This window comes from Erpetoichthys calabaricus, chromosome 6 (assembly GCF_900747795.2).
Source record: "Erpetoichthys calabaricus chromosome 6, fErpCal1.3, whole genome shotgun sequence".
Lineage (NCBI taxonomy): Eukaryota > Metazoa > Chordata > Cladistia > Polypteriformes > Polypteridae > Erpetoichthys > Erpetoichthys calabaricus.
Genome location: NC_041399.2, coordinates 1,383,809 through 1,527,987, shown reverse-complemented (window position 1 = coordinate 1,527,987; position 144,179 = coordinate 1,383,809). Strand labels below are relative to the sequence as shown.

General features: G+C 49.3%; 3 protein-coding genes and 1 long non-coding RNA gene across 4 annotated transcripts; 2 read left to right on the top strand and 2 right to left on the bottom strand.

Annotated features, from left to right (window-relative positions):
* The first annotated feature begins 2,370 nt into the window (after positions 1-2,370).
* Positions 2,371-3,854, top strand: ptf1a (pancreas associated transcription factor 1a). Its single transcript, XM_051929302.1, has 2 exons — positions 2,371-3,366; positions 3,471-3,854. Exons 1-2 carry the CDS (start codon positions 2,766-2,768, stop codon positions 3,671-3,673), a joined length of 804 nt encoding a protein of 267 aa, XP_051785262.1. The 5' UTR covers positions 2,371-2,765; the 3' UTR covers positions 3,674-3,854.
* Positions 3,855-25,857: 22,003 nt separating this feature from the next.
* c6h10orf67 (chromosome 6 C10orf67 homolog) lies at positions 25,858-90,314 on the bottom strand. Its single transcript, XM_051929274.1, has 16 exons — positions 90,161-90,314; positions 83,452-83,572; positions 73,983-74,126; positions 73,727-73,801; positions 71,670-71,822; positions 62,342-62,489; positions 61,636-61,694; positions 53,317-53,382; positions 51,195-51,260; positions 45,142-45,243; positions 42,004-42,083; positions 41,387-41,452; positions 39,757-39,844; positions 38,231-38,314; positions 38,039-38,141; positions 25,858-26,045 (listed from the first exon to the last, which is right to left on the bottom strand). Exons 1-16 carry the CDS (start codon positions 90,250-90,252, stop codon positions 25,933-25,935), a joined length of 1,560 nt encoding a protein of 519 aa, XP_051785234.1. The 5' UTR covers positions 90,253-90,314; the 3' UTR covers positions 25,858-25,932.
* Positions 90,315-105,244: 14,930 nt separating this feature from the next.
* On the top strand, positions 105,245-106,954 carry LOC114653171 (OTU domain-containing protein 1). Its single transcript, XM_028803341.2, has one exon. It carries the CDS (start codon positions 105,382-105,384, stop codon positions 106,384-106,386), a length of 1,005 nt encoding a protein of 334 aa, XP_028659174.1. The 5' UTR covers positions 105,245-105,381; the 3' UTR covers positions 106,387-106,954.
* A 9,809-nt stretch (positions 106,955-116,763) lies between these two features.
* LOC114653170 (uncharacterized) lies at positions 116,764-126,713 on the bottom strand. The gene is made up of 3 exons (XR_003716471.2): positions 126,569-126,713; positions 117,879-118,006; positions 116,764-116,914 (listed from the first exon to the last, which is right to left on the bottom strand). It is a non-coding gene; the product is annotated as an uncharacterized LOC114653170 (long non-coding RNA).
* Between the last annotated feature and the right edge of the window lie 17,466 nt (positions 126,714-144,179).

Below are 144,179 nucleotides of genomic sequence, written 5' to 3'. Positions count from 1 at the left end.
CGAATGACATTTGAAATGACTGACGCGGGGCCACCACCGTCTCACTGTGCGGTCCAAAGTCACACCCGTTAAGCCGCACTTCAAATTAGAACGGACATTAAGAAACGGCAAAGACTGGGAGTGCTGGGAGCTTTTTAGACGCGATCATTTGTTGTATTAAAGGAAAGTTAAAGTTCTTTTTAAAGTATTTGTTACCGCATATTTAATTTATTTTAGCACAGCGCTCTTGACTGAGATGCACAACGCTGTGACGAGTTCTCGTGTAAAACGCGTTAACAACTTAAGAATTAGTACTCACAATTTGATCAGATTTACAGAAAAGAAACGCAAACCAGCAACATCGGCCGTTCGCGAATTGCTGAGCTGTGCTCACATCACATGAAGGCCATGCATGTCCTCGAACAGGACCAGAACGCTACTGGTGCACTGCTAAGGTATACACTCTGCGCCTTCGATGGCACTTGACTGAGTGTTGGGGGTCCCCGTGGTGCCGTTGCTGCTCGCTTCACGTACTTTTAATCATTCGTGGGACTCCTTTGTCTTCGGCAAATCCCAACCTTTGACATACACGCGGTCACGTGGCTTTGGTCTGTCCAGTCCGAACACAGCAGGTGAAGTGATTGGCTCAGGGTCACACAGACACGTGCACTGCAGCGCCTTAAGCAGCCGGGTAATGTTCTTAGCGGCTTTAAAAAGGGTCCGAATACGTGGACAGAAATCTGAAACGTACAGAAAAGTGCGAGATATCAAGAAAACTTGAGCTCGGCTGCGTCACTGTGGACCAAAGGTCATTGGGAGGAACCCACTGGGACTTCTCAAATCTGTTTTCTATTTGTGCTTATTTTTAGAACCCATGAATAAGTGTTCTTTCTAGAATCTTCTTGTGGATGGGAGCTTCAAATGGTAAATAAAGGCGCGCGAAGGTGCCACAGGGGAGCTGGGGAACCACGTGGCCACCTTTCGTTTGAATTGTGCGTGTGAAGCTCACAGAGAGAAGATGTCGGTCTGTCTGTCTGTCTGTCTGTCTGTCAGTGACAAGTCACGCTCACATAAGATGAACGCCAAGTGCGCGCACTCTTACCTGCTCGCCTTGCCCCGAGTTAGGTGGGCTTGCGCTCTTTGGTGGACTCGCGTCCCGTCCAGTGTTGGATCCTGCCTACAGATACCCGACTGGGATGTATCAAATAATACAAGAAACACAAAGAAAAAGAAATAAACCTCTTTAAATTATTTTAAAAAATGTAAAACTTTACACAACAGCATTAATTAATTAATGGAGCTTTTGAATGCCCTGCGTTTAGAGCTTCGTACTTGCGCTACGAAGTAAATTGAAAACCTAAACTTAAAACTCATCTTTTTAATATTGTTTGTTTTTCTTGTTCATTTTGTTAACTGTATCATTTTTGATTTGTTTATTTTTTGGAGCTTCTGTAAAATTTTAATTTCCACTTGGGGACTAATAAAGTATAATCTAATTTGATCTATATTTCAGAAGTGAGAAAGGCGATATACATGATAATAATAATAATAATAATAATAATAATAATAATAATAATTAATTATTATGATTATTATTATTATTATTATTATTATTATTATTATTATTATCCATCCATCCATTTTCAACCCGCTGAATCCTAACACGGGGGTCTGCTGGAGCCAATCCCAGCCAACACAGGACACAAGGCAGGAACCAATCCCGGGCAGGGTGCCAACCCACCGCAGATTATTATTATTATTATTATTTATACATACTGGGCCTTTTAATGTTTTAATATTTAATATTAATGCACAGAAACCTGTTGCTAGTATTATTATTATTATTTCAAAGTGTTTTACACAAATAGTTACATTAAAAGAAAGATATTTAAATTAGATAAGAAAAATAACGCATAAACAGCATAAGACAGACATATTACATAAGACATATTTAAATAAAAAGCGCTATATAAATGTAATGAATTATTATTATTATTATTATAAGAAACGCCGGCAGCGCGAACAGCAGGCTCCGGTCGCCTCGTTGTTTTCTAAAATGTCGCGAGATGCCTGGCGTGTTTCTTTTTTCTTTTTTTTAAGGTGACATTCGCGGTCCGCTCCGTTACTTTTCTTTCTTTTTCTTCTTCAAATGGCGCACAGGCAGGTGAAGCGAGTCGCTCAGGGTCCCACTGGGATTTAAACCTCAGGATGTGAAGTCCAAAGCCGCCGCTCTAATAAAGTCCTCCACGTTTCCATCACACGTCATTTTACTTGATGACAGAACTCACAGCTCATCGTTTTTGTTTTTGTTTTTTTTTTCCATTAACGAATTTAAGGCGAGAGAAGTCGAGAGGCTCCACCGAAGAGCTGTCGGGTGCGGCGGACAGGTGGTCGTGGTGGCCCTTGTACCGTGTGTACGAATTCGAGTCGCTCCTTCAGTCCCGATCGGCTCTTTTTCGCCCCCCTTTTTGTTTTTGTCGCCGCAATGCCCTGCACACACACACATACCCCCCCCCCCCCCCCCCCTTCCCCGTGTACTCGGAGGTGTCCGCTGTTTGCTTTGGCTGGTCGGGTGGGAGGGGGTCGCGGCGTTAGTGGAGATGGTCGAGGGGGGCTAGGGGGCGAGACCTGATTGGCTGCCGGCTCTGGTTAATGGCACGCGACTCTGGATGTAGTTATAAGCGTCCTCGCGTGCCAGCCTTCCGCTGAAGCGACTCTTAAACTCCCGGAGGCAGAAGGACGGGCGGACCACTGCTTGTCACCGGGCGACAGGGAGCGACTTGAACATGGACACCGTGCTGGAGCAGTTCTCGGGGCTGGACTCCTTCTCCTCCCCGTATTTCAACGAAGAGGACTTCTTCACGGACCACTCGTCCAGGGATGCCCTGGACGCGGACGACTTCCTGGACGACGACGTGGACTTTCTGAGCGGTCACATCCAGGATTACTACAAGGAGGACCGATTGGCAGCGGACGGAGACTACGGCGACCCCGGCAACTTCTCCTTCTCGTCCTCGTCGTCCACCTTCTCCTACGGCGGCCCGGACAGCACGTCCGAGGTGTCCCCGCGGATGAAGGGAGAGGGCCCGCTGATGAAGAGGAGGCGGCGGATGAGGTCCGAGGCGGAGATGCAGCAGTTGAGGCAGGCGGCCAACGTCAGGGAGCGCCGGAGGATGCAGTCCATCAACGACGCCTTCGAGGGGCTGCGCTCGCACATCCCCACCCTGCCCTACGAGAAGCGGCTCTCCAAGGTGGACACGCTGCGCCTCGCCATCGGCTACATCAACTTTCTGGCCGAGCTGGTGCAGTCCGACCTGCCCATTAAGAACTCGAGCAGCGACCCCGCCAATCAGCCCAAGAAGGTGATCATCTGCAACCGAGGAACAAGTGAGTCCACCTGCAGGTGTTCGAGGCGCACGAGAAGCCCACCCGTGTGCCTGTCGCTCGGTGTTCATGATCTCTTCTGTCTGTCTTTCTTTTGTGGTCTTTAGGGTCTCCATCTCCTAGCGATCCAGACTACGGGCTGCCCCCTCTAGCAGGGCACTCGCTGTCCTGGACCGACGAGAAGCAGCTGAAAGAGCAAAACATCATCCGGACAGCTAAAGTGTGGACCCCCGAGGACCCCCGAAAGCTGGGCACCAAGTCGTCGCTGAACAACATCGAAAACGAGCCTCCTTTTGCGTGCGTGTCATGAGGGGGCCACGCCGACCCTCCAAGAGGAGCCTTAAAGTGAATGGCAATCAACGTATTTATTGTATTTATTGAAAGGACCCCCGCGTGCAGCCGCTGGGAATGTATGAGCCTCTCAAATCGGACTATTTATTGCAACTTTAATTTATCGTCTAATTTAACCTAATTGCTTCTGTTTCTTTGTAAATGGGCTAAATATCAATGTAAATTTATATATTTTTGTATTTCGTTTTCTTAAAAACGTGAATTAATTTAAATTAATATATGCCTTTTATGTGATTAAAAATACATTTTCTAAAAACGGGCTGCTGCTTCTTCTTTCTGCTTGTTTTAATTTTATTTATTATGTTTGACTGCTTCACAACTTCAAAGGTTCATCAGCTTAGAAACTCCGCCGCGTCGGGCTGGTGGGCTGGTGGGCTGGTGGGCTTCCTCGAAGAATTCCGTTTTCTAAAGTTGGCTCTTTGGGCTTTCAGAAGCCAAAATGAAATGAAATCTTTAATGTCTGCTGGGACACCTAGCGGGACGCCAGCCGATTCAACAACCCCGAATTTATAGGTGCTGCGTGTGGAGCGGGGGTCCCCTTAAAAACACAGATCTGGACCACCTAGACCGATCGAAATGGGGGCTCTTCACGTGAGACCGGGGGGCTCCAATGGTCCTTTAAAGGCCTCTCCTTAACATTCAAGCGCAGTCCAAACACCAACTAGAGAGCGTCGCCGTTACCGGGTCTGGGAGGGCCGAGTGCAGAACCACAGACGGGCACCAGGGCTCCGGAACCTCGGAGGGGGACCAGCGGGCACCTGCAGGCATTCAAGCCCCTCGCCGTTTGATTGGGGCCTACCCAGCAACATTTGGGGGGCTTCGTTTAAAAGCCCCCGTAGAGAAGACCCGTTCACTGACGGGCGTAGCGTTCGCTTCTTAGGAAACTTTTCTGTGCCAGCCGGCAGGAGGAACGCGAAGGAGACGAGAGACCGGGAAAGAGAGATGGCGGCCCGAGGGCCCAGAAGTGCACGTGCTTAATAATAATAATAATAATACCATTAATTGAAATAGTGCTTATCCCATACTCAATCTAGGAAGAAAGGAAAACAACTCATTACACAGATAATAAATAACGAAAAAAGAAGACAGTACTAACAAATAAACATCATTACAATAAACTCGTGAAGACTAATATAAAAAGAAAAAGAAAATAAACAGAAGTCCAGGGGAGACAAAGCCAGGCAAAAATATAAGTAATCAGTCCTCCAATCTCCTTTACAATTCATTCTTAAATAAAGCAATATATGTAACTTCAATGTAAATGCAATCAGAGATAGACGGTGAAAGGCACTATAAGATAGATAGATAGATAGATAGATAGATAGATAGATAGATAGATAGATAGATAGATAGATAGATAGATATGAAAGGCACTATAAGATAGATAGATAGCACTATAAGATAGATAGATAGATAGATAGATAGATAGATAGATAGATAGATAGATAGATAGATAGATAGATAGATAGATATGAAAGGCACTATAAGATAGATAGATAGATAGATAGATAGATAGATAGATAGATAGATAGATAGATAGATAGATAGGTAGATAGATAGATAGATTAGATAGATAGATATGAAAAGCGCTATAGCTTTCATTCAGCTAAGTCAATAAATACATAAAGGGGTTGGTTCCTGCCTTGCGCACTGTGCTGGCTGGGATTGGCTCCTGCAGACCCCCGTGACTCTGTGTTAGGGTATAGCGGGTTGGAAAATGGATGGATAAATAAACAAATGAGTAAGTAAGTAAGTAAATAAATAAATAAATAAAGTTGCACATTTCTTGAGAAAGCGGTTTTATTTTGGTCATTTTTCAAAACAGAACTGAACTAGCGGAATGTCAGGACCTTTCAACCCAAGGAAACAAATAACAAATGTTACTGGTGCAAATGCAATTAGAAAAGTTTCTCTAATAACCAAACTAGCATGAAAACAGGATTAATTATGATAGATAGATAGATAGATAGATAGATAGATAGATAGATAGATAGATAGATAGATAGATAGATAGATAGATAGATAGATAGATAGAGAGAAAGGCACTATATAATAGATAGATAGATAGATAGATAGATAGATAGATAGATAGATAGATAGATAGATAGATAGATAGATAGATAAGGGCGCTATATAATAGATAGACTGATTTCTTGTTTGTGAAGCTTCTTCAGTTCCAGCGCCACATGAAAAGCGCGTGTCTGTCCTTTTGCTAAAATGACCAGCTGCGTTCCACCGATCGATTCCTTTGCCTTATTAAACGAACACAAATTCTTTATTCGGTTAAAGATTTCTAATTTAAATTCGGGGTACAGAATCGAGAAGCGATCGTTCACTCCATCAGATTTGCTCGCCGTTTTTTCTCTGATGTGCTTTTTGTACGTCAAAGGGTCGCCAGAAGTCCCCGACTCGGAGGTTTTGCAAAAGCCTTTAATCAGATTAAAATGTCGCAGGGTGTTAACTGCCCTCATTACGTTTTCATGAGAAAGACGCGGCTTTTCGCTCTTTTCAGTTAAATATGCTTGACTTCTTTTGAATTATTCTTTGTTATTTCCGAAACATTTTATATACTTGCCTGTATGAGAGATGCTATATAAAGGTCCCCATGTGTCTTGCTATAAAGAATATTTTGCAGCTTTCCTTGTTTATATTGTGCGAGATCTTTAAGTGAAAAAGAACAAACGAGCCCCCCTTGAACACACACAGAGTTACGGGCTGAAGTCGCATGGTGACCTGCACTACATGCCCGTCAGTTCCCGTGTGTATTCATATTCATAAATCATCGAGAGCTTTTAGCATTTAAGATTCATCTGCTTATCAGTTATTATTATTATTATTATTATTATTATTATTATTATTACAGTATTCGCATTGTCTTTGCTGCTGACGAGTTGTAATCCACAGACGAGTGGCTGGAAGGCGCCACCATCTAAGCCAGCGTTTCTCAACCTTTAAGTATTTGCGCCCGAGTTTTCATAACAGTTTTAATTGCGCCCCCCCCCCCCCCCCCCCCACGTTTTTTTTGAAAGGAGCCCACTAATACCAATTTGTTCTTTTTTAATTAATCATATATCACAGATGCATATTTTATTATACCTACTTAACCTTTATCGACATTTATCTAACTCCATATTTATTTTTCTAGTATCAGAGTGTAGTTTAAGTTAACTTGTTTTGGTTTCAGTAGATGTATTTTTCATATTTTCGATTCTTGGTTTTCTTTTTTTCACATCTTCACCCTCGATTTAAAGCAACAAGGACAAGATAAAAAGCCAAGCACGAGGTGGTCGCCCTCACCCGAACCCCTGCCCGCTCTCTAATTACAACTGCAGCCCGACGACCTCCACAACCATCAGCATCCTAAACTCCTCGTCAGGTCCCTCTCAGAGTTCCCGTCCGATGTCCCGCTCAGTATTCGCCGCCCCTCCTGGTTGCAATCCCCACATGGCCCGTACACTACATGAACGATTGCTGCAATCGAGCCAACCTCGTCTGGTGTTGGCCCAAAATTCGCGTCCCCCTTCTCCTTAGCCCTCTCCCACCCGATGTCACTAACCAGCCCTTCTCGATTACAATTCTAAATGGTAATTAGAGGGGCCGTGACGAGCCCGAGCCCCCGTGTGAAACCACAAAGGCGCGTCACAGGTGCTCCGGACGTGGAATTTCCCGTGGAGTCCACCGGCTCCGGCCCCGCATACGTCAGAGTCCGGATAAGACAGATGCCCGACCGAGCCCACAAGCGCACACGTCCTGCTCCGAGATTTGGGAAAGACAGCAGCTTCAGCAGCAGCAGCCGATGGGAACGGGAGCGCGGAGCCGAAGGTGTAAGCCCTGCGTCTGTTATTTTGGTGCACTTAATCCACCTAACGGGGCGGGGGGTACTGAAGAACAGTTGGTGAATGCGGGCCGACATCGAAATTCTCGACACTGCAGAGAAGACGCGCACTGCTTTTCACTCTTTTCTCCTTTTTTGTTTTCCAACTTTCTCTTTTCTTTTCTTTCCGCCTTTCTTCTTTCCTTTCTTTTTCTTTTTTTCAGAGCAACGAAAGGGCACGTCATTTTTTTCAACATCTTTTTAAGCCATTTCAAACAAAATGGTAAACGGTTTGCTTTCTAGGCGGATTAAAATAATTTGATTTTACCGTGCATTAGAGCCTCATTAACAGCGCAGAAATAGGCGTCGGTGAAGTCCTCCAATAACCCATGTAATCTCATTACATTCATTAGAAAGTCAAATGTTAGCAAAGCAGACTTTAACTCAATAATAGAGACGGGCAAGTCGTGTAGCCGCTCCTTCGGCGTTGTTGGGGCTACATTTCAATTTGATGGGCTAAAGTGGTACCGCACAATAAAACAACACTGCCAGCATTGTGCACGGGCACCTATGGCTATTGAGAAGCCGCGTTTTGTGAGCACAATAAGCTAAGGCATCCTTTAGTGCGGCGGCGGTCAAGCGGAAGAGCCGGGCGGCCAGTTTGAAACGCCGAGCCTCTATCTTGTCACTCTTGTGTGGCGGCTTGGCAAGTCCTTTAAGCGCGCCCTTCAAACGCTGACAGGTTTTATTTGTTTGCTTAGTCCTTTAAACACTCGGGGGCTGCATGGGCTCGGCGGAGGCAGAAGTGGCGGAGGCAGCGGTGCAAACACAGCCGTTAAAGGGCGAGCGAGGGGGCTGCCGCTGCATGTGGAACAAGCCAGGAGAAAGAAATGGGGCCGAAAACAAAATGAAATAAAGTCAATCGGGCAATGAGAAGAACATCGGCAGAAAAATCCAAAATGTAAAAAAAAAAAATCAAACGTGAACAGTCAGACGAGCGAGGAACGCGAGGCCATTGACATCACTGAGTGAGTGACCTGCCACCATTGTAATGACAAGCATTGAGTGACCCTCCGACGAGCCCCTCGTGTTCACAAATTCAGGGTGTGCGGGGACACCAAGTGGCCTGATTAGTGCAGATTAGCCCTACCGTCCCGAGTCTGTCTATCTATGGCCGCGCTGATCCCTTTAGGGGTCACACAGTTTTGTCAAAATGGAAAACCTCGGAGACCCGAACTTTGGACTGATCATCTGTGCAAATGGTTACAAACGCCACCCTGGGCTTAGAATGTCTCATCTTCACCTGCATTATTATTATTATTATTATTAATGATATAGTGCCTTTCCCATCCATCTATCTATCTATCATATAGTGCCTTACATTTCTATCTATCTATCTATCTATCTATCTATCTATCTAGCTAGCTAGCTATCTAGCTAACTATCTATCTATCTATCATATAGTGCCTTTCATATCTATCTATCTATCTATCTATCTCTATCATATAGTGCCTTTCATATCTATCTATCTATCTATCTATCTATCTATCTATCTATCATATAGTGCCTTACATATCTATCTATCTATCTATCTATTATATAGTGCCTTACATATCTGTCTGTCTATCTATCTGTCTATCTATCTATCATATAGAACCTTTCATATCTATCTATCTATCAATCATATAGTGCCTTACATATCTATCTATCTATTATATAGTGCCTTACATATCTATCTATCTATCTATCTATCTATCAATCATATAGTGCCGTACATATCTATCTATCTATCTATCTATCTATCTATCTATCTATCTATCTATCTATCTATCTATCAATCATATAGTGCCGTACATATCTATCTATCTATCTATCTATCATATAGCGCCTTTCATATCTATTTTTTAATATAGCACCTTTTCTAATGCCTTTCACATTTAACTATTATACAGCGTCATTCTTATTTATCCATCTATCTAAACTGTTTATCATATTTATTGAACTTATATAGTGTCTTTTGCCTATTGTATTTAACATTTAATTAATTTATTGTATATCAACATGTATGTATTACACAGGCATGAGAAATGCCTTATATTGATTATATAGATTTTCATCACAATTTATTTTCTTTTATTGTATCTATTGTACAGTATATTGCCTTTCACATAGTGCGGTTTGTCGTTCATATTTATTTTATTTGCTGCATTTGCTGTCCATTACTTAAGAACTTATGTGTGTTATTGAGGGAGAGAGAGAGTGAAAGGCACTATATAATCTATTAATAGATGAGCACACGAACAGCCGAAACTTTCAAATTTGAATCCCACGTAGTCTAACGGCTTTTTTGGAAGTTGTGCTGTTTGGTGGGATTGGGGGGTCTGAGGGGTCGACATGCCTTGTGTTAAGCCCCCCACTGCAGGCTGCGGCCTCCTCCTCCTCCTCCATTTGCTCGCTCGCGCGGTCTGCCCCCCCCCCCCAACCACCCCTGTAACGTCAAGTTTAATTTTCAATGCCACTGAATGGCCGAACTCCTGGTCATTTTTGTGAGTTTTGAATTCTTATTTTTATGAATGAGTTAGTCTCGATCGAACAGAATATTTGTAACACCTCAAGTGTGTCGCATGTTTCAGCTCATGAATATTCATGGCGTTCCTCTTCAAAGACGGCCTAATTTTAATTCTAATAAGTGAGTCCGAGAAGAAGCCGGCAAAGTTTCCCGTGCAGGGGCAGGCAGCGCTCTGAGGCCTCGTCTCTCATTTGCTTGGCGGGCCGCTAATTGATCCAGTTATGTCATCCAGTCGTTTGTGTCGCATCCGCTTCAAGAATGTGACCGCGTGTGGCGAGGAGACAGGGAAGGGAGCCCGTGCGGTGGTCTACCGGGCGGGTGTTCGCGGGCCGCTCGGCTTCTTCTTTTTTAATTTTTTTTTCAAGCTGGAATGACACGCCGATACGATCAAATCTCTTTAAGATGGGCACCAATGTAGGAAGCCCCCCCAAACTCCAAACCCCAAACCCCCACCATGGTCCCCTGGCCTTGCAGAATCTCCTCCTAGTCGAACGGCCGGCCGCCTGCTGCTCCCGGGCTGGGCACTGGGAACGTCTCCCTGCGAGCTTCCCAAAGCCGGAGATGATGTCGGGATTACGAGGGTGTCAAAAGCCGCGCGTGAAATCCTCTAAATCCCCCAACTCCGCCCCTTTTTCATTAACGTGTCGTCTGTGGTGTGGCATCGAGTGGCAGCTGTGAGCCCCGGCAGGCACCCGCGGACGGTCCTCCCTGGTTGCAGGCAGCTCGGGGGGCTAAATCCCCTGGAAAGACGCCTCGTCCGTGCAGCTCGTGGGAATGGCCTACAAATAATTCCAGCACAATTCCTCCTCCTCCTCCTCCTCCGTAGCTGGAGCCGCCGGCAGGAAGCCATTCCCACGGCGGGATGAAGGGTGAGGGTGGTCTGGCCAACAGGTGTTCGGGGCCGGGGCTTTTCTGGCTCGCACTGAGAGGGGAGCCCGGGCTGGCAGAGAGGGACAAGGCAGGCTGCTGCTGCCGCTGCTGGTGCTGCTGGTCCCCGGCGCCTCAAAGCGCTCGCCATGGCGTGGAAGGCCGAGACAATCGGACGGCGATCTTTATTGCGAGCTTCCCGTCCGAGGCTACAGTAACATATCAATCCCTGTCGTGGTTCTCTAGGATGCACCTGGTATGTCGAACTTGTTCTTTTTTTTGTGCTTCTGGGTCGTGGGCTGCAGCTGCCTAAAACAAGCAAAGAGAGAGGCCCTTACAATATCTCCAAGACGTGTTGGCATGGTTTGCTCGTCTTTAATGTACCATTAACCATTGTCCGGGCACAATATGGGAACTGTAAAGCATGACATTTGTTATAATAAAACGCGTTCTCAATGATACACTTCGGATGAAAGCTCTCATGCAAACTAGCAAACAGTCCCCCAAATCCTGTTTTGTCTCGCCAGGCTAACCTACTGGCAATTACATTCAAGCCCCCCGATCAGCCAATTAAATTTATGTCCTCTAATTTTTCACTTAGAAAAAGAAGTCTCCGTGCCGGCCCCCAAAGACATTGATTTTCTTGCTATCACCTGGCGTTCAGACCTTAGTTCCATTTATCAAGGAGGGGAACGTCAGGCGTTACATGAAGTGACTCTGTTACCATAAGGCTCTCACCCTCCTGCCCCATTGTTGTGCCTTGTTAATAACTCATTACCAGGATTTAACAAATCAACCATTACATATGTTTTGTGTCTCCATATTTTGATCCGTACGATTAAGCAGATGTTACGATTGAAAATTGAAAAGTCCAAGGCTACTCTAGGCTGAAAGAAAGAGGGCAGCCTCAAAAACGGCCTAACAAAGAGCTTCGGGAGATCTTCAGAAAAACATTTACGACCAATAAACAGACTTCAACCTGCTCTATTTCAACCATTGTGTCGTTTTTGAATAATTAAGGTTAATAGGAATAGGTTTGTATACTTTGAATGCCAAGACCACAGGTGCGGGGTGGCACGATGAATGCTTTGCCTGATTTTTGCCAAGCTCAAGAGCCCTTCTCTTGGACCTTCAAGCTGATAGAAAATATTGTCATTTCTTTAATTCACAGCATTACTTTCATTCCGAACAAAGCCGAGTGATGAAAAGCTTATGCTGCAATGAAACACGCGACGTGGTGGCCGCTGCGCTTCCTAAAGAAAGGCGACTCAATGCCAGAGCGCGCTCGGCTCTGCGCGCAAGTGCTGCAGCTGAAGCCACTCCGGCGGCCCCCCTCTCTGGGGGTCCCGGGGCGGGCCGCGGGCCTGGTCGCGCTTGGCGGAGGTGCCACGGGACGCGGGCACTGCCCGGCCGGCCGTCCTCGGCCGATCAGGCCGTTCCGGGTCGCCGCACCGCACGGGACAAAACGCTCCATCAAACTTCGCCAAACTTCGGCGGCCTCGCCATCGCCAGCCAAGAGAGTGCACGGCGACGCGCGCGCGTGCCTGCGTATACACCGCCTTCTCTTCGGCGATCTCAGCTCGGCGGAGCGAAACGGCGAGCGCAGGAGGGGGACGGGGCCGTCGTGCGCCTCCTCCGCCACTGCAACGGCGACAGGCAGCCGGTGACACGGCCTGGGCTCTGCTCGGCCAGGAAAGGGGAATATCTGGAGAGCCGCGGCGCATGGAACTCTCCAAGGAGGGAAAGAAAAAATGGCGGGGCAGGCGGGCTAGTGCGCAAGAGGCGGGCTCCGGGGTGAGAGCACGGGGGACAAGCTCGACACCCCGAGACGTGACAAGTGGCCTTCCAGTCGCGTGTCACGACCGGGTGAACTTGAGAGATCAGGTAGCGGCTCGGGCACGATCACTCCACGCGCAACCTCGTTTGAGACGTTGGCCGGGCTAAGGTGCACTTGCCGCTCTGCCCCCCCCTCAAAGGTGGAGCCTTTAAAGAGTAATTATGGACAAAAATAAACCGAAAAAATGAAAAGAGATCTGACAGTCTTGTCGCCAGCCTCACTGCGATAACGTGGACCAAACGGCCAAAGTCACGGCCGCCGCTGCACGCCTCGTAATGACATTCAAGGCCTCTTTGTGCGCCCCTCATTATTTATGTATAAAGCTTTGTTTGGTGTTTGTAAAGTGCATCATCAGGCACGAGCATTGCGCCAGTTTAAATAACAATCAAGCTTATTAAAGTCAAGAGAGCTCTTTAATTAAAGGATCTCCGTTTGCGCGTCTCATTTGGCAGCAGCCTGATGAACGGCACGACTCCACCTGTGGAAATGAACTGCGATGAAGCGGCGTCCCCGTGATCGGTTAACCGTGTCGTGCACGCGCTACTCTAACGTGGCGAGCCGTGCAGGCAAACGCGTGGCTTTTGTCCTTGGATAACACGGTATGAGAACGGCACGGGAATTTAAGACTGATCTGCTGTTTGGGTAGTTGAAATAAAGCAAAATAAGAAGAAGAAGAAGAAGAAGAAAAACGGAAAACCGGCGCTATAAAGTGACAAGAGCCTCGGTGGGCGCGCCTCCGCCGGTGAAATGAGCTCCAATGACCGTGTAGAGGTGCAGTCCTCAGGTCGTGCACGCGCTTAAACGGCTTAACCGGTGGTGTTACAAAGTAAGAGAGCGGTACGGGAATTCAGGAATGAACAAGTTTTTAAATGATTTTTTAAAATGTGTCTTAGAACAGACGGCGCTATATTGGTGACAAAAGCTACTCGTCCTCGCGCTCGCCTCCCCACAAAAGGCATGTCGCCAAGTGCCGCAAATCCGCAAAGTTTGCAGGTGTGGAGCGCGCCTAACAAGCATGGAGCGCACTGCGCTTTCCCCCCATCGTCCGAGGATGACAGGGACAGCTGGCTCACTTTCGCCTTGAAAACACCCCCTTGGTGGACCAAACGCGTAGACACTGACCTTTCAACGGGGGAAGCAGGGCCGGGCCTTTTACTGAATTAGCCATAAAGACGTCGTGCTATGACTTTTGTTGAGCAGCAAACTGAAAGAATAGCGCGCTTAATACGAGAGGCATTGTCTCCAGCTTTTCCATGCCCACTACCCCCCCCATGAAATGGAACCTTATTGATTTACTGCTGCATGCGATGGCACGGCCGCGGCGCGCAGGCTGCCCACATTATTATTCCTTTATTTCACCCACGCTGCCAGTGACAAGTTTGGAGAAACTCGAGTGCTCCCCTTACTTAGACACGAAGTTAATCGGGACGCCGTTCAACTGCAGAGCTCAGAACAGAGTCGGGACATCACGGGGGTCTCTGAGCGCCATTACTGCCTTGGTCATTAACTATGCACATCGCACTGCTGAGCCCCATGCAGCCATTCCTTCAGTGTCGTCCTTTAAAGGGCCAACCGCCTTAGCGGAGCTCATCGGTATAATCAAAGTGTCCGTCAGTCTGTCGAATCTTTAACGTGACACCTTGCTGATATACTGTATCTATTATATAGTGCCTTTCATATCTATCTATCTATCTATCTATCTATCTATCTATCTATCTATCTATCTATCTATCTATCTTCATAGTGCCTTTCATATCTATCTATCTCATCTATCTATCTATCTATCTATCTATCATATAGTGCCTTTCATATCTATCTATCTATCTATCTATCATATAGTGCCTTTCATATCTATCTATCTATCTATCTATCTATCATATAGTGCCTTTCATATCTATCTATCTATCTATCTATCTATCATATAGTGCCCTTTCATATCTATCTATCTATCTATTCTATCTATCTATCTATCTATCTATCATATAGTGCCTTTCATATCTATCTATCTATCTATCTATCTATCTCTCTATCTATCTATCACAATTAATCCTGTTTTCATGCTAGTTTGGTTATTAGAGAAACCTTTCTAATTACTTTTGCACCACTAACATTTGTTATTTGTTTCCTTGGATTGAAAGGTCCTGACATTCCGCTAGTTCAGTTCTGGGTTCAAAAATGACCAAAATGAAACCGCTTTCTCAAGAAATGTGTCAATTAATTAATCAATCATTTATTTATTTATTTATTTATTTATTTATTGACTTAGCAGAACGAAAGCTATTCCATGGGGCAGACTGCCAAGAATCTGAAGATTTCCTACAAGAGTGTCCATTCCTGGGCAAGTTGGTACAAAAAGAAATGGAAGACCCAAATGGGTAACTGAAGAAAAGATTAAAGGGCATGAGAGTGTGTGGTGTATGACACAAATGCCCAACAGGTCCTCAGTTGGCTTCTTCATTCAGTATAAAGCCGTTCTCAGTGAACAGAGAAACGATGAATCCACAATGCTGGCCTTAGAGGGAGAGTTTTGGTGAAAAAGTCACATCTGACCGTAGAAGAAAAAAAAAAAGTGAAAATGACCAAAAGGACTTTGACATTGTGGCGTGAAGTTTAAGACTTTGCACTTTAAACCCCGAGGTTGTAGGTTCAGATCCCACTACTGACACCACTGTCTCTGACCAAGAGCAAGTCACCTGACTTGTTTGTACTCCAAAACAAACATACAAAGAAATGGAAGCAATTGTCTTCAATTAAGGTGTCCATCAATAAGTTAAAACATGCATTATGGGCCACATCCTGGTGTCCTCTTATGTCTGTATGTTTAATGCAGCAGCCACCCTGAAGACCTGCAAGGTGTTTGTTTCTTATCCTACACACTCCAATGGCCTTCTCCTCTTGTGCTTCTGGCCCTTCATCTTCATGTTTTGTGCTGGTTTGACTCAGTTTGCCTTCTTCTCACAAGACAGTGATAGACACCTTTGTAGGAAGTCTTCAGTTTCCTGGCAGTCTGTCATATGGATTAATCAATTAATTAAATGGTTAATTATTTATTTATTAATTAAACAGACTGATACGTTTCTTGAGCTTCTTTTGAACCTAGAATTGAACGTTAGTAATGCTAATGCCGGTACCGTGTAACCCAAGTGAGCAGCACGGCAGGTCTCCACGGTGCAGACCTGAGGTTTCTCTAATAACTGATTCGCATTTAAAGGCGACCAATGAGAGACGCGCTGACAGAGTTGACCATCAGGACACCGAAGGAATGACTGCTGAAAATGGGGCTTTGCAGTCCAATGTGAACAATGCAACAAAAGTCGGACATGTCAACAAGTAACAGCCAATAGAAACACCAGCGATGTTTCGGTTGCAATTTAACGACAACTTGATAATGAAAGTTACGAATTTCTATCAAAGCCATAAACATTTCTGGATTTGTTCGTGCAGACTTTGGGCGGGTGGTGTTTCGCTGTCCCTCTATATGTGTGGAGATCCGAAGAGAAAGAAACTTAACGCGAAGCTGAAGTCTGTCCATCCAAAGTCAACCTAACGTCCCAGGGGTCTTGTTGTCACTCGATTATTCCGTTAGTCACGTCGTCCGGGTCTGCAGCGTTACCTGAATCTTCGCACCTCACGGACTTAAACCACGGTGTAGCTTACTTCACCGCTAAATATTTTTTATGAGTCGTTAAAATTGTCAAATATTCTAGTTTGGTAATATTCTCTTATTACAATATTATTATTATTATTATTATTATTATTGTATTTATTTTGTTGGATCGATTTTTTTATTCTTCGAGCACCCCCTTATTTTGCGCCACTTTTTTCTTTTTCTTTCTTTTTTTCTCTTCCCGTTTTATTTACCTTAGAAAATCGTAAAGGAAAAAGAATGTGATAAATTACCAATATGCAAATGCCTTTGAATGCGCTTCCAAGTGTGTCTCGCTAGCGCTGAATGAGTGTGTGCGCGTCCGGGACCCCCGAGAGCTGATCAAAGCCGCCTTTCTCTTTCATGGCCACAATTTCCCCCCCAAACCCTTTCGATACAATATGTTTCCATGATGCCCGTAATGTGTCGCGGACACAGCCCTCGTTGCGAGCGCAGCTCGATCTGACGACCCCTTTTGTTCGGCAGCGTGCGGCTCAAAGCGCTTTGCCACTTGCCAGCTTTCTCAAGTGTAAAAGCATGCGTCATTTTTCACCGGCGCTCGTTTTCATATCCTCAATAGGCAAAACTATGAAACTCTTTCTGGCATTAATGACGCCGCGGCTGTCCAGCTGATCGGCCCTCCTATTATAAGCATTTCTCAGCGGGGATTTCGGCAAGACAAATGCAGCTGCGGCTCGCGCTATGAATGCATTTTCTTTGGTCACAGCAAAACACAAGTAGGTATGCGACTTTGGAGGAAGCCTTGTATCGGGGGTCGGTCACAGCATCGGGAAAAGAAAAAGAACAAACAGCAAACAGAAAAGAAAAGAATATCACTTACAGGTGCTGGCACTCTGGCTGGCACTGCCAACACAAAACTTTCCTGACTTTATCAAAACACAAAATAAAAATGAGAAGGACATCCGCGGCGGGGCCGTTCACGGCTCATTAAGCACGCGTCGATGACAGACGTCTCTCTTTTTCCCAGAAATGAAGACCACTCATTCGGGACAGAGAGCAGTCCTGTGTGACAAAACGCGACATTAGAGTCTGAAGAAGTGCGCAGGAATCTGCAACACAAAGTGACACACGTCGGATCTGCTCAGGAGACTTTAGGCTTGGACAGTTATCGATCCGAGTGATTGTTTAGTTTTGGCGTCTGCCATTGGACTATGGGGGGACTTACAGTCAGACTATGAAGGTTTGCGATTTCCGACCCCCCCCCCCCCCCACCCCCCCGATTTCCCATATCTCTCTCCCCCCACCTCATATTTGTCAGCCCTCCACAATGCCAACAGTAACACTGCAAGGCCCCTTATCCCATTTCTATGACCCACCCACGTTCATTGACTTCATACAATACAATACAATTTATTTTTGTGTAGCCCAAAATCACACAGGAGGTGCCGCAATGGGCTTTAACAGGCCCTGCCTCTTGACAGCCCCCCAGCCTCGACTCTCTAAGAAGACAAAGAAAAACTCCCAAAAAAAACCTAGTAGGGAAAAAATTCATGAACTTCATGATGGAAGCCCCTCATCTACAGAATGCCATCTGCTCCAGTACCACTGACATGATATGGGCTGCCTTGTGCCCCATGTAGGTGGGCTGCCGAAACACCAAAAACACTTCTAGTGACCTCACTGCACTCCTGATGGGATGGGACAGCAAATCAGTTTAGGGCCTCAGATATAAAACAGCAACAGAAACGGGAATAGCAAACTTCATTAACATAACGAAATAATCTGTCCTGCCTACTATACTAAAATTAATATCTATCTATATCTCATATAGTGCCTCTTATATCTATCTATCTATCTATCTATCTATCTATCTATCTATCTATCTATCTATCTATCTATCATATAGTGCCTTTTATTTCTATCTATCTATCTATCTATCTATCTATCTATCTATCTATCTATCTATCTATCTATCTATCTATATCATATAGTGCCTTTTATTTATCTATCTATCTATCTATCTATCTATCTATCTATCTATCTATCTATCTATTGATATAGTGCCTTTTATTCTATCTATCTATCTATCTATCTATCTATCTATCTATCTATCTATCTATCTATCTATCATATAGTGCCTTTTATTTCTATCTATCTATCTATCTATCTATCTATCTATCTATCTATCTATCTATCTATCATATAGTGCCTTTTATTTTCTATCTATCTTCTATCTATCTATCTATCTATCTAATCTATCTATCTATCTATCATATAGTGCCTTTTAATTTCTATCTATCTATCTATCTATCTATCTATCTATCTATCTATCTATAGTGCCTTTATATCTATCTATCTATCTATCTATCTATCTATCTTCATATCTATCTATCTATCTATCTATCTGCCACATGGTTTTCCCCTTATTTATTATTTTATAGTGCCTTTCATCTCTATCTCATTATCTGTCCAGTATGCCCAGTATGAGGGTCCTACATCTTTGCACTCGGCCTGCTCACTCGCAGAATTTAATTCTCTTCTTTGATACTCTTCATCCCCTGTTTGCTGTGTCTGTTCTGTCATTAACATCCCCAATAATTTAGAACAGCTCGGTGGTCCATCAGTGACTTCGCAGCTTAAAGTGGCACTTTCCAGATGGGCTGCCAGCCTTGCTGTGGACACTTCAAAGCAGGTGTTTGTGTCCCTTTGTCATCGCTCCAGTCGTGGTCCGTGTGTAGCTGGTATGTTCTCCCCATGTCTGTGTGGCCCTTTTCCTCCGGGTGGGCCATTGTCCTCCCACATTCTCAAGGCTCAGGGACCCCCAGGTGACAGTAAGTTGGCCTAGTCCATCTCCTGCCTTGTGCCCAATGCTGCTGGGAGTGGCCCCATCCCCTGGTGACCCTGAATTGCATTAAGTGGGACCAAGGATGTGGAAGTGGAGTGATTTGTGCCCCCTGTAAATCTGATTCCGTGTTTAGTTGAAGTTGTGCTTGCATTTCACCTGAGAACTCGTCACAACGCTGAGTCTGCCGTCAGTGAAAGGCGCTATACAAAGATGAACCGAGTCGATTTGAATTGATTGAAAAAGGCACTCATTGACTTTTGATCATTTCTGCGTCCCATCCAACATGGCGTATCGTGACGTGAGGACTGAAGGGTCAGCCATTGTCAGATGTGACACCTCTGAGTCAGCAGCATTCACTAGAAGTGACATGTCAGGCCTTGTCGCGTCCCCCTTTGCTACACCAGCGCAATGTCATAGAAGTGCGTGTGACTCAAAGGCTAAGGACCCCCCACTTGTTCTTCAGTAACTTTATCAGGACACCACCAGCGTGAGGTGTGAACAGAATTCATGGCTGGTAGAAAAATGGCGTTAACATGGAGGGGCATGAGAACTGGGTGATGTTAACGGTGGAGTCCAATGGGGGGGCAGCACAGAGGCCACTGCTCTTTTTAATAAAGACACCAACAATACACCAAAATGGAGAGCAGGGCACGCAGTGGCAGACCAGCTGAACCATCAGAGAACCCTGGACAGGAGGGGGGCCAGTGTGTCCAACATGAAGTGGAACGGGAGTGAAAATGGGAGGCCTGAAACACAAAGGTCCACCTTATAGAAGGAACTGGGAGTCCTTGTGGACTGGTGAGGCTACACATCTGGACAGTGGGCAGAGGGGGTCCCGGACTCCGAACTGCTCAGAGGTGACAGGGGGCAGCACCTCCCCACTTCCTGCATGCCAGTTCTCCTTTTTATTTCAGATGAGATGGGCACCGAGTTCTGGGTTCTGTAAGAGCAGGTCATGCAGAAGCAGACTTTACAGGCCTGAATGGAAGGAGGATCTGCCAGCGTGGGGCGCTGATGTGGCTGCCAACGAGCCGAGGCTCCTCCGGTCCTCCTCAGGCCTACACAGACATTTAAATAAACACAATGGCCTGGGGGGGGCCTTTGTGGAGCTTAAAAAAAGACTAAAGAGTGTGACTGGAAAAAATCTGGTGCCAGGCACTGGGCACAATCGGCGGGGTTGCATTCTGCCGCCTCTTGCAGCAGTGCCAAGCGACGCTGACACACTCTTCACAGGTATGAAGGTGAAGGAGAAAGCTGGCAAAGCAAATTCAGTCCAGGATGAAGATGCCAGGGCCGGGACATCAGATGGCAGGACTGAGAGCAAGGGAGGTGGGAATGGAGACTTGATTGTCGACAGGGCACTGTGTCATTAAGCACCCCATAGACAGTGAGGGCAGAACGATGGAATTGGCATACAGTAAGCCCCCCCTGACTCAGGGGACTTATAGAAATGTGAGGATTTGACGTCAGGAGACAGAAGTACACAATAAACAAGAGGAGCTGCCTCAGATATTTGAAATATTTAAATGTGTGCTGAGATTTAAAGCTTTACAGTCTGGAGATTCTCGCTTGTAACAGAACTTTGTCACTTGTCACCTTCTAATGGCCGTCATAAGCGGGCTAGCAAAGGATCAAATATGTCACAAAAATAACTTTTTATCTGCATTCACTGCCTTGAAATGGTCCAAAACGACACCCCACATGCTTATGCCCGGAATTTGTCATTTTGAAACCTCCTTAAGGGGGGGGGGGGGGGGGTTAGGACCAAAGCAAAGAATCAAATGTCAAAAACACGACCGTATTTAGGATCAGAAACCTTTGCAGTAGCAGAAAATGACACTCCGCACATCGACATTTGTTTTTCAAAGTTTTGTGATCCCATTGGGGGGGGGGGGGTGCGGCTGAACCCCTGGGGTTCTCTTGGTGTGGTCTGCACAGCTCCACGTCCTTCTGTCCCCCTATTGGACGTCATTTCCTGCTCAACATATGAAAACTGAGGGGTTCTCAGGTCTAGAGGACCAGAAATACGGAGGGAGCCCAAGAAGCTCGACGTCTTCCATAAGCAGACATCAAAACGCATCTGAGGGTGTCAAGGGGCACCCAACAAAAAAGACCCCAAAGCAGTTTTATGGGCAAAAAAAGGGTCCATTAAAAACACAACAAATAACAAAAAAGAACGCACACGGCCATTTTTTTACTGAAAGAAACGCAAATCTCATTCTCTGCCCTGTTCTGGAATCGGGGGGCCGACCCCCCTTGGATAAAAAAGATAATAGAAAAGAATCCCAAAGACCAGACAAAGGTGACCAGCAACTCATACGGTGAGCTGACATCCCGAGAGAGAACCCCCCCCCCCCCACCCTGGACTGGCACCGGTGGCAGCACCGTCCCCCATGTCGTCACACGTAGGCACATTTCAAACTACCACCCCTTGCCATCCTTCCCTGCCAAGGTTAGTTGTCACTTCATAAGCAGAGTCACTGATGTCATTTCACATTCAGAGAGAACAACACGAGCATCGGCCATAAGACTTTGGTACAGTCGGATGTGCCCACAGTAAGGGCAGCACGCTGATGGATCACACGCTTTAAAGATTGAAACGTCTTATTTTATAGGGTTACATTTCAAACGGCACTCAGTAGGCTGTGAGCCTTCGTGATAAATCCAGTGTAGTCTATGCCAGCAGACATCGGGCGCGGTGCGGGAGCAATCCCTGGATGGGCCACCAGCCCCACAGACGTCTGCTTGTATCATCATGTCTCATCCTGAGGTGTTCTAACAGGAAGGAACCCGAGGTGCAAACACTCAAGCTGCACTTGATGATGATGATGATGATGATGATGATGAAATGTGACAGACTGAGGCACTGTCTAGTCTGTCCTGTGCCATGCTGATGTACAGAGGGCACCCAACCTCCTCTCAGCTTTGGCAAACCATTAAGGCCTCAATAGCAATAATCTGAGAAGAACCTCCATCCCTAACCCTAACTCGGGGTGGACAACCCGTGGTCTTCAATCAAAGTCCTTGGCTGGGCTCTGCTGCTTGTGCAGTGCCACTCACTGTGTATTTCACACGGAGGTGGGATGACCATGGCAGATGTCAGGCTCTTGGTGCAGATCTACAGTGTGATGGCAGTGCCAGGCTCTGCAGTCAGTAGAGTTGTCCAGTTTCTGATCAAAGCCGTAGGACGTTGTAGCCACACACATCAGACCAATGGCCGTCAGGGCATGGGTCACCAGATGAAGTGGTCCTTCAGAGAAGTGTCATGGGGGTGGGTGGGGGGCATTTCTTTCCACCTGTAGATTCCATGAAGAAGAAGACCGTAACATGGCCCCTAAACAGCCTTGGAGAGATGACAGCAGATTGTCACATGTCATTTGCAATGAAATGGTTCTCTGCCAAGCAAAGGTTCTACAAGGAGCCCTATTTTAGACCAGATACTTCACAGGGCATGGCTGAGATGCCCTCTGCCTCTTCATGATCCCTTGGTAGACTAATCAATGCAAGCAGCTGAGTGCCCAACGCTTGCACACTCGGTGACCAGTTTGTCCCTGCCAGGGGGGGTGCCCTGCACTTACCTGCCACAGCTTGGTGGCCAAGAGGAGCGGCTCAGCAGGTGCAGAAGTTTGCTGCCCTGACCCCAAACCTCCCCCACTGAGACGCGCCACGATTATTTGCTGGCACCCCAAGTTCAGAGGCTGTCGTTTCGAGCGCCATTGTTGCTTGCCCCGCATTGCTGCCAATGCAGCTTTGTTCTTGGTGCCAAGGCTTGTTTCTCACGCAGGGTGGATTTGGATGCGCTTCACGGCCCCCAGAGAGACTCGGCTTGTAAAAGTGGCCTCTGTGTCTCTTGGTGGGCACCTCGGCCAGGTGACCTCACCCACCTCACATATTGGGATGGCGGGTGACGGCTCAGCGCCCGCAGGCTCCAGGTTAGGTGGCTGCGCAACGTGGCGCTCCGCCAGTTCTGGGACGTTTCCCAGCGCTGACTCCGATTAACCCTCTATGGTGAAACTCTGCTGGAATCCGCCTTACCAGTAATTGCCGTTGATCTGCCAAGCAATGAATCCAATTAATTTCTAGAGCTGGAAAAACAAGCCGTTTTGTTTTTTCCCAAGTAATGGATAAAGTTAAAAAAAAGCGTCAGGCTGCGCCACTGTGTCCACGCCAAAGAGCCCCCGATGGAGATGATCTATACCCGACACCTGAAGGAGCCCGTCTCCGTGGCAACAGCCTTTCCAAACTGCAGAATCCCGCAAACATGCGGCTCGCTCGACAGCAGACTTGAATGCGAAATGAATTATGGAGGAGGAGACAGAGGAGAAGGCGAGGGGCGCGCGGGCGGGCGGGCGGGCGGGCGGGCGGGCAAGTGAGCGAGCAGAGGGGCCACGGCTTGGATTCGGTGGGCTTCGCTCTTTGTTTAAAATGCTCCATTTAAGGGTCAGAGTTGCGCTCAGATGTGCCCTGTCGGCTGGGCATCCGGGTGAAGGTGAGAGCCCCGCCATTCCAGTGTCACTCCGCACTTCACTTCATGGGCTCCTTCACCCCGGGTGGGATATGGCGGGGGGCGACTGCAGAGAGCAACCGATGACCCAAAGAGAGGCGCAGACAGCCGATGGGAGAACGTGCAACTTCTACACTGGCACTATGGCAGGCCTTGCCACCTTATACTGAAAGGGTGACCTCCAGTGCCATTTGAGCCTGAAGGGGGTCCACAGCACCGAAGATCTGAAAGGTACAGTAGGGTGGGGCAGCAGTCGCCGCTGAAAACAGCAAGCACCCGTTTCAGAGCTCGTTGTGCCATGAACTCAGTGGCCATGCAAAGCTGTGGAGAAGGCAACGCTGAGGGAGCATCAGCCACCAACTCCAGTGGCAGGCAACGTGCAGGGCGCTATATGGCCAGACTTTGTCTCCCAAACGCGTGGCTTTCGACACTGGAGTTGCACAATCAGTTGGCAGGCGTCCTCTTCTTATCGGAAGTCCAGTTGGGGGCGGCCTGGGAACACTCCATATGCTTTATTTGCCACACTAATTTGTCACAAACGTCATTTTTTATCTCCATGTACTAAACTGGGCTTTGTGTATGAAATGGCAGGAAATCAGGCGGGTAAGGAAGCTGGCAGGTCCCGAAATGAGCCGGGCGGCCAAACAGGTCAGGAGCCTCCGCGCAGAATGGGGTCTTCGTATCTGGACGCCTGCCGTCTGCTCTTTCTTGGTCAGCTCTTCTTGGGCTTTTGAGTGACCTGCCACTTCATTCTCCTGTCTGCTATAAAGTGCTGGGCAGAACAAAGAAGTGAAAGGCGCTATATTAAAGAACAGAGGGCTTAATGACGCAGATGATTTCACATTTGGCTTTGAGGAAAAAAGGCAAGCTGAGAGGCCACCGAGCTGCCTGTCAACGAGACAGTGACATTAAAATAGATAGACATGAAAGGCACTATATAATTAATGGATAAATAGTGTAGTTGGCAGGATTAGATAGATAGATAGATAGATAGATAGATAGATAGATAGATAGATAGATAGATAGATAGATAGATAGATAGATAGATATTAAAGTTAGTATATAATTATCAGATCATTTTGTCTTACTGACACTGAGCTGCAGAAGGTTCATTTGGCGTCTCTCAACATGGTCCTGCCAAGGATCCTGTCTTTGTTCTGCCCACTGCTGATAAAACCCACCTACATGCCCCATGCCAATGGAAACTTGATGATGCCAGGACGCAGTGCTGGGATTGAAGTCTGAGGGGTGAACAGGATGGTGGCCAGGTCTCTTCCCAGTGGAGCCCCCCACTTCTCACTCTCGATCCTTAAGCCACACGGGGGCGTGTGGTCTGCCTTTCCATTATCCTGGGCTACATGAGGACTGCCAGCCTGCAATGAATGGACTTTGTCCACCACAAACATCTTGGACTGTATGGCGCTGAAGACTCAAGCAAGGTCTAAAATCCTGATCCTCCGTTCGGCAGGTCATCACGTTAGGAAACATAGGTGGCCCCCCGGGGTCCCGTTTATGCACCTCAGGTGGCATTCACTCCAGACCTTTCCAAACCAAACCCATGCATGCTATGATCACTGAGGGGCACCGTTTTGGTAAAACGTTTTGGAATGAGCACTGTGAGGGGGACCTAACTCCCCCCAGCCTCGGGCTCCATGTGGGCTTTGACTGGCACTGGTCATCACCCGCTCTGCTGTGTCTCAGTAAGGAGAGTGCAGGAGGTCCAGTGTGGTTCTGACCGAGGGTCTTCATCATGTGTGAAGTCAGTAGCCCTTTAAGAGTTCTGACCACCCTATCTTGGGGTCTAGAGCTGTGCCACCCCTTGAAGAGTGCACCCCTTAATGACTTTCGGGGTGGATGCCATCAGATCCAACAATCACTGAGACACTCAGAGGATCAAAGTGTGTTTGGCAGAACATTTTAATTCTGAGAATGACAGACTGGTGTTGGCTCCTTTTGTTGGATATAGCGCCTTTCCATCTGACTCTAACATTTGTAATTGTCATTTTCGCAGCAGAGCAGCACGGAGTCGTCTCTTCCAGGCGTTGATTCCTGGCAGCAGCATCGGCTTCACTGTGAATCGAGACGTTCAGCCCGGAGAACAGGAGTGAAGCCAAACTGGGGTGACCAGCACTTGGGGGGTTCAAGGCTCGTCCACGAGAGCCGATGACTGAAGTGTCAGTGGGCCGAGAGCCCAGGGGCCTCCTGGCTGTGGAGGGAAGGAGCAGGAAAAGGAAGCATCACCTCTTGCTCTTCATCATCATCCTCATCATCAGATGATAGGTGGTACTCTGGAAACAAGCAAAGCATTAAAATCTCATCCCATCAAGAACATTGGTGGTGCCATCGGCCCCCTGAGCTCACTCTAAACCAGGAGTGCCCACCCCTGTGAACTAACATGGAGTTCTTCAAGCTGGACCCCCGTGGTGTGTTGATGTCAACAGGCCTCGGTGTGATGTGGCCAGTCGGCGGTGGCCTCGTCCTGCTTACACCCTGAGGTGAGTGGGTGTGTGTGCTTGAAGGGACCCCCTCAGATCAGACAAAGGGACCCAACCTGCACCCCTGTCACTGCCCCTGCTAATTCTGAGATTGTGTGCCCACAGAGGATTTGTGCCCATGGATCTCTTTGCCCACATTTGGAGACGTTTGACACCATTCATCCCAACAAGCTCACCAGTTGTACCCAAAGTAACATCAAGTGGAGACCTGAAAGCCCCTCAGACTGGCACCCCCGTAGTGAAGTGGGGCATGCGAGAGGCTCTGCCTGTTTTGTGACGTGGTTGGTGAATCCTAACACGCGCGATTCTCCTTTTCTGCACTGCATGAATGTGGGCACCGAGCCTCTGGGACTGTATATAGCGCCTTTCACCGTCTGCTTCTCTGCAGCTCTTCTCATATTTTCAAAGGGGTTGCCTGAGCCGATTGGTGTGTGCCATTTTGAGCAGCTCCTCCGACAGATGGCACTGCCCTCTAATAATGATAATACACTTTATTTATATAGCGCCTTCCCCACGCTCCAGGCCACCATTAGGCCATTCAAGTGCAACAAGCTTGCCCGTGGCGCCCAAAATAACACCCGGGGAAGGGGGTCTTGTGGGGAAGGTTTGCACTGGAGATCTCGGTGGGCCGCTGAGACCCTCCTGCGCGCGTCGCCCTTTTTCAGGCTGCCGTCGTATATAGCGCCTTCCCTAAGTGTTTCCAAGCGCATCTGCGGCCCAGTCCTTTCAGGCGTCCCCTCGCCTGCCTCGGGGGCCTCCATCGCACAGCCCCTCGCCCGGCTCCCGGGGGCCTTTGCTTGTTTTCTTTTCCAACAATGTGCATTTTTTGTAAAGCGCTATAAATTGCAATTGAAAAGCACTGATGTAGCCGTCCCCAATCATTTTTTATACCGATCAAATGAATGCGGCTACTCCCATTGGGAGTGGCGACATGACATTCGCCTTGGCAGTTCTAAAGGGGTCAGCGACCTTCCATAGACCCCACGGCGGTGGGAGGGGCCACTTAACCAAAGCGTGTAACCGAATCAAGCCAGCGGTTGGTTACCCCTTTTGAGCGCCCATGGAGCCGCGGCACACAATGCTGTTCACATAGCAGCACAGAAGGAAGCGGTCAGCCGGCCGCCCCCTCAGCTTTGTTGTTCGGGGGGCTCCCGAGAGGCCGAGCTTTCACACTTCATACGCCGAGCCGCCACACTTTTCACCTGGAAAGAGCCTTGGACCGGCAGAGAAGAAAGCGGCGAGGGCGAGCGCCCGGAATGGGCGCCCAGATATGAGACACAAAGAGGCGAGAGCGCTGGCCCGGAGATGACCTAATGCTTGAACACATCACCGCTCCCATTGTTCGGCTTGATTAATTGAGACGGATAAGTTACCGTGAATAAAGATTGTTGTGCTCTTTAATGCGGTGGGCTCGGCTTAGTAAACGCTTTGTAATGCGGCCCATGGGCACGACGACGCATTCAGCGCAGGCTAACGGCCGCCATTCATTATGCTTGTGCCTTTCTGGGCTCGATTGTCGTCTTCTCCCCCCTCGCCGGGCGCCTCTCGACTGCTGCCTACTCCTCGGGCCCAGCCTGACATATAGCGCCTGACACGGGCCAAGGTCGGCTCGAGCCCCCCTAAAGTCTGCCTGTCAGACGCACAGACGGGGACGTTAGCTTTGGGGTCCCCCCAGTGAAGTTTATGTTCTGGTAATTAGAGCCGTGAAAGCGAGTCCTGGACTGAGGGCGCTCCCCACCACCCCCGTGCCCGTCTGGTCCAGTGGTCTCGCTTGAATTCTTGAAAAAAAAACAGAAAACACCAAAAGCAGCAGGCGATTCGGGGGGCAGCTTCGACCCCCGAGGATCTCGTCTTGTTTGGCCACTTCCATATTGACAAAGTGCACACGGCGTTGAGCCGCGCTTATCGGGCAGAGTCGTGGCAGCTGAGCTCATTAGCCCGCGCCTAATGGCCAAAAAGTCAATAGGCTCAAAAGGGGGAAGATTAGAGAGGCCAGGGGGGCACCAGGGGGGTCACACAACACCTCCGACCCAGAGTCGGCCAAAAAAGAAAGCACCCCCGTGCCTGTCGGCACTGGCATCACATCACCCCTCCCCAGGTGGCTGGCATGGCCCACCCAGTGCCCGGCCCGACCCAGGGTTTAAAGTGTATGTGTGGGCAGGGGGTCTGCGCTTGACCTTCTTCACTCCACTGGGGGCTTAGGTCCACACTAAAGGTGAGATGCCCTTCTGTCATCGTGTCACCGTGCAGCCCTATCGATGTGCTGGCTTGTCACACCAGCTGATTAATGGAGCGGTGGCATTCGCGGGGTGAAAGTGGAATGGCGTTATCTTGTCGCAATATTTCACGTTTATCGGCCTTCTGCTGACCCGTCCTGGCAGCACACGGCATTGGCCTTCGGGTTTGTTTACGAGGACACAGGCGCCCTTTGTTAGTGCGGGACAACCTGAAGGGGCATAGAGGGGCAGCAGCGGTGACGGGGATGTTTAGCAGCTGCCACCGTCAGGCCAGGACTGGGAAAAAGAATTGTGGACCCCCAAGCTTTTTGTCGATTCTACACAATGAATGAGGTACCCACCATGCAGTTAGTGAATCAGGACACCCACGTGAAAAAGTCATTGCCCCCGTTATTCTGAAATTTGGTTGCAGTGACAGCTAAACACCTCACTAGTTTGATGTCACTCTGTCACATCGGCCCCCTCTCCTGGGCTTCCATTCAGACTCAGTGATAGTCTGAGAGTCTCAGCTGCTTGGGTTCAAGTCAGGACTCCCTGCAGAACATCTCGGCCATCAACCTGTCAACTTGCTTTTGGGTTTTGGCTCTGTGTCCTGTGACGGTCACAGACAGGACTGTCACTCTCCTGAAGACTATTCTGGTGAAGCACATGATTCACGGCTCCTTCAGTAACGGCAATTCTTCGAAGAACCCCCTCCACATCACACTGGCATCACACTCCACATCAATCCCCAGACATGTTGGCCTCCAGTCGTCCAGACTCTTCTGCTGTTACTGCCCCAGTGTTCCTCTGTACTGATGTTCTTCTTGAGAGTGAAAATGTCCAAATTGCTCCTCTTCCACGCATCCTATTTTCTCATCCTCAGTGTGGAGTCCTGAGCTTCCACGATGCTGGAGAGGCCTGCAGCCTTCTGGATGTTCTTCTGGGACCCTCAGTGCCTGCTTGAAGGAGTCGTCATTGTGCCCTTGGGGTCATTTTGGCAGGCCAGCCTATAACAGACAATGGCTCTCACTAGAAATGGCTTTGTCCCCCTTTTCCAGTTGATCAGTTTTTCTTTTGTCTCGCCTGGAATTCCCTTTGAAGGAGCCTTTATGTTCTTGTGGTGAAGACGTCTTTCTCCTGGTGTGGCTTAATATGTGGGGAGGTTTAAATTTAACAGGGCTGGCTGAGTCGAATGACTGATGAACTCTGGGTGGCTGTTTGAGTGACCAACTAAGGGGGAGGGGGGGGCATTTTCTTTTTCACACAGGTAATTTAGAGCTCCAACTTCCTCTCACAGTCCAAAGACTTGCAGGGTGGGTGAACTGGCATTGTGAGGATGTGTGTGCTCACCCTGAGATGGACTGCCACCCTGTGTTGCTCCTGCCTTGTGCCCGATGTCTGCTGGGTTAGGCTTCAGCATCTTGGTGATCCTGTCCTTCATAAGCAGGATAAGAAGCTGGATGGGTGGATGGATGGATAATTTAAATATATGAAGTTGCCCTTTGCTTCCTCGAGCCCCCTTTATCTTATAGGACATTGTGTCTGAAGCCATTCTTTGTGACAAACAGGCACAAACAGAAGATATCAGGGAGGGGGCAATTACTTTTTCACACTGGGTGGACACCAGTCTGGGGAGTCGGTGCAGTGGGGGCCACTTTGTCATTCCTAATAAAGTTAAGCAGCTCACACGACCAGCTTGGCCTGATTTTTATATAGCGCCTTGCACAGGCTGCCCTCCTGTGGTGTGTTCTAATAAAACAGAAAATCATTCAAGAAGGGACTTGGAGGGGATGGACAGTCCAGTAGAATCAGGTGGGACACAAGAATCACATCAAGTAAGAAGAGACGAGTGGCCTCCGAGGGGCTTGAGGAGGGGGTCCGGAGAGTAGGGGTGACAAAACTGAATGGGCGTCCACAACAAGCCTTTGGAAGAACGAAAAGGCAGGCAAAGAGGGTCCAACAAGTCGATACAACAAGGGACAACTAATGGGAGGTGACAATAAAGCCAGTTAAGGGGTCAGGTCTTTGAGTCACTTGGTCCCCATCACGACACAAGCAGCAATGTTTTAAAGTTGGCAACAGAAAGCTGTTGGACAGAAGCCCACCTGGGTATGTCTGATGAAAACTGATCTGGCACTTTATGTGCAGTGGCCTTCAAGTCGCCCTCTCTGCCAGGGCACCCGGCTACTGGACACTATGAGACACCAACTAGTCGCTGTGCCAACTTCCACTGAGGGCCCAGGTGGCTCACTGAGTTAGGAGTCTGCATTCACTTGGCAGATCACCCACCCGATCACAGAAAAATGAGACCCTGGGAGAGAAACCCAGGCAGCAGCCACCTGATCTTCATGGCAGCAAGTGGAAGATGGGGCATGGGAGGGCCCCTCAAACATCCAAGGGACAAGGACCACCGAGGACAGGAGGGCCTGTCACACAAACCCAACAGCTCATCCAAACATATAAATGTATACAAACATATGTGGCACCTTACATGTCACTACGCTGAGCACTGGTGCCCCCCAGGACTGTGTACTCAGCCCTCTTCTGTTCACTTTGCTGACTCACAACATCGTCATTAAGTCTGGTGGTGGGTCTCATCGGCAATGGTGACGAGTCACCTTACAGAACGGAGACACGCCGACTGTCGAGGATCGAGATGATCGTTGAGTTCAGGAAGGGTACCCATGTTGCCCACTGAGGGCTCTGCAATGGATCTGCCAACAGCACCACCCAACTTGGTCACATAATGTCACCTCCATAACCACCAAAGAAAGCAAACCCAGCACCCTCCATTCTGACCACGGTGTACGAGAGCATTCTGACTGCTCCCAGGTTTGGTTTGGGTGCTGCAGTTAGGGGTCCCTGACCGTAAACAGGTGGCACACAGCAGGAAAGACCACCCTGCCCTCCATTAACGCATTGTGAAGGAGCACTCCGATCCCACCCACGGTCTCTTTGTCCTACTTCCATCTGGCAGAAGGTTCTGTAGCATCCAAAGAGAGTTCTGCCAGGTTCTGTGGTGGTCCGGACTCGGTGCGGCCCACCCGTGCTCTGATCTGCTCCTAGTAGTTTATCTGTCACTGCTGCTGCTGTCTTTATTATTCTTATTATTTATTCTTTATTATCTCTTCATTAGCTGTTATTCATTGTATTTATTTATCTCTTTATTGTATTTTCTTGTGTTTAGCATTGCAGTTCTGGGCGGTGACAATTTATGACAATAAAGCCACTTGACCTGACTTGAGACCCCGGCCAATCTGCGCCTGAGTAAGGCGAGTGCTCACCCGACCTGGCAGGACATCCCGCTCTGGGGACGTCACTTCAGTGACCCACATGGACGGCAGTGGAAGGGTTAAGCGTCTGGACGGTCAGATGTGCCCGCTGCGCTTGGGGATTAAAACTGGAGGATCAGCCCGCGCCTGGGCGCTGCAGCAGGCCATTGTGTAGTCGCCATGCTGACGGGCGGCTCAGGACTCTGACAGGCACAACTTGATACCCGAGGCGCGGTAAGCGGGCCGCTCTGCTTCTGCTCGAGCTCGCCAGACGGGGCACACACCGGTGGTGATAAATGAAACCAAAAGCCGGGCACTTTGTCCACACTTGGCTCCTGGCGTTGACCATTTTGGGGCTTTGCCTCAAAATAATGTGAGAACTAATGTGGCCGCCATAACTAGCCGGTGCCAAGGATGACCCGCAGATGAGGGCACTGGCACAAGTGCACTGGGATGAGCTTCTCCTAAGAGTCCAATCCTGAGTCTAGACGATGGTCTCTGATTGGGAGGGCTTGTGATGTTTGGTTTATATAGCGCCTCTTCACCCAGGCACATGACAAGTGATTTGGTGTACCACCAGTGATGGCATTGCAGCTGAGCCATTTTCACATGAACACGGTGGTCCAGTTCTGTTTTGTCCCCTTCGGCCTGTTCTGAGGTCACCCACTTCACTTGCGTTAACCTGAGACACTGAGATGTCCCTACCGCAGTTCAAAGTCGCCCAACCCGCTCCTGACCAACTGCCCACTGGATGGCTTTCTCTCACCCTTTGAAATCTTCTTTACTCTCGAACATGGAGTGAAGTGGAGAGGCACCTGAACTCCTGTCCCGGTGGGCACACCGGCACTGCAGTCTTTAACAGTGAAGCCCCTCAAATTGGTGGACGTCCTCCCCTATCCACGTTGGGTCCAGCAGGTGTCCCCGCTCTTGGAGTGTTCCAGTAGGGTGCCCAGACTTTTGCAAGTAGCACATTTCAGATCAGTTCTTTCATTAAGATGTCGTTGTTTCAGCTTGGTCACCAAAATACGTCATTTAGTCAGGGTGGTCTGAAGTTTGGCATCGGCCCCAGTACTGACCCCTGCTGGACAATCACGTCAGCCAGTTCATCTCGAGGTTCTCTCCCATGATCCTTTGCTACTGTGCTTTGGTCAGCTTGGCCCTATTGTGCCTTCACCTCCCACTTCTCCTAGTTTGATCGCAAGTCTCCCTCATCCAAAGTCTTCCTGTCGATGGTGATCAGTGATGTTGTCTCCTTCTGATCCTCCCTCACAGAATTCCAGTGCAGACCCCCATGATGACTGCTCACTGACAACACGTGTGCTGCTTCATCTTCTCCTTAAAGGTTCCTTCCATTCATTTCTCTGTGGCCCTCTTGAGACGTACTGAACCATAGTTACTGGGATCAGCCCAGTCACCCAGTTTATATTATGGGATGACATTTGAATTCCTCTCGTCTTGAAGAATTTCCAGCGTGTGCACGGACCGACCCCCTTAAGCACTCTGTGACAGCTGAGATCGGCTCCTGGGGTCTGGTTTGCTTTCAGCCTGTTTAATCGCCACAGCTCTTCTCTCTCTAGAAAGTCCCCCCTTGGTGGTCCCCGATACCGCTGGAGGTCATCGACTTCTTCACACGCATGCATTTGCTCTTTCACTCTCGCCGTATTTTTGCCCACCTTTATGATTCCTGATACTCCTCCCCTCCTCCTTTGGTGCTAAACTATTGAGATAATCTCTTTGGTTCATCTTTTCATTTGTCTCACTGTGAGGTGACACTCCTCTGGTCACGGGTGACTTCAATGTGACCACCGGCGCTGACAGGGCTGGCTATGAGGATTGTCTCGGCCCCCGTGGGTCTGGTGACCGTGGTGAAAGTGGCTCCATGTTCTTTGACTTTGATTGCTGATCCTGTTTCCAGCACCCTGAGCCACATCGTTGGACTTGGTACTCCAGTACTGGTGGTGCGGTGAAGGAGGTCAAACACATCCTGGTGGGCAGACGCTGGGGCTCCTATAGAACCACAGGGTCTACAGAAGGGCCCAGCGGGTGAATTCTGACCACAGAATGGTTGCTGCTACTCTGAAGATCCAGATGAGGTCCAGTGGGCTACCACCACACCACGTCACACCACGGACCACACCAAGTGTGCACTCCACTTGAACTCCACACGACACCAGACATCATCCTGAAGGACTTGGAATCATAAAGCTGCCTTTCTGGGCCTCAATAAATTAGAACTCGAAAGAGTCGATGAAGAGCCGGCCTGTTCGGTGCTCGCTCTCTCTGCCCGTCTGCCCATCTGCCCGTCTGCCCATCTGTCTGCTATGTCGACATAAACACACTGGTCACATTTCTGTAACCCTTCTGTTAATCTATAAATTGTGTTATTCTTACAATGGGTGGGCATCAGAAGTCTAATGGCCGGAGACCCCAGCAGAGAAAGGTAAGGAAAGTAAAGTGGGCACCTCACCCAGTGACTGAATTCATGCCTGGCGTTGGCGCGCTGATCTTTTGTGAACGGATTGGTCAGCAGCGCTCACTCACTTCTGCTCCTCACACCGTCCCACGTTCCCCTACACCTTTAAAGTGCCCCTCATCTCCTCCGCGCTCGTCCCACTTGATCTTACGGGGGGCTGCCCTACTAAGACAAAGCGCCCACCCCCCCTTTAAGTTCTGGACTACGCGCTCTCGTCTGTGACATTCTGGTCCGTCATTCCACTTGTACTCCCAGAATCCCCTACCGACTACCCCAGAGCATTAAATCTCGACAGACCCCCGGCTTACCTGCTGTGCTGACCCCCCGTCTATAAATCTCCTGCTCTCTGCCGGTTCTCGTTTCAGTCATTCAAGAGTCACTCGCACTGGGGGTCTTTAACACACTCTCTCTCACTGTCAGGCCTCCGTCGCCACTGCTTAAGCCAGTTCTGGGACCCCCTGTGGCTGCAGGTTTTTGTTCCCCCTCAGTTTCCCAATCAGTCAGTCCTTTTTTCCTCTAATTTGTCTCATTATTTAAGTAGGTGGTCTTCTCTTCCTTTGCTTATTCTGCCTTGTGAAGAGCGCAGTAGTGCTGGCCGTTTAAGTCCTTAAGTCACTTTGGTCATTGCTGTGACAACTAGAAACAGGAGGGGCGGACAACATGGGAGCAACGGATGCTGCGGCCCCCTAACTGTTAGGGTGGAATAACCAGAAGAGAAGTCAACGGCAAACAGCAAAGACCCCGTGGTCCCCCCGCAGCGGCCATCACAACCCGCTCCTGTCATTCCGTCCGCTCTGCTCCTTTTAATTGTCACATGACGACAGTTTGAAGAGTTAAGAGCTGAAAACGGTCACAAAGCTGGGAAGACCCCCATGAATGGAACTCTCACTTCAAAAAGCAGAATGAGACAAGAAAAAAAAAAACGAGAGCAACTAGAAAGTGGGACAAATCAGAGCGAAGACAAGAGACTGAGTGGGGGTCCCAGTCCAATGCACGCTCCCTCCCAAAGCTGCAGCCCACCATCCATGAAGAAGACCTGCATTCACCTAAACAGTGACAATCCCACCCCCCCCCCCCACGATTTCTAGGTTTACCTGCCTTTTCTAAAATGGGTGTCATCATCATGTCATCGTCATCTCTGTTTGTCACACTGACAGGTGGCGAGTGACATGGCACTCCAACTCACTTGTTTTATTGAGGCCTTTACTCGGTGGGCTAGAAATGTGCATCTGTATTCACTCAGTGCCACTTTACCCCAAGTTACCTGGCACGGCGCTGTGAAAAAGTCTTTGCCCCCCTTCCTACCCTTCTCTGTTTCTGTGTATTCTACCCAATGAATGGCGGCAGCCCCTCAGACAAGTCCCAGTATTAGCGAAGATGAGCCTGAGGGGACAAACAGGACAGTCAATGAAAATATTGACCCCTCCCACCCATAAGAATAGCCCCACCGTTTCCATTCTTGGTTGCAGCAGCTGATCTCAGTCCCTCACCTCGTTTTGGTGGAACGTCAGCCTCCTGCTTTGCCTTCACTTTGGGAGGTTCCTCCACTGGGTTAAGTCAAGACTTTTGATGAGGCCTCACTCCAGAACCTCTGACCACTCGCCTTTGTGTTCTGGCTCATCATCCTGCTGCGTAACTCAATGAGGCCTCAGCTTCAGGTCATGGACAGGAATATTCTCATCCAGTGCATAATTCCTGGTTACTTCCATAACAGCAAGTCTTCCACCCCATCACACCAGCACCATCATGTTGTACTGGAGGTTTGACAAATGGCAGGCGAAGCGGCCCAGTATCGGCCAAAGAGCTCCACTTGGGATTCCTCTGTCTTTATTCCGAAAGGTCTGAGGATCATCCTGGTGTTTCTATCCACTGATGGTCTCCTCCTTGCTCCTCTCTTTCTTGTCATCAAGTCCTGGACAGCGGCACGGTGGCGCAGTGGGTAGCGCTGTTGCCTCGCAGTTAGGAGACCCAGGTTCGCTTCCCGGGTCCTCCCTGCGTGGAGTTTGCATGTTCTCCCCGTGTCTGCTTGGGTTTCCTCTGGGCGCTCCGGTTTCCTCCCACAGTCCAAAGACATGCAGGTTAGGTGGATTGGCGATTCTAAATTGGCCCTAGTGTGTGCTTGGTGTGTGGATGTGTTTGTGTGCGTCCTGCGGTGGGTTGGCACCCTGCCCGGGATTGGTTCCTGCCTTGTGCCTTGTGTTGGCTGGGATTGGCTCCAGTAGACCCCCGTGACCCTGTGTTCGGATTCAGCGGGTTGGAAAATGGATGGATGGATGGAAGTCCTGGACACTGACCTGAGCTGAGGCTGGAGAGGCCTGCAGCTCCTTGGAGGTCCCTGGATCCTCTGTGACATCTGGAATGAGCCATCAACTGTGTCCTTGAGGTCATTTAAGCAGGCTGGCCTGTCCCATATGTCCCCTATTTGGGATAATGGCTCTCAGTGTGCTGCACTAGAAATGTCACTGACCCCTTTTCCTCATCAGTAAGTGTCAACAATCCTCTTCACTCATCTCCTTTGAGTTACATGTTCTTCCAGAAATTCTTGGTGGTGATGAATTCACTCTCGTGGTGCCAGGAGGTTTAGATTAACGAGGTGGCCTCCGTTCAGCAAGTGGAGTCAAATTATCGGTGAACTTTGGTCAGCCATTTGAGTGAGTGACCAAGGGGGCACTTACCTTTTCACACCATCACTTTATGACTTGAATATATGGCGTGTTAATCTGGAGATGGCCCTCTACGCTTACTCAGGTTACCTACTGTGATGGAGGGCAATGGCCATTACCCGGGTGGGACGCCAGCTGGATGGATGGACTGGGGGAGAGCGAGGTCATCTACAAGGTGCTACCTTCCCCTCCTGGAGCACCACAGATTCCTGCAGGGCATGCTGGGAGTTTGGCACAGCCCCGTTGGGATCCATGGGGGGGGGGGGGGGCACCAGGGGGAGCTGCAGAGCCCTACTTTCAGTTTCCACCACACCTCCAGGTAACCCCGATGAGCCACCTTGAGTACTTGCAGGTGTAACGTCACAGGAGCCGCCTCACTCCATTCGGGGAGCCTGAGGGAGGAGTGGAGGTGGGAAGGAGACGAAGAAGGAGCTCTGTGTTGGGACAAGCGCGTCCCCACTTGTAAATAAAGGTGGGCTGTGCTGGAACTCGTGTCTCTCTCGGCCTGTCAGAGTCGGGATGAGGTGGCTGGAGCGCCCCTGGTGGCTCACGCTGCATATTCTGTAAAGTTCTGAAGCCATCACTGTGACCAATAGACACAAATCGGAGATTTCCAGGAGGGGGGCCAAGACCTTTTCACAGCACTCTGCCCGTATTTGTGTTTCTCCAGCTCTACGCCAGGTTTTGTTGTAATTTTTTTGTTTTTATGACTTTATTCCAACTCATCCTGCATATTTGTCTTCATGTGAAGCTCCAACCCTGACCTGTCCTAAACCCCCCCGGCCCTCCCAGTCCTTGACTGGCTTCCCCGACACACTGGTGACCCTCGTGTTCAAATGTATTCCAAAAGGGGCTCCAATGCCCCATTAATCTTTGCCCCACTGTATATGAAGCCAAGGAGGGGGCGTTGGGTCACCACAGGGTGTGCCCGGGTGGACGGCTCGCTCTCTGAAGCTCCATGACTTCATCTCACGTGATTCATTCCTTATTATGGCGTCAGCCGAGCAGAGGCCATCTCTCCGTGCAGATTCCTGACATTAACATTACATGAAAACCACGGACGGGAGCTCATCATTCCCATGGAAAACCCGGATATCGGTGAGCCATGAGAGTAATGGGGACCAGGACCTGCACAAGTGAAGACCAAATGCTGACTAACCTGCCGCTGACGCCACGTCCACACCTCGGCCCGTTGGAATCCGAATGACGTTCTCCTGAGGTGTTGGCTCATTCCCGGGAATGAATCTGGAGCCGATGTTGGGCTGTGAACCACAAAGAGACACACGTGGGTGACAAGTCCCATCTTTGTGGCAATGCCAAGTAGCAATAAAGAAGCAAAAGTCAAACTCACCAGCGGGGGCGCCGGCATGGAGAAGATCCCTTTAGAGGCGTCCTGCTCCGTGTTGAGCGTGCGTGTCACGCCAGGACTGTCAAACTGAAGGGACACAAATGGAGAGGATTGAGACACACGGGCACTCAGCTCAAAGGCAAACAAAGGTGACAAAGGGCACATGAAGCTCACAAAGCCTGGTGGTGGCACACTCTCTTCCTCTTCTTTGTTTCAATTTCTCCTTCCAACAAAGGCACTGCACGGAGCACTCAGCTTAGCGAGTCCAACTGGATGGCCAAACACACACATGCGAGACCCCTCTGAGGCCGATGCCCAACTGGACGAGGCAGGCCGCACCATGAGGATTGTGGGTTTTCATTTCTCCAGGGCTTTCAGTGCCAGGCAGCCATCCCTGCTAAGGAGTAAACTGAGGGGCACTCAGGTGGGCGAGTGGATGGTGGACCATCAATTGTGGGGAGGTGGGCACAGTTTAGGAGAGTTGCCACCACTGGAGCAGGCCTGTCACCTTTTTCATCACCCTGTACCCCTCCGAGACCAGTTGTGCCACCAGCAGAAGGATCTCAGATGACTCTTCACTTGGGGGGGGGGGGGGTGAAATGAGATAGGTGGGGAGTCAGGGGGAGAACTTTGAGAACTTCCTGCTGCTCAGCATCAGCCAAACCAACGCACTGCTGATTGACCATCACTGTTTCACCAACCCGACGAGCTTCTGTGTCAACCACACTTCACAGCTCACTGTGACGCCTTAAAGGACCCAAATGCGTTCTTGAGGGTCAGTGTCATCGGAGGAGGTTGGGCATCCCCAGGAACTCATGTGACATTCACGTCATAATGAACACACACAGTGTTTGGTAAACGTGAGACCACCGAGGACAGTGGGACATTCTCTTAGGACCGGTGGGCTTTCTGGACACTACTGCAGTCAGACCATCCAGTGGATGCACTTGTTTGACCCCCAGATGTGGACCACTGCCACATAACTAGACACTGAGACCTCAGGGCTTGGGTGGTCCCCAGAGTCCACTTTTATAATGTAAGCCATTGTCATGTGATATAATTGTGGCATTTGTCACATTTGTGTGTGCCTGGTTAACCAATCAGTGGCTGCAGTGTCACACAAAGTCATGTGACTGAGAGACAAAGAGTGAAGCCCCCCAGTGGCCACTCTGGAGCTCCGGACCACTCCTAACTGAGTTGGAGGGACTGATGTGGACAACGAGATAACGAAGGAAGGGTTTGGCATTTGTGACCTCACTGATGTGGAGAGGCCTGAGCGGGCAGCTTAGCTGCAACTCCTGGGGTGCCCACTGGCTGACAAGAAAACGGGCAGAAAACGTGGCACTCGGTAGGCTACGGTCTGTCACCCATCACACAGCCCAGCCATTGAAAGTCACGAGTGACCCAAAGCAGGCTGCTTAACGCACCGCTGGGACAGCTTCTTGTCACGATGGCGGAGCTCCGCTGCCAGCGCTGCCCCTCGGGTCTGACTTCATCGTTACCCAAAGCGGCCCCCCTAACTGCCGTACCATGTAGTTGATGGAGGCCTGGTGAAGCGTGGCTGCTTGACGCTGTAAAGTCTGCCGGAGGAACATCTCGTCCTTGATGGCGTAGAAGCTGAAAGGAGACGAGGACAGCATTAGTGTCACCTACAGGGTGGGCCGCTGACACACAGTAGTATCGTCACGGAGTCGCATGACAGGGTGAAAGTGGGCTTTGGATTTTTTTAAAGCCAAGCAGTAAAACGAAAGTCGACTCCGTCAGACGAACGGACGAAACGCAGCAAGTCCACTGGCCATGAAGGTTGGCATTCAACTCCCACCCGGCATAGGCAGGACCCTTAAAAACGTCTTCAGCCCCCCAGCCTGTTCTGCTTTGTTTTATTGACTCTGAGTTTCCAGTTTATCAAAGCAGAGCATAAGAAATGGCGGCACTGAGGCTACGGACCTGCGCTGGCATCCGTTACTGCCAAAGGGGGTCCTACTCTCAAATTGCACCATATAATGGCTGACCACCCTGTGCCCTGACCCAAAGGGGGCTGCAAAAAATTGTATAAAGTGAGAGCAAGAAAACCCTAAGAAGTGTGTCAGACGAGAGAAGGCCATGCAGGCCATTTGCCCCTCGTTGGTTTGGCTCTTCGCCCAGCCATCCCCTCCAGGTTTCTGCTTGAACTCCAGGTCTCATACTTTGGTCAGGAGTCCCACAATCCTTTGCAGGAAGAAGATCTTCCATCCCTAAATGTTCTTCCCCTGAATTTCTGCAGGTGTCCTCGAGTACCCCTAAGGCCCCCCATTAACTTGAACAATTCTGTTGGATCTTCTTCACCAAAGGCCTGGAGGGGGGTCCTTCTGAAAGGCTCTCCAGGTTTCTGCTTCAGCTCCGCGTCTCGTAGTTTGTTTCAGGTGCCCACCACTCTTTGTGTAAAGAAGCGCAGGCCAAATCAGAAGAAGGAAAAAGAGCGACAAGTCGTGAAGAGAGCAGAAAGAGCAACTTGGTGGGACGTGACGTCGTCCTCCCCCTTGTGAACCTCAGAGCCCCTCTACCTCCTCAGCAGCTCCCCCAGTGTGTTGGTGGTCTCCCCCAAAGCCAGTAATGACGTCCAGCAGAGCAAACCTAATTAAAGCCATAAAAGTCAGGGACGGAACGATAGAAAAGTGCAGACCACCGGAAGGACACAGAAGAGACCTCCGAGCTCAGGCCGGTCCAGCATACAGCAGGGGAAAAACCAGAAAGTGCGGCCACACTGGCAGGCCTGGCCAGTCTGAAGAGCTTCACTGGTGAGGGAGGCTACTGGGACAGTGAGGTGAGGGTGGGAGTCTGGGCTGATTACAGTTCGTTGTCACCTGACGGACCACCTGAGGGCAGTGGGACTGACTCATCACTTCTATAAGCCTCACATCTGGAAGAAACCAAAGAGCCACTCATCACCTGTGCAAGACCAGTCCAACCAGTCCAACCAGTCCAACCAGTCCATCAGGGGTCGGGACAGTAGAAAGGGGTCAGAGAAATCCTCAAAGAGAGGCCTCAGACTGGGATGTCAATTCTTATGAATTTCAGACCCCCCCCTGTAATTCAAATGTCTTGGATGGAGACCCTTGAGGCCTGCAGGAGTCACATCACAATGGGCAGAAGGGCACACACAGACACGGCGGGACCCACCTCTGCTTGAGGATGGCAAACTTTTTATCCCACATCAGGTTAATGCGTTCCAGTTGCTTCCTCAGGCTGCTCAGGAGACACAAGTGAGAGTTACTGGGATGGCAGGAGGGCACACGACCGACCGTCACAGCGTTAGTAGCCAGCGTGGCGTCACCTGCTTGGCACACAGGGACAATTTAACTTGTGTAATAATAATAATAATAATAATAATAATATAATAATTATACTAATAACAGTAATAATACTACATGAATAATGTTCATATAGCGCCTTTCAAATGCTCAAGGCACTCAAATGCAAACAACATGCCATATGGTGGCCCTGTGGTGGACTGGCACCAGTATTTCTGAGTGAACATCCAACAATCCGTCCATCCACGTTCTGAGTCTCAGTCACAAGTGGCCACGGCCAGTCTGGGGACATCAGAGTGAAGGTCACACAGGATGCCAGTCCTGTCATCACACTGAGCCACGGCTCCAGTCCACAAGTGACCTTCACGTGTGGGAGGTAAAACCTTACTGGGCAGTGCAGACTCCATTAGGAGGAACAGACGACTAACGGGCAGACATGACGGGGTCACCACCTGGAACACAAACGGTTAGGGAGGTCCGACTCACCTCTCGATTTCTTTCTCTTGTTCTTTGTTGGTTTTCAGCACAAACTCGAGTCGCTGCTGCAGATTCTGATCAGCCATCACCTTCAAAATAAAAACACAGCCAGAGCCTTCAGAAGAACGACGAATGTGACGGCCAAACAAAGTAGGGGTCCAGAAAGCTTGGAAGATGACTCACAGCTCAAAGAACATGGCCGCCAAGACAGACCTCATGCACGGAGTGGCTGATTGGAGTGTCACTGTGAGAAGGCGCTATATATATATATATATAATAAATATGGCAGGTGTCATTGGGACCTGCAGTCAGCTTATGGCCTACTAGGCCCTTAAACTGGGAGCGGATGAGACCCGTTGACACCATCGTTATATAAGAGTACAGATAGACACGAGAATTAATACAAGATAACAAAACAAAAAAGCAAGATAATACGCATTGAGAAATAAACAGAAAGAGAAAAATATTTAAAGGGCAGGCGTGAAGGGTGAGCAGGCCTCAAAGTAGGCAGAAACCACACTAGGAAACTGGCCTCACCCAAGACAGCCTGGCCCCAAGCTCAAAAGGCAGGCTTCAAGGCCTGCACAGGCTTTACAAGTGCAAAAATACTTTTAAAATACACAAAAGTTCAAAAATGCCTTTCAAGGGAGTGGATAACCATAAACCTCTGGTGTGAAAGTAAAAAACAATACAGGCTTCCGTATTTTTAAAAAGTTGAATGAAATAATAATAATAATAATAAAAACAAAGAAAAGGCACAAAAATTCTTCCTAAATTGGTAACCCGGGGCAAAGAAGTTCAAAGGCAGAAGCAAAATTTCCAAAAACAGAAATCATGACCACCCAAAGCCTTAAAAGTCACCAAAGCCGTCCACTGTGACAAGTTTCCGTTTAAGAAAAGGCCCCTTGTGCCTTGGAGGGTGGCGCCTGACTGGAAACGAACGGTCAACTTGATCGCAGAGCCTTGGTGTGATTCTCTCAAAGTTAGGGAGACGTTAGCAGTTTGCTTGTCTGCCTGCAGAGGGCACCATGGGTGGCGTTTTTGACCCCCCCCCCCCCCCCCACCCCTTTGCCTTCTGCGTCTTCAGTTCTGCCATGGTGGGTAACAACAGAGGGACGAGTTTCGCAGATCCACAGATCTTGGGATTGTTTTCTTCCCACACTGCACTTGCCGAGTTGCAATTTCCGTGAACTAGCAGCGTACGTCATAGCAGTGACTCTGAACTGAACTGATTAAATAAATAAGCCGGGATGGCACTGCCAGGCTGATATTCAACTCTCCGCATTTCACACTTTCTGTGGCGCAGGGAGACAAAGTGGGAACACGCGAGCCTAGGAAGTGAAGCGCAGTCAGGAACGAGAGCACCGGATGGAGCGACAGAAGCCACACATGGAGAAATCCGCGTGGGCAAAGTGATTTTTTGTGACGTTATCCAAATCACCGATAAACAGTGGCGTGTTGAGGTGACATTTGTAAATGTGACAAATGTAACCCGACCCCTGCCAATCCGTGATGGCGTTTAGGAAACAAAGCTCACGAGATTGTGGCACCCGTGGCATCACAGAACATAACAAAGAAATTCCACTAACTCAATGGTGTGCAGTAAAAATACGAAATCAGACTGGAGACGTTCTATAAAGCCAACCGCAGGTAAGACTGAGTACAATAAACACATTTAACAAGCCACGTGTGACAGTGACAGTGACGTGTGCACCCGTGGTAAACAAGCACGGCGCGAGTGGGCGACTGACACACCACAAACGTGTCATCGAATTTTAGAGCGCAGTCAGAGCCCCTCTCACTGAGGACAGCACTTCTGAGACTCGCTGGCACTCACTGGCATATGCCAACTCCATGTGGACCCTGGCGCTGTGCGGCTCTGTGCTACCAATAACAATGATAATAATGATAATCCATTTTATTTATAAGGTGCCTTTCACACTCTCAAGGCACAAACACGCAGACTAAACTCTCTAAAGCTCAGTGTGACTAAAGCTGACTGTACGTCTGTGACATCTCAACACATGTAGGGAACATTAGCCCCCCCAGAGCACAAGGGGGCACGGTGACATCGGTGACACAAAGGCAGGGGCTCTGCAAAATAAGGAGTGGAAGGAATAGACTTCGGTATAGTGACACACAGGCCAAGAGTAAGCAGTGACACTGAGTCAGTGACTATTGTCAAGCAGATGGGACAGCAGTTCACTTCAGGGCATCGAGATTGTGTAACGATAATGACATTGTGTGACGGTGACTCTTTGAGGTGACATCACAGGCCTGGAGCAGTACGTCTTCTTTTAAAATTGCAAAGTCTCATAAAATGATTTGGCTTTTTTGCCTTTTGGACCTTCTTAAGACGTCACACATGTGTGGTTTTGTCACATGTGTGTCATCTGAAGACACAGATCAATACTTGGTTAAGGACGTTGTCAGTGCGGTTAACTTTTGTTTTCACGTTTGGAGCTCAGTATGTGTCACCTCCACTGCAAAATGTAAGAGCAGGCCAGGGATGGGTACAAAGTGACAGAAGGGGGCCTCACGTTAGGACATGCAGGGGATTAAAACTCAAAAGAGAAAAACGTCAACTTGAAAAACACCAAAGGAATCTGTCAAGTCTGGGATGGGGCTGCCTGGGTGAGGCTTCTCTGTCTCTCTCTCTCTCTCTGTCCCCCTCTCCCTCTTTCTCTTTCTTTCTCTCTCTCTTTCACTCTCTCTCTTTCTTTCTCTTTCTCTCTTTTTCTCCTTCTCTTCTCTTTTTCACTTCTCTTTTTCTCTCTCTCTCTTTCTCTCTCTATCTTCCTCTGTCTCTCAGTCTTTCTCTCTCTTTCTCTTCTCTTTTTCTCTTTCTCTCTCTACACATCTCTGTGGGTCCTTTGCAGTCCTTTCACTGTTTCTGCCATTCTGTGTTGCCCATTTGCTACAAACTGGTAGTCAGCCCCTGCTATTCACCCAGTCACGGTGGTCCACACATCAAGATTCACCCGTAGACTCTGCGGTCTGAGGCATCGCCCTGCGGCTGCGGTTCCCAAAGTGCATCGTATTTAAACAGTAAAGCACGGCAGCCACCGAGTGGTCTTGGTTGGGGGTCTCATTTCATTCTATGAAGCACCTACTGAGTGACCCACCCATCCCCACCACCCCACTCACCGATCTTGCGACCGTTTTTTGGGTTTCCTCTTCAGCCAGGAGCCGATGTTGGACGCCCTTCTCAGCAAACCTTTTCTCACTTTTTTCCTTCTGTGCTAACATCTGAAACAGAAGAGAAGTGAATTTGGGAAGACCCCGACGTGGCCCACCGTCACCGAGCTAACAAATGTTTAGGGCGGCCTTCTCTTGTCGTTTCTCATTTCTTTCTGTAGTCTGTGATGTCGCCTTGGTGCCAGCAGAAGAGGGACCAGTCAGCCATGTGGTGCTCTCTGTGCCCTCAGGCGTGTTGGCACAAGTCCAGCTTGGCAATGGGCCTGCGTGTCCGAGGGTCTCATTTGATTTTTTTTTCATGGTGTGTTTGCCCCTCTGCCTTTTCCAGTTAAGGCTCAAATGAGAAACTAACATTTCAGTTAAGTTTTTAGGTACAAACCCCAACGCTTAACCCTAACCCTACCCAAGGTGGCAAAGAGCTGCAGGACCACCTGCTCCTTTAAAGGTGGCTTTGAAGAATCAGAAAGCAGAGAGCACAAGACATGAGTCCACTGGTTGGCACTGCCAGGAGATGGAATGTGGCGGACCATTTGGGCAGAAGGGGGGCATAACCCAAGGACTGTTGTGAAGCCAAGCCAACGAGAGGTCAGGGGACAACAGGGTCAGCACCAGCCAATCACAACACACGATGACACGTCTTGAGTTCAAGGGGCAGAAACCTGAGACGTCACCCCAGTCAGCCTCTTGTTCTTCTCCAGACCACCTCAGCTCTTCGTCTCTGAACTGTGTGACTGGTGACATATTAATACCACCAGGGTTGGCATCAGCAGCGGTGCCCATGTCATGTGACACCCAACAAAATGGCAGCATGAAAATAAAGAAAGCAAACCATGTAAAGAAATCAATGAAGCTGACACCAAACCACAACTACTAGAAATGTCCTGACAAGGACACCCTGACGATTATAAAAAGGGACAAAGAAACAGAATGACAACAAAGAGAAGGACCAGGAGGTGAGCGACGTTTGAATAACGAGCAAAGGTCCAAAACCGGGGGGGCTGCCATCCACCAGCTCAGAGCTGACATTCAGAAAGCCTTCAGGGGGTCAAATCCACAACCTCAGACAAACCTGGACATGTCACCTGATATGACATGCAATGGGATGCTTCTAGATGACAATGATTGTTGCAGTAAATAAAAAACAAGAAGGGTACCAAGAAAAGGAAACCATCATGAAAATAACCAACAAACCGCAGCCCCTGAGGAGAGCATGTTACGTCCATCAGAAAAATGAATTTCAACAGTAAAACATCCCAAAAATGGGATTGAGTGGCATCTTCATTGTCACCCACCACTGAGGAGGACCTTCTGATAGCAAGGAAGCCTCACAGGTGATGAAGCCCCGTCCCATCACGTCAAAGGGCAGCCATCAAACGCCTGGCTACACGGTGGTCAATGCTGGCACCAGACGGCCCCATGGACTTGTGTTCAGGTCACACCGGGTTTGTCACCTGAGTGTTCCGTCCATAATAATCTGGCCCCTCGTTTGTTACCTAAAAGCCATTGGATTCTAATCTTGAAGTGTCACTGTTTTAATCTAGGCCATTTGTAGCCTGGGCAGCCAGCAGTCGTTTGCGAGGACAGGGACAAAAGTGCCTCAAGTGCGGGCCTCGAACCCGACACAAAGCAGCTGAGGTGAAGCCTGGGCTCAGGTGCCACCAAACGTCAACCTCAGTGGGCCTTCCACAAGCGAATCTCAAGAAAATGAATGGACTGAGGTGCACCTCCGGGCACAGGCGGCCCTTGTATGGAATCTCAGATGGTGCCACATGGAGTGGACCCCAAGCCCAAGTGTCTCTGTTGTGGCTCTGCTGCTACTTGTCAACCAGAGCATCGTCACTCTCACCATCGGGTTATAGAGACCCTCTGCTCAGCAGGACTGAGAGACTCCACAGGCCGGTCACTCATAAGTCCCCTCCGCTGGCCACATGCACAGGTCTCTCTTGATGAACCACCATCAACTTCTAAAGGCCTGACGTGGAAAACACACAAAGCAGACACCTCAACACATCACGATGTCCTTCATCTTTCTAGATCCACCTCAGGCCGAGACCACCTGACAGCCTCAGTGCAGCATCCTTCGTATCGGGACTGGGGTAGGGACAGGTTGGGGGTGGGAGTATAAAGAGAAGAAGAAGAAGAAGAAGAGTGACCTTCATCAAGACTGAGATGTCCATAGAAGATCTGCACTTCCTATCAAACTAAATGAACTTTTGTATTTTGAAGTCTTTGCTTTATGGTGACACAGGAGGTGACAATGACTTGAATGCAGGTAAGAACTGCAATGGCTTGTGTACACCTGACAATACAACTACTGCTGCCAGCCGTCACTTTTACAGCGCCTTTCACACCTCTGTGTCATCTCTATAGTACCTTTCATATGCATTGGCTGGACAGTAAGAATTCCACAGCCCTCTGCCCACTTGATGACATCAGGACTTCTGCTTCAACTGCACTGAGGGGCACATTCACCATACGGCTTTATGGAGAAGCAAACCCAGAAGAATGGCTAAAGTGACAGAGCTGGTGTGGCACGAGGACAAACAGGCTGGTGAGAGGCGGTGAGGACGAGAAGTGAGGGGCATTTTGGTCTCAACGATGTGACATCCACATTGGGCTCTCCAGTGCAGTACCTGGACAGAGCAGGTGGTCCGATGGGCACGGCATGCAGGGCAGCCAGACTGCATGGCAAGGGACACATCACTGAGCCTGACATCCCCTCATTTGCATGGCTAAGCTATGCCATGTCACACTTAGGCCGCTAATGTGTCACTCTGCCATCAGATGACCAGCGTCAGAACAGGGGGGCCGGCCGGGACCTTCCACACTTCACATCAAAACTCCAAATGTGTATGACAAGTCAGATGCACTCCTGGGTGGGTGTGATGGCCGCTCGTACTGAAGGCAGTAAAGGAGACCTCTGGTGTCGTTCACGGTGGGCCACACCAGCCGTGTCATCTGCTCAGGCTGTCACAGTCGTCATCAGCACTCCTGCAATCCCATAAATTGATAAATAAATCAACGGTGACACCGCGGTCCTCTCTGCCCACCTCAGCGCTCTGGCTGTCCTGGCCTTTCACTCCGGCGGGCGCTTGTCACGTCATTAAAGCCCAAAGCTCTGACAACAATGCCAAGTGCCAAACGCGATTTCCTGCTCTCTTGTGTATTTGTGGCCATGTTTAGATAACAGATAAGGCACAAAAATTGGAGAGAAGAAGACAAATAAGCCTGAAGATAGGCTGTCCTGCCGCCATTGTGTCTGAAGTGGACTTTCAACTCAATGCGCTGAATGCGGCCTTCCCACTCGAGTTTGTTTTGTCAGCTGCGGGCGAGCCAGCGAGCGAGTGAGTGAACGCGTCCCCCTGCTTTGCCTTGCTGGTGGTCACTCTGTTGACAAGGAGATAAAGCCACACGGGCGCTTCGTGTGACAAAAGTGCGTGGAACAAACCCTGACATGGAGGTCCTCGGGCCGAGGTGACCCTGCATAACAAAATGTCTAAATCTGAAATGCTGGCCAGCCGATGCCCACCTTCTACCTCTTGTATCGTCCTATGGGGTCTTCAAGCAATAAAAGGGACAAATGATCAGGTGAAGAGCCAGGAGGAGGGTGATGGGAGAGCACACGGCCGAGGGTCAGCAAGAAGATGGCGGGCACCTGGCAGGGATGGAGAACATGGCTCTGCTGGGCCAAGAAGGAAAAGCTCCGTACGCGCGAGTGTGAGAGACGGTGGGCATGTGTCATGCCCATTCAGGAGAAGTTGTTCACATTAATGCCCGAACACCAGGGAGCAACTAGAGGGCACACTGTCCCATTTAATAAAGTGGGAGGCGGTGAAGCAGCAGTGGCCTCTAATGGGCCGGACCTGAGAAGACCCTCAGGGTCTCCACTGCCATGAGTGAGGGGTCCGTCCTAACCTGATGGGGCTTGAGGCCTGCGTAGGCCTGATTATCGTTTCTGTTGACACGTAGGATTCACAGAACTCAGGCCTCGCTAATAAACGTCTTACTCCATGTCTCGGTGTCTTTGAGGTTTTATCGCAGATTCTGAATTATTCTTTTTCATATTCTTATGTCATTTCTGTTTGGTGTCTTCTGCTGTGGGCTGGCGCCATGCCCAGGGTTTGTTTCCTGCCTTGCGCTGTTGTTGACTGGGATTGGCTCCAGCAGACCCCCGTGACCCTGTAGTTAGGATATAGTGGGTTGGATAATGGATGGATGGATGGATGGATGTTTGATGTCTTTCATTGTTCTGCTGTGTGGGTGGAGCCCCCCAGGAGGCGGGGCCACTCTGACATCACCACTCCTGTGCCCGCCCCCCGGCCTATTTAAACTTAACAGTCTTGTGCAGTTCATTGTCTTTTTGCTCAGCTGATTGGTTTCTCCTTACAGATTGGGATTCTGGGAGTGGGCGGACTGGGATCTCGAAACTCTTTTTGCTCTTTCTGACCATTTTTGTCGTGTTTTCTGTGTTCCATAAAGATGTTTTCATTTGTAAAGATTCCTTGGAGGACTGGTCCCTTTGAAATTCTGGAACAATGAAAGGCTGCCACCTTCTGGTTTGTGCAGGCCCTTCTAGTTGGGGTGAGGCCCTTTAGGGTGAGGCCTGGCCAGGCCAGTGGTGCCATCTGAAGGCCTCATGCCTTTTCCAGTTTTGGTCCAGTCAGCCAATACGGCTGTGAGTGGGCACGGATGCTTGAAGACCTGACAAACTGTCATTTTAGGCCATTTCTGGGCCACATTTTGTGCAGGAAAGGACACCCTCATGATAAACCAATGGGTGTCTTCAGCAAAAAATGACCATGACGACTGGAAGATGTGCATTAACGGACCCCAAGGGTTCACCCCCCTCATGGGATATAAGGGGGTTCAAAGTAACTCGTTTCCACAAAACTTGGAGATTGGTAATCTGGGAAGGCAATTTTGAGGTTGCTGCTGAGGAGAAGCAAATCATGTTTATTGATGTATGACTCTCCTAGCCCCCTAAGATCCATTCAGAAGGTTGAAAATGACAAATCTCAGAGCTAAGCATGTGGGGTATCGTTTTAGACAATTTCAAGGTCAGTGAGTCTGAATATGAGGTTATTTTTGACTTTTGACCCTTTGCTAGCCCCCTATGGACCTCCATCAGAGGGAGACAAACGACCAACTTCTACTACAATCGAGAGTATTTAGATTTGAAATGTTCCCGTTGAAGCTCACATTTGAATATTTCTGGTCTGACCTGAGGAGACTGTTCCTGTCTATTCTCTTAAAACTGGCCGTCATTCCCTCATTCTGACTTTTTAACTTTTATGCCCACCATCATCGTGTCTCAACCTCATGGAGCAGGAGAAGCGAGCTGCCGTGGCCGAGGTTGGCTCAGGTGAGTCTTCAGCAACTTTGAGTCTTCTCAGCATGTGGGGCTTTGGCATTCCTGCCTCCATTTGTGGCACCATTGGTGCTGAGCCGTTGTCACCTTGGGGTTTTGCACATCTGTTGTCCCTTCAGTTTGTCACTCTGTCTACACAAGAGCAGAGCGACTAGAGTCACATCAGTGGTCCGGATGTCCAGGGCTGACCACCTAAACCTGAGGCCACACTGGCCAGCACTTTCACTTTGTCACGTCTCCTGCTCCTGTCACACATTTCCTGCTCTGGTCTCCACAGGTCTGTCACTGTCCCTCCGTGTCACACACTTACTTACCGTGTCATTGGATTCTAATCTTGAAGTGTCACTGATTTAATTTAGGCCATTCATAGCCTGGGCAGCCAGCATCTGCAAGAACAGGGACAAAAGTGCCTCAAGTGCAGGCCCCGAACCCAACACAAAGCAGCTGAGGTGAAACCTGGGCTCAGGTGTCACCCAACGCCCACTCCAGTGGGCCTTCCACAATTGAATCTCAAGAAAGTGAATTGGCTCAGGTACACCTCCGGGCACAGGCGTCCCTTGTTTGGAATCTCAGATGGTGCCCAAGTGTCTCTGCACTCTCACCATTGGGTTAGTTGTGTCACCTGATCACTCACCTGTTGCCTGCTGGTGTTCACAAGATCTCCCATTTTTGTCTCCATTTCTTCTTTTTGCTTCATTAGCTGTAAAAACACAAAGTCACTCGACAGTCAGTCCTCGTCTCTTTGCTTTTTCTGTCTAAATGACTTTAACGTCTTCAGGATGACCCCAATGTCACGTCTGCATGGGCTGCTGGTGCCACTAAACGTCACAAATGCCTGGGACAGCCCTTTGAGACGTCATTCACCTCACAGCCCCTCAGAGGACATGTGCTCAGCCTGACTGTCAATGGCCTGATCACCTGATATGGCGTCTAATGCTGAGCCACCCCATCCTCCACGTCTCATTGGGGGTCTCTTCAGCTTTGACTCGCTCTGCTCAGGCCTTCACTCTCGTCACTATGGTAACCAAAGCCAACAGAACCAAACGAGACGACCGCCATTAGCACAGACCATCGACTGCAAACCAGGAAACCAGAGAGGGTGACGAGAAGAAGAAGAACAACGTGGCAGACGTCCTGCAGAAACCTTCAAGGAAACCAGAAGGACTTCAATTCAGAAATGGGCCTGCAGGTAGAACTGGTGCTGTGTGGACTGCGAGAAGGGCAGTCGGCCCAAAATCATTAAAGAGGGAAGGGAGGAAGAAGGGAGTCAAAAGGACAAAGCAAAGTCCAAAAGGGAGGACGATGTCAAACAAAGACCGGACCAAACAGCACCAAGCAGGTGCGCTAAAGGTGGGCCAATGACACCAACTAATGACACCGCCCTGGTGCATCCTGGGAAATCCACAAAACAAAACCCACAAAATGGTGGCACCATCCCCAAAACAAAATGGCAGTTGGAAGAGACAAAGTCCCAAACCGAAGCTTGGACAGCAGAATCAGCTCCACTGAGTGCTTAGAACCCCAAAACAACACCAAGGGGAGAATCTGAGCTTCGGGGAAACCCAAGAAGAGAAATCAGAAGAGAGGAGAACCTCGAGAGGCTCACTAAACTCAAAAACAATGAGACCACCGCACAAAACAAAGTGCACCCCCCCCCCACCCCAACTTAAGAGGTGGTCTGTCTGCACACTGACACAGTCCGAGAGTGGACCGGGAGGTGAGGGGAGAAACGACACAAACGTCAGAGCGGGATCAAGAGAGCACAGTGGGGGGGGGCAAAAAATGGAGACAACGAGCAATTAGGAAAAGGGGGCTTTGAACCTGCAAGTCAGATAAGGACGGGAAACCCTGGGCGGACTTTTATTCCGTTGGTTACGACCTTGGAGGACACACCCCTAGCAACCTGCTAATAACAAGAACCCCAAAATGGTGGCAATGATGAAAATTCAAAATGGTGGAGGATGAAACTCTTAGAGCGACTGGAATGTCCAGAAGTAAACTTCAGGTTCCTACTCAGAGACCTCCAAGTCGCCTGAAACAAGAGTCAGACCTCAGGAATCCAAGGAGAAAAACCAACAAAAGAAAAACAGAAACGGAAACCAAACCCCAAAGAAGAAGTGGGCTTAAAATGAACCAACAGAAGGGAGAGGGGAACCAGAAAACCCTGGCCCACCAACAACAAACCAGAGCTCCTTTAGTTTTCAAGTTTTAGATAGATAGATAGATAGATGAAAGGCACTATATAATAGATAGATAGATAGATAGATAGATAGATAGATAGATAGATAGATAGATAGATAGATAGATAGATAGATAGATAGATAATGAAAGGCACTATAAGATAGATAGGCAGTCACCCAAAATCAAAATTTCAGGAGAACCCCTGCTGCCCGCTATGCCACATAGCATGGGAGTCGAAGTCTCACTTAAAGCAGGAATTTAAAATAAATGTACGGTTTAAGTAACAAATAAATAAAAAAAAAGTTGTCATCTTTGAGTGACAAGCGAGTCCCTTTACATGTTCCCCTCTCCCCTTTCTGAGCTTTTCAGTTTACAAACCTCCTCTGTCTTCTGTTGGGCCTGTGCAGGCCATAAGCCTGCTCCTTGAGTTTACCCACAAGCCTCAGCGGAGTCTTGAGACTTCATTCTGGGAGCAAAGCCCCAGTCTGAGTTTCGTGAGCCGCGCCGATCACAACAATCCGACAAGGAAGGAGCAGCATGGCGGCGTGTGCCGGAGCGCCCAGAGGCCTACTCACCAAAGCGCGACTTTCATTCCTTTCCTCTTGCAGCTGTCGCTTTAGCGTCTCACATTCCCGGATTAACTGAAAGACAGGAAAGCAAACAGTCAGGTGGTCTGAGTCTGCGAGTGCCGATGTTCATCTTCAAATCGGAAACCTTTGGATGGAGACGTCGAGAAGACCCCAGGGTCTACGACCTTTTCAACGTGTTAACTGGTGTTAACCTTCATTTTGTTTGTCACGAGTTGGGATTTCCCTCATTAAGCGTCCATCCACTTGGATTGCGTCATTTGAGTTGGTCTCTTCAGAGAGGTTAGAACCCCAGCTTAGTGTGTCACCCTTGGGGATTTGGATTTGTGTGTTTTCTCTTTTTGTATTTGCGGATTTTATATTTTGTATTTTGAATTTGTATTTTCTGTTTTTGTGTTTTCTGCTTTTATATTTTTGTATTTTGTGTTTGTTTTTCTGATTTTGTATTTTATGCCGTATTGGCCCGACTACAACGTGACCTTTTTTGACTAAATATTTCCAGTTCAAAAGTGGACTCGTGTTAAATTCGAGGACTTGGCAATTCAATGTAACAACTCATCTTATTAGTTCGCCTATGGCGCCGAGTGCCCTGCGTGTTGGTCGTGCGTGTCGTGTTCAGTATAGTTTGGATTGGTTTGAGTACACGAGGCTGCACGAGAGTTTCTAGCTCCGGTGGAATCGCTGGTTTTGAGCATTTCGATTCTGGTGCGTGTCTGGCGTACGCCAGCGAGTGGCTGTTGTGCCTGTGATTCACAAGTAAGTGTAGTCCACGTCTCTCGCCACTGTTACAGTAGTAATTTGCATGTTTGCTCTCGTGGCAGGTTCTTTATTGCCCATAAAAAATGAGCGCAAGTTATAATAGTAATGTTGAGAAAAAAGGCTCATCAAAGAGACCAATAAATAAAGGTACCAGGAGAACCTACGATATGAATTTTAAGATTAGGGTTGCAAACGAGGCAGAGAGAACAAACAACATGAGAGCTTCAAGGAAATACGGAGTTCTAGAAGTAAACGTCCGTCTCTGGAGAAAAGATTTAATGAAATATATGAATGCAAATCCATCCATTCATCCATTTTCCAACCTGCTGAATCCGAACACAGGGTCACAGGGGTCTGCTGGAGCCAATCCCAGCCAACACAGGGCACAAGGCAGGAACCAATCCTGGGCAGGGTGCCAACCCACCGCAGGACACACACAAACACACCCACACACCAAGCACACACTAGGGCCAATTTAGAATCACCAATCCACCTAACCTGCATGTCTTTGGACTGTGAGAGGAAACCCACGCAGACACGGGGAGAACAAGCAAACTCCATGCTGGGAGGACCCGGGAAGCAAACCCCAGGTCCCCAGGTCTCCCAACTGTGAGGCAGCAGCGCTACCCACTTTGCCACCGTGCCGCCCGTGAATGCAAATTCCTCAAGAAAATGTTTTAGTGGACCCAAAATAGGAAGGTGTAAAGAAGTTGAGCAGCGAGTGGTAAAACTCGTAATAGAAAAGTGAAATGAAGGATTCCCAATATCCTGTGAAGGTATAAAATGTAAAGCGTTAGAGGAGGCTGCTAATTTAAATATCCCTAAAACAGACTTTAAAGCAAGTATGGGTTGGTGTAAACGAATGATGAAACGGAACGGTTTATCAACACGATGGCGGGCAACTCGCGCGCAAAAACTTACTGGCGACTTTAGTGAAAAATTGTTGAATTTTCAGCAGCATATTATAACATTACACAAAAAGTACAACTACAATCTTGAAAATATTGGAAATGCAGACCAAACACCTGTCTATTCTGACACGCCTTCCAACCTTATGGTAAATAAAAAAGGTGAAAAATCAGTCTTATTGAAGTCAACTGGTTACGAAAAGTCCAGAATTGCTGTTATGCTTGCTGTTACTGCTGAAGGACAAAAACTTCAACCTTACGTTACATTGAAACATAAAGCAACGCCCAAAGAAAAGCTCATCCAGGAATCATTTTTCGGGTCCAAGAAAAAGGTTGGATGACAGAGGAACTGGTATTAGACTGGCTGATGTGATGTGGGGAAAACGGCCAGGATCTCTGAGAAACACTCACTCCATGCTAGTCCTTCATGCATTTCAAGGCCACCTCACGTCAGGTGTTAACGAAAAAATTGAAACATTGAATTCCGATCTTAAATAATACTGGGTGGTAGGACATCCCAGCTGCAAGTCTTTGGATGTGGTGGTTAATAAACCATTTAAAGATAACGTAAGAAAAGAATACAATTAGCTGTTAGCGGGCAATCAGCCATTAACACCTACAGGAAAAATAAGAAAACCCTCAGTCTCACTTTTAGGAAAATGGGTTGTGACCGCCTGGCAGAAGATCAAACCTGAATCGAGAGTTAAAGGATTCAAGAAATGCTGCATCTCCAATAGTTTAAATGGGACTGAAGATGACATTTTGTGGGAGACGGAAAGTGTGAACGAGCAAACTGACGATAACGATGTGACAACAAAGAGCTCTCATTCTGAATAAATATTTACTTACAGTAGGTATCTTGTAACTTGCCTTATTAATTTTGTTCTACATTACTACTTAATTTTATTGACATGAATGTAACTTGTCATATTACCTTTTAAATAAATGATTATCTGATTGAATTTTATTTTCTTTGAATTCTTTTATGAAAAATGAATGGATTGTGTTAAATTCAGATTTTTTTTTTCCTAAAATCTTCATGAAAAAATTGGGGGCCGCGTTAATTTTGGGCCGATACAGTATTTTGTATTGATAATTTTTATATTTTTCTTTTTGTATGTTGTGTTTTTGAATTTTTGTATTTTCTGTTTTTACATTTGTATTTTTGTATTTGCATTTTGTTTTTGTATTTTGTGATTTCATATTTTGTGTTTTTGCATTTTGTATTTTGATATTTTTGTATTTTTAATTTTTATATTTTGTATTTTCTGTTGTATTTTGTGTTTTTGAATTTTTGTACTTTCTGTTTTTACATTTGTATTTTTGTATTTGCATTTTGTGTTTTGATATTTTTGTATTTTTAATTTTTATATTTTGCATTTTGTATTTTTGTATTTTGTATTTTTATATTTTGTATTTCTGTTGTACAGTATTTTTGTATTTTGTGTTTTTATATTTTTCATTTTTATATTTTGCATTTTGCATTTTGTATTTTTGTATTTTGTGTTTTTATATTTTTAATTTTTATATTTTGCATTTTGTATTTTTGTATTTTGTGTTTTGATATTTTTGTATTTTTAATTTTTATATTTTGTATTTTGTGTTTTTATATTTTTGCATTTTAAATTTTTATATTTTGCGTTTTGTATTTTTGTATTTTGTTTTTATATTTTTGATTTTCAATTTTTATATTTTGTGTTGTCTGTTTTTAATTTTGTATTTCATATTTATCTCCCTGATGTGGAGGGGCAGGACGCAGGAGACCCCCAGTAAGAACAGTGACTCACAGCAGCCCCCAGTATCCGCGCCCGGGTTCACTCCTTTATCAGATGAACCTTTTGCTTTGATGTTCATTCTTGTGCCCTTCACGATTTTTCGACTCCGGATTTGTTTCATCTTAAAGTCGTTGGCTTCTTCTCACCTTTCCTGGCTACGCTCCTCTGTCGTTGATTCATTTGCCCGTCCCGTTATGGGGTCTCTTTCTCAAATCTGTCTTCGATGATTCGCTTGTACTTACTGAGGGTCTGACGTCGATGTGCGTGACACAAAGGCTTTGCAGTTGAACTTTGTAGGCCTCGGTCTCCTACAACGAGTTTCCAAATGCCAGACATTCCTGGTCTCCCGACACGTCACGGTTGGGTGGAGGGCTTCGTTCCTTTGATTTTTTAGATTTTTCTAAGCACATTTTGATTACTTTTGAGCTGCGGTTGTCTTTTGATTTTCACGCCATTTTGTGTTGTCAGTGATGGCACTTTTTGTCACATGGCAGGGTGGGACCTTCATGTGCTTCTCCTTCTTACAGAGCTCTTGGTGTGCTTTTGACTTCAGCGTTTGTGTTGTTCTCTCGGGCTCCACCATCGCCGGCCTCTCATTTCAGCCTCGGCCCCCTGAGACCTCAGCTACCTCTTATCTTCTGGTCCTGCTGTCCTGCGGTGCCCTTTAGTGGGTGGCACACAGGATTTGGCCCTCTCAGGCCCCTCGGTGTCAGACCCTGATGGTGGAGGAGCCACATGGAGGTCTGCCAGGCAGTCAGCACAATGCTGACCCCTTAAGAGACGGGACTTGGTGGAGTCACCAGCATCTCCCCTCACACCCCCCTCAAGTCCACAGAGACGGCCATTTGCTTCTTCTTATCAATGTGTTGAAATGGATGGCAGGCAGGGACTGGCGTCATTGCCAGAATGGACTCCCTTTCTGTGCCTGGCTGGGAGGTCCAGGTGGCAATGGGTATGAAAAGTGGCAGGAGGTTCCCTGCCTACACAAGGATCTGGGCATAGGATGCCATCTGAAGAATGGGTATGTTGGCAGGATTAGATGGAGGATCAGGACACGCCTGGGAGGCCAGCATGAAAGAGGAGCAGGGGGAGCTGAATTGTTCAAGCTACACGCTCACCCAAACTGCTAGGTGGCAGCAGATCTCGACACAGGTACACCAGTGGACACCCGCAGGGCATGCTGGGAGCTGTTGTACCATCGAGGAGCCCTGTTGGGGTCCGTGAGTGCCACCAGGGGGTGCTACTAGAAGTTGTGCTCCTTGGATTTTGGGACTTCCAGTTGACCCAGAAGTGCCTCCATTGGGCTATGCCCTGGCACCAGAAGTACTCCCAGGTCCAGGAAAAACGGAGCCCCTCTGCCACATCCAGGCGAGTCGGAGGACAAAGTGTGAGAAAATAAAAGAGAAATAAAGGGTGTGATGGACGAAGCCTTGTTAAGGTATTATTGTTATTAAGAAATGAAATATCTGAACTCGGGACTTGTGGTTGTGCGGTGGTGTCTGCAGCGCCCCCTACTGGTCACTGTGTAGAAAACCAACCGCTACACAGCGCTAGAGAAAATGGGCAGTGAAAGTCAATGAGTGACTTGTGACAAGAACAGGCCATTTGTCCCAAAACGTTTGCCAATCTCATCCATTGAGATCCTCCAACGTGACCTGGAGTGGAGATCTGAAGGTCCCTGAGGTCCTCCTGTCCACCGCACTACTGATTTGGCGTCTGCCATTCTAACATTTTCCTGACATTTGTCCTTAACAAGTGACAAACTGGGTCCCCATGTCCTCGTTGCAGTAACAGCCAGTGTCCACTCCACTCATCCTCTTCATCGTTTTAAAGTCCTCGCTGCTGTCACCATGTAATCCCCATTTGTGTCCCCTTGATAGAAATGACAGGGGGAATGAAACCCACAAAGTCACTCATCACAAGAAGCCGTCAGCATCTGGCAGTCGTGCCATGTCAGGCGTCAGGACTGTCGACTCACCAAAGGCGGCGAGGAGTGAAAGGGCACAGACTGGCATCACACACAGTTTATTGAACCGGCAGTAGAATTTGTTTTGTGATCGTGAAACACAAAACTCACAACAAGGGGGTCTTTGGGGGTAAACATAACAATTATGGGGGTCTCTCCAAAGCTGACAGCTCTGCTCGCTCCTGCTCTGCCTGGTGAGCTGCATGCCTGCCAGCTGCCTCGTGCCACTCACTGGGGGTCTGAGGTGGCCCCCTTGGCACTCACTTTCCCCAACTCTTTAAGCTGATCCAAGACAGGATCCTTCTGAAGTTCACAGTCAGGCCAAAGGACTTGAGCAGAGCCTCCAAAGTGCCATCCAGCCGTGCCCACCTAACCCCAGTCTGTGCCAGGATAAACTTCACCAGACAGTTGGCAGAAGACATGAGGGCCCGAACTCCACCTGTGACATCACTTTGTTTGTTCCTCCGTTCTTCTGTGAAGTGACACTCGATGTTGAGCCTTCCCTGAGCTTCGTGTGGCTCGTCACTCCAAGCAAGTGACACTTGGACCATACGGTGTGGGAGGAAAGCCAGTGCAGTGGTCCTGCCATGAAAGGCACCATATATAAAATCAAGAGGGGTGCATGAAAATATCGACTTGGAAAGAATGGAACGTGGACTGAAATGAGAAGGCTGACGACCTCCATGCCACCTGATCCCCAAAGTTTCAGGCCTGTGTGGCATACGGCCGGGGCTCTTGCCCTTGCCTGGCTGGGATGTCTCTATGCTGGAAGGACTGGGTGAGGAAGCGTATCCAGACCATTACCTCCCCTGGAGCGCTAGGTGGCCGCCCACCGGGTTACAGCAGTGCCTCGGACTCCTGCAGGTTCCATGGGTGCCACCAGGGGGTGCTGCTGCTGAGCCCTTATTTGCAGGTCTTCCACCACACCTGGAAGTAGAACAGCGAGTACCTGGAGCACTTTGGGTGGGTGCCTTACATCAGGGGCCAGGAGCCACCAGTCAGAGTCGGGAGACGATGCTACACTGGAGGAGTGGAAGAGAAAAGAGAAGGACAAAGAAAGAAGAAGAGATTGTATTGTGCTGTGCTTGTGGGAAACGGGGGAAAGCGTTTCCCACGAGGAAAAAATAAAAGAAAAAGAAAACCGCGTGTGCCATGAACTTGTGTCCCACGCCAGTCTGTGTTGGGTTTGGGCGGCGCTGTGCCCCCTGGTGGTCCACACCTGTTAAGGTGATTCAAGTGCCACAGCCTCACTCCAGTGACCTGGGTTCAGATCAGGGGCTTTCCCACCCCACTCAAGAACTATTGCAGCATTCCCACCATTTGGGGTTCCTCGTGCCTTTTTTGGAGCTCCACCTGCTAACCTGAAGTCGGGGTACGCGCTGTTTGTTCAACCAGGAACTGTCACCAGTGGGGCTCAGGTGACACACGGAGCTCAAACACCAGTGCCATCTTGCCAGTCTGCCAGCACTTTGGACTTTGGAGTCGGCGTCAGTGAAGGTTTGCACCAACATCACTGCTCGTCACTTGTTGTGCATGAAGGGAATGCAACCCACTAAACTGGCCAGGGACCACCAGGGGCTCAAGGCCAACATCGTGCAGGAATTCATTGAAAACCTGAAGACTTCCTGGAGAAAGCAGCAAGCAAAGTTAACCTCAGGACCGCTGGGGGTCCGCTCCCGAAAGCAGGATTAGCGTGAAATTCACAGAAGTGGGGCTGTGATTGCCTTCATTTGCTCCAGAAGAGAAATGTCTGATGAAATCCGGCGCAGTCACTGGAGCGGGAAGGACGGATACGCTGAGACCCCAGCGACCAAGGAGCACAGCAGCCAATCACAAAGACCCAGCTGCAGAAAGTGGTGACAGTGTCGTCCCCAACCTGGCCTGAGCCAGCAGCACAATTCCTTCACTTCTGCTTCCGTTTTACATTCGAGACGTCACAGGAGCAGCGTAGCGCGTCATGAGTGGACTTTGATGAAAATCGGGGACACTCCCAGCGTTCTCCACGTGGCACATGGCAGTCACGAAAGTGTGCCCAACTTTGAAGCAGGGTCTCCACATGCGTACACAGGCTGATGACCACCATCAAAGAGAAGGGGGGCCATCAAACTTGAACATCGGCAGCACTTCAGAGCAAAGATATCTGACAACATGAGCCTCGCTGCCCACCATCACGCTAGAGGCAGAGCCCCTCGCCTCTGACGCCTGCCCTCTTCCTCGAGTAGTGAACTATATGGCCCATAGCGTCCCTTCCTCTTCCTCTGCCAGCATGAAGGTCGCTCCTCCCGTTCCTCAGACTCATTAATCGACCACTCGGCACTCGACTCGGGGGGCTTGCAAACGTCGCCGTGAAGGCGCTGATCTTCTCCGGTGTTACGTGTCTCTGGCTAATCTGTCTTTCTGGTGGGACATCTGAGTGTCACCCGAGTAAAGCCACATGAGGGCCATTAAAGCCACAGAGACAAAAGCCAAGGGTCTCATAGAACTCCTCAGTAGTACGGTGAGGGAGGTGATGCCAGTGAAAGGCGCTATATGAACCGAGAGCCACGCACTGATGTCAAGTGGAGGTCACCCATTAGCGACTGGGCCATCAGGGACCCCCAGAGATGGGAGTGACAAGCGGCCCCCGTGTGTGTGTGACGCCACTTGAGCGAGCGCTCTCACATACTCGAATGACGAGGTGGAGCTCGCGCCCCCGCTTTTCCATCCTCTTCATCTTTTCCGTGTCCGAGCCCCCCCATGGATGGCCAACGTGAGCCACGCGTCACCAGACCCTCATTTCTGGGTGATTATTTCTGCCATTTTTCCCAGACAAACCCAAGTATCGATCGTGAGACTCACAGATGCTTCTATTCACGGCCTCCAAAGGCCACCATGACACCTCCAGGATGATGACCCTCACCTTATTGAGATGGTCTTCCTCTCTTTCTCGGGCTTCTTTCATGTCCTTCAGATCTCGACCTGGGAACAAAGAAGAAAAGGCAGAGCATGAAATGACAAGCCCACGTCCCTTTGTCCTCCTTCTGTCAGCCCGAGGGGACGGAGGTCCCGGCAAGACGGTGACCCCGAGAGCTGCCCTTGACATTCATTGGCTCCTACCCGCTGTTCGGCCGGCTGGACGGAGGGAGATGAAGACGTAAGTTCAAGGGCCAAGTGTGGCTCTGGGCAGCGGCCATTTCTGGGCAGTTCGTCACAGGCAATCCAAAGTGCATTAGCAGGTGCCACCCGAGCCGCCGCGGTGGGCTTCTTCTTCTGAGGAGGAGGAGGAGGGCGAGCTCAGTCAGCTGATCGTCATTTTGGTATTTGCTGTGTCTGCGGCTCGGACGGTGTGCGCGTGCGCGCGTGTCCCGGGATCATCTGCTCTCTGTTTGCTCTCCTCCGCCGTTAATCACTGACGGGATCTTAAGAGTCGTCAAACACGGCCAGGCATGACGTCATCATCCGCTCGCAGACTTCAGTCCCGTCCAGAACACCCCCCAAAAGACCACCCGACTCCCCCTATTTGTTTTTTTTTTTTTTGGTCGCCACTTCCATGGCTTTTCAGCCGTCATGCCGACGGCCGGGTAACGGCGGTGCAAAGGCACGCGCGAGTGGCGGCCGAGGCTCACCTTGGCTCTTTATCTGCTGCTCTTTCAGCTCCACGGCGTCCCTGAGCCCCTCCATGTCGGCCCGCAGCGCGCTGAGCTCATTTTTCAGCGCGTCGTTCTCCTCTTCAAGTCTTTCTTTCTCGGGGTCATCTTCTGGCTCGAAAATCAACTGAAAAATTAAAGAACGCCTTTTTACTTTCAAGGAGGACACAAAAGGCACGAAGCTCAAGCTGCGTAGCAAATATGAGTGGCATTCAGAAACAACTTGCTGCCTCCTATGATTTATTCAGGAGAAGAATGGGAGCGCCGGGCTTAAAAGAGCCTCGCCGGAAGAAAGGCGGCCGTACATTACATACAAAGACCATAATTCATGAGGACATTTTTATTGACAGGAATAAAGCCCATCATACTGTTTGTGTGCCCCTGTCATTCGGGTCAATTTATTCTGGAAGTGCGGGGAGGCAGCTGGGGCCGCGCGTTTAACAAGCGCTCTTCATAACCAGGCGGCCGGGGAGATTATGGATGGGCAGCACCGGGGGGCTCGCGCCGAGGAGAGGGGGGTGTGTGGGGGGGCGCTTGTTGCCTTTGTGCCATTTCTCACTGAGGATCACATCACATGTCAGAGTGCTGAAGTTTGCAGACTGGAAGCCGCATGGCGTCCATCAGGTCCTGTGATATCGGCGCAGTTTGCGGCGGAGCCACCCGGAGGCCATTGATATTCCGCGCATTAACTTTGGCTTTTGCATGGCTGTCAACGCGCCCAGTGCCGGCGCTCAAAGCCTTCGGAGCTCCGCGGCCAACAACTTTTCACAAAATAAAAAGAAAAAAAAAAGCGCGACGTTAACTTTTGTTTTTTGTCTTTTCACGCAGATTCTAGAAAGCCGCCACCATTCTTAAATTCACGTCAAGCTCGGTGGAATGAGGATCAAGGTCGTCCAGTACTTGCAACTAGGAATTGCCACACACTCGCTGCCACTCTACAAAAACTAATGATAGCAATAATAAAAAAAATAAATAAAAAAGAATATCTTTACTATGCCCTGGGCACTGAAAAGTGCCAGTCTGTGACTTGTGCCGTGCCGCCAGCGCCACCTGCCGGCGCACTGCGGCAGCGCGGCTCATTACCCATTCCGGCGCCCGGCGCACGCAGCCTCCTCATTAGCAAGGCGAACAAAGAGCCAGCGCTCTGCTGCTCCGAGTCATCTGTTACACTTGGAGTGGCACTTTTTGTGCGGCTGTTCTCGGCACCATCTGCCCGCAGCAGCAGTCTTTGGTCTGAGAGGAGAGAGAAGGCGGCGGAAAGCTTTTGTAGCCGAGCAATTAATGGAAGGCGACTCACCTTTTGACACCCAGTGCCTCGTCAATGAAGCCTCCTCTTTGTGCAGGTAGAGGGGAGACAAGCAGAGGGGCAGCCAGTCAAGTGGCTTTTTTTGGGACAATTCATACACGAATATTGACAAAGGCCAAAGGTGCTAACGAGGAAAGCAGACGAGAGGGACTGGGTGGCACAGTACTTAGCATCCAGAAGGACCGGGGTTCAGGTCCCAGCGCCGTAAAGGCGCTCACGTTAGTGTGGCTTAAAAAAGAAAAGAGGAATACATCCATCCATCCATTTTCCAACCCGCTGAATCCGAACACAGGGTCACGGGGGTCTGCTGGAGCCAATCCCAGCCAACACAGGGCAGGAAACAATCCTGGGCAGGGTGCCAACCCACCGCAGGACACACACAAACACACCCACACACCAAGCACACACTAGGGCCAATTTAGAATCGCCAATCCACCTAACCGGCATGTCTTTGGACTGTGGGAGGAAACCCACGCAGACACGGGGAGAACATGCAAACTCCACGCAGGGAGGACCCGGGAAGCGAACCCGGGTCCCCAGGTCTCCCAACTGCGAGGCAGCAGCGCTACCCACCGCGCCACCGTGCCGCCCAAGAGGAATACATCCCATAATAAAAGCGACTCGCAAAACGGTGACTTTTACTCTCGAGGACATGGAAATTCCGTGGGAGAGCAGAACTGACGTCATCAGTGGCGGGCAGAGAGCCGGGAAACAAATGGAGCGCGCGAGAAAACACGCCGGTGGACCGACGACTCCAACCGGCAGGACGAAACGAGATGGCCGTCGTTTACACCGACAATCAACGGGACACCGCTGGATATCATTATGTAAAGGCGCACCGGAAACGACCAGACCAACGCGGCACAGGTCACGTGAATATCTTCTGGGCAAGCAGATGAACTCCAGGAAGTCGGTGCCGGTTACGCGCGCGCGCGCTCGTGTGTGTGTGTATTCTGCGATGAATCGGCGTCCTGTCCGGGTATTGTTCCTGCTTTATGCCCAGGACTTGCTGGGTTTGGCTCCAGCTGCCTTCCCACCCTTGATAAGCAGGTTAAGAAAATGGATGGGCGGATGGTACAGTACAGGGTGGCACTGCTGCCCTGCAACAAGAAGACCAGGGCTCAAGTCCGAGTGTTTCCTTCATGGAGGTTGCATGTTCTCCTTGTCATGTGAGCTTCTTCTCAAGTAGTGTGGTAGACAGTAGGAGTTTAGGAACCTTCAAAACTCGACTTGATGTTATTTTGGGGGAAAGGAAGTGGGCAGGATTGGCGAGCTATGGTGGGCTGAAATTGTCCAAATTGTTCCAATGATCCCCGAGTCCAAAGACAGGCAGGTGCATTGGGGTGGATGGATTGGTCATGTGTGTGTGTGAGGATGTTGGTTCTGCGATGTTCCTGCCTTGTGTCTGCTGGCTGCTAGGATGGGCTCCAGGTGCCCCACGATCCTGCCCTGGATAAGTGGGCTAGGAAGACAGGAGGATGGAGAAGACACTGGAATCAATGGGTACAGTGGAGTACACGAGGCAGAAAACAGGAGGTGCATGCGCGGCGTTTGAAGGCTCTCCTGGAAGGCACGTTTGTTAAAATCTGAGGGCAGGCGGGGATTTCGGCTCAAAGGGTACTGGTGAGACCCCCGGGAGCGGCGACAGCATCCCGGCCGACCACTTAAGTCGCCATTTCACCAGCTCAGATGCACCCAACACCCGCTTTCATCGCAATTCTACACAAGTCCCGCAACGTCCTCTCGAAGTCACCACCTGGATCTGGAAGTGTGCGCGTGCACGAGTGTTAACGGACATTCCCAGTCTCAGTGGATTCCGGCTTTGCACCCTCTGCTGCTGGGTTGGCCTGCACAAAACGTCAATATTATTAGTAATAATAATAATAATAATATTACTTCTACTAATACTAATAATAAAACACATTAATTAATTAATGCAACTAGGGTATAAAGAACAGAGGAAGAAAGCTCCGCGCTAGTAGCCTAACAGTCCAGAGTTCAAACTCGAGCCCACGGATCGGTGTTTCTATTTCTGGCCGTTTGTTCTTCTTCACCCCAGAGTTCATTTTACTGTCAAAAGTCAATACATAAATTAACGAAGTGCCAGGATAAAGGCGCGCACTGGAGCTAAAACATGCACGAGGCGAAGTGTGCCAGCGCAGAGTGGCACTGGGCGGAGACTGACGGCAATCCGGTCAAATGCACTTCGGTTTCTTTTTGTATAGCGCCAACCACTGAGCGCATGCGCATTCCCTTGTGACCGCTTCTTAAGTCAAACACAAATATAAACTTTATAAATCAAGAGAGCTTCGCTAATGGGGGGCGGCGGGGAGGCTCCACATGATGGAATTTCCTTTAATTTCGACCTGCAGAGGCTGAACGGCCACAGACGGACGATGACAGGTCTGGGGAGCAGAAGCGGCCTCCCGATTTTTAAAGGACAAAACGAGGAACCTTTTAAATCCCAAGGAACCATCGTCATACACGAAGAGAACCCTTAGTGGAATAAAACGTTTCCTTCCCAGGTTTGGTGTGGGGGGGTCTTGGGGCACACGGCCCAGCAAAGCGCCCTTAAAGACCTTAGTGGTGTAAAGTTAAGGCTTTGGATTTCAACTGTGGGTTCAAATGCCGCTACTGACACTGCGTGACGCTGAGGAAGTCACTTCACCTGCCTGTGCTAGAAACAGAACAATAAAATAAATGGAATCAATTGTATCTCAGATACTGCATGTGGGCACGGAAAAAAGCTTTAGCCTAGTAATAATAATAATAACCATAATAATAGATCGATAAGAAGAAGAAAATGAACAAACGATCCTCACAACAGCAGTGTCGTCATTACTCTTTGATGAGCCCTCGCAATAAAAACAAATCAGCGACCCTCTGCCACGTGAAATGAAATGAAATCCAGTTCGACACGATCGCCGTCAATGAGATACGTCAAGCACATAAAAGAGCAACACTCCTAATTCAATTTATGGAGCTGTGGGGTAACGTCATTAACCTTTTCAGCCTGATGGCAGGCACGTTAATAAGAGGGGCCTTGTGAGACAAGATGCCTGCAGTTACTGTGAGCCCCCTCAGACCCCTCTGCCAACCTATTCTCGCCATCGGGCGCCTGCCATTACAGCGCCCCGCAGTGCCGTAATTAAGAATTTACAAAAGTCCGTTTGAAAGACTCGGGCACGCCTCCGCGTCACGGGCGCGCGCGCACGCACACGCGCCTTTTGGCCGTGAAAGCGCATTGACCAGAATGGCGCAGACGCGTTCGAGTAGTGAGATCTCCATACGGGGCGCGTTTCTTTATTTTTTAATAAGCCGTTTTCTCCCCGGGGTTTATCTACACTCTTAAAAATCAGCGTGCCAGAGCGGTTCTTCAGAGCGCCGCCATGATCGGGGAATCATTTTTGGTTCTGAACAGACCCGTCCACATGAAGGATCTATAAAGAGCTTAAATTTATTCAGATCTCGAGCAGGTTCCACAGTTGGAATAACCACGAATAGTTTTAACAGGTCTGCAAATTACCAACGGCTCCTGATTTTTTTGCTGCATAGAAGAGCACAGCAGGCTAAGTTCGGATCTTCTCCATCTGTTGGTGTTCTGCTAGGCGCTCCACCATTCATTCAAGATTGTCGTTTTTTCTTCTACATTTAAGAAAGGTTTTCAAGGCAAAAAGAACCAACTTCATATACAAAGAACCGTCCGAGAATGAAATGGCGCTTTGTCGAGCATCGGAGGACCACACAACCCAATAAAGAACCAATAAGAGCCCCGCGTTTTGAGGCGTGTGACTTTCTCAACACCCGCCGCCGCTTCAGTCAAAAGACCCCCCAAAACAAGGGTAGCGACCCCCGTTTTGAGAATTTCCACCATCTAAAACACAACATCTCTTACGTACTGAAACGTCAGGCTGTTTGGAAAACAGGGCATAAAGGAAGGGCCAGTCGCTCGGACAAGTCGAAATGAAGTCCCAGGTAGGTGACATTTGAAATGACTGGAGGCGGAAAGTCGCTTTGTTCTCAGAAAACAAGGTTAAGAAAGCAGCTGACAATAAAACTCGGTGAGTGTGATCTTTAATGATGTTAAAGTTTAACGAGCCTCCTGCCTACCCTTACAAACATGGAAGGGCAACTCCGAGACTTGCTAAAATGACGCGGTGGCAGTTTCATCAAAAGCCAAAGCACTTTAGAAAAGCAAAACGAATCTTTGAAATAATCAGGACGACACCCAAGAACCCAGAAACGTCTCCACTCCACTTACTGGGTGGGAGCGCTGAAATGTCCTCTGAAGCTAATCATAAGGGGGCCGCGCACAGCATGCCCGTCAATCACCGGGCGCTCCGCCCCTAAGCCAATGATACACGCGCGTCAAGAGGGGTGGGCGGGGCAATACTGGGCGTCTATCTCAAGGTTCAGGGAGGCCTTCATTCAGCGGGTGGGTGGGACTGGAGGGGACGTGGGAGGCACTGAAGGGTCTTTCCATATTTTGTACCCCCCCAATGACATTGATTTCCCCCTTCAGATCTGACCAGCCTGGTCTTTTCACAAGTCTTATTTAAGCCTTTTACTGTGAAATCCTGAGTCGGTCCAGCAGGAGTTCTGTGGGAGTGCAGACCTCCACCCTGAGTGAAATGGCGCTGGGGTGGGCAACCTCTGTGGTGACAGAAGGAAGTCTGGAAGGCAAAGGAGCCAACGCTCCAGAAATGAACTCTAGGCTTTAAAAAGTCTCTTGGTATGAGGAAATACAGAAGTCATGTGGCACAGCTGGTGACCTAGCAGGACATGACAGATCAAGAAAGGCCAAAGTGTGACTTTATATGCAAATGAGGAAGCCACTGGCAGTTGACAAATCAGTTCTATCATCCAATCATGGAGCCGTTATGGATCTAAATAAATGAAGGATCTTTCTGGAACATTCATGCGGACAAAGGCTTCTCTGAAGAATCTTCCCATTGGCGCCTTTAGCTTTAAGAGTGCAGGGTGTGCCAGCTGTTCAGAGTCCAAGTGAAAATGGTGGAACTCAACATGGCATCCATAACTCGGTCATTCGAGGAAAAGGAGAGGAAAACAGCCACCTCCTGACCGGCGACTGGACGTTCATCCTTGGAGGGGTCTTGTCCAGGGCCGTCTTAACACATTTTGATGAAGGAGTCCAGTTGTCATCAAGGTCATCTTTGTTTGATCTTTTTACGAGTCGGAGATGCACACTTCTCTTCTTTTTCTTCCCCTCTCATCTCTTCTTCTCTTCTTTTCTTCTCTTCTTCTCTTCTCTTCTTCTTCTCATATCTTCTTCAATTCTTCTTCTTCTTCTCCTCTCTTCTTCTCTTCTTCTTCTTCTCCTCTCTTCTCTTCTTCTCTTCTCTTCTCTTCTTCTTCTTCTTCTTGTTCTTCTTCTTCTTCTCCTCTCGTCTCTTCTTATCTTCTTCTCTTCTTCTTCTTCTCCTCTCTTCTCTTCTTCTCTTCTCTTCTTCTTCTTCTTCTTCTTCTTCTCTTCTTCTCTCTTCTTCTCTTCTCTTCTACTTTTTCCCCTCTCTTCTTCTTCTCTTCTCTTCTCTTCTCCTCTCTTGTTCTCTTCTCTTCTTGTTCTTCTCCTCTCTTCTTCTCTTCTCTTCTCCTCTCTTCTTCACTTTTCTTCTTTTCTTCATCTCTTCTCTTCTTCTTCTCTTCTTCTCTTCTCCTCTTTTCTTCTCCTCTTCTTCTCTCCTCTTCTTTTCATTTCTTCTCTTCTGTTCTTCTCTTCTCTTCTTCTTCTCTTCTCTTCTTCACTTTTCTTCTTCTCTTGTCTTCTTCTCTTTTATTCTCTTCTTCTCCTCTTTTCTTCTCTTCTCTCCGTGTGTATTGAGTGAAGCTGATTTCTCACCTGCAGGTCAGTCACACCTGGTGTGCCCCTTTGGTTTGGGACGAGGTTGTCTGTTTTTAACCCTTTGTAAACGGCACTTTGATCAGATTTTATTCTTTTTTTTGAATGTGTAGTCATTGTACACTCGCACTGTTACGTGCCATCTTGATTTGGGCCCTCTGTGCCCACGGCCCTGTGCCACGCTCTTTATAAAGCTGTGTCTGAAGGGTACTACATCTGTAAAAACCCGAGTGGGAGGATCGCAGTCTGCTTGGCCACTGAACTCTCAAAGCGCTTAGCACTTTGTTTAGTGCCCACCCTCCTGTGAGGGGCGCTATAGCCATGCCATCCAGGCCCAGTGGACTTTAAACCATCTGCTCGACGCCCCGACATCACGTTTCAGAGCGAGGGTCTGCGTAGGGTCGGGTGCATTGGTTTGACGTCGTTTCTGTCGATGAGGTCTCTTTAAAGAGTGTAATTCAGAGCTAGCAGAACACATATGGACCACCCAGGCTGAAGATTAAGCCGCACACCTTCTGACTCTTTTAGACCCCCTTAAGGAAGTCTACTGCCAGAGAGCCCACCTGCACATCCAGTCCTGGGACCACCAGCCCCTCATTTTGCCCTCTACGTGCCCCTCTGGATGAGGCTGCCAGTGATGTGCTTTACAATTTAAAGACTTGAGCGATGGAGGAAAGTGTCAGACAAAGCTAACTAAATAAATGAAATTTTAGTGACGCTAATCAAACAGGCCAGCGATGTGTTGGCACAAGCAGTTCAAAGTGGACGAGTGCCCAGAAGGATGGGCAGACGTCTTAGTCAGGATGGAGGAGGATTTCCATAATGGAAGGATGGCCAGACTGCAGGCACTACCCGGCCAGGGCACCTTATAATCGTCCTGGCTGGATGCTGGTATGAAAGGTGGACTGGTGAGAGAACCCGTTTGCCTGGGTGCAGTTCGTCCCCCAGATTTATAGGTGGCAGCATCCCAGTTTGGACACCCGCAGTGCTGCTTGGGAATTGGAGTCCAGAAGTGCATCCCTGTAGGGGTCCTTGGGTGACAGCAGAGGGCTCTGCCCGTATGACCAAGAAGTGCTTCCAACAAACCACAGCATGCCACCAGAAGTAAACCCGGAACCAGCTTAAAAGGAGCCCACTGTCGTACCCCAGGGAGTCAGGAGGCAGCGGGTGTAACTCATCAGAGGACAGAAGAAGCGAGAATCAAGAGACAGAAAGAGCGCACTTCATCTGGAGACTGGCGTCAGTAATTGTGATTTTCGAGCGGTGAGGATTTCAAAATCCTTTATTTGAACCCGAGTTGAGTGTCTGGGGTCTGGGGGGCTCAATGGTGCCCCCTACTGTTCACAGTGTCACAGAACAGGCTGTGTTTGGTGCCCATGTCTTTGTGACTTTCATGATTGTGACGTGCGCCTTGAGACACAAACTGTCATCGGCGGCCATCACAGGTGAGAGGGCGGGGTCTAACGAGTCCTGTGTTCTTATTGGCGGAGCGGGTGTCAATCTTCAGACATCGCGTTTATCAGATGAAGACTGCGGGTGATGAATTCAGAGCTTCTCGAGTTAAAGTCTTAACTTGGGGCACGTGTCTCACTGACGATTCACCAATCAAGACACAGCCTGAGCCCGCCCCCTCAGCGGTGACAAATGACAATGACCAGAAGAGTCACGTCACCTAGTGTCTGAGCACAGGCACTGAAATAAAAAAGATGATGGAATCGTTAACTACAGAGAGACATCAGCACCAAAAGTGGACTTTGTGACCCCTTTAATTATTTATGGCCACATGTCACTGTGCCACTTATCCATTGTCACATTTCACAACACATTCATTTATTTAGTTATTAAGTCCTGTCCAAGTGGTGTGTGTTGAGACATTTTATGGTCTACTGTGCTTCTCAAAATTCCAAATGCAGTGGGATTGAATGAACGTGAACACAAAATCACAGCATCCACCTGACATGGACCACACGTCAGGTTCAAGGCCAAACATTTCTGAAAAGTTCTCTGCCATATGACAGGGCAGTGAGATCTGAAACTGAAGACCCTCCACCACCACCCTCCTTGGAGAAGGTGACATTGACCTGCGACTGTGTGACGCAATCGTGTAACATGTTCGCCACCAAACGCATGGGCACACATACCTGCGGCACGGCCTTCTCCAAGTCACTCAGCTGCGCATTCAGAGATTCGATGACCGCGTCCTTCCGCTGAAGCTCATCCAAGAAGTCTTTGATGTTCCAGGACGGCTGAGGCGCAGGCTCTTGGCGTTTCCCTTGAGTTTCGGTGAAGAATTTCTGTTATATGGAGAGAAAGAAAAACAAAAAGTCACCCAAGAGTCCCTTAAAATGGAGCAGCACGGCCCTTTCTGAAAGGATTCCCGCCATTCATTTATTCTGATTCTTCATCCATCAAGCCAGAGGTTCACGGTCATCCTTTCTCTTGAAGGACATTTCTGTTGCTTTGTTTCTGCCCCTTTTCAGGTCTCTGCCTCCTGAGTTTTGGGGTCCGGCTGCTTGAGGTGAGGCCTAAGTTCAGGTCATTGACGTTGGTGGAGTATTGTGATGGATTTGCTGTTCGTTTTGGACCTTTGCTTCTGTTTTTTTGGATTTGGACCTCTCTGCCTGCTTAGGTTTGCCCTTTTTGATTATTCTTTCCCTTCACATTGCCTTTCATTCTTCAATTTTTTATTATTTTTGAATAAAACTTTTATGAAGTCTCTTTGTTGGTGTTTGTCATTTCAGGCCAGGGGTTTACAGTCATCCTCACCACTGAAGAGCATTTGGATGTCTCCGTATTTGGGATCAATTTTTAGCTTGAGCCGCATTTTGCCCCTGTGCAGGACTTGAAGCCTGCCATTTGAGTTTGGGGTCAGGTTGCCTGCGGTGAGGCCTGTTTTTAAGCAGCGCAGTCCAGTCCTGGTCCTGGTTTTTGGCTCTCGTGACCATAGAGAGGTGACATTTTTTTCTGTCTGGTTGGACTTTTGAAGGCCTCAGCTCAGCCAGTAAACTTCACAGACTGAATCGTGAAGGGCAGTGGGACAGGCTGGGTGTCAGGGAGGGATGAGGGAATGAGGGTGGGCTCTAACAGAGAAATTCTCGAACCCGGTGCAGAGAAGAGCGAGAAGACAAACCTCCATCTCTGGGGTCTGCAGTGAAAATGGGAGATCTGCTGGGTCCAGAATCCATTTTTATAAAGGGTGTAGGTGTGTGGGGTGGAGACGGGCAGCCTGTTCACGTGTGGAACAGGGACTGGCAGTGCCATCCCTCACTGGTGCTCACGGGAGTAGAAATGGCCTGAGCTCGAGGTCCAAGGTAGACGGGGATGAGTAGAGGAGACACATGTGGCTCGAGGGAGAGCAGGGTCACAATTAGGGATGACGAAGACGCCAGTACAGAAGTTTGGGGTCAATGGTGACGTCCGGGCTGCAGATGCACATCAGGAAGGACGTGAGGAGGCTGGAGGAGAACAGCAGGCCTGGGAGATGAAGGCACATACGGTGGTGGGAAGGAGAGGACAAGGTGAATACGAGTCACCAGGGGGTGGCGATGGTGTGACGGGGATCTCATCTACAGACTGAGTGCCTCAGAGATGTGCTGTGTGTGTTGATGATCTCCTGGCCTTTGGTTTTCTGCTTTCATGGATGGACACTTGGGCGCTGTCTGGTTGTGTTTGACCGTACCGATTGATTTATTATGGATTACGTATTGATGACTTTGATGCACCGCACTTAATGAATAAGCAGGCACAATGTTCTGTTTGCACTGGTAACTCGCCCTCGTCCCAGCCCATCCTCCATGTCCTGGCAAAGGAAGATGCCCAGAGCTGTGGGCACCTGGGCATCTCATACCCGTCCTGTCACGAGCTGATTATGCTGGCACTTCAGCCATTCCATAGAAGCTTTATGGAGTGTCACAAGTGGACAGACGTGAGCTTCTTCAGCACCTAACCGGTGGTCTGCTAAACTCAGGGAGGTCCTGCCATGTTCACAATGCCAGGACGGTCCTAACTTGAACAGTTTGGTGACCCGAGGCCAGAGGCTGCCTTCTGGAGAAGCTCCAGGACCCTTTAAAGCAGGTGGGCAGACAGCATGAAGCCCCTTTGGCACCCTGTCAGCCCCTTCTGAGAGACCCTGTGAGCCTACGAGTCCACAATGCTGACCTTTTATAAGAAAGACCACTCATGTAATTCAGTGCCATACCTCATAGGAGGCCCGGAGAACTGCCAGGGCATCACACAGTTGCTGGCGACAGCTTTTTCGGAGGACTTCGGCCTTCTGGGAATTGAAGAACAGAGAAAAAAAAAAAAACACATCAAGAGCAGAAGCTGAAGAGGAGCAGCGAGAAGAAGAAGAGCAGCGAGGAGCTGGACGTGTGGATGGAAAGAGGAGCTCAAGGCCTACGTCCTCCCTCAGGGGTCGCTCCCCGACCACGGGACAGATGGGGGGAAGGCCAAACCTCTGTGTGCTGCCGCTCGAGGTCTCGTATTCGGTCATTGAGACGTCTGTGGAGGCCTTCTGATTCCTGCTGAAGTTTGGACTCGTAGTCTGTTTGGAAAAACGTGTGCTGCACTTGGACATCCCGCTTGAGGGAATCCACTTCCTGAAATTACAAGGAAAACGTCGGGATTAGCGGAAGGAGCCCTGAGTCGGTAGGGGTGTTCATAAGAAATGTGCCCGGGGGAAAAGTGCAGAGCAGACAAGAAGAGTTGAAAAATTAAAAATGTCTGCTAAATACTCTCGACTGGGACAGAAATGTGTCACTTGTCACCTGATTGAAGTCCATAGGGAGAAAAAAATAACCCCCCATTCATAACCCCTGGCCTTGAAAGAGTCTAAAACGATCCACCCACTCTTGTCTTTAAAGTGTGTCCTTTAAACCTTCTGAGGGGCTCATAGAGGGCTAGGACCACCAGCGATGTCAAACCACCAACCACCAAAAGAACCAGATGTCAAAACTAGGACCACAGCGGTGATCAGCAACCTCGAAATAACATCAAGCGACACTCCATGTGCATCATTTGGTCAAAGTGGACCCCTCAAATCTCATTAGGGGGTGGACCCCTCAAATCTCATGCAGAACTTCAAGTCCATCTGAGCAGTTTTGCTGAAGACGCCTTTAATCATTTGGGTATCACTTCCTGCACAAAACATGGTCCTAAAATGGCCTAAAGAAGATGCATTTTTTGGGGTCTATAGCTTTAGAAATAGAGGGGCAACCTCAAAAAGCACAATGTGTCAAGTAAGCAGACATCAAGATCAGTCTAAAGGTACGTTATATGTGGGGGTTTTCTTCTACCAGTTAGTTAGGAGACAACAGACTGAAAAAATGAAAACTGAAAGAATCACAAAACCCAAAAAAAAGGGTGGGAAAATGTTGGACAAAGATGGCCTAAAACTCACAGAAAGGGTCCTCACTGTGTTGTGCTTTCTGGGAGGAATCACTGGGGGGTCCCTGAAATGGCCCCATGTAGACATCACCCCGCCGAGTGATCTCCTCAGGAAACTCCACTTTCAGTGTTTCGCCATTCCGCCGCTCCCTTGAGAGTCACAAGTGACAGGTAACAACATGCGGACGCCGTCGCCCTCAGAGCTACGACAGGTCTCCACTAGCAGCACTTGGCAGGTGAGCCACACGACACCCCGGTGGCCATTTTGAGCCAGCAGATTTACGAGACTTTAAGGTTGCGTTGACCCACCGGTGGTGCACCCACCCTACCGCACCAGTGAGACGGCTAACTGACGTGCATTATTACGTTAATGACATTTATCTTTTAGGGGGGTACACACCAGACCTCGATGGCTGACACGTCTGTTTCAGTGTTGTGCGCCAGTGGACATTGTGTTCCAGTAATGCTCAAACAGAAAAAGAAAAAGGGACAAGCAGACCTCAAAATGAATAAAAGCCAAAGTGGGACTCCATTAGGTCTGAGCCTCAGGAACAGGCCTCACCTCAGGCAGCCACACTCCAAACTCAAATGCCAGGCCTTCTAACAGGTAAGCGGGACTACTGAGGAGGTGCTGAGGGCATTAGAAAATCTAGATGGAGACGAGCTGCTGAGATTAAAAAGGCTGACATGAAACAAATCACCAGGAGCAGGTAATGTGTACCACCGAGTTCTTAAGGAGGCCAGCGAGGGCAGATAGAAACCCTGACACAGATTTATAGGAAGTCACTGAGCACTGGGGAGACTCTGAAGGACTGGAAAATGACAAATATCATCACGATATATAAAAAGGGTGACAGGGCAGAGCCAATCAACTACAGGCCAGTAAGCTTAACGGGCATCACAGGAACATTAATGGAAGGAATTATTAAGGAGAAGATGAAGCAACACCTGGCAAGGACAGGACAGTCAGTGTGGGGTCAGACGAGGGAGGTCGTGTTTTACTAACAGGCTGGAATTCTATGAGGAGAAACAAAAGGATACGACCAGAGAGGAGCAGATGAGATTATTGTTGTGGACTTTCAGAGAGCATTTGATGAAGTGCCACATGAGAGGGTGGGCATCAAACTAAAAGAAGTGGCAGTTCAGGGTGTGGGGGGTTGATGGGTACAGAATTGGCACATGAAGTAGAGGGTGATGGTGTGAGGAACCTCATCAGAATTGGGTGATGTTAAGAGTGGTGACCAGCAGGGGGCACTGGTGGGGTTGCTGCTATTTTTAATATTTATAAATGATTTAGATAGGAATATAAGGAACAAGCTGGTGAAGCTGGCAGATGATACCAAGATAGGTGGACTGGCAGATAATCGAGAATCCATTGAATCATCACAATGGACTTGGACAGCAGACAGGCTTGGGCAGATTTGTGGACGATGGAATTTAATGTCAGTAAATGTAAAGAATTACACATAGGAAGTAAAAATGTGAGGTCTGAATACACAATGGGGGTCTGAACATTGAGAGTCCACCTTATGAGAAGGATTTAGGAGTCGTGGTGGACTCTAAGCTATCGACTGTCAGTCAGTGTTCAGAAGCCATTATCAGAATGTCAGATTATATAGCGCCTTGACGTGTGGAGTACAAGTCACAGGAGGTTCTGCTCAACCTTTATAACACACTGGTGAGGCCTCATCTGGAGTCCTGGGTGCAGTTTGGGTCTCCATAAGGACATAGCAGCACTAGAGAAGGTCCAGAGAAAAGCGACTTGGCTGATTACGGGGGGCTACAGGGGATGAGTGATGAGGAAAGATTAAAAGAAGCAAAAGAAGATGAAGAGGAGACCTGACCGAAGTGTTTAAAATTGTGAAGTGAGTTAGTCGAGTGGACCGAGACGGTGACATTAAAATGAGGTCATCAAGAACACACTGGGGGGACACAGCTGGAAACGTCTTGACTTTAAATTTCACACACAAACATCAGGAAGTTTTTCTTTACACAAAGAACGACAGACACTTGGAATGAGTGACCAAGTCATGTGGTGGACAGAAGGACTTTAGGGACTTTCACAACTCGACTTGATGCTTTCTAGGACAGGACTGGTGACCTTTGGTGGGCTGAGTGGGCTGTCCTCCCCCCCGATTGTGCCCTCAGTGGGGCTTGTAATGTTCAGAATAGCCACAGGTGTCCTTGGATGGTCTTAAACCTCCTTTATCCGTATAAACCGTTTGATTTGAATATTGTAACAGAGGAAGATGACGAGGACAGGAAGAGATGGAAAAAGATGATCTGCTGTGGTGACCCCTAACAGGATCAGATGAATGAAGACTCAGAACAAAACAAAACTCCAGTATGGCTTTGTCTGTGGTCCCTGAACCTCGTTGTGTGGTGGTCCGGCAGTGTGATGTATCAGTGCGTGTGCCTGACCTCCTCCTCCTCCTCCTCCTCTTCCTCCTCTGACCCCATTTGACAGAGCAGATGCAGATCAGCTGTTCCTCAGGCGTCTCGGCTTGTCATTTGCTCACCGCTTCACGCTGACAGTTTGTGACTCTCGTGTCTCCCTTCTCGTTGCTCTGCCATTTTGGGTGACGTGTGTGTCTGTGAAACAGGAACTACAGTGGTGTGCGAGTGCGAGGAGTGCGGTACACAAACACACACACGTGACTGGACTCTCCCCGTCTGTGCCCACACTGCCACTCAGTTCCAGTTTTGTCACTTGCAGGTCACACCGATGAGGGGTCTGATTGATAACACCTGAGGCCCCAAATGTAAAAGTCGAGATTCGTGACAGAAAACGCTGACATCTCTTCCTACATCACAAGAGCTGAGCTGAGCCATCTTTAGTTTTAGCCTGTGAGGCGACTCGTGAACATGAGGGACCCCGATGTCTCGCTGCTGAGGACGGTGTGATGCCCACTTTGCCAGTGACGATGACAGGGTGACCAGCATGGGAGTCGATATTTGGTCCGGGGAGCGGGCATCTTCTCCATCTTCTCGTTCTTCTTCAGGGTGGCAGTCAGCACTGGCGATGTGAGGATTGTCATCATCTGTCAATTTTCCGTCCCTCCAAATGGCTTCTTGGTCTCTAAATACACTTGAGATGTTGTTTGGGGGTTTTGAGGACAAGCGGCTCATTGGATTTCTCATCTCAATGCGTATTTGGAGATGTTAAAAATTAAACGCGCTCCCCCGTGGTGCCACTCCTGCCATCTTGAGGTCTTCACATTGACAGATGAAGTGTGTGTGGTGCGTGATGTCACTGCGTCGATGGCATAAAGCTCGTCCACGTCCCCCGACTCACCTCAAAGCTCTTGCTCAATTTGCTTGTTTAAGTTTCTGGTCACGGACCCCTCAGTTTACACCTTGACCCCTGACTCTGATTTTCGTTTCTCACCCTGAGCTCGACTCTCGACCTCTCGAGTTTCTCGTCTCCCACTGCGGACTGTGGTCATCACAGAGGGACTCAAGGGGTTGTCATGTCATGCGAGGTGACAGGACCCCCCAGACGCAGACAGATACGTGAGACCTGCAGGTGTAACGTTAGTAAAACTGACCGCCACAGTAAGGGGGAACAACCGAAAAGAAAGAGTCTCAAAGCCAAGACGAGACCCTCGGCTCAACTACCGAGAAGCCACTAAGGTGGGACAAGTCCAAGTGCTGACGCTGCTGCAGTTGTCATGATGTCACAAAATGGAACCCGTGATGATGACCAGAGGGAACGAAGTCAACACAAAATGAACATCCATCCATCCATCCATTTTCCAACCCGCTGAATCCGAACACAGGGTCACGGGGGTCTGCTGGAGCCAATCCCAGCCAACACAGGGCACAAGGCAGGAACCAATCCCGGGCAGGGTGCCAACCCACCGCAGGACACACACAAACACACCAAGCACACACTAGGGCCAATTTAGAATCGCCAATCCACCTAACCTGCATGTCTTTGGACTGTGGGAGGAAACCCACGCAGACATGGGGAGAACATGCAAACTTCACGCAGGGAGGACCCGGGAAGCGAACCCAGGTCTCCTAACTGCGAGGCAGCAGCGCTACCCACTGCAACAAAATGAACAGCAAAGTCAAAATCTCTGCAGACGTTTGAATTTCAAAATGAGACCCGCAGTCAGTCACAACATGGCAGAGCATTCTGGGGTGGAAATCACGCAGCAGGTGGCATTTGGGCCCGAGCCCGCGGACACCCAGCTCACGTAACATTTGCCGCCCTCCTCATCTCTTAGCGAGACCCCCATGACTGTCCATGGCCTGAAGCTGCACCTCGGCTGCTTGGCTTGTCCCCCATACCCCCCCCCACCCCCCCGGCTCCACTTGTGCCCGTGTCACACGATGACCGACCGCTGAGCCTCTTCTTGTTCCCTTCGGCTGTGCTTTGTAGTGAGCCCTAAATAAAGCAATGACAGCGAAATGAAAGGACGTCACAGAGCCCCCCGCTAGATCCGCCGCTCGCTCTTCTGCCAATTTGTTTACCTCAGCGGGGAGGAAGAACAGAGGAAGGCCCTCCGTGTCCCTGGCGTTGTCCCTCCCGGCCCGGGTCTCGTGACCTTTCCCAGGCCGCATGCCTCTCCATATGCAGTGCAGAGTGTGGCCATATGGCCACTCGGCAGGACGCCTGGAATGTGCCGGCCACTGGAATTTGGGGGGGAGTGTCACCTACAGGGACAGACAACATCGGCCGTCTTCTGTCACACTGCCACTGACCTGCGTGTGTTTGCTGGGTGAGCCCGTGACAACACACAAGAACATTCATCACACAGCGGACCCCGCAGGGACAGAGTGAGGACAGGGTGGGGACAGGGGGTCGATGTTCACATCTAAAATGTCCGAGGGGCAGTCGGCGTCAGGCCAGTCTCCGTTCATGTAGTGCCATTCAGGCAGTATGGGGGGTGGGGGGCTGTCAGATTTTAATGAAGGGTCCTGGAGGAGGCCAGCGGAGGAGTGTCAAGCGCATTTCACGTCCCACACCTCTCCTCAAAGAAAGCCCACGCTGCACATGTTTGCTGAAAGGAGAACGCTCTGAAAAAAGGAAAATGTGGCACAGTGAATGAAGCTCCGTGCCAACCTGGCATTGAGACACAGGGGTTTGCTACTGACAATGCACCAAAAGGTGAATTCCCCCAACCTCGGAGCCCGCTGGTTGAGACACAACTGCAGTGTCTAGAAAGGAAGAACGCCAACCAGCAGGCAGTACAGGAGAGAGCGCCCCCTGCTGCTGAAGTCGGCCAACAAAGATGCCGGGCGCTCAGGGCTCCTCATTCAAAGCTGTGCAGTCGTCGGGGTCACAAGATAAGGGGATGCCAACGATGCCAAGGGTGCGGCTGGCTTTAATGCCAAGAGACAGAATGAGAACTTTGAGGAACTTCTAAACCACCAGAGGAGACGCTGCTGCAAGCCTCTAGTGGGCCATTGTGGTGAATAAAAAGTACCCAAAGTCACCAAGGTGGAACAGAAATGGGGCTGGCAGAAAGTGGGGTCCATTTTATAAAAGGAGGCAAGGTGGTGTGTCCCACCTACCAGCTAAGTCTCTTTGGGAAGGCCACCGCTGAGCTACTCTGGCCAGACCCCCCAAGCAGCCTGGGTACAAGAATGGCACTGGCTAAGGACCGGCAGGTGAGCTCTGTGTGATGTGGGGGGCCTGCCAGTCCTCGTCATGTGTGCTCTGCGGACCCCCTGAGGGTCCATCCCGTTATTATGGTCCAGCCAGGCCTGATCCCTGGCTCAAGTGCCTTTGCTTTTCAGTTGATCCTTTTGTTCTGCTTTGTTACGTTTGATTGTTGGTTTTGATGTCATTTCTATGTTGTTTGTGGGTGGCACCTCAGGAGGCGGGGCCACCCTGACATCACCACCCCCTGACTCTTTAGGCCAATGAGCTCCAATCACTTGTGGAGGACCCCCGTGGGTGTTACTGGTTCTCTGGATCTTTCTCTGTTTTTCCTTCTGCCGTTGGATTTCGACTTGTTTCGGCTCACATTGCCTTTATAATTTTCTATTTTTCTTCATTAAGTCTTTGTCCTTTTGTGCCCAAGCTGGGGTTTACGGTCACCCTCCTCCTCCTCCGCCTCCTCCTCTTGTGTTTGTTTTTTGTCCTTTCTTGTTATTCTGGTGGGGCAGCATGGTGACACAGTGGGTAGCGCTGCTGCCTCACAGTAAGAAGACCCGTCTGGGTTCGCTTCCCAGGTCCTCCCTGTGTGGAGTTTGCATGTTCTTCCCATGTCTGTGTGGGTTTCCTCCCACAGTCCAAAGACTTGCAGGTTTGGTGCACTGGTGATCCTAAATTGTCCCTAGTGTGTGATTGGTGATCCTAAATTGTCCCTAGTGTGTGTGTGTGTGTGCCCTGTGGTGGGCTGGCGCCCTGCCTGGGGTTTGTTTCCTGCCTTGCACCCTGTGTTGGCTGGGATTGGCTCCAGCAGACCCCCGTGACCCTCTGGTTAGGATACAGCAGGTTGGATGACTGACTGACTGACTGTTATTCTGGTTGGCTCCCCTTGGTTGGAGGCCCCGCCCCCTTTGCCCTGCTGTGACGGCCTGTCCTTCGACGTTCGCTTTTCCGTTTTCTATTTGTTCTGTTGGACTCCTGGCGTTGGATTTTCGGCTGCAGTTGTTGGCTGTCGACTTTGCCTTTTTCCTTTTGTCTCTTTTGTATATTTTATGACATGTAGGGTCTCTTGAGGTGATTGTCAGCCAAAGGGACTGCAAACCGTAAATCGGGGTAGAGAGCAGGCAGGGAGTCGTTACTGAGAAGGAAGGAGATGACGTCAGCAAAACGAAAATGTTAAATCAAAAGTCACGTCAAGTCCGCTACTGCTGAGCCCTTTGGGCCACTTCTGGGTGGTCTGTTAATTCAGGGAGTCAGAGTCTTACGAAGCTTGATGGGCGGAGAGGAAGACAAGGAAAAGAAAAGAAAGAAGAGACGTGAGTTTTGTGTCGTGTTAGGTGGGAAACGGGGGAATGCGTTTGCCACGAGGACAATTAAAAAAACAAAAAGGTGCGTGTGCTGAGCTTGTGTCCCTGTCTGTCTGTGTCGGGTTCTGTGCTCCCCCTGCAGGCCACAGTCTATTAGCCCAGTTAATATTCAGGTAGTTAAAGACCCCCCCCCCCCCCATGGCTAGAATGTCCCCCTGTAAACTTGCCTTTCTTGTATAATGAAATGACTGTCTGTCCTCGGGGGTCCCACTCCTAAGCTGAGCCCTTTATCACTGCGGCCAAATCCAGACGTCCTCACTAAGTTGTGGCGCATCGTCCAACAGTAGAAGACTGCCATCTAAATTCTGTTGGACACAACTGGCGACTCCCACACCTTTTCTGTTTTCTAGTTTCTTTCCTAATAATTGTCTACCCATCCGTGTTCTGCTCATCGCCCTCTCTGCTCTGCTCTTCATCCTGCTTTCTCTTTTACGGCCGTAATCTCGTCACTTTGCTCAGCCACACCACTCCAGCCTCCTCGTTTTATTCTTGATAGTTCGGCCATTAAGGCCAGCAGTCTCTATGGACCTGACTGGGGTCACAAGTGAAGGAGTCCAGGGAGAAGTGCATGGTGCCCACAGCAACAGAGGTGGGCACCCTTAGTGGAGATGGAGGAGAGCTGAAGATGTGGGGGGCTCAGCTGCACTTCATCAATGGCGTTGTGATGTCACAGCTGTCTGACAAAATCTCAACAACAAACAAAACGATGCCACCCTGTCTCCACACCCCGGGTCACCAGGCAGCTCTTTTAATGTGACGATGACTCCAAACATTCCTCCTCTGAGGAAGAACAAAGCGAAGGCAGTGAAGTGGCTGAGTGTGTCACCTGACCCCAACCCAGTCGTGCAGCCCACCGCATCAAATATCAAGCAGGTGGTCCCCCACAAGTGGAGCAGGACATACGTGACAACATGGCATCCTCTCAGTGCCACTAACTACTCAGCTCTAATGGTGGACGTGGCAGAACATTGAGGGATTTCACCAGGCGTGTGCACTTGTTGGTAATGTTGCCTCGTTTCCTTCTTTCCTTCCCCTTCAATGTCTCTGCTCATTACATGTGTCATAAATGTCAACTTGGTTATCTCTCCATTGATTTGGTGGTCCATCTTTCTGCTCAGAGGGTCCTCCGTTATTCTGTCAAACGTGACAATGACACCCTGGCGGCCTACAAGTTCCCCCAACCCAACATCTCCCGATGTTCTCCTATCGCCTGCCAGGCCTCACCATGCAGTCTGCCACCTGGTGGTCTGCACCCGACACGGCTAGGTGATTTTGAGGAGCCTGAAGGGGCAGCCTAAGGGGGTCTGAGTGAGGATCCCTCCGCTTTTCTGGGTGTCCTCACCATTTATTCAGAATGAAGAACTTGCTGCCAGCCCCTGGCCGGACAGTCATTCCCCACCCGCGTCTCTCCTGATGGCTGCCCACCCGTCCCCTGTAAAGGCTCAGTTTGCCGATGTCAGATTGTGGCTATAAAAGATGACACACGAGGGACAGGCCACCCTATGCATGAGGAGGAGGAGGAGGAGTTCAAGCACATGGCCATCCCGTCACGTCCGGGCGCCTCACCTTCAGCAGAGTGTAGATGACCTCGGTGAGGTCCTTCAGCGGCAGAATCTCATTGACGTCAGTCTGGCAGCAGCTGTCCATTCCAAAGTGGCCACATCTCAGCTGGTCAGACAGGGAGTACCTGAGGGAAACAAACGCACACCCCAGTTAAAATGTCCCTTTGTCCCTCATAACCCCCCACAGGGTGACAAAGCCAACCTCATCAGCTCGGGGTGCCAGGCGACAAAGCCGGGAAACCAAGGGCCAATGCCACAGCTAACACCTCGTGGACTGTAGGGGGCGCCTGTGAGGGGTCCTCGGACCCAAAACAGCAATGCAGGAGTGCAGAGGGGTCTTCATTAACCAGGGTGAGAAATGTGAGGGACTGCAAAACACAAGCAAAGGGAAAAAGCAACAGAGACGTGAGGACGTAAGAAGAGGTGGGCACGCGGAGGAGTCAGGGTGGGAGTCCATGTCATTCTTCTAAAATTGAGGGACCACCACACTACTCGGTCACTTAGTCCACCTGTCTGAGCTTCTCCTCCTAATGTTCTCAATGTCGGTTTGTTCACAGAGCAGATTTAAAACAACATCAGGGGTGCTGATGACAAAGAGGGGACAATAAAACAAAAAGAAGAGACTAAGAGGGGGGCAGCCATCCGTACCGCATCGTGCGGTGAGATGAGGTGAAGAGTCCCGCAGACAAGGGGCAGCAGCCCCCCCCCTTTGTTTTACATTTTATGTCAGGGACCACCAGAGACCACCGCCCAGTAAGTCAGACACACGGCCGCAGCAGAGCCATGGAGTGACTTGAAAAGCCAACAAGAAAATCTGAAAGTCCCAGGCCGCCAGTGCAGATGGGCTAAGATTGGAGGCACAGAACCCGACTTTCCTGCCCCAACCACAAAACTGGCGGCAGCATTGCGGACCACCTGAGTCGTGCGATTTGCTGATTTCAGAGTCCAAGGAGGTCCGGTAATCAAGATGACAGCAGGAGACCTCAGTCTAAGGACGCAGCAACTCTCGACACTACGGAGGTGACGCGCTTCTCTAAAACAACGACACCGAGATTACAGAAGTCGGCGAACGAGCCGAGGAGACCGAGACCAACGGGACCAGCGGTTTATTCTGCTTGACGTCCAGAACACGGTCAGCCATGCGGGATGTGAGCGGCCAAACGAATATCACAAGCACTGAGGAGCGCTCCTATAGGAGGGGGGTCCAGTACACAGAACAGAAAGGAGGACCCCCGAGGGACAGCAGACGAGAAACAGGATGTGAAAGGCCAGTAAGAGGAGAGCAGACCCTCTAAGGACCACCGGATGTCCAGCGAGATCTCACGGTCAGTAAGTGTCAAAAGTAAAGACGTCTCCCACGGTGTCCCCGCCAAAGTCATTTTAAAGTCACCAATTCTCTTCATAACGGTAAACACTCATCGCGCCCCCGATGTCGGCCCTTATGGTCTGAGCACTTAGGAGGACGTCTGCTTTTCAAGTCTTCTCTCCTTTGGACGGCTCACCGATAACATGTGCTGCCCTCCTAGAGGTGTTCTAGGGGCCTAAACGGGCCCAAAGCCCCCCATGGTGAGGCCTGCGCTGGCCAGCGGGTTTTCCTGAAGGTCGCGTCGGGTTACAAAATCTTGGAAAACACGCAGCGGGAGTCCAGCCGGACAGAAGGGAGCACAACATTCCCAACTTCCCGGTCCTAACGTGCGGGGACGTCAATCCCAATAAATGAACACAGAGACACATTCAGGTGTCTCAGGACGCAGCACCCGTCGGCTGACGCAGAGAAGTTAGGGAGCGACTGCCGAGACCCCAGGGGGGATCATCAGCACGTCTGATCACAATGACGTCGCTTTCTCCATCCAGACCGGCCATTTTGAAACGGACCCTGTCCGCCATTTGAATTCAAGAAGGGTGGGCTTTCAGACGTCTCCATGCTGGTGATGATTTTGGTCTTCTGGCTTCTGCCACCTTCACTGGGCCTCCCCGCACTCATCTTGGTGAGTTGCTCTCCACACTCCGTCTCCTCCCTCCATGTCAGGTCACACCAACTGCTGTCGTCACCGAGTCGTCACTCCACGAGAAAATGTCCCTTAACAGGAAAACAACAAGAGCAGAGGACTTCTCAGTGTCACACTGCTATCCACCCACCCATCCATTTGTACCCCTCATCCAGTGCCAGTCGCGGGGGCAGCGGTCTAAACCAAGATGCCCTCCACGTCCTCCAGCTCCTTGGCGCTCTTAATCTAATCTCATCGGCGTGTCCCCCGAGGTCTCCTCCCTGTCGCCCATCATCACCAGGTGCCCGGACCACCTCCCTTCGACGTGGCTTCACTCTGAGACCCTCCCGAATGTCCACTCTCCCGCCCAGTGAAGGCAGGTCACTGCCCCCCACTTGTGTCGGTGAATTCATTCTGGTGGTCGCGACCCACAGCCCACGTGGTCATCACCATTCATCTCTGAGTGAAGAATCAGAGCACAACTTAAACAAAGAAGCCCCCTGAAATGGCTGCCTGGTTATGAAACTGCGGGAACAAAACCCCCCCGGCCACAGGGGTTCTCGATGACAGACACTGCAAACTCTTGGGAGGATGGCCCTGCTGGTGGCAGGCTGTCATTCTGGACACTTTAATGACACTTTTCTTCAGTGGTCCTTTCCGGCATTCAGAACTGCTGTGTGGAATTTACGACTGCCGGACTTTTTATTTGTCCTTGGCGACTCAGGGGTCTCCTTTTGCATTTTCTTTATTTAAATGAGCTTTTTGTTTCTTTTTTCTGTAGAATTTGATTCATTAAATGACATCAGATTGTGACAATTAACAAATGGCAGAAGCAGGCTCAAATGACAAAACGCTAAGGTGGTGACACAAGAAGTGACAGCAGACATGTGTTCAATGGAAAGACGCCACAAACGTCAGAAGCCCAAACTCCTCCGGCAGACCCCCCCCCCGTGATAAGGAGGAGTTGACTACATGGGGGTCCCCAGGTTCAGTGCTGGCGGACCCCCTCTGGCTGCAGCTTACTGTGTGATTAACTGCATTCACAAAATGACTGATTCATAAAACTGAGAGCGAGGGGCTCCACGCCAGCCCACCGACACGCTGGACAAAGAGTCAAAACACACGACACGCGTCCCCTTTGACACACCCAGTGTGACGTTCCTGTTGTCAAGCCTCTCGTCGCTCGGTGCGTTTTGAACCCGTGTCTGGCGGACTCCACAGGTGAATTAATAGGAAAACAACTGACGAGCACACAATGGCACCAAAAACTCCAACACCTCCACAGGTAAATCTCACAGCACCCCCGTGTGGCGGCACAACAAAAGTGTCCCTCGCACGTCACCTGAGACCAAACACATGAACACAGAAGAAGAGAAAAGAACGCAGAGCAGGCAGCACACACACACACACACACACACTGTAATGGACTGGCACCCCAGCTGGCACTGGTGGTGCTTTCTTACACTACCTGGAGATCATAAAGAATGGCCAGCTAGGGCATCATGGCCAGGTTTCCTGTTATAATAGAAGGACAGCATGTGACAGCCTGCCTCCCTGACCCATGTGTTCCCCTGGCATGTTGGGTGGCAGCAGCCCTCTGGCATGGCTTCCATTCAGACACCCACAGGGCTGCATGGGAGTTGTAGTTCTGCTGGGCAGCCCTGTTTTCGGTCCTTGGGTGCCACTAGAGGGAGCTGCTGGATCAGACACCCCCTGTCAGGTCCAGAAGTGCCAAGACGAGTCAACCAGACACGCTGATGTCACTTGCTTTACTCGACAGTCGTCATTATTTGAGCCCGCAGCCCCAATCTTAGCCACACCGTAACCGGGGGTATCGCGTAACATCAGTGATGTGGAATGCCAAGCGGCCACCTCCTCGACGGAGCGGAGCTCTGCAGGTCTGCAGCTGGACCCTGCTGGATGTGTTTGAAGGACTTGGCTTCACCCCGGGGATATCAGAGTCGGGAGCGGAGTGGGGTGGCACTCGGCTGGAGGGCACACTGGCAGGCAGGGAGCTCGGTCTCTGTGGAGGTTTTCTCAAGGAGCCCAAAAGACGGCATTTTTGACTAATTAAAAAGTGTTTACGTGACAGTGGGTCACATTTCTTTTGTTAGTGTGGCATAGTGGGTTAGGCCTTTGACCTTGAAATCCCACTTCTGACACCACTTCACCTGCAGTGCGCCAATTGGCAAAATGACAGCAATGTCACCAAGTGTATCTCAAATGTTGTACGTCACTTGGAAAAGTAAATAAAAAAACTCGGGGCTTCTGAGGCGAAGGTCTGCCAGGGTTTGGGGCTCTGAGACGCCCCCTACAGGCCAGGACATGCATTACATATATTTGTGAAGAGGCCTTTAGCCCTTTGGATATTTCACACAACATTTGACGTCTTCTGGCTTCAGGTGACCACAGACAAGAAACTGCGGCCTCGAGACTTCAAACCACCGTGAAGCAGCACAAGACGATATCTCGACGTCCTCAAGTAGTGGGCAACCCGAACCCCAGTTAAAGATGGCACAGCACAGAGCTTGATGAAGGTGGTCATGGCGAGGAGATGACATGAACAGGGCATAGCACTGGACAGGGACCACCTGCCTGAAACAGCAACAAGACCCATGGTTCTTAACCTAGGGGGTATCCCGATGTGCCATCCAAACTGCTTGATAGAAGGCCAAGCAAATGGGGAAAGGAGGAGGACCAGAAACGCAGTGGGCATCGACGGTAAATGAGAAACCCATCAAGCTAACTCCCCTTTGGCACTGACAACTGGCAGAAACCTCAGAGACCCTGGCACCTGCATGTACAGTTCAGTGAAGTGGTCTTCGGGAACAAGCTCTCCATCCAAGGAGCCAGACAGACAGCACCCTCACTGATTCCACAATGCCAGGCAGCCGGTGGGTCTCAACTTCATTCTGCATCATGGCAAGGACTGGAAACAAACGGCGGGGGGGTCCTGCATCAGAGCATCAAGCTGACCAGTAAGTCAGCAGTGAAGTGGGCCAAGAGGACAAGTGACAGTCAAGGGCCTTCAGAAACCGCATGCCAGCGGGCCAATGGGTGACGGGTAAAGGGTGGGCACACCAGGCTTTGTGTGTTTACCGCACTTTGTTATTAATAAAAACTCTTCATGTCGTTAGTTTTGAAAGACTTGATTCTTTCATACATTAGTACCGTGTGTGTGTGTGTGTGTGTGTGTGATGACAAGGAGGACGTCCACATTCTCGTCACAGCGTCACATGAAGATGACACCCAGTGCATGGAGTCGACACGGCAGGTGTAAAGACCCGAGTGACTTTGGTGACAGTCATTTGATTGTGGCCACTCCACTGGGCCATGGCAAGACGTGGTGAGCACCAACCCACAGTGCTCAGATGACAACTCATCAATGCAAGGGGTCTGTGAAGGCCATCCCACCTGGCACAAACCAACAGCGGGTCCACTGTGGCACATTTAACTAACGAGGCATCGAGCCCTGCTGCGTGTGGGACTGGGTAGTCACAGGCCACTCCAAATGCCCAGCTAACCCTCCTTCAATGTGTCTACAATGGGCATCAGAACTGAACCCTGGATCAATGAAAGGAGGTCATGGAGACGGCTGGGCACCTGTGTGTCATTTATCTGGGGAAGAGATGGCACCAGGATGCACTGAGGGATGGCGACAAGCTGATGGGGGGAGTGGGAAGGTTCTGCAGGGAGACCTTTGATCTGGGCATTAATGTGGGCATTCATGTAATGTATGCCACCTTCATAGACACCATTGTTACAGTCCAGGCACACCCCATCATGGCAATGGTATTCCCTCCAATTGAAGTGCCATCTTTCAGCAGGATAAGGCACTGGGAATGATTTGAAGACCATGATGAAGAGTTCAGGGTGTTGCCCTGGCCTCCAGATTGATCTCAGTCCAGTCGTGCCAACAGTGGAGATAGAGGACCTGCTGGTGCCAGGGACTGCAGGACACCTTCAGAGGTCTTGTGGTGTGCCTGCCTTGGTGGGAGAAGCAGTATACCATACAGGTGGCTCATCACACACACACATACACACACAATATGCAGTTGTGGGCACAGCTTGTGGACAGGAGCTGCCACCCCGGGTATCTGCCAGTGCGAGTACCAAATGTGCAGACAGGAGGACAGCCGAAGTGGCACCCCAATTGCACAGGCAGACGGCCATTGGGATCTCCTGGGTGTCGTTTTGATTTCACAGTCCATTTAAAGTCCATTTCGAATTCTTGGTCGCACTGAGTTCCCGTGTCCCGCTCCTTTCCTTTATCTTCATAACGACAAGAACGACGAGCAGAGCCGCCGGGTCATAGGTGGCAGACTGCAGCGCCCCCAGTGGCAAGAAAGTTCAACGCTTAAACAACCCGAAGTCATAGAAAGTGCGCTACAAGGCTGAAAATCAGAGGGACGCTCGTAAAGGACGAGAACGTGTCCCCTTGTCACAAACACAGACGCCTGCTGCTTTTCTCTGAAATTTTCAAGCGCAGATTTCAACTTTCTGTACTGAGAGTCAAACACAAAAACGGAGCAGCAACCGAAAGTGGGAGTCCGAAAAACCGCCAACGGGGGAACCTCGGCAGGCAACTTTGGGGCCACCCGACTCACATAAGCGCCCGCTGAACGTCGTCGTTAAAAGCCTCGAGAGCGCGGGCGCATGCGCGGGAGGGTGCGGCGACCCCCCACTTCTACAGCACACCTGGGAGGAGAAGCCCGTCCCCCGTACCTCGACAGCTCCTGCACGTCCCTCAGGTACGACTCCTCCGTCCACTCGGGATCTCCGAGCCAGTCGCTGCCGAACTCTCCGTGTCCGTTCATTTTCAACGCGCGGTCCCGCCTAGCAGCCAGGCAAGGCGTCAGGTTTCTATGGTAACGCTTCGCCAAAGAGGCGCGCTCCAGAAGCTGAAGAAGCGCGGGCACGGGTCAGCAAGAGTTCGAAAAGACATTTAAATAAAAGGCGCGTCCCGTACAAAGACTGGCATTCCGTGGATGGCAGGCTGGAGCCCCTCGCCAACCTATTAGACAGAAGGGCGTGCTTGGAGGTGCCAGGCTAGAAATCAAGAAAAGTGGGCTTGAGCTACAAGTTCTGAGGGGGCCGACTTGTTATAAACAGCAGGGGGAGACTATGGGGGGGGGGGGGGCATCGAGAAAAGTATATGGTACAGCACAGACAATAAAAATAACAATAATAATATTAATAATGATAATGTGATTACTCAGCAGTTATTGGTTGGATGCCAGTTGTCACAAGTTATATCTCAAGGTCAGCCTGGGACAGGCACAGACTGCACAGAAGGCGGAGCGTTTGGGAATTGTGTCACTCGATTGGGTGGAAGCAGGAAGCAGCTGACTGCTGTATGCAGATTTTGGGTGCTAGCAGCTCCAGGGGGGTCACCTGTCCTGATACGGCACATTGCAGCACCCACCACACGATGAAACAGCTTATGATCCTGGCTGGCAACCCCCCAGGCAGACATGTGGTCCAGTCATACCCTCTGGAAAAGACCCTCTATCTGTGGCAGCCTGGTGTTACGTGGGCCTCTCCTTGGCCTGGTCCAGCCACTCGGTCCCCAACAATGAGCCGGGTCACCCTCGGGTAATGGTGCCAATTGGCCTTAGTGCCGTAACTGACGCTCCCTCACAATAATAATATAATAATAATAATAATAATTCATTACATTTATATAGCAATGCAGGTCATGTGCCTCATTCAGGACTCTTTGAGCAACACAAAGTCAGACCAGCGGCCCCCAAGGACCCTCTGAAGAGGCCCACATGAAGGAGTCCAGTCTTCACCTCAGGTCACTGGATAGCAAACAGGGAGCACCAGGACTCTACTGACTTGGACATTTGTACTTTTACAAATATCAGGACCACCACACACCCCTTTAAAGCGACCTCATGACCCCCCATGCTCTTTCAATCCATCTACTGATGTCAGAGGAAGAGTCACCAGAGGCAGATGAATGTCACCGCCGAGGTCAGTAAACCTCTCAATGACGAGGTCGACACTCTCTCTGCAGACAGACACACTGCTGATGGCCGTGCCCAAGAGGTCATTAAAGGCCTGGCTCTTTGGTTTTTATCAGGACCCTTGCAAGCCCAGACACTCAGAGCCCTCACTCAGTCTCTCGAGACCCCCGATCAGAGCCTCCACTGAAGATCACAGCATTGTCACCAAAGTCAAGATCAGTGAATCTCTCTTCATCAACAGATGCCCCTCCAGCTGCTGGACCCCACGACTCTGACCAACACCCAGTCCATGTGATCATTGAAGAGATTGGAGCAGAGCACATCGCTGACAGACCCCCAGAATCAACTGGGAAAAACGCCGAGGGTCTGCCCCCACTCTGCACACCACTCCCAGTACCAGTGCACAGGCTGGCCAGGATATCCAGTAACCTCAAGGGGATCTCATGAAGTCTTAGGAAGTCCCACAGGGCAACTCAAATAACTGAGTCCAACTCTTCATGAAAATCGACAAAAGCCTCAAAGAAACTCGAGTTTGCGCTCCATGAGACCCCTCAGTGCCAGGATGTGGTCGATGGTCGACTTCTTAGGTGTAAAAGCAGACTGGGAGGTGAGCAAGTGATCACGGATCCTAGCGAGGACTTTACTGGGCACCAAGAGCAGTGGCATATAAAAAGGAGTGTGGCTCAGCAAGGGCATTGGCACTACTGCCATTCAATTGTTCGAGTAGACGAGTGAACAGCTTAGTGACAAGGCGGTGGGATTTGTGAGTTGACTTGAAAATAGAACTGGATCTGACAGCCACATGCACACCTGTGGGACAACTGAGTGACGCACTCCGGGGCATTAAAGGATAGAATGGAGCGTGGCATGGCCATAATGGGGGGGTGTAAAATGTAGAGAACTTGTGAGTAGGTGAAGAGTTTGCTTTATTTCTGATATTTCTGATTTCATTTCCTCTGCACATTCTGAGATGTGACTACAATAACAATAATAATAATAATGATGATGATAATAATGATAATGATAATAATAATAATGATAATAATATTAATAATAATGATAATATTAATAATAATAATGATGATGATAATAATATTAATAATAATGATAATAATAATAATATTAATAATAATAGTAATATTAATAATAATCCATCCATTTTCCAACCCGTAGAATCTGAACACAGGGTCACAGGGGTCTGCTGGAGCCAATCCCAAACAACACAGGGCACAAGGCAGGAACCAATCCCGGGCAGGTTGCCAACCCACCGCAGGACACACACACACACACACACTACGGCCAATTTAGAATCGCCAATCCACCTAACCTGCATGTCTTTGGACTGTGGGAGGAAACCCACGCAGACACGGGGAGAACATGCAAACTCCACGCAGGGAGGACCCGGGAAGCGAACCCAGGTCACCAGATCTCCCAACTGCGAGGCAGCAGTGCTACCCACTGCACCAAAGTGCCACCCAATAATAATAATAATAATGATAATATTAATATTAATAATAATGATAATAATAATAATATTAATAATAATGATAATAATAATGATAATATTAATAGATAGATAGATAATAATGATAATAATAATAATATTAATAATAATATTGATGATAATCTTCTTTTTCTTTCGGTTGCTCCCGTTAGGGGTCGCCACAGCAGATTATCTTTGTCGGCATATTGATTTGGCAAAATTTTACACAGGATGCCCTTCCTGACGTAACCCTTTCCATTTATCTGGGCATGGGACCGGCATGAAGAAACACACTGGTTTGTGCATCCCCTGTGGCTGGGTTAATAATGATGATGATAATAATAATAATATTAATAATAATAAAAGCAATAATAATATTAATATTAATAATAATAATGATAGTAATCATAATAATAATAGTAATAATGATGATAATAATAATAATAATAATAATAATGATATTAATAAAAAATAATAGTAATAATAATATGACTGATAATAATAATATTCATCCATCCAGTACCCAAGCCGCTATATCCTAACTACAGGGTCAGGGGGGTATGCTGGAGCCAATCCCAGCCAACACAGGGCACAAGAAAGGAAACAAATCCCGGGCAGGGCGCCAGCCCATCGCAGCATAATAATAATAATAATAATAATAATAATAATAATAATAATCCTGAAAGCGGCCGAGCATAGGAGACACCATTAAAGTAAACGATGTGCACGGTGACCGGACGTCGACTCCACACGTTGACTGCACGCCCAGCTAACGGCGGATTTCTTTCGAAGCGCGGCCATCGCTCAGACGGGCGTTTGTTTGCATGGCCTTATGGACGACTCTCTGGTCATTCGCAGATCTCAGATGCTGTGCACTGATTGGACGGTGAAATTGCCCTCTTTGCCCACATTTGTGAGGACAGAGTGAGCAGGATGCCCACCGGGGACGCTTTGAGGTCCTTGCGTTTTCTGATTGTTGATTCCCATTTCCACTCGTACAGTAACGTGATGGCTGTGCTGTCACCGCACTGTAAGCCTCTCGTTAAGCTGACATGTCGAATCCCTCAGTTCCCAGTTGTTGATTGTGTTTTGAGTTTTGTGAAATGTAAGGTAAGCCCACTGCCATCCAATGTGCCGCTGCTGCCCGTCACTATGCGTGTTCTTGTCTCGTGCCCACAGGTGTCTGCGTGCAGGTCCGGCACTGGGGGCTCCACTCAGGCGCCGCGGTGAGATGATGAAGTCGCCGTCGGTGGGCTGCTGGTGTTCGTGGTTCTCCGTTACGTCACATCGGTCTGTTAAATTCGTTTTGTGGATTCACAAGGCAGACGCTCATCAAGGACAGCTGCTCTGTGCGGAGTTTGGACCGTTTACAGGGCAGGACATCCATAAACGAGGGCCTGCGGTCGAGCGGAGTCATCAGAGCACATCGGGACCGGAGGAGCAGGACAGCGAGGGGCTACAAAGACACAGAATGAGATCAGCCAGTAATAAAGAGCAAAGAAACACACGTATCATGAAATGTCACAATAAACAAGCAAACAACCGAACGATCTGCTTCATGACGTGTGTGTTTTGTTTTTATACGTGGCAGTGACACCATAAGAAAATCTGTGACATGGCTTCTCTCACATCTGCATGGTGGACTCCCAAAGTCTTCAGACCCCTCACTTGATTGTGCCGCCCATTCAGTCTGAAGTGGAGGATTGGGCCGTGTGTGCCCATCGGCCTGCGCCCAGTGGATGACCACACAAGGTAAGCATTCAGAAGTTCAGGAGACGAGCTTGGTGGTCCTTCAAGTGCTTTGATGTTAGCTGTCAGCACAGCTCTGCTCCTCCTCTCCCTTTTATGTTATTAAACTTTCATTCTTTTTTTCAACATTCATGTTTTTTACTTTTTATTTTATAACATCTAATGGGTGCAGCAAAGTTGGATCACAAAAACAAGGGTAAGCAGGCCACCAAATCCCACCTGTCAGACCAGGACTTCATTGAGTCGGTCCCTCCATATTGGGCCCTGACCCCAAACTCTGCACAGGCCCAAAATGGGGATGAGGGTTTCAAAAGTTATAAAAAAAAAAAAACTGAAATGGATAAAATTAATGAAGCAAACCTTCAGTGGAGAGGATTACCATAAACCACCGGCATGAAACGATGGAAACAAAGAGCAGCGTGTTACGTTTAAAGAGCGCGTTTAAATAATCAAACAGGAAGGAAAAGCGGACAACCTCCGTGTGAAAGGCGGAGTTAATCGTCAGGAGTGAAGCATTGTGGGTAGCAGGAAAGAAAGGAGAAAAGGCGCGCGTGTCCTCAGGGTCCGCAGAAAGTGTTAGTTTGCCCTTTTAGCAGATCACATTCTTACAGAGCTCCTCGTGAAGTCAAACCAAGCAAAGCAAAGCAAAGCGAGCTCCCGTCATCTGCTCCTCTTTGTGCTAAACGGTTTGCATGTAAATTATTACTTTAGAGCCAGTGAGTGACCGGCCGCCTTGTTAAAGTGAAGTAACTAAAAGATCGCGGAAGTAAGGCGGCCCTATTTGTGATCGCTTGAGTCGTCCGTGCAGTTCTGAAAAGGCCCTGAGAGGCTCGTTCATTAGTCCCGCTAAGTTGGTTCTGGCATTAAGCCTGCGAAGCGCAATTTAGGAGGAGCGTCTTTAGTAACAAGAGTGGCATCTAGCGGCCAATGTCAGTACTGCACCATGCTGTCGATTCTGCTCATTGTGTACCTTGAGTGTTAAAAACAGTTTTCCAGTTGGATATGTGCTGATATTATTAGGTTCGTAGTTGAGTTATTACACAGGATTGAAAGAGATTATCACTTTTTAATAAACAGCGCTGGGAGGCATTCCCCTTAATACAAGCTGTTCAAGTCAAACACTCCCGACCTCGAATCAGCATCAGCGTCTGCACAAAGCCCACCGAGGCATCCCTAATCATATCGTACGTGTTCATTGATAGACCTGACTAATCGGCTATCATCATAGGTTACAGCAGGGGTGTCCAGCTCCAGTCCTGGTGGGCCGCAGTGCAGGCTTTCATTCTAACCATCTTCTTAATCAGTGAGCCGTTTTTGCTGCTGATTCACTTGTTTTGCCTTCGTTTGAATTGACTTGACCAGCTAAGTTGAAAATAGAAAAAGGTGAGGGTCTCAGTCATGTTGGTCTGCTCAGGTCACCCAAACATCTTGACGGTGGTCTTAGAAAAAAAAACAGGAAATGAGCCGTCGGCTGTGGCAGAACGAGAGCAGCAACACGTCGTGATATTCAAGAACGGCTTTAACTAACAGCAAGAACTGGCTTCTCATTAAGAAACTGGATTGAGTTTGAAATCCCAGTTTAGCTGGTCATCTCTCGGCTCGTCTCATGTCTCGTTTCTGTTTGGCTGCCATTTAATGAAGAAACAAATCGATTCAGAGGACTGAATCCTTCAACACAGGGCTATTAAGATGAAGGGAAAAAGAAGTTAATTAGCAGTGAAAACTGATCACTGATTAGGAAAAGGGTTAGAATGAAAAGGCCCACCAGGACCGGCGTTGGACCCCCCTGGTTACACATACAACTTCATCTTAAAGTCTTGAACTGAAGTCCACGCTCCACGTCCTCTAATCGAACGCACAGCCCGCCAAGGCCCCTCGGTCTTCTCCTGTCCCATCTCAGTCAGCGCCGTTTGTGTTTCTAGGTGTGTGAAGTGTGTGTGATCTGTAAAGTGTGTGTGATCTGTAAAGTGTGCTTTATGTGAAGCAGCGGCAGCAGCTGCTCAGCTCGCACTCGGTGGAGGGCGCCATACAAAAAGAAACTCCTGCCCTGCCCCTGATTTGCTGCACTTGGCTTCTGCCCTCGCGACCCTCAGTAGGACTAACGACTGATGAGACCCCCGTTCATCGAAAAGTCTGCCATTTCCTCCCCCGTTAATTCCCTTTTCTCTTTTCTTTTTGCTGTACTGAATGGGCACAGACAGACCTGAGCCGCGCTAGTGTGGGAGGAGCTCGTGACGTCAGCCGGCGTGTGCGTGCGCTGTTGACAACAAACTGGTGCGCGTGCACGCGAATCTCGTAGTCCTCTGGTGAGGCGCGCGCGAGGTGTCGAGTGGAATGTGAAGACTTCGCGGCTGTCATCGCAATTAAAACTCCGATGAGTAGCACATGGCCGGCGTGCCCAGTCAGAAACCCAAATAAACTGAACACATCACAAATGTCGGCCACTTCTGAATAAGCAAACAGCCGCTAGCTGGCACGAGAGCGGTGCCCGTGGGCGAGGCGGCTGAAAGTTTTTGTGATGCGCACTGAACTCTTACACTGGCCGGCTGAGTAAACCGCACGAGAGCAGCAGTAGCCGTTTGTTGGAAGTCTTTCTGTGCTTCTCCTCCCGCCGGTCATTCTGAATATTTGCGAAGCACTCTGAGTGTGGGAAGGGCGCTGCAGAAATACATTATTAATTATTATTAATAATAATAATAATGATAATAATAATAATAATAATAATAATATTATCCATTCCATCCATCCATTTTCCTATCAGCTGAATCCGAACACAGGGTCACGGGGGTCTGCTGGAGCCAATCCCAGCCAACACAGGGCACGAACCAATCCCGGGCAGGGTGCCAACCCACCGCAGGGCACACACCAGGGCCAATTTAGAATCGCCAATCCACCTAACCTGCATGTCTTTGGACTGTGGGAGGAAACCCACGCAGACACGGGGAGAACATGCAAACTCCACACAGGGAGGACCCGGGAAGCGAACCCAGACGAGTCTCCTAACTGCGAGGCAGCAGCGCTACCCACTGCGCCACAGTGCCACCATTATTATTATTATGATTATTATTATTATCATCAACAGGGCGTGCCGAGCCCTAAACACCAAACGGAGTCAACGCTGAATGTGTAGGACGGAAGCCCTGCAGTTGTCTAACATTTGGAGCAAACCTGCGCCTTGTCCCCTAATAAATGAGTCCCCCACTATCACCACCCCTCTTTTTCTTTGTACTCGTTTCTTAGAGGGGTCCTCATGCCTGCTTACCACCTTAGAATCATCAGAGACACCGTCCAGCTCTTCGAGGACCTGACAACAACTTCTGGGGACACCTTGTGACCGTGACCCACCTATCTGTACCTGGCTGGTGTGGGGACTCCCCCCGTGCCACCTTAGGGGTGCACACTCTCTCCCTGAAGGGCATCTGTGCCCAGCCCACCAGTTCTGATCGGCTGGCATCTCCTCATAGAAGACTGCAGGCTCCTCCAAGCCGTCAGTCACCAGGACTCGCATTGCGTTGGCCTCGTTCTTAAACTTTGACTTTCGATGACTTAAACTGCCTCGAGTTTCATGCTGATGATATGCAGCCGTTCTTGTTGTACCCTCCAGAGGACCACACAGTATCAGCCACAATCTCGACATGTCCCCCTGACATTGCCCCCTGGATGAAGTGTCACAAGAATGGACAGGTGACATAAAAAAGGTTTGGGGCAGCCACCCGTGTATTATGCCCTGGCTACAAAAGGGTTAATTTTTCGGAGGAGTTGTGTCTGGTTCAACGTCCAGAACAGAACTGATGACATGTGGCAAAGATGGTGGCTTTAAAGGTCTGAGCAGGAAGTGACATCAGCCAGGGGCAGGACCAGAAGTGACATCATCACGGGTGCTGGAATCCTGTGGAATTTCCTGTGAATGGTCTGCAGAGGACTGAGAGAAAAAGTCAGTGCACGTCGCCACCCGCTGGTCAGACATGGAATTGTCACTATATGAGCCCTGTAGCTGCCACCCATGCGCATGTGTGTGACAGAAGGAACTCCACCTTCAGCTGATTGTGGCCGAGACCACCTGCCTTGTAATCCCAGCTCACAGTGTCTGTTCAGCTCAGCTCTCCATCACCCAGCAAGTCAGTGTGTGGCCTCGAGGTGGTGACTGATGACCAGCTGGCCTCCACACACCGTGCCACTGCAGTCTGCAGGCCTTGGAGGTTCACCTCGTACATCATCCACAAGATCAGAGCGTAGCTGATGGAGTGAGTCTGCACCACAACTCCTCGTCCAGATTTGGTCTTGTCACGTCTGGACTGGAGGAGCACCGGCATGTGCCATCAAGTCACCAGAGATGATTCACCACATTTGGTGGTCAAGCAGCCAAGGTGGGCACAAGTCACTCCTCTTTTCAGGTCACTACATTGGCTCCCTGTTACGTTTAAATCAGTGAGGGTCGCCCATAGAGCAGTCTGTGGGTCTGCACCTACATATGTGGAGACACCGGTGGGGTCCTCTGCTCCTTCTCAACCACTCAGGTCTGCTGATGAAAGGCGGCTGGTGATGCCACCTCTGCGTGGTATCAAATCTCAGCCCTGAGGGACTCTTCATGTTTAGCTCCTAACTGGTGGAACGAGCAGCCCACCTCCATCCCTCCATGTGCTTAAGGTGCGTTTGAAGACCCCCTCATGAGTGATGGCTTTGATGGGTCCTTGTCACTTGTTTGGTTCTTGTTTGTTCTGAGCTCTTGTGATAAGAGAAGAGCACAAAGTCACAGATGAAGAGTTGGGGAGCCTCCCATATACTGGCTGAAGTTGTCCAAATAGCTAAGCAAACATCTGACAACAGCAAACCAGGTTCTCTGAGCTTTAATGGAGGTGTGGGAGGAAATGCAATTAACAGGAATGGAGGAGATGAAACCAGAAAGAGGAAGTGAGGTTGATTGAAGAAGCCGGAGATGACGTCAAACGTGGAGGGACAGAACTGAAGCCGTCGAGATGAGACCGGAGCCAAGAGAGAAGTCTTCTGTACTGAGGAGGTGGACATGGCAGCGCTGCGCCCCCTAGGGGTCTTTTATTCCTCTGTCTTTCTGTCGATGAAAGGGACAAAAAAGCCATCTTGCTCCGTTCCAATCCCCTGTCGAGCCCATTGGCTGTCCCCTATTCGCGTGTGTGTGTGTGACACTCTTCACTCGGCCTGATCAGTTTGGTCACCTCACCCTGTCACACTTGTTCCCAAAGAGTCCCCAGACTGAGGTTTACTCCATTATGTTGACCTCCTTTGTAAGTCACTTTGGATACAAGTTGATAAATGTCAATGTGCCCTCACGTGACGCCGCATGAGTTCTTGTTGTTTCCCCCCTTATTTCTGGTGGGCATATCGATGTAAGTGAGACCCAATATGACAAAAACGAGGTTGGAGGTCTCTGCACTGTCATCACCGCGGCTTTTTAGGACTTTTTGAGTGCTTAGCTGGATGTCACCACATGACATGAAACATGAATGTCACTTTGGGAATAGCAAGGATGTTCAGGGGGCAGTTGACGTAAAACACAAGGCCGCATCAGAGTGGGAAGGATGAAGGACGGAAAGAAAGAAAGAAAGAAAGAAAGAAAGAAAGAAAGAAAGAAAGAAAGAAAGAAAGAAATGAAAGGCACTACATTAAAGAAAAATCAAAAACAAATCGATTGTATTGCAGAATAGGGTAGATTTAACATGAAAGGCGCTATATAAATGAAAGAAAGAAAGAAAGAAAGAAAGAAAGAAAGAAAGAAAGAAAGAAAGAAAGAAAGAAAGAAAGAAAGAAAGAAAGAAAGAAAGCGAGGTGAAGCCCAATTTGAGGATTCCCACTTCAGCACTTCGAGGGGCTTCAGCTCACTGACCTCAAGCACTTGTTGGACTTCAATGACTGATGGACCCCCTGAACGAGCGCCGAAGGGCTGCGGCCCCCTCCAATATCAGACCTGAATGCCTCGACAAGTGCCATGAAAATCCCAAGGAGATAAAGAAGGAAAGTGAAAACTCCGGAAAAGTGGGAAGGTTTCTTCTGAAGGCAAATCTCACAGTCCTGTTCTGCAAAGTAAGACAAGAAAAACAATCAGCAAATGAAGCAATGAGATCAATCAGAGGGGAAACTGGGGGAACAGACCCCTGAGACCACCCCAGGACTGGCACAGGAAAGCGCCGTCACCACGCTGCCCCCACTGTCACAGCCCAGCCGCAGGACTGTCCTTTCATGAATGACCGGTGGGCGCTCGTCACTGAGTGACTCATTACACACGCCGCTGAGCGCACAGCCTATAAAAAGCCCCCACAACAAGGCGATCCCAACTTAGCACTGATCTCATGGAGGCCGAGGGGGACGTCCTGAGCTCAGCTGAGTTCTTGGGCCAAATTAACCCTAACTGCACCAGCCATGACTGCCCACCTTGTTGGTTTCCTTTCTCCTTCTGATCTCAGCTCCCTTCACAAATGTAACCTGAGTTAGGTGTCACCAGGCACAGCAGCGGTGAGTGTGTCACTGTGCTCTGAGGGTCTCAGGGCTCTTAATGAACATACCGATGGACATCAGAAGTTGGACAAGCGAGAGGAGTCCATTCTGTCCATCAAGCTTGTTTGAGGCAGTGAAATGGCCGATGCTCCCCATTTGTCTTAAAAAGTGGAAGACGTCCATCAATAACAGGGACAACTAAGGAGGGGCTGAGGGATCTGGACATTATAGAGGGAGAAGAGCTGCTGAAATCGAACAGATCACCAGGACCAGATCAGGTTCAACAAATTGGAGAAAACCGGGACTTGGGCCTTCAGAAAGTCCCGGCACATCCTGGGAAACAGAAAATAAAAGGTGGCCCACAGGCCAGTCCACTTAACGTACATCTCAGAGAAATTAAAGGAAGGAGAAGATCAGGCAGCACACGTCCAGGGCAGGCTTGATGACACACCAGGCGAGTCTGCCAGCGATTTTCAGTAATCTCAGCCAGTTGGTGCTGTGCCACCATGAAGTCAATCACCTGACGTGACATAATGACACCAACTACTCTGCCACTGGCTAGGACAGAATTAAACTGGTTTGGGTGCCTCGTTAGTTTGAGGGGTGGGCTGCGTACGCAGGACAGCTGACAACCAAAGGAATTAATGGACGCTCATCCAGAGGTCCAATGCATAGAATGTGGCGATGAAGAAGAAGAGCCACGCATGTGTTGTGAGCTTCACTAGCAGAAGAGACGCTCGTCTGTCTGAGGTCTTGTGCTTTGTGTGCTAAAACTGAACGGCAAAAAGATAAACGGGTCGAGACCACCGCTGTACAAAGGGGGCAGCACGCTATTGGCTGTCAGGAAATGGGCGGGCACAACTACACAGGAAGATTGGTGCGCGGTTGGTCAACGTGACATGTGCTATTGAGATGGCACAGCAACTCAGACTGGCAAATGTGACAAACCCCCATAACAAAAAGTCACATACTGTGACATCAGTGTGGGCTCAGATGAGGGGGTCGAGTTTGATTAACATGCTGGAATGTGAGGAAGCAACAAAAGAATACCACCAGAGTGGGCACCAAACTTAAAGAGGTGGCAGTTTGGGGACTTGGCTCAGACACAGGAAGCAGAGGATGATGGTGTGAGGAACCTCATCAGAATTGGGTGACATTAAGAGTGGTGACCAGCAGGGGGCAGCGCAGGGGCCGCTGCGATTCTTAATAACTGTATGAATGAGCCACCAAAGGCATATCTGCCACCTCTCGCCCAACATCTGCCCTCGGTGTCCGTCCTGTGTGTCTCATTCTCTCTTGCCAGGCTCAGTCACGTTCTCGTCAAGCCCACTTGTCAGACTCGGTCACTTCGAGGCCCATTGCTCGCCTCCTGTCTGCTTTTGGTAGACGGACCCTCATTACCTGCTATGAAAATGTCATTTGTCATTACTATGAGGAGACTCAGGTGGCACCTCGCTAGTATTTAGTGACCCAACATCACTTTAATTCACTGATGAAATGCTCCTCTATATCTCCTTTTTAGTTGGCACCCTTAACATATCATGTCAGCATCCCTACCACTGAGCTGCCAATGCCAACCTGCCCATTCGGATTGCTTGGTGGGACCGGACACACACACACACACACACACACACACACACACACACACACACACAGACAGTAGCGTTGTGTTATGTATTACCAGCAGGGGGCAGGCAGGCAGTTGGCCGAGGTCCCCAGGACTGTCACAGTGTCACCCTTTGCCTTTGCCCCTCCACAGTTTGCCAGTAACTGAATGGACAGACAGGGCTGATTTCCATTTCTGCTGGTCAGTCCCCACTTTGTGTTTTAACACCCCTGCATCTTCAGGGGTCCTCACTGTGTATTTAGTGATTTGTGTTTTAGCCGAGTGTTTGTTCACAGCTCTCTGTGCCTAAACTCGGTGAAGAGCGCTGGACAGACGTACAGTACGTGGAATTGTGCAGCCAGACTGACCATAAAAGACTCTGCAGATGATACCACGCCAGGTGGACGGGCACATCATCTCAGTTCTTACAGCAGACTGGCTTGGGCAGATTTGTGGCAAATGAAATGTGACGTAAGTCAATATGCAGTACGCTTGCGAGGAGGACCCTAGTGGACTGGTCATTATCTACATTCAGGCAGTGGGCAGAAGCAATCAAGATGGCCAACAGAATTTGTCACACATGTGCATCAGAGGATCACCCTTCAGGCTCATTAGAGATAAGCGACACCAGCCCAGGGCGAGAGGGGGCACCGTCACTAACAACATCGGACCTCCAGTGGTGAGAAGATGCCTGACTCCTCCCCTTCCAGTCAGACCCGTCTAAAAGCTCAGGTGCCCCCAGAGAGAGACGTCTCAGTGTGGACCCAAACTCCTGGTCGGGACCCGCTCTACCGAGTTATTAGACCCCCAAATGCCAAGACGGCTGCCTCTCGTTTCCATTGTATGCCCGAGTTTTGCTCCATCGAGCTCATGTTTTCTTTTATAATAATTCTGGGGCGGCCCGACACTTCCTGTTGTCCACAGTTGTGAGGTCAAGTGGCAGCCCTGAGTCATAGAGGACATGCTTAGGTTTTATGACACACCACTGTAGTGAGGTGGCACCTGCAGGCCTGTGTGCAGATTTAGTCTCCATATTACAAAAAGAGACAAAGCAGCACAAGAGGAGGTCCGGAGGAGAGCCGCCCTGCAGATTCAGGAGATCAGAGGCGACAGGACTGAAGTGGGCTAACATGGTGGATCCGGGCTCAGATGTTAACATTCACTTCAGTTTCCTTTTGTATAGCGCCCTTCACCGAGTGCTGCAGTGACAAGTCCTCAGATGGATCAAACACACATAAAGATCACATGACCTGCACAGAAGACAGGAACCACACTCCGACTGGGCAAAGCATGGCAGAGGCTGGTGGAGCTCAGAAGGCTGTTGGTCATCCCGAGAGAGACCATAACAACTGACCAGATGTTACTACGGGGTCTGCAGTGGGTCCTCGTGATAGAACTTGCCATCCCCTGGGAAGAGGGCATGACAGCAGCCCATGAAAGAAAACATCTCAAGTACCAGAGTGGGCAGTGCAGTGCCAAGATGCTGGCTGGGAGCCCAGGGTGTACCCCATAGAGGTGGGTTTGCTGGGGCTTTGTTAGCAAGGCAGTAGTTCAGCTGCTCGATGGCATCAGCATGACGGGGACAAACCTACAGAGAGCCGTGAAGGACCTGGGAGAGGAGGCACAGAGAGACGTGGCTTTGGAGGATGGCCCTGTGGGGGCAACTGCAGGTGGGGATGGGGAGGTGACCCCAATACACCACTGCCCCCCCCCCACTAGAAGATGTACTGCAGTACCAGGCAAACCAGCCATCAGCTGAAAACCCAAGGGCACCAACAGAGGGGCGACAGGCAGAAATGCCAAAGCAGGAGCCAACATCTCGCTTGCCCAATGGTCTGAAGCTAACAGAAATGCAGCCTCACAATGCCCACTGTCAGGCTGGTATCATTTCAGCTTCTGAGTTTTAATAAAACACCAAACCTCTGTGGTGCCATCTTGTCACTTTGTCATGATGGGTACTCAGTGTTGACTGAAAATGACACATTTCTCTATTTCAAGTGACAGCTACAGACAACACAGTGGACAGACATCCTGGAGTGGTGGCCTTTTATTAAATAAGCTGCGACCTGCCAGCTGCTGGGGTTCAAATCATACAAAGACTTGCTGGTGGTCCTGTGGCAGCTGCCAGCCCAACTGGTTCCCAGTTTCATCTGCGCTCTCTGGCGATTGGAAGACCTAAGAAATGCGCGGTGTTTATTCTCAGCGGACATGTCTGGCGCCCACTTTGTATCTGAGTTTTTTATTTTCTTCGTTGGGGGGCCCGGGCTGATTAAACCCCAGTACGGGTTTTTAAGCCCTCATTCGCCAGTTCGCCTCCTTCATTTCATTTTTGACTGGACTTTCTTTCATTTTATTTATTTATTTTGCTCGATTGCTACTAAACGCCGCGATCCTCCTTCGTATTTTTCTTTATCGCGCTCCCCATAAGTGACCCTCTCCGGTCAATCGCGCTCAGCCCTCCGCAGCCTCTGACGATTTCAGTTTCCAGAAAGCTCGAGAACACAAACATGACGTCACGCGACGTGCCAGCCGTGCGCGCCATTCCTACGTCGTGACGGCGCGGCCCGCATTTTTGAGCTGCGATGGCCGCCGCTGCTATTTTTGCCGTCTCGGCTCATCGCGCGCTCGTCCCTGGGCTATAAAGGGGCCGCGGGTGCCGACGGAGATCATGCAGCTCTACAGCAGCGCACTGACACATTTTCCTGGATCATACCAGCTGTCCATTCCGATAAGTTCCGCTGGAGAATCGACGCCACGGCTCAGCATGCCCGCCTTCTCCGCCTACGACGCCGTGTCCAGCAAGCCCGCCTGCTACACCTCGACGGCGCACATCTTGATCAGCAGGCCGGCGGGACTTCACTCGGCCGAGGAGGCCTGCCGCAGGAGCTCGGCGGTCATCGGCACGGAGGGCGCGGACACCGGCTGGATCGACACGCTCTTGAACCAGAACAGGGCCGAAGCGGAAAGAGGGCGCGACGCGGAAAGAGCTGCCGAGGCGGAGTCGCGGGGCGAGAGTGACGGCGAGGCCTTAGCCACACGCATCCTGCGCACGTTCAAAGAGGAGGAAGAAGAAGGCGGCGGCGTCAGCGACAAGATCGCGCAGTACCTGGCCGAGGTGGAGAGGCAGGACAAGTACCTCCAGGGGCGCGGCCGCTACAGGTTCCACATCATCCCGGACGGCAACTGCCTGTACAGGGCGGTCAGCATGGCGGCGTACGGACATCAGGGCGCGCACGAGGAACTCCGCGAGCAGACGGTGCACCACATCGCCGACCACCTGGAGCAGTTCAGCCCCGTCCTCGAGGGCGACGTGGGCGAGTTCCTGATCAACGCCGCGCAGGACGGAGCCTGGGCCGGCTACCCCGAGCTGCTCGCCATGAGCCAGATGCTGAACTTCACCGTCCTGCTGAGCACCGGGGGCAGCCTGGACAGCCCCACCGTGTCCACCATGGCGCACTATCTGGGCGAGGAGGACGCCGGCCGGCCCTGCGTCTGGCTCAGCTGGCTCAGTAACGGACACTACGACGCCGTCTTCGACCGGCCGCTGCCCAACCCCGAGTACGAGAACTGGTGCCGGCAGACGCGGCTGCAGAGGCAGCGGGACGAGGAGCTGGCACGGAGCATGGCGCAGTCCCTGTCGCGGATGTACATCGAGCAGAACGGCGGCGCCTGAGGACTCCCCTGCCGCCGCTTCACTTTGCACTTTAGGACCCGCGGCCAGCCGGGAGTGTTTGCGTGTGTATGGAGCGTGGACTGCGTGTGCTGCCGGAGAGCTGGATTTTCTACTTGGAGCAGAAAGGAAGGTTTCCTTAAACTCGATGTTTGATCTTCTTCTTCTTCTTCTTCTTTCTGTTTTGTACTTTGCATTTATCGGCCTGAATTGGATTTGTTGTAAAGAGTGAATGCTGCCGTTTGGACCCCCTGGCCACGTCTTACTAACTAAGGCGCTCGGTGACTCGCTAAGCCCCCCGCCCTGCTCGAGATCGCAAGTCCTTCACGTTTGTGCCACTTTCTGGGGCAGCTTTCCAGGTTGGTGGGCGGCGCCTTTTGTACCCGATTGTGTGTCCTTTGTGTTTTTCTTTGTTTGTTTAAAATGTTCTTCTTTTGACTTTCGTGATTTTTCTATCTGAGGGAACAATGTTGGTGTGCCAAGGTGGGTGGCATCCGTTTTGTGGGAATCTGTCGAGCGTGACTGACTCACGTCCTGTAATGTCCTACAAATAAACGACATGCTGACGAAGTGGCGGACTGCTGGGTGACTTACTGCGCTCCGAGGGGTTGTGTGTCGTGTCATTTGTCACCTCCGTGCGCTGCTACAAAGAGAGATGTGGTGCCACCTTGATGGTCCCCTCGGCTCCTCTGCCACTTTCTGTGTCACAAGCTGAGGTCCCGTGTTTCTTGCTCGCTTGTCATTGAAGCACATCTGAATGAATCGGAGTGTGAAGTGCCCAGTAAAGTGCCCCCCTACTCGGGGTCTCCTTAAACTGATGCCACTTAGGAGGAAGGACGGCGTTCTGGTGAAGGGGGTCGTGTTTGTTTGAGGAGGAGGTTAGGGTGGGCTGCAGTGGGCTTTGCTCAGAAAGAAGAGGCTGGCATCGCCACCTTGTAATCTCTTTAGTTTGCCACTCAAAGGGGGCATTGGGCTTAACTTGGCAGAACACAAAGTTAAATGGTGGCTTTAAAAAAAAAAAAAATCTCCTTTAGAAAATCCACGGCTGGTGGCCTTAAAGACCCCAACCGTGACGGGTGTTTAAAAGTGAACTGGGACCCCCAAGGTGCTGCATTGAGTGCCCATTTGGTGACGTCGGCGGTGGTCCTGCTCTGGACGGGTGGGTGGATGTGATACATGAGGGGCTCTGATTTTAAAGACCCCTGTTAAGATTGGGACCCGAGAGCAGGTGGGAGAAAGTCTTTGTGTTTGATGTCACCATGAAGTGTCACTCGGCAAATCTCGAGGTGCTTTTCTATTATCGTCGCCCCGAAAGGGGACATTAACATTGGGGACCTGTGGGTGACCACCCCTGCTGACGTTAAGGGTGGTACTTGTAGGTGGGTTCTTTGTGTCACCAAAACCCTTCTACAGTAGACGTTGAGGTGGGCTCCAAACTAAAGAAGGGCATGCTGGGATGTTAGCATCAGGAGCCAATAGCACGTCACTGTTAGGGGGTCTCGCCCAACAGAATATGTCACTGGTGAGGGGCTGTACAGGGTGTCCCTGTCATGTGACTACTGTTCAGAGATGGCACTGCTCTGGGTAGACACCTGGCAGAGGGCACAGGAGTGAAGATGCTCTGCAGATGTCCTCGTCTTTACGTCTCTGGTGGGCTCTACTGGTGTGTGCGGTGCTGGTCAAGTGGGCTGGCGACTTCACTGGCATTTCGTGGTGGATTTGCCTCGGTGCTCAAGTTGTATTGAGACGTTCAGAATGTGCCAGGTGACCCAGCTGGTGCCCCACAGGCCAGGCGTCCTCTCTGATGTGGGGGTCTCTGCTCCTCCAGACTGAAGTTGGCAGCTCTCCTCAGTCCCCAGGATAACCCCCAGGTGGGCCACAAGAAGACCCCATGAGATGTCACTGGCATGAGTTCAAGTGGCACCACAACAGAACCCGATGCCCCCCCCCCCAGTGTGTCTCGCTCTTCCGTGTTGATTAGCTGCAGTGAGGTGGCAGCTGTCCGTGACTCTCGGATGGCACTGGCCGCCACGGTGACCTCAGCTTGAGCTTCTGCTGATGGTGGGCACTGTGGGGGGGTCGTGTGTTGTTTGGCATGTGCCAGTGAGACCCCCTGTCTGGGCTCTGGTCACATGACACCCCCTAAAGGGGTCTGCTGGGCCTTTTCCTAATCTCGTGAAGCTCAAAGCGATGCCCCCCCAGCCTCGACTCTCTAGCAATGCAGAGAGACCCCCGTCAAGGTAGGTGGGTGTCACAAAGTGGGGTCAACACACAACAGGACCGGTGACTTGGTTGGCACATGGCACTCCTCCTCAGTATCTAGTGCCTTTGAGATCTTTCGGTCTGCTTTGTAAGTTTGGTGGCACAATGACGGCACCGACGAGGGGTCACATGTCACACTAAGGACCCCCCCCTCAGTAGACCCTCTGTGTAGCGCCTTTCAAGCTGTGTTTGGGCTGGCAGTCCTGAGGTGACGTGGTTGTACCCCGTAGTCATCTTGTCACATAAGGCCCTTAGCAGACACCTTTTCACAGCGGGTTATTCATAATGGCAGCCTGGCATCTGTGCCAGCCCTGTTGTTTGTTTTCTTGTGTGCTTTGGTGCCATTTTGTCCATTTCTGTAGTCCTAGGCTGTTGTACCGTGTTAGCCATTATGAATGTAGAGAAAAGCCAAGCAAAATGACACTTTTTATTGGCTAACTAGAAAGATTACAATATGCCAGCTTTCAAGGTAACTCAGGCCCCTTCTTCAGGTGAGATGTATTACTGAGTCGCCTCGAAAGCTTGCATGTTGTAATCTTTCTAGTTAGCCAATCAAAGGGGTCATTTTGCTTGGCTTTTCTCTACATCCATTTCTGTATAAGTTCTTCTTTAGAGGCAGTGCCTTTCACAGTGGCATCATCGGCCATGCCAGGGCCTGTATTCACACACCCCTTCACTAAGGTGCCACTTGGTATGGTGGGCAGTGCCCGTCTAACCTGAGTGCAGTGTGCTGTTTCACTTCCCTGTTGGACTCACTTTGCACTCACACTTGTGTATCTCCCTGGCATGGATGGGCATCTCACCTGAGAGGGCATGGTAGAGAAATGCCTGCATGTAGTGTTGGGCAAGAATTCTGAGTGAGGCTGGCAAAAGGAAAATGACAGCAACCCGAGTGACCTGAGGGGGTGGCAGGCAGGGGGCTGCCAGTGTGTGACTTGTAAAGTTGAGAGGCCTCGGTGAGTGAGTGACACGATGCCAGGGTACAGGAATGGCAGATGTTTGTTCATTTCCAGTTTGTGATTTTTCTCTCCTTGTGAGGGTCAGAGTTGGCATTGCCAGGCCTTTGGGATGGGAGAAGAGGTGGCAGCTGCAGACCCTGCGTACCCCTGAGCCAAGCGAGCGTTCAGCTTCTGCTCTGTGGTCTCGAGCAGCACCCTTGACAGCCCCGGGGGTCTCTTCTCAGGCGGGTCGGCCCCTTGTTAGGAGTTTCGCATCAAACTCTTTGCCAGTGTGCTGCCCGCTGTCAGCCGTGGTGACCCTTGGTGGCTGGTTTGGTCCGTTGTCACCCTCTGATTGGCGTGGCTTTAATGTTTAGGGTCTGCCCGAGTCTGCTGTGCTTCGCTTGCTTGTCCTTTTGTTGAAGGCTGCGGGCAGACAGGTTGGCATTCAGGTGATCGACTTACAATGGAGGGGATGAGCAGTGCAGTTTACAGTCTGGGGGGCTTCTGATGGCCTCGGAGGTCTTAATGAAGCTGCCTGACTTTTACAATCGGGTTCTAACCAAACAGCGGTGGTCACCTGCACGCCTCACCGTGTGGCACAAGGCAGCCCTGGAGGGGGTGAAAGACCACCAGTAAGAGGGCAGAGACACCACCCAGTCGAGACGCCCCGTGTGGCCTGTGTGTCATCATATCCATGATCAGCTGTTTATTAAATATTTCTAAAATAGTCGAATTCAGCAGGATTGTATCCTGACGACATGCGGCCCACCCTGAGTCGGGGAGCACCGAAACGACAGCCCCCCAGCACTGACAGAGAGACGCCCCCAATGGTTTTCATGGATGCTTTGGTAAGTCTGAGTGTCACAAACCGTCACAGTTAAGAGTGCCAGTCCTCCACGGTGACGATGCCCTCCGTGAAGCGAGGGGAAGTTTAGCGGGGGGGGGGGTGGGGTTTGGAGGGGGTCCATCTCCAAGGGTGGGAGCTTCAGGCAGGTAGTGGGATGTCCACAGAGAGGAAGCCATCGCCTCTGCGCTTGGTTGAACTGTAAGGTGACCGTCCGATGGCCTTTATGGGGCAAAGTCAATCAAAGTGGCACCTTTGGGAAAGCAGACCCTCTAGCTCAGGCCAGTCTTAGCTGAAGAAGACCACCCTGAGAGCTCCTTGGTGCCCACGTAACCCACCTGGCATCAGAGCTCAGCACTGGGCCTTCTCCATTCTTGGAACTCGTCCACTCATAACGGGTGCCATAAGGACCAAAGAACACGACAAAGGTCAGAAGAGACCACCTCTGCCGCCTTTCACGAGAGCAGGATCACCCTCAAGCATCAGCCTGGGCACAGGGTGGCAGACGTCTTTGGTGTGTCAGGGCTGGAGACCTGGCTGGCTGAAGCTGTGCTCTTTTTGAGTGGCAGCCAGTGAAGAGACACCAGCACCAGAGTGACGGGTCCTGCCATCTTTGTGCCAGTCAGCTGAGGGGCTGTGTCTTGGAGCAGCAGGAGCTGGCACAGGGGGGATTGGCAAACACCCAAATAGAATTGCAGAAGCTGAGACCCTAATAATAAAAGCACAGACCTCTGTCTGGATGCCCTCTGGAGCTGAAAGGAGGTGCCTTTGACCACCCGGCAAACCCAAGAGCTGCACCAATGACAGCACTGAGGTTTCTGACATGGGCGCCCGTATGCTGGCACAGGTCCTGAGGCGTTTGTTAAACCGCTGATAGACTTTTTGGGGGTGCAGCTCTGCCAACTTGATGAGGTGGTCTTCATGAGGCTAATGTGATGTATAAAGTTGCCTCCATCTGAGAGTGCCAGTGTGTGGGCACTGGTGCCCTGCAGTGATCCTGAAGTGGATAGCTAATGTGCGGGTTTACAGGGTCCTTATTGTCACAGGCTCAGAGACTACTGGACTTCTTCTTTGCGTGTGCCAATCGTCACTCTGCGGTGCCACTAGAGGGTGGGCAGCAGAGCTACGTGACCCTCTCACTGACCTAAACACCTGAGCTTGACACGAAGGCCTGGCTGGTGACATCACCCCCCTGGTGCCCGAGCTCTGTTGTGGGCTCACTGCTGTCCATAATCCCACCACGGACTTCCTTGCTTGGCACCGTAATTAGTAGGATGTCCCCACTCTGAAAGTGAGGTGGTCGTCATCATCATCATTACACCTTAGAATGCCACCATTTTACGGTCCCTTGAAGTGCCCAATGGGGCATCATGAACACTCGATGAGGTGACACAAATGTGATGAAGACTAAAGGTATTGGCATCCGAGTTTACAGGATGTGTGTGACATTCAGCCTGGTGAGTGATGACAGCAGTGACACACACACATTAAAGCTACACAAACACGCCAAGGACACGTGAAGTGTACCCTGATGTGCCACTCCACCAGCTTATGTGCCCTGGCAATGGCATTCAGACATTTGTGTCCCAAACTCCCATCTCCATGTCACCCTGATGCCCAGCATGGCACCCATGTGATTCACATCACTGTTGTCTCCTGATGCCATCCAAGTGACTGGCATGGTCCTGTCGCTGCCACCTGTGCTGATGTCTCATGGTCCCCGTCTGCTGTCACTATTTTGTTGTTACAGAGCCCACTCTCAGTGTGATGCCCACGGCGGGTGACATGAAGTGGCTTCTCCAGCGGTCTTCCTCGCCTCTTTCTCTCATCTTTTGCCTTCGTTTTGCCCCATTTGCCATCATTGTCGTTGTCCCCACGACCTGGTAATGGACTCCAGGTGGTGACTTGGCCTTTTGTCAGGTGCCATCAGCAGACCCTCGGCTTCGGGTTTCACTGTCTGTTCAAAATGGCTTCATAAATAATAGAAGAACGCCGAGCTGCAAAGTCAGCCTGCTGTGCGATGGCCTCCTGCAGCCACCAAGTGCCACCTAGCCTTGGTGACGTCGAGTGAGGAGCGTCACTGCAAGCCTCCGGTGACACAGTGGAGTTACAGCTGGCGCTTCAACACACAAGGGCGGGCATCTGCTCCTTTGTAACTTTAGCGTTCGTCGGCCACTGCTGGGGGCACCCCGATGGCTTCTGTCCAAGAGGTGGCACGTGAGGTGCCCAAGCTGTGCATTTGGCCATTGCCCTCAGCATGCAGCTGTTGCTACTCGTCTTTCTCTTTAAAGTGAGTGAAGTGACTTGTTTGGCCTTACCCTCTGCCCAGCTGGCACTGGCTGTGCTGGTCTCCCACCTCAGTCTCGTGGTTGCCCCTCCAAGTCTCATTTCAGGCAAAGTCAGCGAGAAACAGAAGACAAAATGTCCTCTGGGGTTCTGTGTTTGGTGATGAGCGGTTTGGGCTTTGGTGATCAGCATGAAGTGGGCACTCAAGTGCCACATGGATCCCCCCAGTTGAGCCCACATGCTGTACCTGACAGCAGATACACTAGGAGTGGCACTCAAAAGGGGGTGACGGTTTTCAGGGTTGACCTCTGGGTGGGCTCACAATGACGTCCTCCCACCACAATGTGAACAAAGCATTAAAGTGGGGGGCAGACATGAAGTGGCCGTCGCCAGCAGGACTTGGCTTACGTGACGTAGGCTCAAGGCACGGCAGGGTGACACCAACTTGAACCCGTGTTCGCTTGGCTTCCTGCTGGTGTCAGACTGCTACAACTGGCACCAATGGACACAGCGTGGGCAAAGTGGTCATTCTGATGTTTGAGAGGCAGGTGGGCCTCAAGCGGTGCTTGCTGGGCAGTTTTAGTAAGTATAGTAATTATAATCTGCTCTGGCAATCGGAAGGTTGCCAGTTCAAATCCCGTAAATGCCAATAGGGACTCTGCTCTGTTGGGCCCTTAAGCGACGAAGGCCCTTAGCCTGCAATTGCTGAGCGCTTTGAGTAGTGAGAAAAGCGCAATATAAATGTAAAGAATTATTATAAAACATTTCATTTATATAGCGCCTTTCACATGCTTGAGGTTTTCAACGTGTGTGACGTCGCCTTTCTTGTGTTTTCTTTCTTTCCTAAAAGCCTTGAGGTGTTGTAAGTGATGCCAACTCCCCCCTGCCTCCTCTTGACCCAGGGTACCAGTGTTACAAGATGCCCCCGACTCCTTTTACCTCCATGAGGTGCCGCCTGAGCTTTACCCCTTCCAGCTGTCAGCCTGTCAGGAAGTTCACATTCACTTGGGGGACCACCAGAAGCCATGAACATCTACTCAGGTGCCAAATTACACCTTCAAGCCTCCATACAGACCCCCACTAGGGGGCACCAGTCCATCACAGGACACACACCTGAACACAGTGGGCATCCCAGCCAGGATGTGTTGTGATTTGACGGTGAGTGACCTCTGATGCTGGGTGCTATAAACAGCTGATAGACGTGTTGTGTCACCACAAGTCTCCATTCCAGGATGGCACACCTTTTTACTGCTGATGCCCACCATTTTCATTGCCCATTTCCTGGTCTTTTGCATTGTCCAGTAATGGCCTCAGTTGTGCCTCATTGCCAGTGGCAGACCCCTTGGCTTGTGATGCATTGGTGAATGCCCACGCTGGAGCTGGGCACCGGGGATTCTGGGATGAGAGCTTTCAGACCTTTATGATCCCCCGATATATAAATACAGATTTATGTTTCAATGGTGTTCTGTTTTTATCTGTCTTTGTGTTTACTGCACACGGGGCCACTAAGATGAAAGGCGCTTTATAAGAACAAACTGGACTGCAGTTAGTCAGACTTTCTTTAACCGTGGACCCTCTCACTCGGGGTGGTGGGGCACTTTGTGGCTCTTCCTGCCATGTCATGCCACCCTGGTCTTCTTCCTCTGACAGATCTGCCAGGGCCTTTCACTACCAGTTTACAAATGAATGTGAAGAGTGGCGCAATGCAATACAAAAGGCGCTATATAGAGATGACATAAAGGCAGCAGACTGAGGGGCTTCACCATACACATTTGATACTTTAACCTGCCAAGCCAGTGGTGACCACCTCTTTGGACGAGTGTCACCATCCTCGCGTTGGGCTTACTGTGTGACAAACACCCCCATCTCTCAGGGCAGGGGAGCAGATGATGTGATTGGTCAGTGGGAATTCAGTTGGCGTCAGCCAGTCGAGCTCAGAGTCTTCTAGTGAAATTGCACATGCGGTCTGTGGCCAGCAGAGGGCACACCTGCCCCGCGCATTCAGTAGGCTTACAAGTTCATTCCTGCCAATGAAGTTCTTACTGAAGTGTGCCAGTCAATGTGCCATGAGTCACCACCCTCTGGTACCACGATTAGTGACTGGTAGACATGAAAGGAGCTATATAATAGGGAGAGAGATGTGAAAAGTGCTGACTAATGGAAAGATGGCTAGATGAGTAAGGCACTATATAATCAAAAAGATACACAGAAGTGAAATGTGCTATTTAAAAGGTTGATGGGGTTCTTATTGTCCCAAGGGCAGAGTCCCCTGAAATTCAGATTCAAATTAACTTGTTTGTGCAACATGTCACCCCACTCGAGTGCAAAATTAGCGTATTGGAAGATGTGAACGACACTACACAGAAGGTTTGTAGAGTTATTATTACCCCATGTACTGAGCACATTAAAATTCTTACTTGCATGCATCACTGAAAATGCACCACCACCTCCAGTAGCAATATTAATGAGATAATTAGTGATTGATAGATATGAAAGGCACTATATAATAGGTTTATAGAAGTCCCATGAGCAGAGTACACTGAAATTCTTCCTTCTATGTGCTGATCAACACATTGCCAGTTGCCAGTCTCCTGTCATTGTCAACCTGAAGCTTTTCATTAAAGCACACCTGGTACATTTAGGGTATTAGCTTTCAGATTTTTGTTCACTCCCAAAATGCCATGCAGCTCATTTTACAAGCTGCCCAGACAGCCAACTGGTGAACTTCATTACTTTCTGGGTGCCAGTGGGGTCCAGAAGGTCACTTTGACTTCAGAGATCATCAAACACTGATGGTGCAGAACAGATTGACACGAAGGCCCATACTATCCATCTGTGGGGCGCCATATCTGTGGACACCCAATCCTCCACTTGTTTGTCAGAAAAGAAGCCTTGGTGGCCTCACCTGCGTGACCCAAAACCCCACAGGATGGGATGGTGTCACCCATGGCTGACCAGGATTGGGCATTTTGACGTTTCTGTTTTGGCATTTTCCACTCTTCATTTTGGGTGACTGATAAGCTGATCTGATAAGCGTTTGTCCCCTCTCCAGTTGGTCACTCTGATTGTCACTGTTGGCTCTTCTGCTTATCATGAGCTCTGACATATGACTGACTTCCATCCATCATTTAACCCGCTATATCGTAACTACAGGGTCACAGGGGTCTGCTTGAGCCAATCCCAGCCAATACAGGGTGCAAGGCAGGAACAAATCCCAGGCAGGGTGCCAGCCCACCGCAGGGCACACACACACACATACCCACCCACTAGGGACAACTTAGGACCACCAATGCACCTAACCTGCATGTCTTTGGACTGTGGGAGGAAACCCATGCAGAAACGGGGAGAACATGCAAACTCCACACCGGGAGGACCTGAGAAGCGAACCCAGACGGGTCTCCTAACTGCGAGGCAGCAGCGCTACCCACTGCGCCACCATGCCACCATGACTGACTTTCAGATTTGCTTTATTGTTGTACAAAGCTGTGCCCAGATGGCCCAATGGCAGCACAGATATACAGACTCATGCCAACAGGGGGCAGCACCACAACCCTTTTGGCTTTGGAGAGGAGTTTGACAGGAGGGTCTCATTGAGTTCAATACAAAAGGCACCCTTGGGGGTCTTCCTACTTAGCTGGATGCTACCTGGCTGGGATGCCCAATTCATGGGTGGATGGTGGAGGACAAACCTTAAAGTTGTTTAACTCTGCATGCCCACTAGCTGGCAGCAGCAGGACTCTGAGGCTGTACTCAAGGCTCCTGCTAAGGATTCTGGGAAGTGTAGTTTGTGTTTTGGACCAGAGTGGGATGACTGAGGTGGACCCCCAAAACGGACAGCTGGACGTCTGCTTGTCCTTCTGGTGTCTTGTGGGGTACTGGGCTGCTCAGCATTGATGCAGATGGCACACTGGGTGTTGTGAGAGAGAAGATGACTTTTAGACCTCACTGCCATTGGGTGACATCACGTCAAGACTGTGACATGGAGTGTGTGGTGCATTATGGGATTGTTACTAATAAGAGAGCAGGACAGCGTGGGACACACTGGAGTTCTGTCATCTGATTTTAATTCTGCTGTTTAAGTGACATCACAAGGTTTGTTGAAGTCACTGGCTTGCCAGCCTGCTGTGCCTCCTTGGCATCTCTAAGGAAGCTGAAGTGCGTCGTCTTCATTGCTTTTTGCGTTTGTTCATCAGATACCCTGAAAAGACAAAGACGATGTCTGCCATTAATGTTTGGTGCACAGGTGGGCTCTCGTCGCGGCTCCTCTTTTAATCAACTCCTAAACGCTATCACCGTATTTTGTCATTGCCGATGCCTCTGCTTCATCTCATTGGTTATGTGTCTGTCACTTGTCCTAAGGGGGCGGGGCCTCCTACGAAATACTTTGGATTTTTCACTTTAAATGTCTTGCTCAGGGTCCTGTTTTGGTCTTCACCATTGTGAGACCCTCTGGTGTAACTTTTTACCAGGAGACCCCCATACTGAACTACTTGAGGCCTGCTGCATGGAGCCTGACCTGGCTGTGTGTCCTTTCTGTCATTTGTGGCAGCAGCTCAGGCCAAGTCCCCAGGCCTCACTAAGCCCCCCAAGGCCTCAGTCACTTCATAGAAAGCATTTCAATGGATGGATCAGGTGACCGAATCTAACAAAGCGTGCGGGCCAGACGGTGTCGCGAGGCCAAAGAGAAGTGGGACAGAAAACATACTGACAATCTCAGAGCACGCGATTGGTTGAGTTGCACCAATGACGTCTCACAGTGTTAGCCACACCCCTAGAAACCACATGCACCGTCATGGTAACAAAACCACAAGATGACGTCGGCTACAAAAAATAAAACTGCCACATTCCTGCAAAACAGAATGACAAAAGGGACAACGAAATGACCAACGTGAATGTCAGGGTGCACTGCGGCTCACATGCCACGGCTCGTCTCTCCTGTTTGGCTCAAGCCTCACGAGAATCTTCTTCAGCTTGGAACAATTCAACATTCAGTGCTTTGTGATGGTGGGCGTCTCGCGACTCATCCCTCCATTCATCTGCTCACGGGTCACCCGGGGCCATCCCATATGGTCCAGTGTCACTGTCACCGGGGTCACAGGAGCACAAAGCAGGAACAAAATGCATACAGCAAATAAACTAAAAGTGGAAAACAAAAGACTTACGAGTGACTTCAAAGACCCCATAAGCACCCGTTGTAATCATGGCAGCCACGCCAAATAGAGCAGACGTACTCATGCCTATGACTCCAATGGCCACCATGCCTCTAAGGACATTTATGGTCAGACCCTTTCTGCATTGAACAAAAAAGAGAAAAACAAACAGTGTAGGAAATCAGAATTTGCACTTCTTAAAAAGCCCACCCAGTGCCTCCTCTCACCCGGGGGTCTCACAACACAAACACAGAAGATTTTTTCAAGAACTCAAAAGAAGCAAATGGAAAGCGGCATGGCCTCACCCTGGCAAAGCCCACTTTGATGTCCTCCTCGCTTGTTTCAGTTGTGTCCCTGCTGTTTATCGATTCCTGATGTTTGTGTGAAATTCACCTTCACAAGTTTCCAGCGGTGTCCCCGTGTTCTTGATGAGCTCCTCATTTTAAACTCACCGTCTCGATCCACTGGACTCATTCTCTTCATCATTTTAAACATCTCAGTCAGGTCTGCTCTTCATCACTGTAAAGGATCAGCTCTTTGATTCTTCATCTCTCATCCCCTATAGCCCCTCATAATCAGCTGAGTCGCTCTTCTCTGGACCTTCTCTTGTGCTGCTGTGTCTTTATGGAGACCCAAACTGCCCCCAGGACACCAAATGAGGCCTCACCAGGGTGTTATAAAGCTTGAGCAGAACCTCCTGGGACTTGTACTCCACACATCAAGGCGCTATATAATCTGTTAGCCTTCATAATGGCTTCTGAACACTGCCTGACAGTCGATGGCTTAGAGTCCACTATGACTCCTAAATCCTCCTCATAAGGTGGACTCTCAATTTTTAGACCCCCATTGTGTATTCAGACCTCACATTTTTACTTTCTATGTGTAATTCTTTACATTTACTGACATTAAATTTCATCTGCCACAAATCTGCCCAAGCCTGTCTGCTATCCAAGTCCTTCTGTGATGATATAATGGATTCCAAATTATCTGCTAATCCACCTATCTTGGTATCATCTGCAAACTTCACCAGTTTCTTCCTTATATTCCTATCTAAATCATTTATAGATATTAAAAACAGCAGCGGCCCCAGCACTGCCCCCTGCTGGTCACCACTCTTAATATCTCCCAGTTCTGAGGGGGTTCCTCTCACTGTCACCCTCTACTTCCTGTGCCAATTCTGCACCCATCGACACCCCACACCCTGAACTGCCACTTCTTTTAATTTGATGCCCAGCCCTGTCATGTGTCACCTTATCAAATGCTCTCTGAAAGTCCACATCAATCATCTCATCTACTCCTCTCTGGTCGTATCCTTGTGTTTCCTCCTCATAGAATTCCAGCCTGTTAGTAAAACACGACCTCCCTCTTCTGAGCCCACGCTGACTGTGCTGTCCTTGCCAGGTGTTGCTCCATCTTCTCCTTAATAATTCCTTCCATTAATGTTCCTGTGATGCCCGTTAAGCTCACTGGCGTGTAGTTGATTGGCTCTGCCCTGTCACCCTTTTTATATAACGTGATGATATTTGTCATTTTCCAGTCCTTCAGAGTCTCTCCAGTGCTCAGTGACTTCCTATAAATCTGTGTCAGGGTTTCTATCTGAACTCGCTGGCCTCCTTAAGAACTCGGTGGTACATCTGATCTGCTCCTGGTGATTTGTGTGATGTCAGCCTCTTTAATCTCAGCTGCTCGTCTCTCTCTTTATAATTTCTAAATCCCTCAGCACCTCCTTAGTAGTCCCTGTTACTGCTCTGAGGTTATCCACTTGTGAGGACCTCATTAGCTCATCTGCTATCTCCCTGTCTGTATCTTTTAATCCTCCTTTACTATTCCTGATGCTCTTCACCTCCTCCTTGACTCTTCTCTTACTATTAAGAGTCTCTTATGGTCGTCTGTCTCCTCATCTGCTATTCCTCTCCAAGTGTCTTCTAGCCTCCTTGATCTTCTTCTTATTGGTTGCCCTCCTGTTCTCATACACCCCATGATTCACTTTGTAGTTATTCGTCTTATATGTTTCATTTGTCTGTTTTTCCTTTGTAGATTCTTTTTTAACCCTTTATTAACCCACTGCACAGTTTTTTTTTTAATTTCCTATTAATTCCAGATGTAAGTTTGTTCCTGTCCTGCATGACATGTCAGACATTTTGAAATCTGCTCCACTGCTCCTCGACTGTCTCCACAATTAAAAGCTTCTGCCTGTCCATCCTCCTTAGACTTTGCTGCATTTCCTCAAATTTGTCCTACCAAACTTCGACTTGATAAATTCATTCTTTGTATCTGCACTCTTATAAAATACTGAGAACTCTTATTACATTCTGGTCATGTGACCCTCGTGGTCCAATCCCCTCTACTCCCTCAGTTCATCCTGATTATTACAGAACCCTAAATCCAGACAGGCTTCACCCTGTGTTGGCTCTTTAACTTACTGAGTTAACAAACAGTCACTGATTACGTCTACAAACTCCTGCTCTTGTGCTCCTCCATCTGTAAGGCTATCTCAGTTAATATTCAGGTAGTTAACGCCCCCCATGACTATAATATCCCCCCTAACTCTCTTTAATATGACTAACATGATGTGTGTTGAAGTGACTTTCTGCATTGGGTGGTCTTTAACACACTCCTACAGTAAGGCCCCTTTCTTTAATGCTCTCCAGGTGAAGCCAGACGTCCTCACTAAGATGGGGCTCATCAAACAAATGAAGAGGACTTGTGTTTTAAATTCTGTTAAATCCTCCTTTCCTGTTCTGTCCATCCTGACTATTAAATGTGTACCCCCCTCTGTTACACTCACCGCCATCTTTGTTATTCAGTCAGGTCTCTTTTATTGCTGTAATATCGTAATTCTGCTCTGCTGCATACGACTCCAAGTCACTTGCCTTATTTTTGATATTTCTAGCATTAAGACAAGCTCTGTTTATCATGTTACTTATTTTATATTTAAATGGTAGGTTAAAATTTACATTACTACACACTTTTATTTCTGCACTATTGTTTGTTCCTCCGTGTATAAATCTAAACCTGGCCTGTCCTAAACTCCCTGCCCCCCCAATCCTCGACTTGACTACACATACGCCTCCTCAATACATTGATGCCCCTCCAGTTCAGATGTAACCCGTCACATTGAAGCAGGTCCAATCTGTTCCAAAAGGAGTCTCAAGGCCGTCTACCCTGCACCAAGATTTGAGCCACATGTGGCGGACTGGCGCGTGTCACAGGCAGAACTTCAGAGAAGGCCACCTTGTCAGTTCTGCTCCTCAGCTTGGCACTTAACTCTTTGAATTTGGATCGCAGATTGGACAATGACCACTAGATCCAGGGAGGTCCCCCACCTGTGCACCCAGAAGGCAACACACCGTGCGAGACTCTCTATCTCTCTCTCTCTGGAGCTCACCTGCGCTTCAATCCCCCTAAAGATTGAGTCCCCAACTGTCACTACCTCTCTCGTTTTGGGATCTGGTTTTGAAGTGGCCCGTCGGAGCTCCTCATCCCTGCCTACCACCTCAGAATCATCAGAGACACCGTTCAGCTCCGCAAGGACATGAGAACGGTTTGACTCTTCTAATTCTGGGTTTTGATGCCCCTGGACAGTGTGCACCCTTTACACCTTGTGACCATGACCCACCTGTTTCTACCTGTCTGGTCTGGAATCTCCTCCCGCGCCACCTTGGGGGTGCACACTATCTCTCTAAAGGACAACTGGGCCAAGTCCACCAATTCTCTATTACAACGCAGGTCAGTTCAGTGACCCTGAGCTCGAGGTGCTGGATCAGCTGGCATCTCCTGCAGATGTGGCCCTCATAGAGAACTGGCTCCTCCAAACCAACATCTAAAAAGTCCAACATCCAACAGGACTTGCCTTGCACTGGCCTCATTATTCAAATCTGATGTGGGATTAGTAAACTGCCTTAACTTTTTTTTTTTCTTAAAATTAAATAATTAAATGGTAACACTAAGATCTGCTCCAGATATTTGACACCTTCTGTCCCCTTAAGCTCCTGTGCTGTTCTCCGTCTCCGCTGCCTGCTGTTTGTCTTTCTATGAAGTTAACTTTACTTTTCTTTTTCTCTTCTCCTAACTTTGTGCTCCTCTCCTCCACTCGCACTCTTTTTATTAATGGACCCTTACGATGCTGTCGCCCACTTAACTGTTCTATCTCTGGACCGCTAAGGACTGATCAATCAATCAATCAATCAATCAATCAAACTTGACTACCTTATCTGCTCCTACAGCCCTGTAGTATATTGTAGTCTGGACCTTTGGGGATTCCGTAGTAATAAGGAATTATGGGTATTAGGGAGCTTAGAGGAAGTGATCCATATTACTAACCGAAGGTTATGGACGCAGGCTCACGGCTCACGGATGCATCAAGGCGCACGCGCACTGCGACTCAGTGCCCCAGAGTCAAACCCAGCATCGAAGCGCACGCGCACCGCCATATTGTGAGTGGCACTGCTGCGGAGTGAAGTAATGCATAATGTACTGCTTGGGATTGTACAAGAACCTGGGGGATTACACTTCATAGGTAAGGCTGAACAATTGTTGTGGTTATATTTGACCGTTAGAAAATACCGTTTGCAGGCTCACGGACGCATCACGCGCATTGCGACTCAGCACCCCAGAGTCAAACCCAGAAGCATCCCGTTTGCAGGCTCACGGCTCACGGACGCGTATTGATAAAAACACTGGATGAAGGCGCCTACAACGCGCTTCTCAAACAGCAGAAGCAAAGGAGTCACGGCTCCAAAACGAAAGAGCTCAACAATTGGAAAAACGACAGACAGCCGCTGCACAATTCCGCCAGTTAGCTGACAACGCATTCTATAACGTTAGGTCACAATACAACCGCTACCCGAGAGGAAGACGAGACAGGCTATAAGTGATAATCTTTAACAGGTCCTTTACTAAGATACACATTACACAGCTCCCCAATACCCATGATTACGTATTACTACGGAATCCCCAAAGGTCCAGACTACAATATACTACAGCATATTTGAATCACATTACAGTAATTCAGTATTAACAGTAAGTGCAATTATAATTCCTAACGGTACACAACGTATAGCTAACGACACAGTCACAGAACAAACATAAACGAGACCAGATGGATAGAAACAATACACGAACGCTCCATATTAAAAGTGCAATTATAATTCCACACAGTGAATGCGGCGTCTATCTATATACGTGTATGTATTTACAACGAGTCATAGCTCCACACAGAAACAGCTTTACTACAAATAGATTTCTTTCATTACATGAGAACTTTCCCAGGACGCTCCCACCCTGTTACATCCCTACATAGATTGGAGGGAACAGAAAGTGATTGCCATTCTTAGATTTGCGGGGCTTACTGGTATAAAATATAAGACTGTGTAACGTGTACTCTGGAAAACGATCTTAGTAAAGGACCTGTTAAAGTGTATTACTTATAGCCTGTCTCGTCTTCTTCTTCTTTTTTTATTGGTATAATATTATTGTCCATTGATATAACAAGCCCCCTGTGCCTGATCGGGGGTCTTAACGATGGCCGTTGAGCTGCGCACTGCTTTGAAGTCAGCCGCGGCCTTTTCTTTTTCTTTTTCTTTTCTGTTACGACGCCGCCGCGGGTATTTGCTTACAGACGCCGATATCGGTTACCGCCGCTCTCTGCCCTGAGTCCTCGCTGCTAATTCAAGGACAGCTACAAGTCACAAGGAACTTTTCCAAGCGCACCTCCAAACCAACAGCTACTTTTGCTCTTGTGCGGGAGAAAAAAAAGCAAACAAAACCCCTCTAAAGGGAGAAAAGCTTTAAAAAGTCCCACGCGGTTCCTTAGCGGCAACCAGAACCCAACTTTTTAAGAGCATTTAAATCTCCCACCACAGAACTGACCAGAAACTCTCAGCGGCCAGCGCACACGTGACGTCAGCACGTCCGCCTCAAGCCTTCTTGCTCTCTTCGCCTCTGTCCACCTCAGTCCACCTCCACTCCTCTTCCAGCAGGCTTCGTCCAGTGACGTGGCAAGGGGGGACATCTGTCCCCGGGCGCAGCGTCCAGGGGGCGCCAGATTGATGTTTCTTTCCCTTCCCAATTGCATTTTTGGCAAACTGGAGAGGAGGTGAAATCTTCAGTTGTCCCCGGGCGCTGAAAATCTTAGCTACGCCTCTGGCTTCGTCACCGTCCTCCCAATTCTGGTTAGGAAACTGGATGGATGGAAAGTCATAATGATGACCCTTATAATATCCATCCATCCATCCATTTTCCAACCCGCTGAATCCGAACACAGTGTCACGGGGGTCTGCTGGAGCCAATCCCAGCCAACACAGATTGCAAGGCAGGAACAAATCCCAGACAGGGTGCCAGCCCACCGCAGGGCACACACACAGCCACCCACTAGGGACAACTTAGGACCACCAATGCACCTAACCTGCATGTCTTTGGACTGTGGGAGGAAACCCAAGCAGACACGGGGAGAACATGCAAACTCCACACAGGGAGGACCCGGGAAGTGAACCCAGGTTTATAATACAGTATCCTGATATGTCAAAATCAATCAATGGGGTCTTAGTTCTATCATATGAAGTAAACATTCAACACAAGAGCCCCCCCATTACAAGTGCAAGTAGTTGGCTGGCATGTGAAGAAGCTGAGCAGAGAGGTGACCTGTGGTACAATGAAGATGAGGACAAGTGACAGTGGGCTGGAATAAAAAGAGAAGAGCTGAGACATGAAGAGCAAATGTGCTGACGGCGTATGAGGGTACAAAAAAAAATCAACGGCCCGTGGGGGGGGGGGGGGGTGTCCATGCCCACATCACCAGACAGTTTAGGGCTGCCAATCCGAGTGTTGTGGGGTCTGCCAGATTGGCTGATGCTGATGTCACTTTACGTGACTAAATCGCTGTCCATGTCCCATTTACTGACTGAGTGCCAGTCTTGCAGCACAGGTGGGTGACACCCCTCTTTATCACACATAAAGACAAATAACACAGACACGGGGGTCTCCAGTTTGTGTGGTCCAGAGCCCCCCATTTCTCCTCCTAGTCGTATACATGCAGCGTGGCGCTCATCGGCTGTCAGCTGTCACGCACACAAAGAGTCCCCCCTACAACAAAGTCAGTCTGCTTCAGTGTGACTGCGGACCGCACTCTAGGGGGTCACTCATCACGAGGTGCCCACCACAGGCCCTCTTACCCCCTGCTTAGGATTAGGGTTGCGGGAGGCTTATCTGACTCACGGAGCATGTCGTGATGGACAGACGTGGTGCCAGTCAGTACCGTGGGCACTGCAGGCAGCACTCAGAGCGTCTCTTTTACGGGATGCGTCGCCGGGTGTGTCAGACTACACGACTGTGTGCACCTCGCTGAGCTTACCGAAGTGAAGGCTGTGAATGAAAATCAATGGAAAAGTCACATAACGTGACTCGGGCTGACGGAACAAATACGGAAAAACAGAACGGGCACCTGCCATCAGCGCAGCATTTGTTACACGCACCTCACTGTCTGTAAAAGTCAAAGAAAAAAATATGCATCAAATGACACACTGGGGTCACGTATGTGAAGTCATAAGTCCTGCGTGATCTGTGGCGACCTGCCTGCAATGGCATTAATGGCCGGGAAGGCGAGGGAACAACCAGGGAGGCGCCACACCCGTGAAATGCATGTGGCTCGTCCTCGTTCCCGTCTTTTATTTCCTTCACGCCGTTCACCGATACACGTTGTGTGTGAAAGACAATAACAGCAAAATAAATGGAACGAGAAAAAAAGAAAAAGAAAAGTCGAAAATACGAAGTGCAAGGAACTACCGGACTGGAAAATCAAGGCCGCGAAACGACCGACAGCGCGGCGCCAGCAGGTGGCAGACCTGAGCAGCGTAAAGTGCTGTCGGTACTCCGGAATGGCGGCCTCGGTTACCGTCAGCGAGAGGAAGGCCAACTGGAGTGGACCAGGACGGATAAAGAAGGAGGAGACGACCGCAGAAGAAGAGAAGAACATCCGAGTGTGTGGCGTGACGAGCAAACGCCTCACGGGGCCCAAATGCCAGCCTGTCATCTGCCACACATAAAGACAAAGCCACCATGCTGAGTGGCGCCCTCCCGTCCCGTGTCCCTCCTCTGTGGTCCGTTTGTCAGGGTCAGGTGGGGCTTTTCATTAAAACTCTCCGTTCAAGTCCAGCAGCTCAGAGTCGTCTTGTCACTGCTGCGACACAGGGATGGGGTGTGTGTTTAAGAAAGAAGCCAACTGAGGACCTGCAAGGCGACAACAACAACACAACACAAAGACACACAAACAACGGAGCTGAGAGCGCGTCACAAGATGGCTGAGAAGGGGCTACACGGTCACGTGATTAAATGTTTATCTCATCCTGCCTACTACAGAAAAAATGAAATTATATTATATAGCAGCTTTCATATCTATCTATCTATCTATCTATCTATCTATCTATCTATCTATCTATCTATCTATCTATCTATCTATCTATCTATCTATCTATCTATCTATCTATCTATCTATTATATAGTGCCTTTCATATCTATCTATCTATCTATCTATCTATCTATCTATCTATCTATCTATCTATCTATCTATCTATCTATCTATCTATCAGTAATTTTCATGTCTCTCCGTTCGTCTCTCTAGCAAACCCATTTTTAAAGAAATGACCTCATTTCAAATGTCAGAGGCGAGTAGACACTCACCCTAACGTCGGACCGACTTTACTTACATGACCAGCATTTTCGTTTTCACTTTGTTTCCTTTTCTTTTGAGTTCACTCAACTTCTTCAGTGTCTTTATACTGTCACCAGCACACCTTGACCCCAGGCTGACGTGTTCGTGTTCAGAGGCTTCACTTTCCACATATCTCAAATATGCTGCGCTCATGCAGAATGCGGCAAATAAAACCAAAGTTCAAGTTTGTGGTGACCTGTTTGCCCAGTTTGCAGTGTCTCGTCACGATTGATTCGTGCCATCTCACTTGGGGCACCGATACTTCAAAACAAACACTCGGTGAATGTGATCAGATTCCCTGGTAGGCCTGGCCTGCTGTGCCAGTCCAGGATCATTGAGTCTGTTTTGAACAGCAGCGCCTTCAGTACTCTGGAATGGCAGCCTCTTTTACCGTCAGAGAGAAGAAGGCCAACTGGACCGGACCAGGATGGAAAAACAAGGAGGAGACGACCACAGAAGAGGAGAAGGACATCACAGTCAAACAAACACCTTATGGGGCCCAAATGACAGCCTGTCATCTGCCACACATAAAGACCAAGCCAAAGTGCTGAGTGGTGCCCTCCTATCCAGTGTCCATCCTCTGTGGTCCATTTGCACCTTTTCTTTCTTTCTGTTTGTCAGGGTTAGGTGGGACTTTTTAATTAAAATTCTCCATTCAAGGCCAGCTGCCCACAGTCATCTTGTCACTGCAGGAGAAGGCACTGGGATTGGGTGTGAATTTAACGAAGAAGACAACTGAGGACCTGCAAGGTGACAACAACACCAGCACATTTCTTTCTCAAGTACAATGACACATAAACGACGCAGCTGAGAGCGCATCACAAGATGGCTGAGAAGGGGCTACATGGTCATGTGATTAAATGTTTATCTGTCTATCTAATCCTGCCTACTACAGAAAAATGAAATTCTATTATATAGCACCTTTCACATCTATCTATCTATCTATCTATCTATCTATCTATCTATCTATCTATCTATCTATCTATCTATCTATCTATCTATCTATCTATCTATCTATCTATCATATAGTGCCTTTCACTCTATCTATCTATCTATCTATCTATCTATCTATCTATCTATCTATCTATCTATCTATCTATCATATAGTGCCTTTCACTCTATCTATCTATCTATCTATCTATCTATCTATCTATCTGTCTATCTATCTATCTATCTATCTATCTGTCTATCTATCTATCTATCTATCTATCTATCTATCTATCTATCTATCTATCTATCAGTAACTTTCACGTCTCACCGTTCTTCTCTCCAGCAAAGCTGTTTTTAAAGTTTCGAATGTCAGAGACGACTAGACGCTCACCCTAATGGCGGACTGGCTTTACTTACACGATCAGCATTTTTGTTTTTATTTTGTTTCCTTTCCTTTTGAGTTCACTCAACTCCTTCATTGTCTTTATATTGTCGCCAGCACACTTTGGCCCCAGGCTGATGTGCTCGTGTTCAGATGCTTTCACTTTCCAGATAGCTCAGATATGCCAAAGTTCAAGTTTGTGGTGACCTGTTTGCCCCGTTTGCAGTGTCTCGTCACCATTGATTCGTGCCATCTCACTTGGGGCACCGATACTTCAAAAACAAACACTCGGTGAATGTGATCAGATTCCCTGGTAGGCCTGGCCCGCCGTGCCAGTCCTGGATCATCGAGTCTGTCTGGAGTGGCAGGGGCACTCACTTGTGTGCCATCAGCACCCGCACTTGAGGAGCAGGTGATCTGCGGCCTGTAAGCTCCTTCAGCTCTCTGCTGGAGTTCCTGACTTCTACGCTGATTTCATTTCTCGCTCTTTAAGTTCAACCTAACTGGGGGGTTAATATGGCCCGGAGGAGCGCATGTTGCCACTTCTTCGGTCTGGCAGTTGTGTGGGTGCACCGGGCAGGACGGACTCACGAAATGGCCAGTAAAGTGCGTCTGTCTGTCCGTCCGCCTGTCTGTCTGGTGATCGTGACGTCTGCCTGCTGCTGAGCTTTGTGCCCACAAGGCCGCCTTGCATTACAATCGTAACGGAGACCACGTGTTTGTGAGAAACGTCTGCTGTGTTAATAACTGTAAGGAACAGGGGGGCAAGAGGCGGAGGAGTGCAGTTAGCAATGAAGGCAATACTGCTGTTAGGTGGTCTTAAAAGGCTGATCTGATCTGCTCTGCCCTGCCTGTTCTTGGCCTGCGTCACTCCGCTCGCTTCAGGTTAGGGGCGACACCCCCGGCACACTTTCTGTATCTGAGCCCACCCCGCACTGAAGGACTGCTGATGGATGTTTTTCTAGCCCCGCCCATAAGCCACGCCACTCAGGCTTAACCAAATACCCCCACCCATAGATACCCCCAAACCGGCGTGAAGACGTTTAGCAAAGTGAAGAAGACGGTTCTGTCCTGTCCTGTCCTCGTTTAACCGCAATCCCGTTTCTTCAAATCCCAAATCTTCACATTCCAACTTCTGCCTCAGGACTTGCTTTTATCTTTCGCTCTTCTCGTTTTTTATAAACGCCACATGACGTTTCCTGCTCGACTGTTACGACGTCAGCTCTTAAATAAACAACTGAACAATCGAAGATGAAGGCCGGCTAAAGAGTAAGACAGCCGTATCCCAGCCCGACTATTACGGCATTCTTGTTCTTATTATGCAGTTTGTTGGTGTCATTTCATTTGTCAGGGCAGTTGTGATTCAAGCTTAATGACGGCCTTTATGAAAAACACACGCGCTCTGCCCTGTAGAGTAAAGGTGCAGTCAACGGAGCGACAGTGACAAAGGACACGAGAGCCTTCTGGGTCGGGGACACGGGGGTGACTGCACAGAGGACAGCGGCGTTAATAAACTGCGGTCACCTGCTTGTACTGCCCATGCCGGGAGCCTCCACTGCTATAGTAGTTGAGGTCGCATTGAGCCACTGTCGCCGGTCGCTTCTTTTAATGTAGTATTAAGTGGTGCTCCAGCAATTTAATAATACTAATACTACTACTGCAACTAACAATACATTTTATTTATATAGCGCATTTTGATGGAAATGTAATTGGTTTCTCTTTGCAGAAAGAATCACAAATCTATGCAGTTCATAGACCAGCTAAATGCGCGCCATTAAGCCCTGTAAGAATGCCCTTTAACATGCAAAAAACATTTCCCCCCCTCTACTTATTTTCGTCTCGTCTACAGCCTCTACCCTGTGCCGCCGAGAGGACTACGCTTCCCATCAGGCATCAGGAGACCGCTGTGGCTGATGGGTAGCCGCCTGATCGGCCGGGCTGGAGTGAAGTAAGCTGCGTGCCTATCGTTCAGAAAGTTGGATTGATTGATTGATTTATTTATTGGTTGATTCTCTCTCAACTATTTTGTGCAACAATTTCATTGCCTCGCATGATTTCAGCTTTTATCTTTTTTTGGTTATCTTTTGCCGTATTACATTTCCACAAACGCTCCATTTCTTGCCATTTTGAGCCTTTTTGAGTCTAAGAGGGGTGTGTGACATTACTATTGCATGACATATTTGAAATGTTAAAATGCACCCTAAATACTCTTGATTACAATAGAAATGTGTCATTTGTCACCCTCTGAGAAATGTCCATTCAGGACCAGTAAATGTGAATTTCCCCTTGGGATTAATAAAGTATCTATCTATCTATCTATCTATCTATCTATCTATCTATCTATCTATCTATCTATCTATCTATCTATCATATAGTAAATGACTGAAATTTAAAATAATAATAATAATAATAATAGTTCATTACATTTATATAGCACTTTTCTCAGTACTCAAAGGGCTATCCTTCACCTCATATTGGCAATCAGTGACTGAGAAGTCATCTGAAATGACACCCCACGTGCTTAGCTTTGAAATTTGTCATTTTGTATCTTCTGGGGGTGGCTCTTAGAGTGCTTGGACCACCGGTAAAGAATCAGATTTCAGAAATGTGATCATAAATGATGATCAGAACCTTGAAACAGCATGAAACGACAGTCCACATGCCAGCCATGTATGTTTTGTGGCACCCCTTGGGTTGGTTCAGGTGGTCTGCTCAGCTTCAAGTCCTTCTAAAGACACCTACTGGCTTACTCTTTATCATGTCATGTCATTTTCGGACCTGTTCAGTCCTGACTAGGGGCTGTGGGTTGGTCTGCTGGAGCCAATCCCAGCCAGCACAGGGCACAAGGCAGGCACAGACCCTGGGCAGGATGCCAGTCCAGCACAGGTCAAACCCACACCCACACAGACACACTGGGGGGCCACTTCATTTAACTTGAATGTCTTTGGACTGAGAGAGGAAACCGGGAGAACATGCAAACTCCATGCAGGGAGGACTCGCCACATGAGTCCTGGTCCCCTTACTGTCTATCACTGGGCCTCCCACTCTTTACCATAGGGAAGGAATTTCCTGTACAAAAACAGGGGAACCCCAAAAAGCTCAGGGTCTCCCATACCAGACATCGAGTTGAGTCCAGCCGTCCATCATATGTGGCCGTTCTGTCACAGCAGTGAGTCAGGAGGTGATGGACAAAAAAAAAAAAAGATTGAAATCATTTCAAAGTGTTCAGAAGAAATTCATAGGAGCATAATCAATCGATCAACCAATCAATCAATCAATGTACCAATCAATCAATCAACCAATCAATCAATTGTTCAACCAATCAATCAATCGATCGATCAACCAATTGATCGAAACGCTTGTCTTGAGTTCTGCATGTGAAATGAATTTCAGCGTGACTTTGGAGGTCCCTCGCTGTTCTGCTTTGTGATGTCCAGACGGTGAGGTGACGTCTTGGTCCCGTGGCCACATAGGAATGTCACTGCACTGCATACACAAGACGGCCCATTTGATGTCCTATTTTTATTTTTTTAATTAAAGTCATATGGCGCACATTTTCCAAACGCCAGGCCTTTACACTCCAGCCTTGCAAGCTCATGCCACCCATCAGTGGTCCGCCTTTTGTGCTTTTCACAGCATGTTGTTTTGCTCACACAATAAGAAAAGGGGCTTCCAAATATGTGATGTTCAGCCTTCTGGTACAACAGCAGTGCCTGCCATCTAAAGAGGGTCTCAGGTGACTTCAACAGCAACGGCTGCCTTAATAATGGAGACGAGTCGGGGCACAGGAGGCTTGTGGAGGACTTTGTGTTGCGGTGCAGGGAAGACCACCTGCAGCTCCACATCAGCAGGACAGAAGAGCTGGTGGTGGGCTTCTGGCGTGCCAAGGAGCCCCTGAGAGCATTCAGGGGGGAGGACATGGAACTGGAGTAGAGCTTCAAGTACCTGGGGGTCCACATAAACAACAAACTGGACAAGGAGGGTCAGAGCAGACTGGGTTTGCTAAGGAGACTCAGAGCTTCTGCTGGAAATGTTCTCCCAGTCCATAGTAGCCAGTGTGGTGGTCTGCGCTGTGTTCTCCTTCAGTTGAAAAAACACACAAGGCCTGAACAAACTTGTCAGGAGAGCCTGCGCCATCATTGGGCAAAGCTGTTGTAGAAAAATCGGACGCCATCATGAAAAATCCCCTCCAGAGCCCCTTCAGCCTCTGGCTCATTCCACCACTGTGTGCTAAGAAGCGACTCTGGGGGTCTTGTCTGCCCACTGGTTGGCATTCAGGTGATGGTCTGATAATGGAAGGAATGTGCAGTGCAGTTTACAGGCTTCTGATGGCCGCGGAGGTCTTAATGAAGCCGACTGACTTTTCGATTCTGATATGAGCCAAACAGAGGTGGTCCCCTGCAGGCTTCACCGTGTGTCTGTGTTCCACGTGCAGACCCTTCACAGACGTCTCCCACCTCATGAGTCACGTCGGCCTGAGCTGAGTGGTGGTGTGGCACAAGGTAGCCCTGGGTGGGTTGCAAGGTTCACTAAAGTGGGAAACGACCACCAGTAAGAGGGCAGAAATGCCACCCTGTGGGTACCCCCAGTCTTGTCATAAATTTCATGTCTAACATTTTTGTGATCAGCTCTTTATGAAATATTTCTAAAATAGTAAATTCACGAGAAGTGTACCCTGACAGCGTGCGGCCCATCCAACAACAGCAGCAGACCCCCAGCACTTAGAGGACTGAGGAGCCGGAGAGAAGCCCCCCATGGTTTTCATGGATGCTTTGCTCATTCGAGATTCAGGTAAGTTGTCCTAAACTGTCTCAGTTAAGAGTGCCAGTCCTCCTCAGTGACAATGCCCACCATGAAGTGAGGGGAAGTTTAGCAGTGAGGCTCCTTGAACAGGGTGGGGTGGAATCTACAAGGGTGGGAGTTTCAGGCAAGTAGTGGGATATCGACATTGAGGAAGCCATCACCTCAGCGTTACACCAAACTGGTTGAACTGTGAGGTGACCGGACGATGGCCTCCATTCACTGGATGTCTTTGGTGCTGGGAAATGGGAACTTTAAAATAATCAAAGTGACACCTTTGTGAAAACGGACCCTCTAGCTCAGGCCATTCCTAGCTGAAGAAGACCAGTGCGAGAGCAGGAGGTAGCTGGCCAGGGCACCTTGGTGCCCAGTTGGGCCAAATGGCATCAGAGCTCCATCCATGTCTCATTTATGAAGCCCATTCAGACCTAAGCCATGCTGTGCTGTGCGTCAACTCAGAACACAACACAAAAATCCTCAAGTAAGCACCTTAAAGATCATTGAACTGTCCGATGACTGCGACCAACCAGGATACACATACACCGTAGCACCGCCCCATTTATTTATTGAAAATTCAGTAAACCAATGGGATTTGACATACCACTTTGAAACCAAAGGAAAGATAAAATAACAAACACCCAATCAATTACAAAACTCCATATCCAATGAACTGATTGGCTGGGCCTATGGCCAATCAGGGTGGGCCTGGCTGGAGGAGGTCTGACATTTTATGTGGTGGCAGCCATGATGGGCTTTGATAACACATGAAGCTCTGCTCTTATTTAACTGGCAGATGATGAAGAGATGCCAGCACTGGACTGACGGGTCCTGCCACCTTTGTGCCAGTCACAAGCTAAGTGGCTGCCTTTGGACCAGCTGGAGCTGGCACAGGGACAACTGGCCAATGCCCAAATAGCATAAAAGCATGGACAGCCATCTTCGGGTGTTGACTGTGCTGCACGCAGGGCCGCTAAGAGGAAAGGCGCTATATAAGAACAGACCGGAGCGGACCGGATGGCTGGTCTTTTTGTGTTGTATGCCCTCTCACTCAGGGTGACACGAGGAGCTGCAGGGCGGTGTTTAGGTGCTTTCATCTGCCATGTTATGTCATTACGGTCCTCTCCATGTGATGGACCTGCCTGGGCCTTTCTAAATGAATGTGAACAATTGTGAAGTGGAATAGAAAAGGCGCTATATCCAGTTAACTTGATTTGGTTAGCTGACTGAGAGGCTTCACTTTACACATGTGATGCTCTAACCCTCAAAGTGCACAACCTGCCAAGCCAGTGGTGACCACCTCTTAGGACAAGTGTCACTGTTCTCACGTTTGACTTGCTGTGTGACACAAACACCCTCATCATTCGAGGCAGGGGGGCAGGTGATGTGACTGGTCGGTGGGTGTTCAGTTGGCTTCAGCCAGTCGAGCTCAGAGTCCTCTAGTGAAATTGCACATGCGGTCTGTGGCCAGCAGAGGGCACACCTGCCCAGCGCATGCAGTAGGCTTACAAGTTCATTCCTGCCAGTGAAGTTCTTACTGAAGTGTGCCAGTCAATGTGCCACGCGTCACCGCCCTCTGGTACCACAATTAGTGACTGGTGGACATGAAAGGAGCTATATAATAAGGGAGAGAGATGTAAAGAGTGCTGACTAATGGAAAGATGGCTAGATGAGTAAGGCACTATATAATCAAAAAGATAGACAAATGACATGAACAGCGCTATATCATGAAAAGAGCAGCAAAACCCTTACTTGTGTGTAACACGTGACACGTCTCCACACTCCAGTGCCATGATTAGTGACAAACTGATATGAAAGGCGCTATATGATTGGTCTATAAGGTTCTTACTGTCCCATGTCCAGAGTCCAGTGAAGTGTTCTGATCATCATGTGTCCAGCATCCAGTCTCCTGTCATTGTCACCCTGAAGCCTCTCATTAAAGATCGCCTGGTACATTTGGAGTATCAGCTGTCCGATTCTTGTTGACTCCCCAAATGCCACGCAGCTCATTTTACAAGTCGCCCTGGAAGGAGGAAGACTACCATAATCACCGACTAGCCAGTCCACTTCATCACATTCTGGGTGCCAACATGGACAAGGCCAGCAGTACAGTGGTGTCCAGAATGTCACATTGACTTTAGAGATCGTCATCCACTGATGGCGCTGAGCAGAGTGACACGAAGGTCCGTACTGTTCATCTGTGAGGACACCATAACTCTGGACCCATGACTCGAGGTGCATAGCCTGAGGACACACTGGGTCACCGTGGGACTGGAAGGTGAGGGGCTGAGGACAAAACCAGAGGACCGGCTCACAAGTAAAGAGAGGGACCATAATGGCTCAAATGGCACTCTGCATGCCCAACAAGTGACAGCAGCAGGACTCTGAAGTTGTATGCTAGGCTCCTGCAAAGGATTCTGGGAAGGGTAGTTTGGGTTTTGGACCAGAGTGGGATGACCAAAGTGGCACCATCAGTACTGGCAGATCCAGGAGCAGAAGGCATCAAAGGGGTCAGGGCTCAGCTGGCAGAGCAAGAAGACGAGGCCAAAAGGTTGGTAGAGGAAGGATGACAGACTCATCAGTGTTCTGGGGACCAACCATAGAGGGCATTGGAGGTGGGTTTGGATTTCTGGGCACTTTCATCTTGAAAGATTCACCCCCTCTGACTGACCACCCTGGACTGCTGGACGTCTGCTTGTCCTTCTGGTGTCTTGTGGGGTACTGAGCTGCTTGGCATTGACGCCAGTGGCAAACTGGGTGTTGTGAGAGAGAAGATGACTTTTAGGCCTCACTGCCATTGGGTGATGTCACATCAAGGCTGTGACAATGGAGTGTGTGGTGCATTATGGGATTCTTACTAATAAGAGAGCAGGACAGGAGGACAGCACGGGATGCACTGGAGTTCTGTCATCTGATTTGAATTCTGCTGTTTAAGTGACATCACGAGTTTTGATGAAGTCACCAGCCTGAAGTGCGTCGTCTTCATTGCTGTTCCTGTTTGTTGCTCAGATACCCTGAAAAGATGAAGACAACGTCCGCCATTAATGTTTGGTCAGCCGGTCGGTCCTCGCCGCCACTCACACGGTTCTCAGCTCATCTCCTAATTGTATTTTGTCATTGCTGACGCCTCTGCTTCTTCTCATTGGTCATGTCTCCGTCAATGCTGACTTGTCCTAAGGGGGTGGGGCCTCACATGGGGGTCTCAATCTCAAGATGATTTTTTCCTCACATCACGAGGTGTTTGATTTGATTTTGCTTTGCTTATTTTGCTGTTCATTTCTGTTTCTTGTTGTCTGTCCTGCCTGTGGTATGTGGAACCAAAGGAGGCGGGTCCTCCTGGTCACGTGACTGACCCACCCACCAGGCTGCAGGTCCAATTCTCATTTTGAACCCGTGTTCGTGTGAAGGTGCTGTTCGTTTCTTCTCTCGCTTTGGTGCTCTTTGTGTTTCTCTAAGTGAGTCTCTCGTCCATTCTAGGAGATCGCTGACCACCATCTTTCATTGTGTCTCAGGTGTGTTTGGCTCTCCTGTGCTGTGAAATTCTTCAGGTACAGAAAGACTTGGGCTGTGTGTGTGTGTGTGTTTGTGTGTTCTTTTCATATTCTTCTCTTTCCACTATTCACATATTTTGTGAGTGGAGCCCCTCCCAAGGGGCGGGGCCACCATGACATCAGTGCTGAAGGCCCGCCCCATTCAGTGCTGTGGATCTCTGGTGTTTGTGGACTTTGTCTTTGTGTCACTGCCAGTGTTTGTCACTCCTGCATTCCATGTGTGTGTCATTGGCGTGTGGCACGTGTGATCCCGTGTGTAGCTCGTCTCCCCGGCCTGTGTGTTGAGTTTCACCGAGCTGTTTGTGTGCAGGCACAGTCGTTCTCTTTTCATGCCAGACATGCAGCGTCCTGGCAGTTCTTGTGCCACCTCAGCTGTGGCACACATGGCCCTGCATTTCCTGTCTCAGCGGTGTCCCTGGTGGCCATGAGAAGGACTCAAAGGCTGCCATGGGCAGGACATCCAAATCCTGGGTTACGAGACCAAGATCAGGCTTCAGAGGCCAGAGGCACGTGGGGTGTGACACACACGTGTGCTTTGGTGACCGTTTATGGCCTTGAATACTTGAAAGTTCCTGCCAGACCTGGGTTGGTGCTGCCCACTAACTCTTTCTCCTCTTTCCCTGCAGACCAGCCAATGAACCCTCACCTTAAAGTCACTTCTGGTTCTCAGAAGTCAACCAACTTCACTTCTGGTCCTCAAGGTCCCACCTCCACCTAACGTCACTTCCTGTCTACCAGCCATCTATGGCAGCCATCTTTCCTTTTTTCCTCAGTTCTGTTTTGAGCTCACGTCTGTAAAGATCTACCTGCCAACCCAACCTTTGTTTTCAAGTGGATCTCCAAACCTTTCACTTTGTTGTTGTGTGTCCTTTTACAGGTGACAGACAGACAGACAGCCAGCCCTTGTCATTTTACATACGTAGTTACAGACGATAACAAAAGAACAATGAAGATCAGTCAGGCCAACCCTCACCTCCTCGTCCTTCTGATTTAAAGGCTTGAGATGCACCTTTGGGCCCGTGTAGGCCAGAGGCCTGCCGCTTGAGTTTGAGGCCGGGCTGCCTTTGGTCACAAGGCCCGCTGCATGGAGCCTGACCTGGCTGTGTGTCCTTCTGTCATTTGTCCCCAAGGCCTCAGGGCGTCACTTCATAGTTGTGTTTATCAGCAGCAGCAGATAACATTTTAATGGACGGACCGAGAGACGAATGAATTTGACAGAATTGAACAAAGCGTGAGGACCAGATGGTGTCATGAGGCCCAGGAGAAGCAGGTATGGAGGGCAGAAAGGACACCCAAGGAGTTTGTTCTGAAAACGTTTGAAATCACAGCCAGGAAATGTCGGGAATCGATGGACAGCCTTCAAGTAGAGTGTTACCCTCGGGACCACCACTGGGGCTAAGCCCAGTCAGTCCCATGAAATCCAATGTCATTGTCACAGGGTTCAGAGCCTCATGTGACAGCGAGGGGTGCAAAGCAGGAAGGAACGGCCAGCCCATCAGGCACACAGCACACCGACCCACCCACCGACCCACCCAATCTAAAACTGGAAAAGTGGAAGACTTACGAGTGACCTCAAAGGCCACAACAGCACCCGTCGTAAAAATGGCAGCCATGCCAAGGAGGGCAGATGTGCTGATGCTCATGAAGCCCACGGTCATCGTGCCTATGTTGACATTTATGGTCACATCCCGACTGCATTGAACAACAAATAAAGAGATGGGGCAGGAAATCACAAACCTTGAAAAATGCCCACCTGGTGCCTCCTCACACCTGGTGGTCTCCAAGTCGAAACACAGAAGGTTTTGTTTCCAGCTGTCCCACCAGGCCTCATGAGAACTCAAAAGAAAACAAATTTAATGTCGAGGTCACCTGTAAAGCCCGTTTTTGGTCCTTTGCTCGTTTCCGGTGGTCTTCCTGTTGTAGAGATCCATGTCTGCTGTCCTTTGTCTTTGCTTTCAGTGTGCAGGTGCCTTGTGTTTAGTGGGTGTGGCCACCTGTCACTCTCTATGGAGGGCCTGCCCCCAGCTTTACAAAGGCTCATGGGAATTGTAGTCTTTGGTGTTATCATCAATGTGATGCTCTAGTAATGTTTAGGAACAACAATGAGGGGTCTGCGCCAGTGATGTCCCCATTGTGGACAGTATGGGGGTCTTCGTATTCTATTATCAATGCCATTATAAAAGCATCATAGGCCCCCCCAGGTAGAGTATTATGCTGGGACTCCTGTTTTGGCAGCAAACCTGAGACATACACAGGCACCAGAAGCATCGTGGGCCCCCTGTGATCCTAGTGCCCCCCGGCCAGTGCCCCATGTGCCCCTACATTAAGATGACCAGGCGTAAGTTTTGAAGGTGGGGTTGTAAGCCCCATTGTGTTCAGTTTTAATGATCGAAGAGACCCTTGGCAGGCTGAGCGATGACCGTTTCATGCCAATGATGGAGTAACTTGGCAAAGCCGTGGCATTCAGTCAACTCAAAGGCCCATGAAGGTTGGGGAGGTTGAAATGTCCCACTTCTGACACCAAAACCGAAGCCTCCCATTGGCTCTGGTGTTTCATATGGACAGTCACTATCTGGAGTCCCAGTGGGATTGTGGGTGGGAGAAAGACTCCCATGGAGGACTCATGCTAAGGGAATGTGGACAGGGCATTCATTTTAGTGCCCCCCTTAGCCGGCTGTGTCCCCTCGTCCTGCCTCGTTTGTTCCTAAACAGCCCCCAGACTGATGTCACTCGATTATGTTGTCGTATTAAGAGTTTAAAGTCCGAAGAAGACGGAGAGCCAAGCCATTAACATTTATGATGAAGTTAAGGCCCAGTGGAGGAGCCAAGCAATGAAAGCCCACCATGAAGTGAGGTTCTCTGGTTATCAGGTAAAGTTGCTAAAAGTGCCGTGACCCACCTGTTCATTGGCTGGGTGGGTTTAGAGCTCAAGACGCAGACATTGGGAGGGAAGAAGGGACACTTGAGAGCAGTCGGTCACTTGAGCCCGGGGGCCTGGTGGGCATGGAGAGCAAAACAACTCAGGGACCACTTTGTAAATGCAGAACATTTTATTGAGGAGGCCTTGGCCCTGTCACTGTCACTGGCCCTTGGTGTCACCCAGAGACATGAAGCATTTTCACAAGTCTGACTCGGGTCTCCTGCTGGTTACTGATTTGAATTCACGTCAACTCCACGCCAGTGGACTTGACAGCAGGGATGGTGGACGTGAATGGAAGTCAGGTGACCCACATAACCTTCAGGATGTGATGGGCAAGAAGCTGCTAGCTGTGGAGCTGAGTGCCCGGTAGATGCCAGCTTGAAGATCTTCCCTGGGATGCTGTATCTGCTGGTCACCCTCCTAAGGTTTGTCAGGACGAGGATCACTGGGGTGACAAGCCAAGGGCTGGACACTAATTTAATGACACCAGTTACAAGAGGCGCAGTGGGCACCATCAGTACAAATGAGCTGTGAAGAGTGAGGGAGCACCAGTGACAATGGCATGGCACACACACACCCAGAGGACTCCATGTAGCCACAGTGCCAGTCTCTGCATGCTGGGTGGGCTCACCTCTGACCATATTTACAAGCCAGAGGGTCACCTAAGGCATCCCATCAGCAATGGTGGGAGAAACATACCTGCTCTCCCTCACTGTTGGGGGGCCCTCTCTGAACGTCCCACCTTAGACAACAACAACATTTATTTATATAGCACATTTTCATACAAAAAGTAGCTCAAAGTGTTTTACATAATGAAGAAAAGAAGAATAAAAGACAAATAAGAAATTAAAATAAGACAACATTAGTTAACATAGAAAGGAGTAAGGTCCGATGGCCAGGGTGGACAGAAAAAACAAAAAAAAACTCCAGAAGGCTGGAGAAAAAAATAAAATCTGTAGGGGTTCCAGGCCACGAGACCGCCCAGTCCCCTTTGGGTATTCTACCTAACATAAATGAAATAGTCCTCTTTGTAGTTAGGGTTCTCACGGAGTCACTTGATGCTGATGGTTATACAGACTTCTGGCTTTTAATCCATCCATCATTGTTGGAACATCATGGTGCTTTGGGTAGATGGTGGTGGCACAAGCCACCACCAATAGGACACCGGAAAAGAAAACAGAAGAGAGAGTAGGGGTTAGTACAGATTTTGAATGAATAGTTATTATAATGAATTGGATATACAGAGTATCAGGATTAAATTACAGTGAAGTTATGAGAAGGCCATGTTAAAATAATGTGTTTTCAGTAGTTTTTTAAAGTGCTCCACTGTATTAGCCTGGCGAATTCCTACTGGCAGGCTATTCCAGATTTTAGGTGCATAACAGCAGAAGGCCGCCCGCCTCACCACTTCTTTTAAGTTTTGCTCTTGGAATTCTAAGGAGACACTCAGTTGAGTATCTGAGGTTGCGATTTGGAATATAAGGTGTCAGACATTCCGATATATAAGATGGGGCGAGATTATTTAAAGCTTTATAAACCATAAGCAGAATTTTAAAGTCAATTCTGAATGACACAGGTAACCAGTGTAGTGACATCAAAACTGGAGAAATGTGTTCGGATTTTCTTTTCCTGGTAAGGATTCTAGCAGCTGCATTCTGCACTAACTGCAAACGATTGATGTCTTTTTTGGGGAGTCCTGAGAGGAGTGCATTACAGTAATCTAGCCGACTAAAGACAAACGCATGAACTAATTTCTCTGCATCTTTCGATGATATAAGAGGTCTAACTTTTGCTATGTTCCTTAGGTGAAAAAATGCTGTCCTAGTGATCTGATTAATATGCGATTTAAAATTCAGATAACAATCAACGGTTACCCCTAAGCTTTTTACCTCCGATTTGACTTTTAATCCTAATGCATCAAGTTTATTTCTAATAGCCTCATTGTATCCATTATTGCCAATCACTAAGATTTCGGTTTTTTCTTTATTTAATTTGAGAAAGTTACTATTCATCCATTCTGAGATACAGGTTAGACATTGTGTTAGCGAATCAAGAGATTTGGGGTCATCAGGTGCTATTGATAAATACAGCTGTGTGTCATCAGCATAGCTGTGGTAGCTCATGTTATGTCCCGAGATAATCTGACCTAATGGAAGCATGTAGATTGAGAAGAGCAGTGGACCCAGGATAGAGCCTTGTGGAACACCATATAGAATATCATGTGTCTTTGAGTTATAATTACCACAACTAACAAAGAATTTTCTCCCTGCCAGGTAGGATTCAAACCAGTTTAAGACACTGCCAGAGAGGCCCACCCATTGACTAAGGCGATTCTTAAGAATATTATGATCAATGGTGTCAAATGCGGCACTCAGATCTAAGAGGATGAGAACAGATAAATGGCCTCTGTCTGCATTTACCCGCAAGTCATTTACTACTTTAACGAGTGCAGTTTCTGTGCTGTGATTTGTTCTAAAACCTGACTGAAATTTATCAAGAATAGCAGGTTTATTGAGGTGCTCATTTAACTGCATAATGACTGCCTTCTCTAGAATTTTACTTAAGAAAGGCAGGTTAGAGATGGGTCTATAATTTTCAAGAGCAGAGGGGTCGAGATTATTTTTCTTAAGTAGGGGTTTAACTACCGCAGTCTTAAGACAGTCTGGGAAGACCCCCGTATCTAATGACGAATTTACTATGTCAAGAACATTATCAATAAGCACACCCGATACTTCTTTGAAAAAATTTGTTGGTATTGGGTCAAGGGCACAGGTGGATGGTTTCATTTGAGAAATTATTTTATGTAAATCAGGTAAATCTATCCTAGTGAAAGACTCTAATTTATTTATTATGGAGTACTGGGGTTTCGGGGGATCCTTAGTGTTGGGGAGATATACTATGTTATTTCTAATATCATTAATTTTTTGATTGAAAAATACAGCGATAGCCTCACAGGTTACAGGTCACAGGTAGACAGTCATAGGACCTCTCGGGGACCTGACGGCCGAGCACATCATCCACCCGGGCTCTGCTATAATGTCAGCTAAGTCCCAGCTCGGGCTGCCCACCTCCAAATCCATGGGTCTGGCATCAAGTGGGCATTAGAGTGAGGTGAGAGATCGTCAAGTTCAGCACATTAAAGTGACCAAATGTCTGCGGGCACAAACAGGAGAGCAGGCACATCGAGAACACAAAGGGGGCATTTGTGTCAGACTCAGGACTGAGTGGCCCTTTTTGTCACCTTACTGGTGTGGCTATGGGGTTGGGAACAACCTGAAGCTGAAGGTGAAGACGATTTCAATTACAGAAAATATTTCTGATTCCCACAAAGGTAAAACTGGGCACCAAACCACAAACAAAACCCAAAGCCAACAAATCAACTGGCATGAGGTACAAAACCAAAGAAAACTGCACTCCATGTTTAAAGGGAATATGAAGTGCCCAGTGTTGGCCTTTTATGCCAGTGTGACAATGACGTCCCCAGTCAGACACTTTCAGGTCACTTCCTGGCAACTGTCAACAACACGGTGGGAGTCTGTGAAAAACAAATGACTCAAAAATATTCACACGTATCACCACTGGGCACAGGATGCCCATAAGAAGAATCAAAAAGACCTGAAAAGTGCAATGTTGGCACAGCAGTAAGGGGCACAATGAAGTCGGCCTTAACCCCAGGAAGATCATGGAGGCACAGCAGCCACAGAGCACTCAGCAGCTGACGTGAAGGGGTGAGGACGTTTGGAAGTGATGCTGGCACAGGGGTACTGGGGCACCAACTGGCACAGACGTGCTGAGGAGCTTCCTGGCCGTGAAGGTCACACACACATGCAGTGGATTCACAAAGTCCTCAGACTTCTCGACCTTCTGCACACTTTACTGTGTTGTGGATTTCATTCCAAAGGGAGACGTTTGCCATTCTTGCCAAAGTGACATCACATCTTGACAAAGTGACATCATGTGACCAGAAATGTCTTAAACTGATCACAACCTGAAGGGTCTCCTTCATTGACGTACTCAGAGCCTTCACTCGGCACTGTGAGTGTTCTTGTGGAGGTCTCTACAAGCTTTGCATTCCTGCCTTCCCAGACCCCGTTAGATTGGCAGTGAAGCGTCTGTGAACTGCCATCTTCAGGACCCCCAGACACACACAGGCTTTCAGTTGGGGCTTTGGCTGCCCACTTTAGGACACTCAGACTTGTCCAGAAGCCACTCCAGCATTGTCATTAGCTGTAAGCCTAAGGTCACTGTGGTGTCACCCCAGGTTTTCTTCAGGGACCTCCCTGTATTGGGCCGCTGTCACCTGATGCAGGTCCCTGTCATGTAAATACGGCGCCGTCCTTCAGGTTTTTCTTCTTTCTGTTGTTCTGATGTTTGCTCCATCTGGTTAACTCTGGTCTGTTCATTTATGTTCACTTGTCCAGTTATCTCATTATTTAACATGAAACACCAAGAGCAGCATCCATCCGTCCATATCCCAAGCCCACCTTATCCTGAGTAGGGTCACAGGATTCTGGAGCCATCCCAGCCAGCAGGGGGCACAGGGCAGGAGCAACACCTGGATGGACCACCAGAGCATCATGGAGAGCTGCTGTTCATAGATGGAAGTCGCGGTCAGCTGTTAGGATGTTTAGGGTCTGGCCATCTCACCTACCTCTGACCCCGCCTACCACTGACCCCGCCCCGTCAATTTCTTCCACTTTCATTGGCAGTTTTAACATCCTGTGGTGCATTACTGCCACTGCCAGGAAACCCCGCCCCATCTTCAGACCCTCTCTATGTGGGTGGGGCTCGGTTCTTGGGAAGATGGCAGACATTTTCTGGAGTCTTCTAGAACTTTCTCCTGTGTTCCCTGTGATGCCAGTCATGCTGCCAAGCCCAGCTGAGTGAGTGTGAGTGTTGGCAGGCCTAGTGATTGGCTGTTCTGCTGCCAGGGTAGGTTTAGCCCACCTAACTCCCCAAAAGTGGTGGGCGGTTTGGGAAACTTTACTTAGGGTTAAGGTACACTACAAGACTTGCCCTGATTTTG

Excerpts from the sequence above, each read along its gene's own strand:
- ptf1a (XM_051929302.1), top strand. The coding sequence starts at position 2,766 with ATGGACACCGTGCTGGAGCAGTTCTCGGGGCTGGACTCCTTCTCCTCC. Across the intron at positions 3,367-3,470 it reads CATCTGCAACCGAGGAACAA|GGTCTCCATCTCCTAGCGAT; the intron begins GTGAGTCCACCT and ends TGTGGTCTTTAG.
- c6h10orf67 (XM_051929274.1), bottom strand. The coding sequence starts at position 90,252 with ATGAACGGACACGGAGAGTTCGGCAGCGACTGGCTCGGAGATCCCGAG. Across the intron at positions 42,084-45,141 it reads AAAAAACGGTCGCAAGATCG|GTGATGGCTGATCAGAATCT; the intron begins GTGAGTGGGGTG and ends TTTATTTTGAAG. Across the intron at positions 39,845-41,386 it reads TTTGCCATCCTCAAGCAGAG|CTTCTACGCCATCAAGGACG; the intron begins GTGGGTCCCGCC and ends GTCTCCTTTCAG.
- LOC114653171 (XM_028803341.2), top strand. The coding sequence starts at position 105,382 with ATGCAGCTCTACAGCAGCGCACTGACACATTTTCCTGGATCATACCAG.